Source organism: Rhinatrema bivittatum, chromosome 2 (genome assembly GCF_901001135.1).
Source record: "Rhinatrema bivittatum chromosome 2, aRhiBiv1.1, whole genome shotgun sequence".
Lineage (NCBI taxonomy): Eukaryota > Metazoa > Chordata > Amphibia > Gymnophiona > Rhinatrematidae > Rhinatrema > Rhinatrema bivittatum.
The window spans coordinates 319,250,572-319,394,750 of NC_042616.1; the positions used below are offsets into that span (position 1 = coordinate 319,250,572).

General features: G+C 44.1%; 1 long non-coding RNA gene across 3 annotated transcripts; it reads left to right on the top strand.

Annotated features, from left to right (window-relative positions):
• Nucleotides 1-31,787: 31,787 nt before the first annotated feature.
• On the top strand, nucleotides 31,788-100,318 carry LOC115086126. Of its 3 annotated transcripts, none has more exons than XR_003855092.1 (3): nucleotides 31,788-31,884; nucleotides 99,583-99,684; nucleotides 99,964-100,318. It is a non-coding gene; the product is annotated as an uncharacterized LOC115086126 (long non-coding RNA). The 3 variants fall into 3 exon arrangements; XR_003855090.1 differs by lacking the exon at nucleotides 31,788-31,884 and adding an exon at nucleotides 49,450-49,572; XR_003855091.1 differs by lacking the exon at nucleotides 31,788-31,884 and adding an exon at nucleotides 92,848-92,967.
• Nucleotides 100,319-144,179: the final 43,861 nt, after the last annotated feature.

Genomic DNA, 144,179 nt, shown 5'->3' on the forward strand with positions numbered 1-144,179 from the left:
TTTACTGTAATAATACTTGAAAGCAAAGTGTTCCTCCCATTTCAATACAGGCAGGGTCTTGAGAAAAACTTGCTATAGCAGCCCCTCCTTAGGGATCTGCAGTAACATTGCATTACAAGGCATGGGTACAAACAAATAAATTAAGGCAGTAGTGCCAGGCAGTGAACAAAGATCAAAATATGATAAGGTTAAAAACAAAAGTAAAAACATTTTAAATCCCCCCCCCCCCCCCCCGGCACCCTGGCATCATGGGCTTCAAGCAATAAACAAGTCTCTTATGTAGAACATCCAGGAAGCATGAAGCATAGCCGCACTAGTATACACGAAAAAGCACACAAAGGAGCATGCTCCTTAGACACACTCCTTCTTGAACACGACTGTGGCGCACAATGCCTCTGGCGGACATCGGCATTGGGTATTAGTAGGACTCCTTCATGAAGTCATCAAGGGGGTGGAGCAACCTGACATCATGGGGCAATAAACAACATGCAAGATGCAAGTCCAGGTAACATACCCGGGGAGAGAGAAGACAAAGCAGTTCATCCAGGAGCTTGTCAGAGTGGCTGAAGCATCAGCAAAAAATACAAGCTGGCAAGAAAGCAGCACTGGTCAGTAGAACAGCATCAGCAAGACAGCAGTAAAGTCTCTGGAGTCACCGCGGGTTATTAGTAGGACCCCTTCAAGATGTCATCAAGGGGGCGGGACAACCCAACATCATGGGGGTTTCAAACAATTAGGCTCTTGCAATATTGACTCGCGTAGAACAGATGCTCATGATTGAGCACCCACTCTCCTAACACACGCCCAGCCACCTCTCCTGGGTGCACGATGCAGTATTTAAATGAGGGGGTCATGCTAAAAAGGAGGCGCTAGGGAAAACTGTGTATCCCTAGTGCCTCCTTGGCATCAGATGCACATGAGAGATGATTGCCAGTGTGGGATGTGAAAACGTACGCTCAATACAAGTGTCCATTTTTCCCCGCCACCGGCACAAGATACACAGCCTGGACCATGTGTGTCTATATTGGGTACGTCTATATTGGGTGCCCAGAATTTATTTTTCAGACTTTTTTTTGTACTTCAATCTGCTTTTTGTGGTTCCTCCTACTTAGCATCACAATGATACTAAGTGGAGGAATCCAAAAAGCAAGAATGTTTTTCTTTTTCTAGTGAGCCCTTGAGCATGGCATACCCTTTATGCAAGCCCTGGGCTAGCGTAAAATTTGCCGCATTGCAATGGACTCATTGGACATGCGGGAAATTTTCTGAATCACAGGGATTAGCTAATAGCCTCATCTACATGGAATTTACATGTGATAAGCGCTATTAGCTACATGCTTGATTGGAGACGTGTTTTGGACATGCTAATCCCCGTATTGCATTAGGAATTATGGACGCACGTGCAAAACACGTGACAAATTACGCGTTAAGCCATTTGCTGACCACAGCACATGGTATTGCGTCAGCCTGAATATGCAAGATGCAAGTCCAAGCAGAAGAGAAGACAAAGCAGTTTGATCTGAGCTGAAAAAAATAGGAAACAAAACTGGAAAATAAACCAAATGTTTTTTCATGTGCACATTCCTTCAGGCTGACACTTCTGACACAAAATGTGTTCAACTAGAAGAATGGCTGCATCAGGGAAGAACATCAGCTCGATTATTATAGAAAAAATACTTCCAACAAGAATTTGTGACCAATTCGTGAAGCAAAACAAAGCTAACAAAATGTCTATACAATAGGGTACAGGCAGCTGCTTCAATACCACATGGTGAAAAGGGAGAACATCATCAGAGTATTCAAATCCATGCTCCAAAAGCCAGTGATATTAAAGACCAACGACATCTGAACATATTCTGACAGGCATAACTAAGAAAACCAATAAACAGGTGATTTCATTATCCAAAACAATTTAAATCATGCAGAGAGCAGTCCAAAATGACAATATTACAGAAAAACTCCAACACCATAGCTTAAGCCTTGTGGGTGCAGAATTTATAATGTAAAAAACCATTGTGGGTCTGCCTTTGCTACATCAAACTCTGCATCACCTCTTCTCAATGATAAAAAATTAAAAAAAAAAATGTTACCCATTGTCTGTCCCACCTCCTTCCAATCTAGCATTAATGGAATCTCAGTTCCATGATGTTTTAATGCAGTTCTGATTTAGTTTTTCTGACATAATAATGGATACTTAATAATATATATGACCATGAATGAAAGTTTAGTTCTTCCCATGTTCTTTCTTAGTTGGCCAAGCCAGGTTACACAACAAACATGTAATACATATGTTGAATAGGGATCTTTAAATTGTTTCTATGTACTTAACAGTGATGTCTATTGACAAATAATGCCCCTTTAAAGACTTTTTTCACATTTGAGTATGACTGCTGATCAGTTCCTCAGATGTTTCTTTGACATGAGCATTAGAAGTACATAATTTGTGAAATGGTGGGATCATGTGCAAAACCTATGACCGGAACCTCACAGCATTGGCTCTATTAGCTTGTGAGGATGCTGAGCTTCCCTACTAGAATTATTATTCTGGCACAATATACTCAACAGATAACACAACCAACACCGTGAGGTTCCTTTTGGGTATTTTGCACACAATCCAGACAGTGGGCTGAAAAAGCAATGATCTGCTAATTGTGTAAATACCTTATAATTGTCAGTAACACAGAGCCCTATGACAATTTAATGCACCAACCATACATTGTGCTTCTGTCCTTTATATTAGATATTGATTTTTTTTTTACAGTGAAACCTGTTTTCATTTAGGTTTGTGGAACTTTCAATTGTGGGAATTCCTATTCCTCAGTGGAAATATCTCCTGGGGCCTTTCAAATTATACATATTTCATCGTTAACACCTATTCTTGACTGTACACTTCAGTCTGGGATCAATGAAACTCTGGTTCTCTGAAGCTGATGTGAATATTGAAGTATTATTGTATATGCCAAAAGAGACACATAACAAATAATTTCCTGGGAATTCTCCTGTGTTTTTTTATTTTAAAACTCCCCTAAAGCAAGCATCCATAGCAAAATCTGTCCATGTCAGGACTTCAGTTTTAATTTAGTTTTGGAACTGACTCTTTATGTATTTTCTGTTAATAGTATCATATTTATTGTACTAAAGCCTGATTATATTGTTACGTTTCATTTGAATATCTTTGCATTGTTTTGAGCCATGAGAGTTCTTAACATCAAAAAGCAGAATCGCACAAATGCATTTGAGTAAAAATGAGCAGGCTTTATTGTAATATAGGATCTAGATCATCACAACAAGGAACACACCAGTACCCTACCCCCATACCTGACACTTTAGACATCTGCTATACCTCATCTGAATGGTAGTACACCTTCAACCCACCTGGGTTTCAGGCACCTTTTGGCAGATGACTGTCATGATTAGGGACCTTTTCTTGCCATGTCCCATTTAAAAAGACCCCCTTGGGAATGACCGTCAATTTCCACCCAGCTGTACAAACTCAGCATGCCAGTAGCATCCCTCAAACTCAGGAGCTACAAATGTGACCGTTAAAGTATGCAAACCCCTTCCCCACAAATCAACAAATTGGCCCCACCCTGCACGCCAACAAAACTGGGAAGAATAAATATTAGGTATATGCATTCGTCATGGTTCGGGAATTAATGCGCATTAACATGTAGTTACTGCATACTGAGTCCAGTTAGTGTACTCTAACAAAGTTGCATGCTTAGTGCGACCTAACGGGGCTTAGAGCAGCATTGTCCCGTTAGCGCACGCTACCTAGTTTTCTAATTTCGGAGTTAGTGCGCGCTAATAGGACTTAGGGTGCGCTAATTGGTTGTTAGCGTGCACTAACAAAAAATGTTATCAATAAGTTACAAAATGTGTCAATTGGGGAGTAGTTCGTTAGCTAGAGGTAAGGTTCTGCATTCCCATTGGCTGTCTCTTTAGAAGGAATCAGCCAATGGGTATGCAGAATCATACCTCAAGCTAATGAACTGCCTCCCAATTGACACTTTTAAACTTATTGGTAACATTTTTTGTTAGCGCACACTAACTTTAGCTAACAACCAGTCAGTGCGACCTAAGTCATGGAGTTTCTTGCCAATTAATAATTAATACCTATCCTCTATTGTATTCAAACCTCCTGAAAGTCAGGAGCCAGGTTTCCCTCTCTTCAATAAATCCCTTTCCCCTTTGACCAGGGCACAATGGGTGGAAGACAGAACTAGCTCTGTACCATGTTATCTACAGTAATCAAAAGTGGGCCCTCCTGTCTGCCTCCACACATATCTGAATTGCTACTCTGTATATATATATATATATATTTTACATATTGTGCTTGTTCTACCTGAGCTTTTCTTTATATAGTATATAAGGGCCTAATTACAATGTGTGCTGCAATTCTTTGATACTCAGGGGGTCCTATTTTATTGCAATATGACTGATCATGCAGTCATAAATACGATTCTAAAAGCAAATTTTATGAGAACTTTTACAACAGGCAGCCAGTTATTCTTTTGTCTATAAAGTGCCAAGGCAAGTATTAAACCAAATTGTGAGATAGAAGTATGGCTATAAACTGAAGAAATACAGGCTTTGAGGTAGTCTTTTATCCGCACTGCTATGAATAAAATAATATATCACCTAGTCCAAAGTGTAATTCCACCAAAATGAAGAAATGTAATGTTCTTAAGTTAGTTTGCAATGTCTCTTGGAGCTGAAATGCTAAATAGTACCAAGGTTAATAGTAGTGAGAAATTAGCTACAAGATTAGTTAACTAAAATGATCTGTTGTATCCAATTATCTGAAGTTAATTAATGTAATCAAACATGGAAATCATTTAATGCTTATCAGACATGATGGATGAGGGGCCATAAAATATCTCCTTTACCATTTATGACAAAAGCTGCTGTCCTGCACAGTTTCCGTGCACATTGACTGATGGAATGTAAAATCCCTCTGAACGCAGGCATCAACCTGTCACAAGCAGCTTTCATGGAATTATAACCATGAAATCTCTGAAGCTGGTTGTAAGAAGTTTGGAATTTATGTCTGTGACCAGTTAATCCTAACTTATGTCTTAAATGGGGATAGCAGTGATACTGAGTAAAGTGTAATGTACCTCTAATTAAATTGTTTTGAGGATATGGACCCTTAGGCTGAGGGTGAGTTGGTATTATCTGCAGGGAGAAGCCCCGCAGGTCACCATTGTCGGCAGGTGGAGTTGGCAGAAGCAGAGGCCCAAATGGAGCTTCACCAATACCAGCCCATGTTCCCCTTAGGTTGAGCCCATGGGTGCTGGGGCCGGCTGGTCTTAGGTGCAGGCCTCTGTGGAGGTAAAGATCTGTCCAGATGAAATCATTGCAGGCCAGCACAGAGAAGGAAGTGGTGGTCAGGGCAAGAAATGGTCAGGACAGGCAGGAGTCAAAAGAGTAAGGTTCAGGCTGGGATCAGAGGCAGGCAGTGTTCTTGTAGAGTCGTGGTTCAGGCAGTATCTGGGCAGGCAGTGTTCAGTCAGAAGCGGAAGCAGGCAGTAGTCAGGGGAATGTGGAGGTCAAGCAGGGTCTAGGTCCAATCTGAATTCAAGCCATAAATCAAATCCAAATGAATGCCAGAAGTCCGATTCAAGGTCAAGCCAGAAGTCCAACTCGAAGAGACAAGGAACGAGGAGGAAGAAGGAGAACAAAAGACCTCCAGGCAAAATGAGACGCTGAAGACAGATGAAGGAAAGGCAGACCATAAGGACACAAACTCAGGAGATGACCAGACTGCCAAGGAACCAAGAAGAGGCACAGAAACACAAGAACAACACACAGTGGAAACCAGGAAGCAGGAACACAGGCAAAGCATTTCTCCAGGAGGAGTCAATATGTTGCCAAGGTAAGGAAAGGCTGCCAAGGTGGCCTCTAATAGGTCTCTTCTTAGTGCGCCTTCGGTGTTTTCCTGACATTGTATCTTTAACAGGAATGGTGAGAGATACGCGTGTTTTTTAATTTATTTAAAAAAAATAAAAAAATACATCATAAAACCCATCAAACACCATATATATTAAAAAAAAAAACCTGCAAGAGAGGAGGGGCCTGAGGCAGAAACAGCATCGGCTGTAAGGCCAATGAGGGCCTACTGTGTGATCAGAGGAACTTGACCCAGCAGTGGAGAGAGTAGCAGGGAAGGCAGGATGAGAGTAGCAATGAGTTGTGCACCCATGGGGAGTCTTTCCCTGGTGGCAAAGGTGGGTCTTCAGGTCCAGGGCTGGAGGTAAGAGTGGCGGTACCCGGGATGGGCCTGCGGACCGCCAATCGAAACAAATTGAGATGATGCAGAGGTAATGAATTTGCACGGAGTCAGGTGAGTCAGATGCAGAATTTCAGCTTTTTGTGATTAATGAGCAACCCCACTGTATCTGTTCATATAATGGATGAAGATACAGTACTTGAAAGATTAGAAAGGAAGATAACCCATTAAAGATTGTAGCAAATAATATAATTCAGATCTGACATTGAGGCTATGATTTAAGATTCAGACAAATGTTCCACACTGCTATTTCCCCATGGGTTAGTTCCATTCACCCTCTAGAAAGTGAATTTGTGGAAGAAAGGTTAGTAGCAGCAGCTAGTAGTAAAGCAGATATTTAGAAGGTATTAGGGGAATTCAAAGATATTTCAAGCAGCCTGTACGCAGGTTACATATGTGAATGAGTCATTATAGACACTCAGCTAAAGTTTTAATTTCTAGCCCATTGTACCTGAATTAGTCATAATGCTATGAGACACCTAGCACATTACTTGGAAAGGCAGGATAAAAACCCACATTATTATAATTATTATCACAGGCAGTGCTGGCAGCACTACCTATAATATATTTGAGGTAGGGATTTTTTGAAACCTGTCAACAAGGATTGCAGCATGAAGAATACACACACACACTGATAAAACTTTAGTGAATATTAGAGAAGGGGATTCTCTAGCAGAGTTTTTTTTTTTTTTTTTTTTATAGTGTTTGATGGGTTTTATGATGTATTTTTTTCATTTTGTTAAAAATAATAAATAAATAAAACACATGTATCTAAACCAGGGCCTCTCCTGGAACAGGAGGTCTTGAACTACTGGCTGTAGGAATAGTAGCCTGAAACCTTCCAGGAAAAGCACACATTGGCTGTAGACACTGAGGGGCAGATTTTCAAAGGAGTACACGTGGAAGATAAGTGTGTACCCCCCGAAAACCTGCCCCAAGTTCACCCTGCACATGCCGAGCCTATGCTGAATAGGCTCGGTGGCACGTGCAAGCCCCGGGATGCGCGTAAGTTCCGGGTCTTTCCTGGGGGGGGGGCGTGTCGGGGGCGTGTCGTGGTGACGCATCATTCGGGGGTGAGACCGCGGGCATGGTTCCAGCCCAGGGGCATTTCGGGGGTGTGACCGAGGCCTCTGAAACAGCTCCCGGGCCGGGGAATCGCATGCCGGCAGGCGTAACTTTTGAAACAAAGGTAGGGGGGGTTTAGATAGGGCTGGGGGGGGGGGTGGGTTAGGTAGGGGAAGGGAGGGGAAGGTGTGGGGGGGGGGGGTGGAAGGAAAGTTCCCTCCGAACCGGCCTTGGAGGGAACGGAGGGAGGCTGCGCAGCTCGGCATGCGCAGGCTGCTGATTTTGGGCAGCCTTGCGCACACCGATCCCGGATTTTAAAGGATACGCGCGTATCTATTAAATTCCGGCATACTTTTGTTTGTGCCTGGTGCGCGAACAAAAGTACATGCGAGCATACTTTTATAAAATCTTCCCCTTACTGCCTATGATATGGTTGGGGTTGAGTTTTTTTTTTTGCCCCTCCCTCCATCTCTCACAATGCAATAACCAGGCAACACAGAAAGATGGGTTTTCTGTAAACTGTGGTACTAAGACTTACAATTTGAGGCACTTTTGTTTCTGCTTCTATGACTCATATTTCTCTTTCCAGATTTCATAATTTCATAATTATTCAATGAGATATTTGTCCTGCAACCTGTCAACAAGGATTGCAACATGAAGAATACACACACAATGATTATAATTTTGCAAATATTAGATGGGGCAAATCTCTAGAGGGATTTTATTTCCATTTTTGAAATGTTTTGCATTTGATGGGTTTTATTAGGTATTTGCCATTTTGTGTCATGATGTGTTTAAAATATAGATAGATAAATAGATAGCTAGATAGATATTTGAGATAAGGTTTTTCCTACAATCTCCCAACAACACTTGGTGGATAAATAGCCTAGTGATTATAGCAGTGGGCTAGAAATCAGAGTTCAAATTCCACTATTGATTTACCTGACCTTAAGCAACTCACTTCACCCGTGAGGTATGTTATTTTTCTGAAACTTGTCAACAAGGATTGGTCCATAAAGAATGTGATAATATTTTAGCAAATTTCAGATGCAATGATTCTTTACAGCAGTCTTTTTCCATTTTGGGATATTTTGCATTTGACGGGTTTTATAAAGTATTTGCAATGTTTTGTCACACATGTTACAAATAAAAATAATGTATTTGAGATATATATATATTTTTTTTCTAAAACCTGTCAATAAGACTTGGCATGGAGGAGTAGCCTAGTGATTAGAGCAGTAGGCTGAAAAACAGGGAAGCCAAGTTTCAACTCCTACTATTGCTCTTTGTGAACTTGGGCAAATTACTTTACTGTCTATTGCCTTGGATTGAAATTTAAATTATATGCTCTCTAGGAACAAAGAAATAGCTATAATCCCTGAATAAAATTCAGTTTAAAGTAACAGAAAGGGAGAATATGAATTAAATGAAAAATAACAATTGTTCAATGAAGAATACATGCACAGTGATAACATTTTAGCAAATATTACATGATTTTATTATGTATTTGCCATTTTGTTTTATGCATGTATTAAAAAAAATAGTGAGGGCTCCCGGCTGCCCACCCAGAAGACTACCAATGGTGGCATTGGATGGCACAAGTTACCCTCTTTCCAATCCTCAGTTCACTCCTTCCCTGACCCATTCTCATCCCTTTGCTCACCGACTCCTGTAACAATGGCACCTCTGGCACATCCTCCACCTTCCCCAGGCCAAAATGACATGTCTTCAAAGCCAGATACCGTAAGTCTAAAAAGAGCACTACTTATCCAGCTAATAGAAGGGTCATTCATCAAAATATGCTATAGCGTTAACACCTGTGAATGCCATAACGCATGCACTAACAGCATAGTGCATGCAATATTAATGGTATCACATTGCGTGAATGCACATTTTTCATAGGAGCAGGATTGGGGAGGGGTTTGGGTGGGATTAATGAAAATGAGGGGCAATATTGCATAATTTTAACGCCGTAAGTAACTGCACCTGTTTTTTCTGACGTTAGGCTGTGCGATATGCCTGAAACGGCCGAAACGCAATTTGCAATAAAGATTGCAAATTGCATTTTGGCTATTTCTGGGCTTGGGGAGGGGGAGGCTTTCACAGTATTCAACTATTAATATCATATAGGAGGGTCATCTAGTAACTGGAGGTGAGGTGTCAGTGGTGGTTTAGGGTTTTGGGGCCAGTTTGACATGCAGAGTGAGACGTATGAACAGCACAGTTCACCTCAGTGAAGATTTGATGACATTTGGAGTGAGGAAAGTCTCACAAAGATGCGATTTCTACAGTAGAAATCTCATCTTTGTGAGACTTTCCTCACTCCAATGATATCAAATCTTCACCGAGGTGTTCTGTGCTGTTCGTACGTCTCACTCTGCAAGTAAAACTGGCCCCAAAACCCTAAACCACCACCAAAACCTCACATCCAGTTACTACTAGATGACCCTCCTGTAGTGATATAAATAAAGGCTTTATAGTCTCTCGCTCTCTCAGATAATGCACTTTGCAAGCCATGAAATGAAAATCTTGCAGGTGTAATAAAAAATACCTAAATGAAGCACTTTTTTAGCACACGTGCGATAGCTCTAAAATTATCAAAGCCATGCCCCTTTTCCTTATCGTGGGTTTTATTCATGCAACATTTATAGACCTAAGATTGCCAGATAAGTCTCAAAAATGGCAACTTATCTGGCTAAGTAAGAGAGCTGGATAAGTCTAAAAAAACTGCTATTTGTCTGGAAAAGTTACACTTTTTGAGACTTATCCAGCTCTCTTACTTAGTCAGATAAGTAGCACTTTATTTTGGAAGTTATCTGGCTAAGTTAATTCTATCTATCTATAGATGTGTGTGAATGTTGCAGGGTAGATTGACACATAACGTTATAATCTGTGCTTTTTTGATATATGTGGGATAAAAATAATAGAGTGAACTAATGTGCAGCTATACATGTATGCACGTTCATGGGCTTGTACACAGTTCTTTAAAAGTTACCCTCCATGTTTTTAAGATTTTCAAAACATTCTCGCTTGCTTGCTTCGGTTCCTCTGCCACCTGTAACTCAGTCCAGGGTTGTACAACTTCTTCGTACATTGCTTTGGTATTAGCAACTATTTCTAGGAAGTTCTCCCAGCCTGGCTGCCAAGAAAACAATTTAAGGGGGCTTCTATTTTAATATTCTCCTCATTTATGCCTTTATACTTGGTGGGTTGCTCTACTTCTCCCTTGGGGTTTGCTAAAAGGAAAAAAAAAAACCCTCTCTGGGGACCTGTCCCACCAGAAAGGGGACAATAAGGGAGAACAATCTTTCTAACTACAGTACCCCTGTCATTAAGACACCCCCTGTTTCAATGACCCTTTTGTCATAACCAAACAGTAGGCAAGAACCCCTGGAACAACCTCTTGTTCCCCTCTGCCTTCATCCCTTTCTCCAAAGAATTCTTCATCCCCTTCTTTAACATAAGGGCAAAACTCCTCCTCATGTCCATTCTCTACACAAGGTGAGCAAAGGGAGAAGATATCTATACCCTTGCTATCTGCTTGCACAGGTACCTCAGGGGTCCCTGTCCCACCTTCTATGCAAAGCCTCTAATGGGTCCTTGGGACAACCCCCGCCCTCCCCCCACTTTTTTTTCTCTTCATTTTAATCCATTTTTTATTTCAACAGTAAGGAAAGCAAACAAAAATAATTCTACATCTCCAGGCTCTTGCATTGCTTAGGTACTGTAGGTATTTCCCTATCCGCAGAAGGCTTACAATCTAAGGCCTAGATTCACAAAACCTGCACATGGCTACATCGCGCGTTGTAACAGCGTTTAACATGTGATAAGCACTGTTTATCATGCATTACATCCATACTGCAACGATATCACATGATGTTTGGCCTGAAATCCATCCCTATTACAGTGAGCTGCTCGTGCATGGCATTTGCATGCAGGGATTTTGCAAATCTAGACAAAGTAGTTCATGCTTACCTAAGCCTATGCTAATAAAATAACACGGCTGATGTAGAAAAAATCAGTCCCATTATGTTATCTTATTTGAGGGAGCTGTAAGTAACTATTTGCCTGTGGCAACACCGGGATGCTAGTGGGGGTCCCCGATTCTCCCATGAGAGCATTTAAAATTCCAAGAGGCGTGAAACCCACATCCCCCAAACCTGAGAAAACTCCCCTGTGGTTCTTTTGAGATCCCTGCCCCTCTGCAGCCTTTTGAGTCAGCTCTGCCCCCCCTCAAAAACAAAAATATTGCCTTTGAAACCATATGACAATGGCCTGCCCCCTTCCCAAATCCCTCTCCTTTTTCTTGCAAAGTACCCCACCACTGTAAAAATGGTATGCTGTAGCTGTCAGAGACAGGCCTCATTGGTAATGGTTTGAACATGGCATGCCATCGCTGTAAGTGACAGGCCTCATTTGTAATCGCTGAAACATGGCAAGCTGTAGCTGTAAGTGACAGGCCTCAGTGGTTAGGGCTGAAGTAAGGCAAGCTGATAAAGGATACGTTATTCTTAAGTGGTGAATTTTATAGAAGAGGCAGAGTATCTCAGTGGAGTCATGCCTCACTGGTGTTTGGTAGGGGTGTGCATTCGGATTGACCGCATTAGTAAAACGCTACTCATATTTTTTTTTAACTTAAAAAATTGATTCGACATAAACGATCGGATTTCCCACATATCCAACATAGATATGTTGGATATGTGGGAAATCGCGATTGTTGAGCCAAAATAAAAATATAAACCCCCTCACCCTCCTTAATCCCCCCCCCCCCCCCGACTTACCACAACTCCCTGGTGATGGAGCGAGGAGTGAGGACGTCATTTCTGCAATCCTTGGCGAGAAGCATGTGACGTCGGCGGCACGTCGAGTGAAGCCGGCGTCACGTGATTCCCGGCGAGTTCGCGCCGGACGGCTCGTTCGGCCCAAAAAGAACTTTTGGCCAGCTTGGGGGAGTCAGGAGGAACTTTTGGCCAGCTTGGGGGAGTCAGGAGGCCCCCCCAAGCTGGCCAAAAGTTCTTTTTGGGCCGAACGAGCCGTCCGGCGCGAACTCGCCGGGAATCACGTGACGCCGGCGTCACTCGACGTGCCGCTGACGTCACATGCTTCTCGCCAAGGATTGCAGAAATGACGTCCTCACTCCTCGCTCCATCACCAGGGAGTTGTGGTAAGTCTGGGGGGGGGATTAAGGAGGGTGAGGGGGTTTAAATTTTTTTTTTGCACATATGTACATATACCCAACTCATTGGATTTTTTTTATGTCCATATTGGCCGCAAGTGGGACCCCCTTTCGGACATAAGAAATATGAACATAAAATTTTGCTCTGCACATCCCTGGTGTTTGGCAAACACTACCATTGAGGCTCTATGCCACTGAACTCCCCTGCCTGCTTCTCCACACAACACCACTAATGCATGACTCGCCTGTCTCCCCTTGCCTGCTTCTCCTCAACAACTCTTTGGAGTGAAGAAGGCAGGGGAAGTCAATGGACTTATGCCTCAGTTATGGTATTTGGCAAACACCACCACTGAGTCTTGATTCCATTGAATACCTCTGTCTGCTTCTCGTCAACAACTGCTTGGGATGAAGCAGGCAAGGGGAAACAGGGGGGGTCATGCCTCAATGGTGGTGTAAATATCATTACTAAGGCATGAATCTACTGACTTCCCCTGCCTGCTTCCCCTCAACAACTGTTTGGAGTGATGCAGGCAGGAGCAGTCAGTGAAGTTATGCCTCAGTGGTGGTATTTGTCAAACACCAACAGTGACGCCTGATTCCACTGACCTCCCCTTTCTGTTTCACTTCAACAACTGGAACAGAGCAGTGAGGGGAGCTCAGTAGAATCAGGCCTCGCTGGTGGCATTTGCAGCAAAGAAGGCAAAGGAACTTGATGGAGTCATGCCTCACAATTGGCTTTAGTGGAAAAGTAGCAGAGGATTGTTTTAAATAAGAAATGTGAAAATCAACAAAATGTCATCATAAATGAAATAAAATATTACATTTTATCTACTTTCCTATTTTGTTTCTCCAGAATTCCCATCCCTAATAATTCATGCCCTGGTATAGCACTGTCCCAATGGTTATCCTCTTTCCACCAGGTCTTTGAGATACCAATTATGTCCATCTCTTCATTCAGTGTTAGAAACTCTAACTCTCCCATCTTACTTCTTAGACTTCTGGCATTGGCATACAGACATTTCAAAGTGTGTTTTGTTGGTATTAAAAACCTGCTTATCAGTTGACAGGAATAACTGGAATCTTTTAACTCAAGTTGTTCTTTATAGGCACATGGGCTACTTTTACTTTTATTGGAACCTTTCTGTTGGGATGCCCTACCTCTCCTGCTTCATTAGTATTCTTAGAAGATACCTCCCTCCAAACCAAGCACTGCTGAGTGACTGTCTGCTTTCCTCATTGTTCTAATTAATAAAGCTGCTCTATCTCCTTTTTAAAGGTTAGCTTTCCTGTTGATCACTTCCATTATGTCCTTTCGTAAACAGTGAACACAGTATTTAAGGTGGGTTCTCATCCATTAACTATACAAATGAAGCATTAGCTTCTCTTTCCTACTAGTAATTTAATTTAATTTTTATGTTTATATTTCTTTCATCATTGGATAATGATTTCAAAGTGGATTTTAATAAGGTTAGAAAGTCAGTGGCAGTGGCTTATAATAAATATACTACTGAATAAAGTTGGGGAGGGGTTATATGCTTATAAATTAAAGACCAGAAATCTATGTATGTTGTTTCAGTGAGTAACAAGGGGAATCAATACATGTCCTTGGGTTATGTCACATGGGGACAATGGCCAAGGTTGTTTTTCTTCTTGGTTGGATTATAGGGCAGGACTGTAAAGTCTGTGGCCTTGATAAGTGAAAAGCCACATTTACAGTTGGTGAAAAATGTCATGTAGCCATTACTGACCTGCACAGTAGTGGGAGAAAGTTCCACGGGTCAGGTGCCACTCCACTGAAGATGCTGGATCTGTTTTCTTTTTCAGTCTGAGCAATATGAGAGAAGATTATAGTTGTTGCTTTTGACTTGATCAAAAGTTTCAGGTGGGATGATTATCACATACTTTGTCTACCAAGTAGGTGGAGTCAATGCAGTTTTCACTGCTTTGGATGGAAGGGACATGATTTTAAATTTGATAAGCAGAAATTGGGAGTCAGCATAGTGAGTTTAGGAGGAGGACGCCCATTCCCACTTTCTATGGTTAGTGATTGTTCTTGAAGCTACATTTTGGAATGTCTGTAGTTTGATGATTTTCTTTTGTGGTAGTCCTGCATACATATATGGCATTACAATAGTCCAGAAAAGTAAATACTTCTGATTTTGTTGGAGTTTGTTGATTGTAGAAAGGGGCATGATTGCTTCACCAAGTAGAGGCACCAGATTTTTTTTACTGCTATTTGGCTCTCCAGGTTAGGGTGAGTATAACTCCTAAGCTTTTCATCTCATATTGAGGTTACAGACTGATGTTCTTCAGAATAGGTGTGTGTGTGTGTGGAGGGGGAGTCAGGTGCAGAGGGAAATTGTCTGGTCTTGGTTTACAATTGAACCACAGGAACTCTGCTTTGTTTTTGTTTGACTGGTCAATTGTCAAACATTTAGTTTGTTATCATTTTGAAGTAAATTTATGCAGTGTTATCTTATTGACCCAGGTGCCTCATAGAGGGAGGAGGATCTGTTTATCATCAGTATAGATTTATACGTTGAAACCAAAATTTCTTATGATAGAGGTGAGGGGTTGAAGTTAGGCATTTAAGAGAATGGGGGAGCTTTTGGAAACAAGCCATTCAAAGGGAGAGGGAATGTAAATGGCTTTCTTCCCTGTTATTATCTGGGGTATGCCAAACAAGGGGGATTTAAACCAATTTTGTATGTTGCCTCAGACACCTAGATGGCCAATCTGGTAAGCAGAATGTTATGATTGATTGTATCAAAAGTGGCCAAGAAAGCAATATTCCTAAACCCCCTTGATCCATGAGTAGTGATATGTAATCAATGAGTGAGATGAGGACTATTTAGGTATTATGTTGTGGGCAGAATCGCCATGGATTTAGCTGCTTGATTGAATTACCCACTGTTGCGCTGGAGGTGAACACTTGGGCTGAGGTGGGATTGAGGTGGGCTGAGGTGGGATTGAGGTGGGCTGAGGTGGGATTGACCCATAGGTAAGGACCTATGGGTCCCTCTGTTCCAGCCCACTCCACCCCAGGTGGAGTGGGCTGGAACAGAGGCCGGCTGGAGCTTCACCAATACCAGCACTCATTCCCCTCGGGTTGAGCCTTTGGGTGCTGGGGCCAGCTGGACTTAAGTGGGCCTCTGTGTGTTGTTGATGAGTAGATGGAGGTCAGCCCAGAAACAGCAGGAGAGGGATGGTACAGTCTTGCACTGGACAAGGTAATGTCCTGGAGACTCAGGCACCAAAAGAATGAAGACAGACAGGGGTCTCCCATAGAACAAGCTTGAGTCAGGGCTGGCGGCAATCTGGAAGCAGTAGTAAACAAGGCTGAGGTCTGATCATGGAGATAGTCAAATGATGCAGAGGTCTGGGTCTGGAGAGAGGCAATGATGTAGTCAGGCAATGCAGAGGTCTGGGTATGGAGAGAGGCAATGACATAGTCAGGCAATGCAGAGGTCTGGGTCTGGAGAGAGGCAGTGCTGTAGTCAGGCAAAGCAGAGGTCCGGGCTCGGGGAGAGTCAATGGTGTGGTCAGGCAAAGCAGAGGTCTGGGGTTGGAGAGAGTCAACGGCGTGGTCAGGCAAAGCAGAGGTCCATGTTTGGAGAGAGTCAACGGCGTGATCAGGCAAAGCAGAGTCAAAGTCCATGTAGGCAAGCTGAGGAAAGGTGAGGAGCAGGAACATAGGAGTAAAGGAATCAGGAACCTGGATCAGCGAGGAGCAGGAACACGGGAGTGAGACAAATCTGTCAGGAGGCAACAAGTACTCGACCGGCGAAGGAACCTGTTGCAAAGGCAAAGCTAGAGAGCAGAGCCCGGGCTTAAGAACCGGTGCTCCGAGATGTCATCATCCGGGGCTACAGCTCGGTTCCCGCCGTATGCCCTACTTAAGCATTAGTGATGAGTGCATGCGCATAGGGAGGGGCGTGGTGCCGAGGAGCAGCGTCTCTCTGCTGGCCACACGGAGAGGCCTGACGTGGAGCAGAGGTAGCTGGACTGGGAACACCAGGGTCTGTAGCTGAGCCAGAGGCACCAGGGGAGGCCTGAGGACAGAGCTGGTGGCCCACTGCCGCCAGAGACTAGAAACCGGGTACTGGAGTTACTGTAGAGAGGTGAGGGGGCCGTGCCGCAGGTCTGCCATGGACACCACGTGTAACACCCTCTTGATATAATAGGTAAATCTGTTCCTAAATAATTTCTTGATGACCTTCTTAAAATCTGCATATAGAAATCAGGAAATATATAGACACTTTCTCTGATTACAGTTACTTCATAGTGTTTTATATATGTACATTTTTTCTAAACAAACATATAAATATTATTTGTTCTACTGCCTCCGTAACATCTAATGGTCTATGTTTCTGTGCAACTTCTTAATTCTTCTGTTGTACTATAGAAAAATGTAAGCTATCTAAAATTATAGTTTCCTATATTCCCTAAATAAAAGAAACCTAAATATGATTCTAAACTGTACTGCAGAGCATGACTAAATTAGCTAAATGCAGACTTTCATGCTTAATTACTTTAACATATTCACCTTGCAGAGCAACAGACTGCTTGCCTTTTTGTCCTTGTGAATTGAAAGAAGAAAATTATAGCTATGCCAGATTGCTTTTGTAATGCATTTGATTTGCATACATACCTTGCTACTAGACTTAAGTTTCACAAATCATTATTACTTGGAATTAGTGCTCTATCTGTAGAACTGAGAAAAATGTAAACTGTATAATGGATTCATGGGTTTCCTTCCACTAAAAGATAGTTGAATTAAATAAACACTAATATAACCTGTGGAAAAAAAATTGTTTTCTGTTGGATGTGGGACTCCTTTGATGCTCATGGAAACATTAGGGGTGCTGGAATGTCATAGCCTAAACCAGAGGAGAAGGTTATTGATTGGAATAGAGACTGCCTCAAACAATTTTAGTATTATTGTTATTTGTGTTTTTGCCTGTGTAAGGGGAGACCCATTGGATGTGCAGCACTGAACACTAGGGATGTGCAGAAGGAAAAAATTTGTGTCGTTTCATTTTTCATTTCACCGGGACCCAAATTTGTTTCATTAGTTTCATAGGGGGAAAAACCAATTTGTTTATTAGTTTCATTCATTTTTTGTTTTGCCATTAAAGTCAATGGGGGAAGTATTTGCAGCCTATTTTTGGCTGCAGAATTGGGGTTTTCTTATCAATTCTGATGAAACTTCTGGGAGAAAAGATCTCCAAGGTACTTAGACTGTGGCAAAGTGGCACCAAAGTGGCATGAATAGCCTAAGGCACTGTAAAAGGGCAAAGGAGTACCAGGAGTGGCAAGAGTGCTTTAACAGAGGTGCAAAGCAGCAGTGAGAGTGTCAAAAACACACCACAGCTTCAAAAGAGAGCACCAATAACAGTTGCATGAACCCTCGAAGGCAGCACTACAGGCAAAGTGGCAAGTAAGTGGCATCAACATCCTACAGCACAATAAAGGGGGAACACAGCAAGCAGAAAGGGTGTCAGAAAAAAACCACAAGGTGCTGATAAAGGGACAAAGCAGCAGAAAGACTAGCACCAACACACTGAGGAACCATGATAGTGGAAAGAACACCACAAGGAGTAGAATTGTCTAGAGTATGGCAGCAAGGCAGAGTGGCAGAAAGTTGATAGGTGCAAGACTGGATGGCAGAGTGGAGGTAGTCTGGTCCCTGTGGTTTTGATAGGGGCAAGACAGGCTGGCAGAACTGAGGTAGACTAGTAACTAACAACCTTCTCAGATGGAACCCAAGAAGAAAGTGCACTGTGTGCTATGCTTGCTTAAGGTAGAAATACAGTGGACCCTTGACTTACAAACTCAATTGGTTCCAGAGGGCTGGTTGTATCTCAAGTTGGTTGTAAGTCAAGACTATTTTTTCCATAAGAAATAATGGAAATACCCATAATGCATTCCAAACCTCCCAAAAGCACCCCTTACCTAACCATCAGATATATAATTGAGCGGTGACTGACGTGCTATGAGTGAGCAGTAGAGAGCAGCTCTCACTTGCGCGGATGAGACAGCTATCATAGACGTGCCGCGAATGCACAGAAGGGAGCATCTCTGACTGCGTAGAAGAGAGCTCTGACTGAAGTGTCGCGAACATCTCACCCGTTTTAATGGGCCCATGAGCAGCTGTGACTGCGTGGAATAGACAGCTCTGGCTGGCACACCATGCCCGTTTTAACGGGCTTAATGGCTTGTTTCTATAATAAAAAATGGTTGTATAATGTCTGCAATTACCAGAAACACCAATAATTTCCTAGTGTACTCACCAAAAAGTTAAAAATGTGCCCAGCCTACCAGAAAGAACAATTTCACCTCCTCCACCAGTTTCTTTATGATATCTGCATATGGACTCTCTACCTGGTTAACATCAAGCTAGGTTGAGAGAACATTGCACAAATCACATCTTTGTGTGAGTTTTCTCACGCGAAAGGTCATCAAACCTTTACAAGAGTGCACTGTTCTGTTCTTACGTCACACTATGCATGTCAAAGTGGCCTCTAACCCCTACACTAATACCTACACCTCACCTCAAGTAACTAGATGGGCTCATATATGGATATAAATTGCTATCTGATATGAGGGCATTATGGCTAGTCTCTCTCTCTCTCCCTCTCCCTCTCCCTCTCCCTCTCCCTCTCCCTCTCCCTCTCCCTCTCCCTCTCCCTCTCCCTCTCCCTCCCTCTCCCTCTCCCTCTCCCCTAAAATGATATATTTCATTTGTGGGGGATTGCCATTTGTTTTGCAGACCAACTAATAGGTCCCTATTTGTTGCGGATGACATATTCATTGAAAATGAATGCAGATCCCTTTTGAACACAGAAGAGAGGCAGTAGGTGTTCCATGAAGTTCCAACCCCTGGAGTAGATTTTCAAAGGGGTACGCGCGTACCCCCCGAAAGCCTACCCCAAACCCCCCCTGCGCACGCCAAGCCTATTTTGCATTGGCTCGGTGGTGCGCACAAGCCCCGGGACGTGCGTAAGTCCTGGGGCTTGCATGGAGAGGCGTGCCGGGGGGCATGGCGCAGGTGATGCGACATTTCAGGGGCGGCGCCGTGGGCATGGTTTCGGCCCGGGTGCATTCCGGGGGCATGGCGGCACCCTCTAGAACAGCCCCCGGGTTGGGTGATGGCGCGCCAGCAGCCCACTGGCACGCGCAGATTTACATCTGCCTCTGGCAGGCATAAATCCGGCGATAAAGGTAGGGGGGGGTTTAGATAGGGCCAGGGGGGTGGGTTAGGTAGGGGAAGGGAGGGTAAGGTGAGGGGAGGATGAAAGAAAGTTCCCTCCGAGGCCGCTCTGATTTCGGAGCGGACTCGGAGGGAATGGAGGCAGGCTGCGTGGCTCAGCGCGCGCAGGCTGCCCAAAATCGGCAGCCTTGCACGCGCCGATCCCGGATTTTAATGGATTGAAATCCCGCGTACTCTTGTTCGCGCTCGCACACAATTATAAAATCTACCCCCCTAGGTATAAGAGCAAGGATGTGAAGTGATGGCAGTGGAAACACTGATGGTCACAGTTTGAAATGAGATCCTGGGATTGTGGCTTGATTGTTTCAGTGTTCTGCTGTGAACCCATAAAACTGGATTGCAGAGCCACTAAAGAACACCACCATAAGAGCAACCAGTAGAGAGGAGGAGATGTAGAAGAGCCGTCAGGAGCCTTGGGTAGCTAGCAGCTTCTTCATCTGAGATCAGAACTCACATAGGAGGAAGCAATACTGAATCTAGTGCTTACCAATAGGGACACTATCTTTGATGTTGTAGTGGATGATAATCTGGGATCCAGTGATCACTGGATGGTATGGTTAAGTATTAAATTGCAGGAGATGAAGGTTAATTCAAAGGTGAGAGTGCTAAACGTCAGGGAAAAGTAACTTGCTAACATGAAGTCATTTGCTATATGAAAATCTGCGGAAAGTAGAAGAGCTATTGGCAATACTAAAATTAGATAGTATAATGGCAACTAACCTTTTTGTTAGGAACATATATAAAGGAAAGAGGAAAATTATACTGTTATGATTTTCTAAAGAAGTAGCTGAAAAGGTAAGGGAGAAAAGGTTAGTGTTCATAAACTACAAGAGATCACAAAAAGAGGAAGACAGGCAACAATATCTGGAAAAGTTAAGAGAAGCTGGGAAAGTAGTCAGGAATGCAAAAAATCAAATGGCAGAAAAATTAACAAATACAGCAAAATAAGAGGACACAAATTTTTAGGTATGATAGTGATATAAGGAAGTTTAAAAGTAGCACTGTGACATTCTGGGTTAAGTGAAGAAATATATAGAGGCAGTGAAGAAAAAATGAAATTGCTTAACAAATATTTCTGTTCAGTATTCACTGTGGAAGGGCCAGGAATAGGACCACATACAAACAACACAAATAAGATCGGAAGCTAGGTAAACCTCTATCAATTTTCAGAAAAGTTCATTGTAGAGAAGCTAATAAAACTTAAAGTAGGTAAGGCAATGGGGCCAGATGGACTACATCTGAGGGTACTGAGGGAACTTAGAGAAGTTCTGGCCACTCATCTGATTAACCTTTTCAATGCTTCTTTAGAGTTGGGAATGGTTTCAGAGGAATGGAGATAGATGGATGTGGTTTCTATTCATAAAAGTAAAAGCATGGTGGAAGCTGGGAATTACAGACTGGTTAATCTGACCTCTGTGGCGAACAAATTAATGGAATCACTGCTAAAGCAGAGGATAATGCAGTTTTTGAATTCCAATGGATTGCAAGATCTGAGGCATCATGGGTTTACCAAAGGTAGATCATATCAGACAAATCTGATCAATTTATTTAATTGGGTGACCAGAGAGTTGGAGCAAGGGGGAACACTAGTTATAATAAGACTATTGTAACTCCCTTCTCTTAGGCCTCCCAGCCTCCACCATTAAACCCCTTCAAATCCTTCAAAATTCCATGGCAAGAATCCTAACAAACACCAGAAAAACTGACCATATCACTCCTATTCTCCAAGACCTCCACTGGCTCCCCATCACCTTCCGTTCCCAATACAAAACACTTACCATCCTCCATAACACACTATACAATAACAACTCACCCTGGCTTGAAGATATGCCACAATTCCGCCAAGCTAATCGCCCCACTAGAAACTCCCTTGCTGGCACTCTCCAAACCCCTTCACTTAAAGTTGGACACCTCACCACCACCAGGGATAGAGCCTTCACCATTGTGGGCCCCACCCTCTGGAATTCCCTCCCCGCCAAACTCCGCCTAGAACCGTCCCTGAGCCATTTCAAAAAAGGAATCAAGACATGGCTCTTTCAACAGGCATACCCCAATTCCTCTCAAACCTAGTCCTTTCCCTCATTGAACCCCCTCAGCTCCCGTTCAACCTACCTACCTTCTCCCTGACCTCCCCTATACCTTCCCTGTACCCCTTCCTCCCTACCCCGCCCTCTTCACCCTTTAGCAAGCTCTCCCTAAAAATACCCTTGCTCAGTTGTACCCCTGTTTCCCTCCACACCCCCCTGATCCTTTTTCCCTCTCCCCTCTCCCTTCCCGCTCCCTCCTTCTTTTTCCTCCCCCCCGCACCAGCATTTATCTGTATATACGTGCACTTGCCTCCTTTCATACTGTAAATAAGTTCTATATGCTAAGTTCTTAAGTGCACATGCCTCCTTAGCATTGTTTATAGTTCACTTGCATATCTAACCCTAGCATGAATGCAAAAGTTGTAACTCTGCTCTTTGACTCTCTTCATCTGTACTTTTATATATTATCCAGTTAGCCCCCTTCCCTGTTTTTTGTAATTTCCTTTCTCAGTTACTTGTAAACCGACGTGATGTGTCCTACGAATGCCGGTATAGAAAAATGTTAAATAAATAAATAAATAATAATAATAAGATAATAATAATAATAATAATAATAAGATAATAGTTATAATAAGTTATAGTAAGAGATTTAGGAGCCATCCTGGACAATCGACTCAACCTCAAACCATTCATTAACCAAACCACCAAGGACTGCTTCTACAAATTACATATTCTGAAAAGAATCAAACCACATTTCCACGCCCAGGACTTTAGAACAATACTACAAGCAATAATCTTTTCCAAATTAGATTATTGCAACTCATTACTACTAGGCCTCCCAGCTTCCTATACCAAACCGCTACAAATGGTTCAGAACTCTGCAGCCAGAGTCCTTACAAACTCCAGGAAAATGGACCACATCTCACCTATCCTGAAAAACCTCCACTGGCTACCGATCCACTATAGAATCATGTACAAAACCATCAACATCATATACAAAACTATCAACCAAAACACGCACCTCGACCTACAAATACCTCTTAAAAAATACACTTCCGCCAGACCCATCAGGGAATACTACAAAGAGTCACTCCAAATTCCAAAGGCCAAAACCTACCAACATAAATCATTGAGTCTTAGAGCCTTCTCTTCAGCAGGTCCAACTCTCTGGAACTCTATCCCACCTGATTTGAGACAGGAGCCATGCTCTCTAACATTTAGGAAAAGACTAAAAACCTGGCTTTTCAAAAAAGCATTTCCAAGCATTGAATAAAACCTCCATTAAATAGCACAAACTCTTAGTCTATAACTGGACCTAATACAAATCAACCAACCTTAAATTGACACTCATCAATACCTTCTGAGCTTTTATCATACCATTATCGTATTTATGCATCTGGTTATTTATGTACCGTCTCATAGTGATGGTACATAAATCTTCTTATTTAATCACTTTGCTACTCTATTACATTAATAGGCCAAAATGTAAATATTGCTCTGTACAATCTCTCCCCTTTTCCAGTTCCAAGTTGATTTCCCTGATTTTTTGTAACTTTCTCACATCCTTTATTTGATTCACTGTATTTATTCACTGTATTTAAAGTTCAAGGTTCTTATTGAGAACATTGTTTTAAGTTATGTTATGCTTTACACACTCTGTTAATTGTAAACCGGGTTGATGTGATGCCTGTCATGAAACTCGGTATAACAAAAACAATAAATAAATAAATAAATAAATAAATAATGTACTTGGATTTCAATAAATCCTTTCATATGGTTCTGCATAGGCAACTTATAAGTAAATTGAGTGCCCTTGGTATGGGCTCTAAAGTGAGTGACTTGATTAGAAACTGGTTGAGTGGGAGGTGATGAGGTAGGGGTAAATGGAGTTTACATTGAGAAAGGGGCTTTACCTGTGGTATGCCTCAGGGATCGGTCCTTGAATTGGTTCCTTTTAACATTTTCATAAGCGACATTGTGGAAGGATTATCTGAAAAGTTTTGTATTTTTGCCAATGATACCAAATTCTGCAGCAGGGTAGGCAGCCAGGAAGGCATAGAAAATATGAGAAGGGATCTGGTGAAGCTCTATAAATGGTTTGGAGTCTGGCAGCTAACACTTGATGTTAAAAATCTGGGCTGCAAAAATCCAAGGGAGAAGTACAGTATTGGAAGTAGAATTCTTCTAAGTACATTAGAAGAGCAGAATCTGGGGGTGATTGTATCTGATGATTTTAAGGTAGACAAATATGTAGATAAAGCAATGGAAAAAGCCAAAAAGATACTTGGCTGCATAGGAAGAGGAATGCTCAGCAGAAAATGGGAAGTTAAATTGTCCCTGTTTAGGTCTCTGATGAGACCTCATTTGGAATAATGTGCACATTTCTGAAGACCACACCTTCCAAAGGATATAAACCGGTTGGAGTCAGTACAAAAGATGTCTACTAAAATGGTCAATGGTCTTCATTCTAAAGCTTATGGGGACAGATTTAAAAATCTAAACGTGGATATGCTAGAAGAAAGTCAAGATAGGGAGTATATGATAGAGACATTGAAATACCTCCAAGGTTTTCCATGCATAGGAGGCAAGCTTCTTTCACAGAAAAAGAAGCTCTAGAATGAGAATTAATTTTGAAACATAGGCCCATGTTTGTGGTGGAGTCAAAATACATAAAGATTGATGAAAGATAAGCAATATCATGCACTGGAGTGTGGACATGTTTTAATTGTCCTTGTTAAACCAATGATTATATTGTGGACTCAGTGAGTGGCAAGAGCTGTGTGCATGTCAAGTAAGGATTAGCTCATTGTATGATGGTGCTCATGTAAAGGATCTCTTACTGGAATATTTTTTTAAGAGATATATGGAAGGAACTTGTATTTGAACATTTTGTGACACTGTAAGGATGCCATACCATGCAAAATGTACACCATTAAGCTGCTAGTGACATACATCCACACATGCCTTCTTCATATCAACTCAAGTTAGCCATGCTAACTTGAGTTGATATGCCATACCATGCAAAATGTACACCATTAAGCTGCTAGTGACATACATCCACACATGCCTTCTTCATACCAACTCAAGTTAGCCATGCTCAAGCCGCTCCTCAAAAAACCTAACTTACCCACCTCAGACCCAGCAAACTTTAGACCCATAGCAAACCTCCCGTTGATTGCCAGAGTTATGGAGAAAGTTGTAAACAAACAACTTACAGAATATCTTGACGAAAACAACATCCTCACCTCAAACCAATTTGGCTTTCGCAAGTCTATGAATACCGAATCATTATTAACATCATTATCAGACACTATCATTTTCAACCTAGAAAAGGGCCAACCTTGCCTCCTCGCTCTCCTTGATCTTTCATCAGCGTTTGATACCGTTAACCACTCATGCCTCCTGCAACGCCTAATAGACATTGGCATTACAGGAGTAGTTTTTAACTGGTTCAAATCATTTTTGGAGAACAGAACATACAAGGTCAAGATAAATAACAAAGAGTCCCACACCATCGAATCCAAAAGGGGGGTACCACAAGGATCATCCCTCTCCCCGACTCTTTTCAATATTTATCTACTCCCACTTTGTCAACTTCTCACTAACCTTAAGCTAAGACATTACCTATACGCGGATGATATTCAAATCCTCATCCCTATAGAAGATTCCATATACAAAGCCATATCATTCTGGAATAAATGTCTGTCAGCTATCAACAATCTACTCACCAGCCTCAACTTGGTTCTAAATAAAAACAAAACTGAAATCCTCATTATAACTCCGGAAAACTATACCCCTTCCTCACATTCTAACACTAATCAACATCCGGTCACCACAGGGCTCTCCACCACACAACAAGTTAGAGATCTGGGAGTCATCATAGACAACACACTCAGTCTCAACAAATTCGTCAACAACACAACAAAAGAATGTTTCTTTAAACTTCAAACATTAAAGAAACTCAAACCTCTCCTCCTATACAGAGACTTCCGCATGGTTTTACAAGCCATCATACTCCCAAAGCTGGATTATTGTAACTCTCTCCTCCTAGGCCTTCCAGCATGTACCATCAAACCACTTCAGATGGTCCTGAACGCCTCTGCAAGAATTCTATCAAATGCCAAAAAGAGAGATCATATCACCCCAATTCTCCACCATCTCCACTGGCTTCCAATTAAATACAGGATCCAGTTCAAGTCTTTAATGATGATACATAAGGCCTTACACAACATCGCACCTCTCAACCTAACATTCCAAATTCAATTACACACATCTGTGAAACCAACCAGAAGCGCCTATCAGAACAGACTAATCACACAACCTATGAAATCCGTTCTGAGGAAACGTGCATTATCCACAGCAGGCCCTTCACTTTGGAACTCGCTCCCTCCAGACCTTCGTTTAGAACCATGCCACTCTACATTTAAAGGGAAACTTAAGACTTGGCTTTTCAAACAAGCTTTCCCCTAGAGCCAAGAACACGAAGAAAAGTCTTTTCAAGCCCTCAACGAGTTATTCAGATCTATTTTTTTCTTCCTTTGTTAATCAGAAATTTACACATGCTGACTTCAATGTAAAACTTATTACTTTGTTTTTGTTCAATGTAAAACTTCTTTTATTCTGTTCTATGTAAACCGCTATTTGTAGCGATAGTTACTGTTCTTTGTGAACCGGGGTGATATGTATATTATACAGGAACCTCCGGTATATAAATTAATTTAAATAAATAAATAAATATCCTCCTTACTAGGTTTTTCCCAGGGGTTACATGCATTGTATTGCTGTATCTACCACATTGCTAGCATTGACTTGAAACATGTCCTGCTGCGTATCAAACTTCTCTCTGATTTCTGTGTTTCTTTATTTTGTTTCAAATGTGAGACAGGATATGATTTTTAATTGTGGTTTTCAGTAGTGTAGCTAGCCCCAAAATGCCAGCAGAGAGACAATAAAATGGGGATACTCATATCTACTTGCTATGTCATTCAGTGCACATTTGAACAATTCAAATGACAGTTTAGATGGTACCTTACAGTATTCCCCTGAAAGATATCTGATATTTTGTGCTTGTGTGCTGTCTACTTCATAATACATACTAATAAAACACCACATTCCAATCAACACTAATTCAGATCAGGAGGAAGATGTCTCCTAATCCTCTTCTGGAGTCAGGGAACTACTGGAAGTAGAAATCTGGTCCAAACCAGGATGATCGTACATTAATTCTCCAGTAACTGTCTGAATATTCAAGATATCTATTTGAGACTAACAGGGAAAAGGAGAGAACAAAAGTCATATGTTTGATTTTTTTTCTCCACAGAACACCACTGCCTACTTCTTGAAAACTTCCAAGAAAAATAACTTCAGCTTATCAGGTAGCAAATGTATATGAGAGTTAGTGAAATCTCAAGTTTTCCCCATTGATTCTTATGAAGCTGGGGTAAATATGGGATTTAGAGTATATAGAAACAGGAGTTGTATGGACACTTCAGTATAGGCAGACATTTTTGGTAGCAATGTGCATTTGTTTAAAACCAATGCAAAAAATGCAATGAATGAGGACATTTTCAGTTTGTACAAATGGATTGAATTGAAAATAACTTCCTATAAAACTACCTGAAAATCTTGGCTAGTTTTGTATTTGTAAATCACTATTTACTTGGATAAATGGCAAACAGCACCATTTTTAAAGTTCTGGGACATGGTCCGGAGCGAATGGATATCACTCCTGCTCCTTAAAACTTTCCAGGACCCAGAAAGGGGGTAAGTGGGGGCTGGGGTGGGACCTCTCCAGCCCCAGTAGACTTAAATGGGGAGGTGGGAGAGATCCAGGGAGTATCTGACTGTACTCGATTAATTTTGTGGACCATGAGTGGCAGTCAGAGGGGTCCAGGGAGGCCCAGGGTGGCCCTGGGCCTGATGTTCATTTTTTTTACAGGGTAAGAGAAGATTTCCAGGGCCACAGAAGACCCATTTTTTCTTTTGTTCAGTAAACCACAGCACACAGGGATGCACAAAAGGAAGCTTTATTGGTGCAACTTTTTCAATTACAGAAGTCAATAAATCTGAAAAGAAATTGTCAAATCAGGTATAGATGTACATAAATGGTTATCCTGTTAGGGAATGTCAGTTTAGTGGGCCCTTGGGCCGACCTGCAGGAGACTGGGAAAGGTATTCAATGTCTCTAGTTTACCACAGGCCGGGAGGCAGGACGTAGATGCTCTTCACCCTGGAAGCTAGCACTCTCCCAGGAGGAGCCCATAGTAGGCCAACTGCTGGGACTTAGGTGGCTTCACCCTTGGAAGCCGAAGCCACCCCGGGAGGAGCCCGTAGGGGCCCGGCCGCTGGGACTTAGGCGGTAGTGGATCAGGACTGGGAACTGGAACCAGACTAGGACAGTAGGTCAGTACTGTAACAGGGCTCGGGTACTAGAACCAGGCAGGAACTGTAGCAGGCAAACAGGAACCAAGCAGGCACTGCAGCTAGCAAGCAGGAACCAAGCAAGTGCAGTAGCAGGCAAGCAGGAACCAGGCAGGTACTGTAACAGGCAGGCAGGAACGGAGCGATAGCAAAGCAGGACCCTCCGGGGCACAGCGCAACAGGGATCCGGTAGGTAAGCCCGTTGCAAGGCAAAGACTGAGTGTCCTCGGCCGGCTTATCAAGGCCGTGGCGTCTGACGTCAGGAACTGGGCAGAGTCATCACTGGCGGGAAACGGCCTAGAAAAGCGCCCAAGTGGCGCGTGTGCGCGCCTAGAGACAGGGCGTCCATGGAAGACTTCCCGGCGGCGCGGCCCTCGCCGGGCCGCTGCCAAACAGGACAGGAACTAGGCCAGTGAAAGTGGGAACAGGTCCAGAAACACGGAGGTAAGGGTCTGGTCGTGGCACTCATGGCCAGAACCGCAACATATCCTTTACCAAATTGCACTCCAAATCAAATGGATCAACTATCAAGCTCTCCATGAGACTGGCACAGAATGCCAAAGGACAACTGAGGCACCAAACCTGACACAAGATGAAATTTAAAGGATAATACAAAAAAATGATCATGCTACAATACCTTTTCTAAAACTGTCTCAGAAAAAACACTCCTTGATGAAAATTCAGCCAACAAAATATGCCCTGCTCTATGGCTTGAAGACCAAATTAAATGATACAATCCAAAAGAAGTAGTGGTAGATAAAAAAAAAAAAATCCCTCACTGTCCTTTCTGACACACAAACAACATGAACATAAAACTCACTAAGCAGCAGTAATAGCAATCTATACTAAGGTGCATGGAAAAGAAAAACAAATTCCAACTGTTATAAAATTGGCTATAAACGCGTACATATGCACATGACTTTATATTGATGCGTACATGTGCGCGCAAATACTGCCTTGATTGCATAAGTGGTGGATTTTAGTAGATGCATGCGCCGATTCAATTACCTGTTTTCCCCAGTTCCTTCCCAGTTTGCCCTAGTAAAAGAGAGGACTTCCTAAACCCCCTTAACTAACTTGCCCCCTTTTACTGTATTAGCCCCGACACTTAAAACCCGCTGACTAGCCTAGTTTGTATTTTATTGCTTACACGCCATCCATAGCAGAAGTCAAGTTACACAGTAGGGGAACCCGGCGCATACTTATGCACGTAAATACCTATGCAGAGGCTTCATGTTAAAGACTTGATCTGTCTATGCCCCGCTGCTTTATTGAACTTTTTGATTTGTGGAGATATATGCGTGCTCATGCAGTTTTTAAAATCCGAATGACGCACACCAGGCCAAGTCACGCACATATATCCTGGCTTTGGTGCACATAGCGCTTTTAAAATCCGCCAATAACTGTTTAATATTTGTTGGGTTTTTTTCAGGCCAGCAAACTGAACTAAAGAAAACCTCATTAAACAAACCAAAATATGAAAAAATGAATGTAAATAAAAATTTGGGGGCTACATATCTCTTTGGTATCTTGTCCTTAGACTGTATGGACTTCTTATCATGATCAAGTTCATTCAGGCCAATACAATACAGCGTACTCAGCTGAGTGCACTGTTTAACCCACAGTTTGATTGGGTTTTGGATGTGCATCCACAACCCTTTATACCATAAGGGCATTAGCACATCCAAAACATGCGTCCAAACCCCCACGAAACTAATAGCACTCATCACATGCAAATGCATGTTGATGAGGCTATTAGCTATTCTCCTCAGATAAAAAAAAAAAATGTGCGCCCGATCCGCACATTTTTACACTCAGAAATTAGCGCTTGCCCAGAGCAGGTACTAATTTCTGAGCAGCCCAAAAAGGTGTACAGAAAAGCAGATAATATTGCTTTTCTGTTCATCCTCTGATTTAATATCGTGGTGATATTAAGTTGGAGGAACAACAAAGTTTTTTAAAAAAAAAGAGTGCTGGCGGTCAGGTCAGGAAAAGGGACGCTCAATTAACGAGCATCAATTTTCCTAACCCGTGGCTGTGCACAGGTTAGGAAAATGAAAGCTTGTGAAATTGAGCATCCGTTTTCCTAATCTGCTGATGGCCACCTCTCCTGGGTGCCCGCTGCCAAGGAGGCGCACATTTGTCCCTAGTGCATCTATGGAAGTGCAACCCCTCATTTAAATATTCTATTGTGCACCCAGGAGAGGTGGCTGGGCGCAAGTTAAGAAAGTGTACGTTCAACACTGAGCGCCCGTTTTCAACGCGGCTTTATTGTAGCGGCCTGATTGTGATTTACCTGAGGGTTTGTTTTGGGGTTTTTTTGGTTAGGGAAGCTATATCAGTCAAGTTACTTTGTATTAGAAAAGAGATAACCAGCTTCATGAATTCCATGACTAAAAGCAGGAAGATCTGAAATGCCTCAGTATGAGTACAGTTTTCAAATCTTCCTGTATAATTTCATAGGCTGTGACTAATTTTGCCTGCAGACTTTATATCAGTTTTCACATAGAAAGTGTGTGCTACTTTCCCTTTGAAAAATTACCCAAAGAAAAAGTACCTGCAGAGATTTGCACCTGCATTTTCTGCAGGTGCTTCTTTTCTTGGAAAACAATGCATGAGCTGACGAATTGAAAATGTAATGTATGTGTTATTTCCCTCCCTTAGTCTAAACACGACCTGGGCACAACTACTTTTTTACTTGGTTAAAAGTACATATATTGTTGATCACACACATTGTTAATCCACAGATAAGGACTAGGCAATTTTCAAACAGTCAATTTACCAGGATAAATCAGCATTTACTCTTGCAAATAGCTTCTGAAAATTGCCTTCATTATGCCTATTCACTCCTCTTCAGCCCCTCCTGCAGCCTCTGATCCATCTGTGAATTGCAAATATTTTTGCCAGGTTTGTCAATTAAGTGCTTAGCCTCTTTTCTGTCTTCAAAAATACCCCATATTTTGCTGCAGATTTGAATGTTCTAATATATTCTGCTTAGAAATGCCGACTAATATTTAATAATGAACTTAGAGGAAAATAATAACATAGTTACAGTGGCTACAATTTTAATCACTTACAGTTATCAGAGCTGTAATCCTGCATGCTGTTTTTGAGAACTAAAGCTATTCAAGCTAATCCACAAGTAAAACCTAAATCTGAAAGTAAATGTAATTGTTAATACATTAGACCTGACAAAACACTACATGCACTGAGCAAGTTCTGTTTATGAATGCAAAATATCTACCATCATCTGAAATAATTAAAAATGAAAGTAGCATTACTTGTCTTTTCTAATTCCTCTTGACAGTCGTTTGAGCTTGATTGAAGAGTTTTTTCAAGTGCATATATCAGATTTTCTTTCAGATTTGAACAGAGTAGTTTTGCAATTCTTCTAAATTGAGATTTCATGTATTTAATCAAAAAGTTTAAAATATGATTGTTTTTAAAAGGCTAAAGATATTGTTTTGTTATGAAACATGCTAGTTTGACATTCTTGCCATTGTTTTATTATAATTTTGCATATGGCATAGAATACTTTGGTAACAGAATGCCAGGAATGCATAAATTAGACCAGCGATGCAAAAAAATGGAAAACATGAAGTTGAAGACAGACGAGGCCTAGTGAACAGAAGTAAGTGGTTATTAGATCTGCAGTACTGAAAAACTTACATTGAGAAAAATAATACAATGATTTGGGATGGGCTAACTTTTGATTCAAATTCAGAATTCTTGTTGTGGGAGTCTTCCAACAGTGATAAATGATGTTTCACTAACTTCCTTTAACAAGGTTTATTTGTGTGTCTTTTGATGTGATATGAGGCTAAACTTTGACAGGAAGATTACATAAGTGAAGCTTGCAATTGATGAAGTTGCAGAATTGTTCTTTTTTTTTTAATGTTTATTTCATTTTGATAAAGAAATAGAAACAAAATATACATTTAAAAAATGACACCAGGGAAAAACCAAAAATGAAAAACACTGAAATGGAGGTAGCACACCCCATTGTCAAGTGGATCTACTACCTTTAAACCTTGCACCATGTCCTACATTCCACTGAGAACTATGTGTAAATTAATTACTCTTTTTCTCAGTTCCATGACCAGCTGCTGCATAAAGCAATTATTTATAGCATCTAAGAAATTACCTCCATAGTATGTTATGAAGTGACACTTACCTAATCAGTATTTCGGTAATTGAAATCTCCCATTATTATTTTGTTGCCAATTTTATTAGCCTCTTTGCATTTTATATTATGCTTCTCATCCTGGCCAGTCAACAATAGTATACAACCACTACTATACTCTTCTCTTTCACACTTGGAATTTATTATCTATATAGATTCCAGGGCAGTTTATTTCCTGCAGATATTTTATCCTGCTTGACTCTGCGCTTAACATATAGTGGCACCCCTCCACCAATTTGATATGCCCTGACACGTCGATTTAATTTGCACCCCAGAATCACAGTGTCTCATTAGTTATCCTCCTTCAATCAGGTCTCTAAGATGCCTGCCTACAATGTTTATATCTTTAATACGTTCTATACATTGTAACTCTCCAGACTTTTTTCTCAGACTTTTGGGGCTCAGTATCCAAAACAGAACATCTATGTAAGTTAGCCAGATATCTTTGAAGAATACTAAGAAAAGGTTACATAGGGTAGAAAAGTAGCAATAAGTGCCAAAGGGGACCAGGTCCCTTTAAGTAAAGTGCAGAAAGTTTCCAAATTAACCCTGTCAACTATGAACAGGCTGTTAATACAAACAAAAACATACTTTGAAATGTCCATATACAAATGCTCGAAGTCTAAAAATTAACATGGAAAAGTTAGAGTGTATAGCATTGAATGGAAAGAAATGGTGGAAGAAAGATAACCAATGGGACACTGTGATACCAGGGTTCAAATTATATTGAAATGATAGAATGGATCAAATTGGTGGAGGGGTGGCACTATATGTTAACGAGAGCATTGAGTCAAATAGGATGAAAATTCTGTAGGAAACAAAATGCAATGTTGAATTTTTTATGGATGGAAATTCCAGGTGAAAAGAGAACAAAATAGTAATAGGGGTGTATTACCATCCACCTGGCCAGAATGAACTAATAGACAATGAAATGCTAAAATAAATTAGAGAAGCTAACAAAATCAGCAGCACGGTAATAATGGGTGATTTCAATTACCCCAGTATTGACTGGGTGAATGTTATATCAGGACATTATAGAGAAGTAAAGTTCCTAGATGAAATAAATGACTACTTCATGGAGCAGCTAGTATAAGAACCAACAAGAGGGGAAACTATTTTAGACCTACTCCTTAGTAGAACACAAGATTTAAGGTGAGAGGTAACAGTGTTGGAGCCACTTGGAAATAGTGATCACAACATTTTCAAAATTGACTTAATAACTAGAGAGAGTGAAAAACAGAAATCTCCTATGACAGCATTTAACTTTAAAAAAGGTGACTATGATAAAATGAGGAAAATGGTTAGGAAATAACTGAAAGGAGCAACTGCAAAGGTTAAGAGTTTAGCCCAGGCATGGATGTTGTTTGAAAATACCATATTGGAAGTCCAGAACAGATGTATTCCACAGAGTAAACAAGGTGAAAATAATGACTACTGGCACGGTTGAAAGGTGAGGTGAGAGAGGCTGTAATATCTAAAATAACATTTTTCAATAAATGGAAAAGGGATCCAAATAAAGAAAACAGGAACAGCATAAGATATAAGAAATATACCCATGTCAGAGGAACTGAAACAAATCTCAGTGAACCTGGATGATATACTAGGGCAAATTGATAAACTAAAGAGTAGCAAATCACTTGGATCAGATGGCATACATCCCAGAGTGCTGAAAGAACTGAGAAATGAAATTGTGGACCTACTATTGTAAAATTGTAATCTATTAATTATTGTGGATTGCTGCCAACTGGTTAAAAGATAGAAAACAGAAAGTAGGGCTAAATGGTAAATTTTTGCAATGGAAAAAGTTGAATAGTGAAGTGCCCCAAGGATCTGTTCTGGGACCAATGCTTTCTATATATTTATAAATGACCTGGAAATGGGAACAACAAGTGAGGTGATCAAATTTGCAGATGACACAAAATGATTCAAAGTTGTCAAATCACAAGAGGATTGTGAGAAATTGCAAGAGGACATTGCAAAATTGGGAGACTGGGCATGCAAATGGCAAATGAAATTTAAAATTGACAAGTGCAAAGTGATGCATTTAAGAAAGAGTAACCCAAATTATAGCTTCAAAATTCAAGATTCCACATTAGTAGTCAACACTCAGGAAAAGGATCTGGGTGTCATTGTTGAAAATAAGTTGAAATTTTCTGCTCAGTGTGTAGCAGGAGTCAAGAAAGCAAATAGAATGCTAGGGATTATTATGAAAGGAATGGAGAATAAAACAGAGAATATCATAATGCCTCTGTATTGCTCATGGTGCAACCTCATCTTGAATATTGTGTTCAGTTCTGGCCACCACATCTCAAGAAAGCTATAACAGAATTAGAAAAGATACAGAGAAGGGCGACCGAGATGATAAAGGGGATGGCACAATTCCCCTATGAAGAAAGCCTAAACAGGTTAGGACTCTTCAGTGTTGCGTGCCCCGTCCACGCTCAGCCCGCGCACGGGCCTGGTCACCTCTCCAACTCTCCTGCAGGTCCTGGGTCGGCCTCTCTAGCAGCAGCCGCAAGCTCCTCCTTCGGCGTCCCACGGCAGCAGTCGCTGGGCCTTCCTCAGTGCACCAGGCCTCACGGTGGGGCTCGGCATCCTACGTGGCGTCGGCCCCGCCCTTAGGCACATGTGCGCAGACTGCCTGGTCCCTTATAGGGCCAGGGGTGAGTCCTGGTTCTGCGGCGCGCCCTGATTGAATGCAGTACTAAAGGAAGTGCCTGCCTGCACTTCCTTGTCTTGGCAATCGGGTCGACACCGTGTGTGTAGTAGTTTGCCTCCATGTCTCATCGTTGTTCCAGCCTTGTTCCAGCCTTGTTCCAGCATTTTTCCAGTCCTGTTCCGGTGTCATTCTGTTCCAGCGTCCTTCTGTTCCAGCATCCCTCTGTTCTAGTATCCATCTGTTCTACGTTTCCCCAGGTAGTACCTCTTGGACTGACTCTCTGGTACTGACCTCTGCCTGTTTGACTACGTTTGATCACTGCCCAGATACTGACCTCTGCCTGCCTGTGACTATGCTGATCGCTGCCCAGATACTGACCCTGCCTGTCTATTCGACCACGTCTGACCACTGGAACCTGACCTCTGCTTTGGCTGACTACTCTCGGACTGACCTTTGGAACTTGACCTCTGCTACTACTGACCTTGCTTCCTCGATTCTGGCCTTGTTCCTAGCCTTGTCATCTCAGACTCTTTCTGGCCTTCTCTGATTCTGCACACCTCCACCTTTGACGTCGACCGCACACCCTTGATCCTGGTGTTAGGCTTGGCTCCTCAAGAAGGGAGGAGTTAGCAATCTGTTGTGGATTAGACTGCAGAGTTAGCAATCTGTTGTAGATCTGCTCCTCCAGAGAGGAGGAGTAGCAAACTAGTATAATTCTCCTGCTCGGAGTTAGCTATCTATTATCGAGCTCCTCCTGTAGGGGGAGTAGTTAGCAGTATGATATGGATCTCCTCCTGGAGAGAGAGGAGTTAACAATCTGTTATCAGTCCCTGCTGCTATGGATAGCAATCTGTTATGTCCGCCAGGGAGTTAGCAATCGATTATGGATCACTCTGCCAAGGGGAAGAGCTAACAATTGTAATACTCCATAGGCGGAGTTAATGATCTGTAGTGGGTTGGCTTCCCACAGAGTGGCAGTCGTATAATACCGCTCTAGTAGTGTAAGGAATGAACACTTGAGGTAAATTGGTGAATCCCTGGGCCGATGGCAGATGACAGCGCCCCCAGGAGGATATCCTGAGAGGGACCACCGGTTAGGCTGGAGTATGGAGACAAACACAGATAGTTCTTCATTTAGACAGGAAGTAGAACCACCAGAGGTGGAATTAGTGAGCTGAGATGCCCGGCAGGACTGAAGTCCTTCAGATACTGGAATTTTGGTCTCTGGGTTGCTGAGCTGTAGGGAGAGACTATAGGTAGTGAGTAGACAGGGTATACTGGATACATAGCTAGTAGTAGATGGTACACTCACAATTGTAGAGATCTGTAATGGCTTCTCTGCAACAGAGTCTTCAGTATATTCAGGAACAGGAGCCGTAGGTGAGTGCTGGTTCCTATAAGCAGTCTGAAATGAGAACTCACAATATCTGTGTATGAAATGGCTTATGGAAGAGAAGAGAATCTTTGGAGGATAGGCCCTCGTGGAGCGAGTACCGGTTCCTATCTGCAATCCACAATAATGACTCATGACCTGCGATAACATCTTAGACTGAAGAGAGTCTTGGAGATTAGGAACATAGGCCCTCGTGGAGCGAGTACCGGTTCCTATCTGAAATAGAACTCACTGTGTTCACGTCTGCGATTGCTTCCAGGTAGTCAGGAGTCTTCTGAGCATTCAGGGACGTAGGCCCTCGAGGAGCGAGTACCGGATCCCGTCTTAGCAATCTGAAATCAAGAAGAGAGAGAGCGGGGCCCCCGAGGAGTGGGTACCCCTGGTAAGGTGGTGGAGGCAGAGCAGCGGAGAATTCCCCTTGCTAACTTGATTTGTAGTTGCAAGCAAAGACCTTTTAAAGTGGAAGCAGATGACGTCGTGCCCTTGCTGGTACAAACTCTGGAGCGCGCGCACGCCTTTACGTCATCAGAAACATGGCGGATCCGCAGCGTCAGGCCAGCCCGGGGATTCCAGGAAGTACGGCGAGGAGAAGCCACGGCAGCATCTGTCTGTCAGACCCAAAGGGAGTCACCACTAAGGTAGAGAGGGTGGAGCGAGGGCGAGAACAGGCACGAACGCAACACCTGGTGGGCACACCATTGAACTTCCTTTCAGGGAGACCCTGCGAGGCTCACCTAAGTCCAAGCAGCCTGGGTCCCCAAGGGCACCACCTGGGGGGACCGCGGGCTTCCAGTGGTGAAGCTCCAGCTAGCCACTGTCTCCTCCTGTGCTCCACCTCCTGGTGGCAGGAGCTTCCTGGGTCTGACCAGGGAGCCTTCAGATACTGCTTCAGGACAAGGGTCCACCTCCTAGTATGACATTCAGCTTAGAGAAGAGATGGCTGAGGGGAGATATGATAGAGGTCTATAAAATAATGAGTGGAATGGAATGAGTAAATGTTAATCAGTTGTTTACTCATTCCAAAAGTACAAAGATCAGGGGACACATAATGAAGTTACTGGGTAATACATTTAAAATTAATAAGAGAAAATATTTTTTTACTTGGTGCATAATTAAGTTCTAGAATTCATTGTCAGAAGATATGGAGACAGCTATTGGTGTAGCTGTGTTTAAAAAAGATTTGGACAAGTTCCTTGAGGAAAAGTCCATTAACAATTATTAAGAGAGAGTTCCAGAAATCCACTGCTTATTCTTGGGATAAGCAACTTGGAATCTGTCTACCCCTTGGGACCCGTGTCAGGTACTTGTGACTTGACTTGGCCACTGTTGGAAACAGGATACTGGGCTTGATGGACCCTTGGTCTGATCCAGTATGGCAAGCCTTATGTTCTTATGTATGCAGTGAAGAAAGAGATCTATTTTTAATAGCAATATTAAACATATAACTGCATCTGACAAGATAAAACACCAGCCTTTATTTTCTCTGCTCTCACTGATTTTCTATGAGTAGAAAAAGGAGTTAATATACACTGCAGTGTGTATGTGTGTGTAACTCTTTTTCAACAACCTACATAAATCTACATAGTCATAGCATGCAGATAATGTATGGCATGCTTTATAAGAAAAGTGGCTGCTATCTGTTCTTATGTCTTGTGTCTTAACATTAGTAGAGGTATACACAGTGCTAGAGGACACTAGAATGTAATGCTAAAAATCCCTAGCTATTACAAGGCAGTGAGTATTTTATATTCCATCATGCCACATGAAGGAAAAGGTAGACATGGCATGGAAACAACAATGGCAGAGAAAGATTTCCATTCTCCTCCAGAGAGACCCAGGGCAAGCACATGCATCACAACTCATAATAACATTCAAAAAAAAGTGTGCATCTCAGATGCATATTTAGCTCTCAAAAGGTAATGCCTAACATCTACGATTGGGGTCTCCACATTTTTGGAGGAGTCAATCGATATAATACAAAAGAGGGCTACCCTATTTGTTTCTATGTTATTGGAATCGGATAAAGATAGAGTGTTTGGGGATTTCCTCAAACACAGGGATATGTCCTTTTGTGGACAAAATATTCTGATGTTCCCGGATGTCTCCAGGGCCACTCAGGCCAAAAGGAGACATTTTCTGTCTTTAAAGAGTAAAGTAGTAGCCCTAGGGGCAACTTTCTTTCTGAACTATCCAGCTATCTGTATTATTTCTTTTAGAGGAAAGAAATACAGTTTTATAGACCCATTACATTTGGAGACTTTTATTTCAGATAAAGATATAGATCGAGGAAATAGTTTAGAAGGTCAGAAATAGAATTTTCATGTCTCTCTCTCCTATTTTGTATTGAATATTGTATAATTTAATATATGGTTTAATCTCTCCCATTATATAGGTAATGTAAGAGAGATAAATGTTTTCTTATTGTTTAATAATGATATGGATAAGTTTTAATTATCTGTATTACTTATTTGAAATTTTGTTTAAAAGTTTTAAATGAAAATTCAATAAAGAAATAATTAAAAAAAAAAAAAGGTAATGCCTGCCTGGAGCAGGCGTTAATAGCTGAAGGCCGGATTTTAAAAGGGTTACGCGCATAAGGTACGCGCATAACCCTTTTAAAACACCTCTGCGCGCGCCAAGCCTATTTTGCATAGGCTTCCGGCGCACGCAAAGCCCCGGGACGCACATAAGTCCAGGGGGTTTCGGGGGGGGGGGGTGGGTGTCGGGGGCGTGTCACAATCTGCGTGTCATCGGGGGGCATGTCCGGGGGGCGTGACGTGGCCGGCACATCATCAAGGGGCAGTGCAGTGGGCGTGGTTTCGGCCTGAGGGCATTCCAGGGGCATGGCCATGGCCTCTGCACCAGCCCCCGGACCGGAAGATGGCGTGTGGCAGCTGGCCCGGCGCGCGCAAAGTTACGCCTGCTTCGAGCAGGCGTAACTCTCGTGACAGAGGTAGGGGGGAATTTAGATAGGGCCGGGGGGTGGGTTAGGAAGGGGAAGGGAGGGGAAGGTGGGGGGAGGCGGAAGAAAAGTTCCCTCCGAGGCCGCTCTGATTTCGGAGCAGCCTCGGAGGGAACGGGCAGCGCACGCAGGGCTCAGCACGAGCAAGTTGCACAAATGTGCATCCCCCTTGCTCGCGCTGACCCCGGATTTTATAAGATATGCGCGGCTACGCACGTATCTTATAAAATCCAGCGTACTTTTGTTTGCGCCTGGTGCGTGAACAAAAGTACACGTGTGCATAGATTTATAAAATCTACCCCTGCGCGCATGTAAAAGAAGTACAGAAAAGCAGAAAAAACTCAGCATCCGTTTTTCAATACTGGCAGATGGCCGGTTATGAAAACCGATGCCGAGTTTACCTGCGTCGGTTTTCGTAACCAGCAGCCGCGGTGAGGTCACGTTAGCAAGGAGGCTCTAAGGTCGCGCAAGTGACCTTAGCGCCTCCTTGCTAGCACGACCCCCCTAATTTGTATATAGCAAGGCGCCCCCCTTGCTGGCGCCATGCGCATGTTAAGAAAGCGAGCACTGAAAAGTCACCAACCACTTTCCACGTTTCATATAGCATCGGCCCCAAAGTTTGTCCCTGCAGTCTCCAGGCCACTTGTTAAGGATATATACATGGCTCTGACATATAGCAAATATGATATTAATGAAATCAGTTGGAAGCATAGAGGAGTGGCAGCTCCCAAGGGTTCCTGATTTATAGCACCCTTTCAGAAACATGCTGGCTTGTTTTTGCCTCTGACTCTACAATGTGGCAGTGCTTCAAATGTCACCTTTCTGTGGCATAGACGCCAAAGGAGGTACTAGCTAGAATGACAAGTTCCACATTTTACTGAGATGTGTCATATTCTTGGTCCTGTCAACTTATTTCAAGTTTAGTCCTGTTCTACATTTTACCTAGTTTAGTCCTGTCATTGATAGATACCAGGTTTAGTCTTTAGTGAAGCCTCCTTCGTACTTGAACTGTTAAGTTTCCATTAGACTGTATGTTACCATTTGAATATGTTGTACATTAGGGATGTGAATCGTTTTTTGATGATTTAAAATATCGTCCGATATATTTTAAATCGTCAAAAATCATTAGAGCCGCGATACAATAACAATTCCCCCGATTTATCGTTAAAAAATCGTAAGTCAGGGGAAGGGGGAGGGGAAGGGGAGGGCGGGAAAACCGGCACACTAAAAGAACCCTAAAACCCACCCCGACCCTTTAAAATAAATCCCCCACCCTCCCGAACCCCCCCCCCCCCAAAATGCCTTAAATTACCTGGGGTCCAGAGGAAGGGTCCCGGTGTGATCTCTTACTCTCGGACCTCCGTGCGTTGTAGAAATGGCGCTGGCGCTACCTTTGACCTGTCATATGACATATGGCGCCGGCCGTACGGCAACATGATTCGACTGCAGGAGGTCGTTCCGGACCCCCGCTGGACTTTTGGCAAGTCTTGTGGGGGTCAGGAGGCCCCCCCAAGCTGGCCAAAAGTCCCTGGGGGTCCAGCGGGGGTCCGGGAGCGATCTCCTACGCTCCTGACGTCGGGGGACGTCAGGAGATCCGAGAGTAAAAGATCACACCGGGACCCTTCCTCTGGACCCCAGGTAATTTAAGGCATTTTGGGGGGGTTCGGGAGGGTGGGGGATTTATTTTAAAGGGTCGGGGTGGGTTTTAGGGATGTTTTAGTGTGCCGGTTTTCGATTTACACGATTTACACGATATTTAAAAAACCCAAACTACGACGATCCGATTCCCTCCCCCTCACAGCCGAAATCGATCGTTAAGACGATCAATCACACGATTCACATCTCTATTGTACATCACCATGGTTGAATTTCTTATTTAAAGAGGAGGCTAATAAAAGAAAACTTGGGATGAGGCCATGGGGAGAGGACCAAGGAAGGAGTCTCAAGGGGAAGAGGACAAGAGCCAAGGCACTCAGGAAGGGGCTATGAAAGAGCGGAACCACTTGGGAAGAAGCCTTGAGGTTGGGGGCTTGCAGCATTCAGAAATGGGCCATGGAAGGTAGCAGGAGTACAGGAGAAGAAACACTCAGGAAAGCCCTGAGGGAGAGGACCAGGGAAGGGGGCACAGCAGGAAGAGGACAGAATGGAAGGGAAGGGGTGGGGGGCAAGCAAGTCTAAACCTACCCCTCATGTATAGTGGCTATATGTAATGGAGTTTCAGATGTTTTCAGTAGAATCACTTAATGTTGTTGACAAGAGTGGGAATTGGAAAACTGATTTTTCTTCCTGCCAGGTCTCCTAACAAGGAACAAGGGTCTGTAACCCACCAGTCTCCCGGAGGTAGAGAGGGAAGGCAGAATCCATAAATGGAAATCACTTGGAATCAAAAGCATTAAGCAAATGAATTCAAAATATCAAAGTTTATTTTTAGATGAAACAATTGTAAACTGGAGTAGACTTAGTTTTTGGGTACTTGCCAGGTTCTTATGGCCTGGATTGGCCACTGTTGGAAACAGGATGCTGGGCTTGATGGACCCTTGGTCTGACCCAGTATGGCAATTTCTTATGTTCTTATGTTCTTAGCAACAACTGAATATATGCAATAAGACAAATTGCATTTGCAATAAACAAGAGAAACAAATAAGAGATCTTTTCTTTCTGTTATAGATTATTGAAATGAAAAGTATATAAAAGTGTTTAAATAAATAAATAAATAAGAACAGGTTCTGATAATCTAAATATTCTGTAGCTTAGTCTTTACAAATGTTGTTATGGTATAGGTGTTAAATGTTGATATGAAACTTTTGTAAAGAACTTGAATTTTTAGATGTTCTATCTCTTTGAAGAAAAAGGAAAGGTACGTATGACTGATGGTACTTATTTTTGTCCTTTCTGTTACTTGTTCAGAATCATAGCTGGCATGGCTGAGGAGCTCTGTGAACCTCCTCTCTCTCTCTCTCCCCTGCCTCCTGAAGTCTCTGCTCCTAGAATGTGTTGTCTTCTATGGGTGGTAGAACTCTTTACCTGATGCTTTACCTAAAATAATAAGTATAGGCTATCTATGCTATTTCCTGTGTCTTTTCAATAGATATACTATTATGTAACTTTGTGTTATCTCAGTGGCTAGTTAAACTTATCTTATCATAGTAGAGAAATAAATAATCATAGTTTACCTAATCTAGAGTCTTCTGAGGGAATGTGTAAGATTGTGATGTTGTGTGAAATGTATTTCATTCATTCCTTTTGAGAATGGCACCCCAGTAAGGTATCGGGGTGCCCAGCATACTGTGGGTGCCAGGCACGATTCACGCTGGCTCCTGTGAGGAGGGGGAGGGCGGGCCGCCGAGCACAGAGGGGGTTTTTGCACCCAGCATGCAAGCCCATTGGCTGGCTTCAGGTGTGAGAGCTTTGAATTTCCTACCCAATTGGGTAGGAGCCTGGCTGGGGGGGTATCTCTGGAGCAATGGCAGCAATTGCTTGCCTGCCATTGCTCGTGGACGCTGCTTGTGCTGTCCCTTCCCTGGCACCGTTTTCTTTCTGACAGCAAGTGGAGTTGGAGGAGGCGGCTGTGGCACCCGGAGAGGCAGGCGAGGCGGTGTGATTTGTCCCCCAGGCACCCATGAGGAGCATGACACTCGGGAGCCGGAAGAGGGAGGGGTGTGTCTCAGTCAGGTGTTGCTGGGCCCGTATGCATCGAGGCCAGGAGGGGGACCGAGCCAGTCACCATGCCGAGCTGTGTAGGATCCTCCTGCACTAAGGACGGGCGTCTTCGCTTATTTGGGGCATTCCGGATTAGTCAGTTGGTGGCCAGAGCCACTAAGGGATGGGAGTCTTTTGGGTTGCTCACCTAGCATGTCACTTTGGCAGCGGATTCCATTATTTTATTTATACCACGATCTAAGACGGACCAGCTGGGGAAGGGTGCGTCCGTAGGCTTGCAAGCCATCGCAGGTTGCAGGACATGTCCTGTGGCGAATTGCATAGCCTTTGTGGCAGAGCACTCCTCGGGGGAGTCCAGATTTTTGATACACTCGGATTTTTGTCCGCTTACCAAATTTCAATTTGAATAAGTGTTACGGTTGGGTTTAAGCACCCTCGGGTTGGACGCGTCCCATTTCGGAATGCATTCTTTCCGAATGGGTACAGAGACTTCCGCCACTCGGGCGGGTTTGTCAGGTGAAGTGATTTATGACTCCTTGCTGGATGGGGGCAGTGGTTGTGGGTGTGAATATTTCAAATGTTAATGACACAAGGTTTGGATGGCCTGGATCTGTGCATCTTGCTGGCATGTGGTGGGTGCATAGTGTGGCCTATGTAACTTTCTTGAGCTAGGGTACCTGGATGTTGTGCAATAAAGCTGCGGCCTGTTTGATCCCCATTTCTTGTCTGAGTTTTCATTGCTATTGATTGTGAGAGGGTGGGTGCTGGGAGAGGAGTTGGTCCTGGCTACCCATATTACTATTTCTTCCACTTCTCTTTTATTGCTCTGATTCTGGAAGTATTCTACTGATGTTTCTACAGACAATTATTTGTGATAATACCTTCCTTGCCAGTATCATTTGCATTTGTTTCTTAGATATCAATGTCATTTATCTTTACCAGAAATGGTGCTATCTGGAATATCCCTTGCAAGTTGTGACCACTTACAGTAGAAATAATCTGGTTAGGCAATTACACCTAAAGAATCTAATGTCAAAATTTAACCTTTCCCAGGATTTAATTTATGCACTGAGTATGGTGTGTCAGAAAATTTCTCAGTACCCTGAGTTTATGTTTATCTGTCTATCTATTATGACACCCCCTCACAGCTTTGCCTCACCAGCCACTGATGAGTATCTATACAAGAGGACTTTGATAACTTACGCTTGTAGCACATCAGCTATGTGTAAAAATAATTTTCCCAGACTCTCCTCTCTTTCAGATTCAAATTCCTAATTAAGCTGAATAAATATCATGCACTTCATCTGTAATTAACAGGTATCTAGGGGCCTCATTTACTAAGGGATTTTTCTTTCTGTGTCTATAGGAAAAATGCCTAGTAAATCAGACCCTAGGCCTACACTCTCTCTCTTACCTTCAGCTTTTGTTTTAGCAACCTGTATGAGCTAAACATTTCACACACACACTCACAAGGGCTTCATTTTCAAAAGCTTTTACACACTTAAAACTAGAGATGTGCATCGTTTTTTGTGTTCATGTCGTTCTTCGTTTTTCGGCCACCATGGAAAATGTCGTTTTTTTTTCGGTTCGGGTCTTTTTTTCCGCGAAAAATCGATTTTTAGTTAGTGCACGCTAAATCCCCATTAGTGCGCGCTAACTCCCATTAGCGCGCACTAACAAAAACCGTTAGATTTTGTTAGTTTTTGTTAGTGCGCGCTAACGGGAGTTAGCGCGCACTAACAGGGAGTTAGCGCGCACTGACTCCCGTTAGTGCGCACTAATCGGAAAAACAAATTTTTGCGAAAAAATGGGAAAATCCTGATTTTTTTCGGGCTCCCTGAAACATGCCGAATTGGACAATTTCGTTGCAATTTTCCAATTCGGCAAAAACGAATGCACATCTCTACTTAAAACTGGGTTTTTCACACATAAATGCACTTCATCCATTAAAGTGGGCTTTTGAAAATTGCACTAAAACATGCCATTGAATTGTTTATAGGATTTACGCACGTAAATGCACTTTACGTGCGTAAATGCTTTTGAAAATTGTTACGATAGTTTGTTACATTTACACACGTAACTCCTTTGAAAATTCACCTGTGTGTTAACATTCCCTCTATGATTAAAATTGTTGCGTAGGCACTGGAGCAGTCAGTGTGAAAGAGATGTAAGTGAACCATCTGCACTGTTTAACACCAACTGGCCCTCTCCCAGCATTCTATAACTAGAGTGAGAAAATAGTTCTAAGGAGTGTTTTAAGAAGGCATTTAAAATGCATGAAACTCTTCGATACTGCCCTGCTTTAGTTAACCATAACAGATCAGAATTTTAAGTGTTATTCAAACTATTTGACCTCAAGTGGGATGAATTATTACACAGCGCCTCATGAGGTTGCTAGGTTATTATGGATATTGGTTTTAATTCAGCATTCCAAACAATTTGGGAATGTTGTCAAGTTCAGCTCAAGCTTGATTTGTCAAGGCAAAAATCCGGAGTGGATTGTAAAAATTGTCCAGAATGGAGTTAAATAAACTTACTTTTGTAAATTATTTTCTTTCAGAATATATTCTGTGGCCACTTTTAATATGTTAGATGAAGCTTTTGTACTTTTTGAACCTTATTTTACCCAAATTTGTCCCAAAAATGAAGAGAAATTGCAGTAGTGTCAAAACCGTTTATTTTAAAGTAAAACAAACAAACAAATAATTAAGGCTCATTTGGAACTGCATTAATGTTCTCAGGGATTTGTTAATTTATTCAACTAATTTTAGACATTTTTAAACCCTTTTGTATCGCCATAAAAAAATCATCAATTTTTAGTCCTTTTTTTAATCGTTATAAACTGCTTCTAAGATCCATTTGAGGCTTCGGGGCAACCCTTCAGATTTCCCTTATGTTTATTTTAATTTAAATATTTTAAATGTTTTTGCATTTAATGACACTAGGATTACCGGGGTCCTTTCTGGCACTTTAAACTTCCTTAGGAGCCTCCCTGTTTTCCCCCACTTGGGACAGGGCCCTATTAAATTTGTAATGTATTTACTCACATTTAATACTTTCATTTAATTATGGCAAAGCAGTGAGATAGGAAGTGATATCAATCACCAGTCTACTTTCTAGTATTGTGGCCTACTTCCTTTTAGAGCTGGGGGCTTCTGCAGTGCCCCAAGATACTGAAACTAGGCTTCTTATGACAGCGGCAGCTCTTCAATGCTGCCACTGCAAAATGAAAGTAAACCGCCACAGCCAGGTTGTCACCACCATGACCTGGAGGAAAATTGCTGCAGGCTCCACCCCCTTTCACAGTTGTGGGAGGAAGCAAATTGCTCTCATGGATGCCTGGAATCTGGCTCCCTGCCCTACTTTCATCTCAGCATCACAACACTACCTCTCTAAAAGCTGCCTCTCTTCTCCTGGAGCAAATTGACACTGCTTTTTTTTTTCTCTTGCATCTTAATGCTGCCTCCAAATCAAAATCTTCTTTATGGGCCACAGCAATCCTGTGCATAGCCCCCAACATCTTTATCACAGCTAACCCCAACCAACAAAAAACTAAAGAAAAGTGATCAGCACCACTGAAACCTTGGAAGCCAAGTCAGTGTGTTATGACTATCGGTCACAGATGGCTGCGACCACTATTACTCACTTAGTGCCTCGCTGCCCTCTCTCCTCTGGGAAGACTCGCAGCTGTGGCTAGCTGCCTCCGACCCTCATGGCTCCATTCCAGGACGCCCCAGGGTGGCGAGGACGTCGCTGACTGCCATGTCTCTCCCAGGCCTTCCTAGGCGCATGCGAGCGCTCCATGGCCTTTCTTTAAGGACGCCAGGGCGAGAACCTCAGGGGCATCTCCCCTTGATGACATCACTAGCCCTGGACTCTTAAGCACCACTGGGGCCTGGCTCTAATCGACTTGGCAATGAGTTCCTTCCTTGCTGAATCTTGTTTTCTCGCTATGGACACTGGTTCCTGGTTCCTGCTTCTCCTGGCGTGAGACACTCTCGGGTACCCGCTCCTCGGAGCCCCTGCTCCTGTCTCTGGCTATCTGCCCTTGGACACTGTCTGCCATCTCCCCTACTCTTCGGGGCTACTCCAGGAACTACTCTACCCGTGAGATGCTACTTCAGTGTACCCCGCTCTGTGGACCATTGCCGTTCTACTCTACCCATGAGACCATTGCCGTTCTACTCTACCCATGAGACTCTACTTCGGTGTACCCCGCTCTGCGGACCATTGCCGTTCTACTCTACCCGTGAGACTCTACTTCGGTGTACCCCGCTCTGCGGACCATTGCCGTTCTACTCTACCCGTGAGACTCTACTTTGGTGTACCCAGCTCTGCGGACCATTGCCGTTCTACTCTACCCGTGAGACTCTACTTCGATGTACCCTGCTCTGCGGACCATTGCCGTTTTACTCTACCCATGAGACTCTACTTCGATGTATCCTGCTCTGTGGACCATTGCCATTCTACTCTACCCATGAGACTCTACTTCGATGTACCTCGCTCTGCAGACCATTGCCGTTCCACTCTGCCTTGTGGAGAACAATGTAGGTGTACCCCACCCTGCAGGCCACTGCCTCACTGCTCTGCTTCATGGAGACCTAGCACCTGGTGTACTCCACTCTGTGGGCCATTGCCAGTGCTTTGTGGACTTTGGAGTGCACCGCGCTTCCCCGCTCCTCGGGGCAGTGCCTTGTGTTACTTCTGTTCTTTCATTCTGTTCCCTGCTCCTCGGGGTAGAGTCCTGCCTATCTCAGACTGTATCGCACTCCCCTGCTCCTCGGGGTAGTGTCCTCTTGCACTGCCAGAAACCCCTAGTCTTCCCTGTGTCCCGGGTAAGCCTACATCATACATTCCTGTGCTGACTTTCTCTGTGGCTTCACCCCCTGGGGTCGCCCTCACAAGCACTCCTCCATACCCTACCTGCATTCCCTGCTCCTCGGGGCCTGTTCAACCTTCCACCACTAGGGGGATCTATTCTGGCAAACCACATCCACACCCTGCTCTTCCTGTACTCGCTGGTGTCACCTGTAGCTCAGACCTCACCTCATGACGGTGAGGATCAGTGGGGCTCCTCCCTGTGGGCAGTATCATCTCTCACCTCAGGCCAAGGGCCCACTAACCTATGAATCCTAAAACAGTGTTTATTTTTAAAATGTTATTTTATGTTCATTCTTACCCTTGGGTTACACAGATGGAAGGCAAAGGAAGGGGAAAAGACAGGAGAGTATATGCTTAGGGAGGGGATCACATGAGGAAGCCAGGAATGGCAGAACCAGAGAAGGGGCTGCAGGGAGAAGAGAGCAGGAGGGAGAATACTCATAAGGGTGTCTGTAAGGGCAGGAGGGAAAGCATTTGGGAAAGTGCTGTGGTGGAGGCTCAGAATAGCACTTCTAAAGGAGCCACAAATGGAGGGCAAGAGGGAGAGCACCGTTTTTATCAGAAACTATTCCTTATTTAATATTAAGTTTTATAATTAAATAATAATATGCACACTAGAATTATTTGTAATTATAGTAATCAGTTTTCCGTATGGCATTTAACCACCTGTTAAAATTAAGGAGATGCATGTGGGAGTCCATGAAATATTTGGACTTTGGAAAAGGTTCCACACATCCCTAAAGGTTGGGAATCCCTGCAGTACTGCAAGTTATGGATGCTATAAATATGTGCTATATAACAATTTTCAATGCTATTTTCACAAACAATTAAAATACAGTTAGTCGAGTGCCCTAAAACATAATGCACCTCTTTATTGGCATGCAAACACATTTTAATAAAGTTATTATAATTTTATTTCCCAAACTGCATTGAAATATGTATTATTTAAGTGCTGTCTTATACAATAAAATTTTAACTTCACTTTAGGAGTGAAGTTTAAGGCACAAAATTGACAAAAGGTTACCTTGATGTGCCAGGTGAGGTTGACAGATTGGGATCTACAAAGAGGAATTTTCCAAGAAAAGTTTAAAATTTGAAAATTTAATTGTCTGTAGTCAGACAGGAAATAACTATTGTGAGTTTGTCTTTGTCACTTTATATTCATATCATTCTAAAATAATAGTATATCCCTAACAAACTTTGAGTAGACATCAACGACAGAATAGAATTCTCAAATTAATTCAATAAAATGAAAGGCTGTGTTTTGATAGTAGGTGAAAATGGATGGGCCCCCATTTTTGTGATCGTCAACTTTTGTTCTATACCCAAAGAATTCATGAGAGGAATGTTATAATGTAGCTCCAGTGAGGCAGTTAGTGAGCACAATTAGAAACTGTAAAATCTGATATTTTGATTTCTGAACCACATTGGAAATTTCTCTTCATTTTGTTTATTGAGACCTGCATCATCTCACCGTCCAACTTCCTCTGCCTTTGTCAGAAGACGCAGGACTAGAAGCAGAGGCATTTAACCCTGAAGAGTTGAGTGAAAAAGGAGAGAAATCAAATAGCACGGTTGTAGGTAAGAGCGAAGATTCCTGTTGTTTCCTTGCCAGATGACAACATCTTCCTTAACCCTCTGTGGTACTATTTGTTACCAGTTTGTGAGAGAAATTAACAATATCAGTATTAACAGTGACATAAATAAAGCCAGATAATTCTTGAAGACTAGAAAGTCACCCAAATAAACTAATATTTTATTATAATTACTACAAGATTCATATTCAAATAGTTTGTACTGCTAAGTTCAGGAGACAGCCAGACAAACTGGGGGGGGGGGGGTTAAAATTTCCCGCTGTGCAGACCTCTGCTGATTTATCCAAGTAAAATTTTAACCAGATAAAACATACCCAGGTAAATTAGAGCTATTCTGGGGTGGGCCTAACTTATCCTCTTAACACCAATATTCAGTGATATCTAGATACGTTATCTCGAGAAATCTGGTTGTAACAGAGAGCAGTCCTAAACTTATCAGGGTAACTTTATACAGAATACTTCAACTTTATCTGCCTATATTCAGCAGAATGCATAGCCAACTCTGTTCTGCTGAATATGTGAGCAAAGTTATCCAAGTAACTTTAGCCAGAAAATTTACTCACTCACTGACTTTTGAAATATTGGTCTCTGTAGTTATAAAAACAAGCAGATTATAATGTGTATGTATTCAGAAGTTTAAATATTTGCATGTACTCGGGATCTCAGAGAATTTGTAAACAGAAAGTATGATTCTTCTAATTATCATTGCAAATAATGCAATAAAACTTACTCTGGCAGTTGACCATCTGTTTCCTGTAGAACAGATAGACAAGGAGTAGCTCAGATGATACGTCTGCACCCATACTTGCTTTTTGAAGGATGGAGATTATCACTCCAAAGTTATCTTTGGCTTCTTTCATTTCTTACACCCTTTTCAGCAGTATGTCTCTGACAGTCACAGGTGGTGCTATCCCTGTCAATCCAAGGTCACATTGCATGCACTCTGGACAAATTAATTGTCACTTTTCACTTAGGAGTTGTTGAGCTTCCAGTGGTTTGGGAGACCAGAAGAAAAACAGGAGAGTGACCTTATGAGCCTGCACACACTTGCAGCAGTTTTACACAGATATTGCTGATAATTGCTCTTCCTCTGGTGTTGGCATTTTTCTGCAACAATGAGTCACTTCAGCTTCAATCTTTGTTCATTTCAGCAGTTACCAAGACTGTCTTCTTGGCCTGTATGTACCTGGGACTTAGCTCATGAATTGAATACAATATATAAGTCACTAGAGCCAAAACTGATTGACACACTGTTCTGAATCAAGATGGCTAAAGATGTCAATGCATCTCATGATAGGAGAAGAGATGTGAAAAATGTAGTTTCTGACTTGTGCAGAATGGATATGTGGTATGTGTAACGATCAAGTGATATGTGATTTTGTTTAAAAAAAAAAAAGTCCAGATAATGCAAAGCATCAGAAGGAAGTATACAAGTAAATATATTTATTTTATTTCTAAATGGTGTTAAATAGCACTATGAACCTAGTACTATTTTAATTTTAAATTTATGATTTGTATTTCATGGAATAAAAATTACTGTTTAAATTTCTCTGTTTTCTATTGATTTATTTGCAGCCACACATACATGCATACACACACAAATGCATTTAACAAGATAAAATAAGGCTCTATTTAGGGCTGGTTTGCGGGAATCTAGTCATAGTTTCATGAACACTTCTGACGTACATTATATCATGTGTGATTGTATGTGTGAATGGGGGGAGGTATGATGCTTATTAAAATGGGGTTAATAAGTTTCATGCATATTACAATGCGGCTGATTATATTATTGTATTGGTCAATTCTGAGATGGTATCATACTTGAGCTAGGATTGATGTTCAGTAGCATTTTGAAGAAAATATTGCTATATAAAAGGACTTTTTTTTTTTTTTTAGTTTCTCCCTTAAGAAAGACAATATATAAGTCAAAACTTGTTCGGGATGTGCTGTCATTTTAAAACATCATATAAAACATCAATGATTAACTAATGGGTGAATTTTAAAAAGCTTTCTTGCACAAAAAAGACCATTTGTGCACGTATCCCAGTAGAAAACGAGTAATGGGTATTTTATAATGGCGGCATATGCGTGTGTACATAGCTGAACACACATATTATTAAGTGCGTAAAAAATGGGTATGTCAGGGATGTGTCAAACATTACGTGCATAGTGACATATTTTACAAGCACCAAACGTGCGTCCAGGTACACACATACGCACGTTGATTTACTTCAGCTCATCTACGCTTTTACTTAAATACTTGTCCTTTCCATTCGCTTTTGGCAATCAGTGGCTTAGCTTCCCTGGGTGAGTGGATGCTGTTGCAGGCTTTTGAGTGTGAGGGAGGGTCTCAGAGCTAGACAGGGAGCATTGGTAAAGTGTGGATCATATGGGGGGAGGGGGGCATGAAGGATATATTGTGTGTGTGTAGTGGGATTTCATACAGTGTTCCTTGGATAGATACAGCCATGCTGGTTGCTACCAGGCACATACAGGTATATACTGGGGGTTTAAGCTAAAGATAAGGGGGATACAGGGACATAAAGGCTTATAAAGGGGGAGAGCCAGTGTTTGCTCCAGCAACATACAGAGAATAGCTAGTCTGTATTGGAGACTCCCTTTTCAAGATGACTCTACTGACCCTATGGGTATGGAAGTCTACGAGGCTGAGGATGGAGAGAGAATGGAGGAGAAGGAAGTACCCTTTACACAGGGTATATAGGATTTGGCTAAATTATTTGATGTCTCAGAGCATCAAATAATGTGCAGGTTTATATTCAACAATGAAACCATACACTACCTATTCCAGCAGTTAGAGAGGGATTTGGAACCAAGAACCCAAAGGGGCCAGGTTTTACCAGTACATGTCAAAGTAAAAACCGCCCTTGCATTTTCTTTCCACCGACACCTTTCAAACACCTCTAGGCGACACAGCTGGTATCAGCCAGTCTGCCACTTCTATGTGTACAGAGCAGGTCCTGGATGCCTAGTTCAGGAGAAAACACCAATATATATCTTTCCCTAGGAAAATACTTCAGCAACAAGATAAGAACATAAGAAATTGCCATACTGGGTCAGACCAGGGGTCCATAAAGCCCAGCATCCTGTTTCCAATAGTGGCCAATCCAGCCTACAAGTTCCTGGCAATTACTCAAACACCAAGAAGATCCCATGCTACTGTTGCTAGTAATAGCAGTGGCTATTTTCTTAGTCAACTTGATTAATAGCAGGTAATGGACTTCTTAAAAAATGTATCCAAACCTTTTTTAAACCCAGCTACGCCAAGTGCACTAATCACATCCTCTGGCAACAAATTGTGTGGTGAGTGAAAAATAATTTTCTCCAATTAGTTGTAAATGTGCCACATGCTAACTTCGTGGAGTGTCCCTAGTCCTTCTATTATCCAAAAGAGTAAATAACCAATTCACATTTACCCATTCTAGACCTCTCATGATTTTAATCACCTCTATCATATCCCCCCTCAGCCAACACTTCTCCAAGCTAAACAGCCCTAAACTTTAGTCTTTCCTAGGGATGTGAATCGTTTTCCATATCGTCTTAACGATAGAAATCGTGTGGCAGGGCAAGAAAATCGTCTTAGGCACGATTTTTTAGTTAAAAAATCGTTAAAAATCGTTTTTTCCGATTAGTGCGCACTAACTGGAAGTTAGTGCGCACTAACTGAAAATGATACAATTTGACACTTTTCAGGTCAGTTAAGGTCAGTTTAGGAATGAATATGTATTCCTATTGGCTGCCCTCTTATTTATTCATGTTACCAAGTTTCCTACTGACAGTATATGGGGGATGGGAAATGGAAACAGTTGGTAGCTTGACAAAACAAGTAATGTGATCAGTCAATGTGACTAGAACTTGTGCCCTAACCCTGATACCAGGGGTATTGTGATCTTCCTGCACACAGTGCCCGATCCCTATTAATACCAGGAGTGTTGTGATCTTCCTGCACACAGTGCCCTATCCCTAATACCAGGGGTGTTGTGATCTTCCTGCACACAGTGCCCTATTCCTGATACTGGGGGTGTTGTGATCTTCCTGCACACAGTGCCCTATTCCTGATACCGGGGGTGTTGTGATCTTCTTGCACACATCCCGATATCAGGGATAGGGCACTGCATGCAGGAAGATCACAACACTCCTGGTATTAATAGGGATAGGGCACTGCATGCAGGAAGATCACAACACTCCTGGTATTAATAGGGATAGGGCACTGCATGCAGGAAGATCACAACACCCCTGGTATCAGGGATAGGGCACTGTGTGCAGGAAGATCACAATACCCCGGAGGAGTGAGGGTCAGGCAGCTCCCCCCTGTCTGTGAAGCCAGCCTCTCACTAGTAATGCAGGGAGGGAGCTGTCTCAGACTTCACCATCCTCCCCCCCCCCCCCTTACCCACACACCATTCACTAGCTGGGACATGGGGGAAGTCAGGAGTGAGGGTCAGGCAGCTCCCCCCTGTCTGTGAAGCCAGCCTCTCACTAGTAATGCAGGGAGGGAGCTGTCTCAGACTTCACCATCCACCCCCCCCCCCCCTCACCCACACACCATTCACTAGCTGGGACATGGGGGAAGTCAGGAGTGAGGGACAGGCAGCTCCCCCCTGTCTGTGAAGCCAGCCTCTCACTAGTAATGCAGGGAGGGAGCTGTCTCAGACTTCACCATCCTCCCCCCCCCCCTCACCCACACACCATTCACTAACTGGGACATGGGGGAAGTCAGGAGTGAGGGTCAGGCAGCTCTCCCCTGTCTGTGAAGCCAGCCTCTCACTAGTAATGCAGGGAGGGAGCTGTCTCAGACTTCACCATCCTCCCCCCCCCCCTCACCCACACACCATTCACTAGCTGGGACATGGGGGAAGTCAGGAGTGAGGGTCAGGCAGCTCCCCCCTGTCTGCGAAGCCAGCCTCTCACTAGTAATGCAGGGAGGGAGCTGTCTCAGACTTCACCATCCTCCCCCCCCCTCACCCACACACCATTCACTAGCTGGGACATGGGGGAAGTCAGGAGTGAGGGTCAGGCAGCTCCCCCCTGTCTGTGAAGCCAGCCTCTCACTAGTAATGCAGGGAGGGAGCTGTCTCAGACTTCACCATCCTCCCCCCCCCCCTCACCCACACACCATTCACTAGCTGGGACATGGGGGAAGTCAGGAGTGAGGGTCAGGAAGCTCCCCCCTGTCTGTGAAGCCAGCCTCTCACTAGTAATGCAGGGAGGGAGCTGTCTCAGACTTCACCATCCTCCCCCCCCCCCCCCTCACCCACACACCATTCACTAACTGGGACATGGGGAAGTCAGGAGTGAGGGTCAGGCAGCTCCCCCCTGTCTGTGAAGCCAGCCTCTCACTAGTAATGCAGGGAGGGAGCTGTCTCAGACTTCACCATCCTCCCCCCCCTCACCCACACACCATTCACTAGCTGGGACATGGGGGAAGTCAGGAGTGAGGGTCAGGCAGCTCCCCCCTGTCTGTGAAGCCAGCCTCTCACTAGTAATGCAGGGAGGGAGTTGTCTCAGACTGGTATCAGGGTTAGGGCACTGTGTGCAGGAAGATCACAACACTCCTGGTATTAATAGGGATAGGGCACTGTAAGAGATGACTGTAGTAGATTGAATAAAGATCTGATGTTTCTGCTCTCCTCACACCAAACAAAAACAACACACAAGCAGAGAAGCCCTTCTTACAAAGCTGAGCTAGTGAGTTAAGTAGGAGGAAAAGTAAACATACTGGTGCCAGTGTGGCTACTTAAAAAATACACTTACCAACAATCAATTACATATATTTGAACTGTGTACAGTTCCAGCCAGGACCACCTTTCTAAAATGCACAGTGATTGGCAAATTCAACATGCACTAGCATTTCAGGTGCCTGCTAACAAAAATAATAAACAAACAAGTTCTAGTCACGTGAGTGCTGATCATTACATTACTTTTTTTGTCAAGCTTCCAACTGTTTCCATTTCACATCCCCCCAACCATATTGGTAACATCAATAGATAAGAGCACAGCCAGCCAATAGGAATACATACATACATATTCATTCCTAAGTGACCTTTACTGACCTGGGAAGTGTGAACACTTTGTTTCATTTTCTGTTGGTGTTCGTTAGTTTCCAGTTCCATTTCCCATCCCCCCAACCATCACCTCAGTGGTAACCTTGGTAACATCAATAGATAAGAGGGCAGCCAGCCAATAGGAACACATATTCATTCCTAACTGACCTTCAGTGACCTGGAAAGTGTTTATTTGTATCATTTTCAGTTAGTGCGCACTAAATCGAGTTAGTGCGCACTAACGGGGAGTTAGTGCGCACTAACTCGAGTTAGTGCGCACTAACACGATTTAACGATTTTTAACGATAAATCGTTAGAATTTCTATTGTATCGTGTTCTATAACGATTTAAGACGATATAAACATTATCGGACGATAATTTTAATCGTTGAAAAACGATTCACATCCCTAGTCTTTCCTCATAAAGGAGCTGTTCCATCCCCTTTATCATTTTGGTTGCCCTTCTCTGTACCTTCTCCATTGCAACTATATCGTTGAGATGCAGGGATAAGAATTGCACATAGTATTCAAGGTGCAGTCTCACCTTGAAACAGTACAGAGGCATTATGACATTTTCCGTTTTATTCATCATTCCCTTTCTAATAATTCCTAACATTCTGTTTGCTTTTTTGACTGCCACAGCAAACTGAGCCGATGATTTCAATGTATTAGTCACTATGATGCCTAGATCTCTTTCCTCTTTCCTAGTATGGAACCTAACATCGTGTAACTACAGCATGGGTTATTTTTCCCTATATGCAACACCTTGCACTTGTCCACAATACATTTTATCTGCCATTTGGATGCCCAATTTTCCAGTCTCACAAGGTCCTCCTGCAGTTTATCACAATCTGCTTGTGATTTAACTACTCTGAATAATGTATCATCTGCAGATTTGATTACCTCACTCGTCGTATTTCTTTCCAGATCATTTATACATATATTGAAAACACGGTTCCTAGTACAGAATCTTGAGGCACTCCACTGTTTACCCTTTTCCTCTGAGAAAATTGCCCATTTAATCCTACTCTCTGTTTCCTGTCTTTTAACCAGTTTGTAATCCATGAAAGGACATCGCCACCTATCCCATGACATTTTACTTTTCTTAGAAGCTTCTCATGAGGAACTTTGTCAAATGCCTTTTGAAAATCCAAATACACTACATCTACCGGTTCACCTTTATCTGCATGTTTATTAACCCCTTCAAAAAAGTGAAGCAGATTTGTGAGGCAAGACTTGCCCTGGGTAAAGCCATGGGGGTGGATTTTAAGAGCCCTGCTCGCCTAAATCCGGGCGGATTTAGGCGAGCAGGGCCCTGCGCGCCGGTGTGCCTATTTTACATAGGCCTACTGGCGCGCGCAGAGCCCCGGGACTCGCGTAAGTCCCGGGGTTTTCAGAGGGGGGCGTGTCGGGGGCGGGCCCGATCCGCGTGGCGTTTTCGGGGCGTGTTGGGAGCGTTTCGGGGGCGGGCCCGGGGGCATGTTTACGGCCTGGGGCGGTCCGGGGGCATGGCCGCGCCCTTCGGACCCGCCCCAGGTCGCGTCCCGGCGCGCTAGCGGCCCGCTGGCGCGCGGGGATTTACATCTCCCTCCGGGAGGCGTAAATCCCCCGACAAAGGTAAGGGAGGGGTTTAGACAGGGCCGGGCGGGTGGGTTAGGTAGAGGAAGGGAGGGGAAGGTGAGTGGAGGGCGTTAGAGAATTCCCTCCGAGGCCGCTCCAATTTCGGAGCGGCCTCAGAGGGAACGGTGGTAGGCTGCGCGGCTCGGCGCGCGCCAGCTATACAGAATCGGTAGCCTTGCGCGCGCCGATCCAGGATTTTAGCGGATACGCACGGCTACGCGCGTATCTACTAAAATCCAGCGTACTTTTGTTGGCGCCTGATGCGCCAACAAAAGTACGCCAAATCGCGCTATCTGAAAATCTACCCCATGCTGTCTTTGTTCCATTAAACCATGTTTTTTTATATGTTCTGTGATTTTGATGTTTAGAACACTTTCCACTATTTTTCCTGGCACTGAAGTCAGGCTAATTGGTCTGTAGGTTCCCGGATCGCCACTGGAGCCCTTTTTAAATATTTGGGTTACATTAGCCACCTTCCAGTCTTCAGGTACAATGGATGATTTTAATGATAGTTTACAAATTTTAACTAATAGATCTTTGAAATTTCATTTTTTAGTTCCTTCAGAACCCTGGGGTGTATACCATCCAGTTTAGGTGATTTACTACTCCTCAGTTTGTCAATCAAGCCTACCGCATCTTCTAGGTTCACTGCAATTTGTTCAGTCCATCTGAATCATTACCCATGAAAATCTTCTTTGAAACGGGTATCTCCCCAACATATTTCCACTCTCTCTTGAGGGCTATTGATTGCACTCACATCCCTATAAGGGCACCAGGAGAAGATGAGGCCACGTATTGCAAGTGCAATGGCTTTCACACCCTCAATATGCAGGTGGTATGCAACACTAATAGTATGATCCTGGATGTAATCCCCCAGTTTCTAGGATCCATTCACAATGCCTATATTCTTTTACAGTCAAAAATACATGACTTCTTCCAGGAATAACACATCACCGGGGGATGGCTTCCAATGGTTTTTTTTTTTCCCTCCTGGTTCTGCATAAACCGGTACGATAAGACTTTGTCTTGAGCATTGGTATATTAAAAGAATATAAATAAATAAATAAATAAGTAAATAAATAAATAGGTTTATTCATGTCACTACAAGCATCCGGCTACTAAATTTCCATCTTTTCTACCTTGTCCAGTGAGTTGCCCATTGGGCAATTATAATGCATATATAACACTGGTCTGCTATGTTTTCTTCCCTAAAGGTAACAGAGGAAATCCACTTAAAACCTGGCTCATGATCCCTTTGGCAACTGATTGAGTGCTGCCAAAGTTTGATATAACAAAGCCCACAGGAAGACCAGAGCAGTCATAGAAAGAATCTTTGGCCTACTAAAAACATATTTTCACTGTCTAGACATATCATGAGTATGCCTTCTCTACAACCCACCTAAAGTCTGTGAAATAATTGCACCTGATGCATGCTACATAACCTGGCCAGAAGAAGACACTTACCTCCTCCAGATGGACTGGAGGAGAATACAGATGAAGAAGAGGAGGAGGAGGAGGAAGAGGAACTACCTCAGGAGCAATTGCAGCAGATATAGTGCATGAGTCAATGATAGGCTATACAGCAAAGGGACACTCTTATACTTAGAGATTTTAGATGCCGATTGCATATTTATTTACATGTGCAAAATGTGAAGAACATTAAACTCCAATTTAGTGCTTCCTTTTCTGATAGTGGGAAGTTGTGGAGCCTATTGCACACTGGGTTTTGAAATCCTATGCAGTGGTGTGCTGTCACTGGTAGTGCTACCTTTGAATAAGTGCAGAAAGGGCTGCAGCATGACCTGTGAGGCAGTAGAGGGCATGCATGGGCAGCAGTGGAGGGCAGAATCTCTTCTGCATCTAAAATCCTGGAAGAGGTGAATGCTTCTCCTTGAATTTGTGGCAGTGGTGGTGAGACCTCATGCTGCATGGCAGAAGGTAGTGATGATGGTGGTCTCATAAAAGGAGGTGATGGATGGATGGCTGGAAACTGAGGTGCAGGCACTGGTGCTGGTGGAGCTGTAGGCTTGGGAGGGCACATCCAGCCTGGTGATGTAGCAATACTGTTGGTGGATCTAATGGAAGGGTGTTGCTGGTGGTAGTGGTTGCCAGGGTAGCATTTTCTGAAGCATTTCCCTCCATACTTCAATCCGGGCATCTATGGAATCCTGAATCTCTCTCATCTCATCACACACCACTTCCTGGAGGCCCCAGAATTCCTCTCTAATTACCTGTTGTAGGCCCTGGATATCTGTCTATAGACCACATATCTCCTCTCCCAAGCATACATTGATGACCAACACAGTCCTTTCAGCTGGTGTTAGGTCCATATACTCTTGGGGCTGTGCCATTAGCTCCTCCTCCGAATCTCTGGCCTGCATCTCTCTGGTGGACATCTGGTGTTGCTGAGGTACTATCACCATCATGCTTGGTCTCCTTCTCCTCTTCCTCATATGGTTGCTGCTTGCTCTTCTCTTTCACTCTCCTCCTCGGAGGTGTCAGGCAGCACTTTGAGCACTTTCTTCTCTTTTCAAATAGACTTGGTCCAGCTGCTTTGCGCTCCTTCTCACTATGCTGCTCCCCTGCCAAAAAGAAAAGTTTGGTTCACTTGAGCATATATGCACTAGTGTTGTATCTATTCCCATTTAGGACTTCTATATTAGTGAGAAAACTGTTCCATGATCCCTAATATTCCACTGGCTGATACACCACTCACTGTGTAGCAAGCTCTTCTGTGTTACAGGTAGAAGTCCTGGAAACACCTGCAAGCTATGCCATAAAGAGGGCAGAGTTAATGGGGTGGCTCTGGAATCAAGCTTTTTAGTGCCTGTTTGTTTGCTGATTGTTGGTATTAAGGTTGCAGCATAGATTTATACTGGGGGTGGGATAATAGTAGGGATGGGCTCCCAGGGCAAAAGATTTGTCCAGTGTAGTGGGTCTGGAGGTACTGTGTGTAATACATGAACACAGAAAAGATGGCTGACTACATATGCAGTTCTAACACATCTATAATTCAAGATTCTTCCACAACATTGCTAGCCTTTGGGTTTAGATGAATATTATACCAAAGCAGCAGTAGAGATGTCATGGCCTACTAGGGCTTGATGGTTAGAATATCACACATGTGATAATGACCTCTTAATTTGAATCTACAATGGTCAAGTATAAACATATACACAAGGGTAAATTACAGGTATTATCCACATACAAGTAACCATATATCATATACCTGTGTTTGTTCTCAACAATATTTATTTATTAAAAGATTTTCCTTAAAACATTAACACATATTGCACATATATTATTTCACAATGTTTATCATGTTACATATACCAATCCCATTCATACCACACTTTCATACATAATAACATAAAAAATGGCACTGTCCATCCATAGCTCCTACCATGTGACAGGGGCCGACCAATGGTACCGATAGCCCCTTTCACACAGTAAGGGCAAAGGGCCATTGGCGCCATTTTGATTAGTGGCAGCCGACGGCTAGAGAGAGGGAGATCGCTCCCGGGACCCCACCGGACCACCAGGGAATTTCGGCAAGTTTTTGGGAGGTCGGGAGGGTGGAGGGGGGGGGGGTTGAAATAAATTAAATTTGAAGGGTTGGGGTGGATTTAGGTTTTTTTTGGGGTTTTTTAATGTGCCCTTTCTCCCTCCTCAAAAACAATAAGAAAACCATACGAAATGTTGTGGGTTTTCTTATTGTTTCGTCGCTCCCCTGAAATGCGACGGAATAGAAAATATTGTCTCTATTTTATATTTTATCACAAACAAATGCACATCCCTAGTCCTTAGCATTTACCATATATGGAAGTAGGTGATTGCCTTCATCTGGGAGCTTGGGTGTTTGAGTCAGACAAAAGCAATGAGCCTGCATGTCCTATTTTTCAAACATGCTGTGGGACAGACACAGGTAGGTGTTACAGAAGTTCTTGTTTTGGTGATCTTTAAAGAAATCCTTATGCCATCCTTAGCAGGGGATTTCCAGCTAACACTTGTGAGCATGGAGGGGACAAGGTAAGGTGCAGTTCATAACAAAGGCAGATTTTCTAGAACAAGTAGGCATGGAATAGCATGTGTTTAGGTACTGCTATATAGAACTTATTTTCTCTTACATTTTTGAGCCGTGAGACTAAGAGGGATCTTAATAGGACCTTTTAGAATACTATGGCACTATTGTTCACTCTCTTTACCTGTTTGCTGAGCACAGGTAGGAGAAAGGTGACAGGGGGATAGAAATGCTGGATCACAGGGCTGAGGAGGAGACCTGGTCTTCTCTCCACTGGTTATTCTGAGCCTCCATCATCCCCTGAAAATACTATTTTCCCCCTTTTACCCTCATTTGTGTGTTCATCAGTCGCAGAGGCAGCAAAGCCAGGGGTGAGAGCCTGAGAAGATGGAATGCAACACACCCAGGAGTGGGTAAAGCAGTGGCCCAGAGCACCATTCATGAGCAAAACAGTTTCTGATTATTGTTGAATCCCTCCTTTTGTATGTGTGTGTTCTGGGTTCTGCTGTGTAAACCACATTATGACCCCTTCCTGTTCTTCTCCCAGCAATACAGGGTGAGAGAAAAGGGGAAAGGGGGATGAAGATTGGAAAGCCTAGAGAGGAACAGCCCTGCAGGTTGGTTTCTTAAGCCTGCTAAGGGGTTATAGAACAGCAGTACTGGCCATTTGCCCACTAAATAGGCCCCTATTGCCACTATAGAAAGGATATATTATATTTCTCCACTCAAGGGGTTAACCTCAAGTATTAACAAATTAATTAATGTCAACCCCCTTATTTATCTTATGCATCCCGGGATATCAATCTTAGAGATGTTCTTCATGCGGAATGGATGAGTATTAAAAAGCTAAGTTAAGTGCAGGAAGATTTTAAACATTGTTTTAGAATCAACAGTCAATTTAAAACAAAAAATATAAATAACAAAAAAATGTTTTCTTGTGTAGAAGAATTGTGACACTTGATTGATATATAAAAATACAAAAATAAGTCAAAAAGCAAAGTTGACACGGGGGATTTTCTGGCTTTTTGACAAGGGTCAGGTGATATGTTAATTAGGGATGTGAATCGTTTTTCAACGATTAAAATTATCGTCCGATAATTTTAAAATCGTCTTAAATCGTTAAAGAACATGATACAATAGGAATTCTAACGATTTATCGTTAAAAAATCGTTAATCGGGTTAGTGCGCAGTAACAGGAGTTAGTGCGCACTAACCGGGAGTTAGTACGCAGGAAGATCACAACACTCCCGGTATCAGGGTTAGGGCACTGTGTGCAGGAAGATCACAACACTCCCGGTATCAGGGTTAGGGCACTGTGTGCAGGAAGATCACAACACCCCTGGTATCAGGGTTAGGGCACTGCGTGCAGGAAGATCACAACACTCCCAGTATCAGTGATATGGCACTGAGTGCAGGAAGATCACAACACCCCTGGTATCAGGGATAGGGCACTGTGTGCAGGAAGATCACAACACCCCTGGTATCAGAGTTGGGGCACTGTGTGCAGGAAGATCACAACACTCCCAGTATCAGGGTTAGGGCACTGTGTGCAGGAAGATCACAACACCCCTGGTATCAGGGTTAGGGCACTGAGAGCAGGAAGATCACAACACCCCTGGCATCAGGGATAGGGCACTGTGTGCAGGAAGATCACAACACTCCCGGTATCAGGGTTAGGGCACTGTGTGCAGGAAGATCACAACACTCCCGGTATCAGGGATAGGGCACTGTGTGCAGGAAGATTACAACACCCCTGGCATCAGGGATAGGGCACTATGTGCAGGAAGATCACAACACTCCTGGTATCAGGGTTAGGGCACTGTGTGCAGGAAGATCACAACACTCCCGGTATCAGGGATAGGGCACTGTGTGCAGGAAGATCACAACACTCCCAGTATCAGGAATAGGGCACAAGTTCTAGTCACATTGACTGATCACATTACTTTTTTTGTCAAGCTACCGACTGTTTCCATTTCCCATCCCCCATATATTCAGGTCGATACAGTAAAGTGTGCTCCGTCGGAGCGCACTGTCAGCCTGCTCTGGACGCGTGTTTTCCCTTACCCCTTATTCAGTAAGGGGAGGAAAACACGCGGCCCACCCGCGGCACCTAATAGCGCCCTCAACATGCAAATGCATGTTGATGGCCCTATTAGGTATGCGCGCGGGATCCAGTAAGTAAAATGTGCAGCCAAGCCGCACATTTTACTCTAAGAAATTAGCGCCGACCCAAAGGTCGGCGCTAATTTCTTCCGGCGCCAGGAAAGTGCACAGAAAAGCAGTAAAAACTGCTTTTCTGTGCACCCTCCGACTTAATATCGCTATGATATTAAGTCGGAGGGTGCACATAGGTCCCCAAAAGAAAAAAAAAGTAAAAAAAAAAAATAAAAAAAAAAATTGAATTCGGCCCGCGGCTGTCGGGCCGAAAACCGGACGCTCAATTTTGCCGGCGTCCGGTTTCCGAGCCCTTGGCTGTCAGCGGGCTCGAGAACCGACGCCGGCAAAATTGAGCGTCGGCTGTCATACCCGCTGACAGCCGCCGCTCCAGGCCAAAAGGAGGCGCTAGGGACGCGCTAGTGTCCCTAGCGCCTCCTTTCCCTCGTTTGCACCGCGTCGCCTCATTTAAATACTGTATCGCCCGAACCGGCGAAGGGCTGGTACCCAGCGGCAGGTCCAAAAGGGCTTGGAGTGGTCGGAGGACCACTCAGAGACCACCATTGTGTTGGTGGCCTCACGGAAGCATGCAGGTCCAGTGGAGGTCCTCAGTTCTCCAGTTCCTAGACAAGAACCATCTCTCCGCAAGGGCACACAACTCTTGTCCCACGCTGGGGAGCACCCCCTGGGGCTTTCTCCCATCACAGCACAACAATATCTTTGCAGATGTCTCTTCCTCCCTCCTGTCTCCACCATTGCCTGTCCCATCATTCAATTTCACTCATCCCTTCTCTATACATGAGTAGCTGCATTCCAAGTTTTAAGTGGTGGCATGCTTTCTGGGTCCCCAGGCTATGCAGGAATGTGTTAAGTTTGCAATGCAAATGTATTTAATGTTTTATTTTTTCAGGTGAATATCAATATTGTCACTCATCGCTGCTGTATGTAGAGATGGTGATTGTGCTCCATAACTTTCTTCAGTGCAGATGCATCTCACACCTGCATGCCTCTTCACTTTACAGATGGCTCTCCCTCCTTGACCACTGGCACATTTCTTTAAGGTGAAATAAACTGTTCCCAGGAGTTGTAAGACCCATAAGTGGGTATCCAGCATCCCGAGAAACCTCCTTTAGTAGGCATGCAAAGCTCTGCTCCGCCACCATCCCCATCAGAAAAGCATGGAAATCCCATCTTGTGAGAGGCTCATCAGCTGCATTTGCTCCCACCAATGATCCTCTTGACTGCTGAGCTAAAGGGGGGAGATAGCAGACGAAGCAGAGGGCCATGCATGCCTACCTCAGCCAGCAAAGGCTGGCCAGTCTGGGTCTCTATATCCCTAACTACCTGGAAAAAAAACAGGGGAAAAGGCCCTACCGGAATGGGAATGGGTCGGGACCAACTGTGGACCCGGGGTGTGCTTCTTCTGTGAGGGGTGGCTCCATTTCCATCGCCTCTTCCCTTGGTGGTGACTGGAGTGGGAGAGGAGCATCCTGCTCTCCCCCCCCCCCCCCCCCCCCCCCTCAGCAGTGGCTGCTGCTTGTGCAGGGGCTGGGGCTGGGGCTGGTGATTCCTCCTCCCCTGCATCTTTCATTTCACCCTCTTCATCAGCATGTGTGAGAATGATGTCCAGTCACAGGTACACAGATACATTTTCTTTTTATGGGACAGTTTCTAGTTGGCTCAAAGAATTATTTACCACCAGCCCCATCCTGCCGAGTACACATCTGATCTAGCCACCTCCTCTTCTGGAGGCGCAGCCACTGGACCTTCTTCTTCAGATCTTCAATCTATAGGAAAGCAATAGTAGGAGAGCATTGAGTGTGCTCTTTAGCTGGTAATGACCTCCATACTAGTGTGTTACAATGTATGCTACTACTATGTCATTTGAGTAGCAGCTCTTGGCAACCCATTAATGGCCATAGAAGTAGTGTGATGGCACTTGCATCTAAAGTATACCTCAGGCTATAGCCTTCATGAAGGGCCATGATATCCAAGGCCACTAATCTTCTTACTGTGAGTGCAACTAGTGGGAATATTCTTGTGGAGCACGAAGAACCCTGCAACTGGTCCTAATCCATGCCTTCTAAATGCCATGTAAATGACTTGCTATTCTATAAGTCAGTGCTTCTCAAGACAGTCATTGAGGCCCACCAAGGCAGGCAGGTTTTCATGCATGCTATAGATTTGAAGAAAATGGCAGCAGTGCATGTCAGAATGTCTCATGCATGTTCTTTTGGGGTATCCTGCAAATCTAACTGCCTAGGTGTCCCCTAAGGACTGGCTTGAGAGGTATTACTATAAATATCAGCATGAATATATTTTCTTATCCCTGAGAAAGTAAGTAGCATTTCTTCCTTTCAGCATTACAATACTTGTGTCTATAAGGTTTCATCATTCCATGTAAATCTGGCCTACTATATGTCTGTAACCTAGTATGCACACCACAGGAGGGAGGAGAGGTGCCGGTGGCCTTTAATTTCGCATTTTCGGGGGGGGGGGGGGGGAGGAGAGGTGCTGGCAGCCTTTAATTTTGCACCACAAGAGGGAGGGGAGGTGCCGGTGGCCTTTAATTTCGTTCCACAGGCAGAAGTCTGAAATCTGAATGGGTTCTTGCTGCAGGAGGGAAAGGGGAAGTGCTCATGCAATTTCTCATAGTGTAGCTCCACCATAGACTTTTTTTTTTTTTTTTTAAATCTAGATTTATATTCTGCTTTTCACACTTTTTTCAGCACTTCAAAGTGGATTACATTCAGGTACTCTAAACAGTTCCTTCAGTCTAGCTAGCAGATGTGCTGCCGAGTTGGATTGGAGGGATAATTTCCAGATATGCACAAGGTCTTCTTCTATTTCATTCACTGGCAGGGGGTTGGAACCCCACTGATGTTTAGCTAAATATGTATCAGGAGGCAGAGGGAGGTGGCCACTGAGCATTTTGGAGGGCACTTTTTGCCACTCCAAAATTTTGCCACCTGAAGTGGCCATTATGGCTGCATTATGGAAGTGGCCATTATGATGCATTATGGAACCACCCCTGCAAGATGGTGATGCAAATCTTAGGCAGCAAAGAGCACTGCTTTATAGAGATGTGAATCATTTTTTGTGATCGTGTGGTTCTTCGTTTTTTGGCCGCCGCAGGAAATGTCATTTTTTTGCGGTTCGGGGGTTTTTTTCGCGAAAAATCGTTTTTTGAGTTAGTGCACGCTAACTCCCCGTTAGCGCGCACTAACAAAACCGTTAGATTTTGTTATTTTTTGTTACTTTTTATTAGTTTTTGTTAGTGCGCGCTAACGGGAGTTAGTGCTCCCGTTAGCACGCACTAATCAAAAAAACAAATTTTCATGGAAAAATGGGAAAATCCCGATCGTTTTTCGGGCCCCCCCGAAACATGCCGAATTGGACAATTTTGTTGAAATTTTCCAATTCAGAAAAAACGAATGCACATCTCTACTGCTTTAGGAGAGCAGGTCAGCTATCATTCTTCATTGAATTAACATTGTTAAATCCAAAACTCCTTCAGAATGATTATTTTTAACCTTGAATCTCCCACTTTCCAAGCCTACTGCCACAATATTTTTCTTTAGGTAATAATTTGAAGAATCAATATTTTTCTTTACTTTAAGAAACCTGACAATTTTTCAGTGATTGTCATGCTTCTTGCAGTCCTGCACCTGCTGTCTTTGAAGCTCCTGATTAATTTTGTCGCATTTCAAGCTCATTCATATATTTCAGAGAAACACGATGACACAAGGCTTTTGAGAGTATGCCAGCTGTTCCTTTTTTACTTGGCTGCAGTAATCTAAAATGGAAATTTGTGTTGTATTTTACATTATATACCTATCTTTACACTTTTTAAAATCTAACTACTGGAAGAATAAGGTGAGATTTCTTTTCTTTTCTCCAGATGCAAGACAGCCAATCTGTGCTTGTGAAATGTAATTAGGGGAAAAATATACTTCAGTTTCAGCATCTTATGATTAAATTTACAGACAGTGGAGACAATTTTGAGATAAACCCATTTGTATATTTTTGGATTTAGGTGAAAACTATAAACATGTGCTCATTTCATTACCAATAGAGTTCTTCTAATTGTAAGAGGTATCATGTAACTTTGACCTTCATAAATCAAACATATACAGAGGATATAATCATAGGACTCTAGAATTTCTCACATTTATTTTGAACCCAATTTTTTTTTTTTTGCTCTTTATCTCAAACAGACTGTCTTTTTGCAAACAATACCAGACACCATGCCTTAGGGCACACTCTCAAATGCTAAAAACACACTGTGATGTAGCTCAAAAGACAATGATCAATGCCACAATCTGCATCGCACTTCGATGACCTGGCAACACTGGTGCTTCGTCAGTTATCCATGCCTGCTTTGGATAACTCTCTGATATTTCTTTCTCTTGTCAAGGACCATTAAACAGCAGAATGTGATGGCAATTTTGAGTTATCTTATTACATTCAATATGAACACTACTTGATCTCTACTCCTTTCACAGATCTGGTTGATATCACATTGTAAAAAGGGCCAGTACTTTACCCTTCACCATATTTCTTCCAATCATATTCATCCTATTCAGGAGTAGACTACTGGTTAGCTGTCAAAAATCTTTGTCCAATCAGGAGCTAATTATCTCATTAAAGCTATTAATTACTTCCACAATACTCCTCTCTTGTAATTTACTGAAACACAGAGCATACAGTTTCTTCGTTCAGGCCATGGGGCAGCACCATATCTAAACTGAAGCTCCATCACTGTACCTGCTGTAAGAGCAATAAATTATGATCACTTTTATGTACTCTAGTGAGCGATGTTTCCAAAACTGAAAACTGTAGCTCTTCAAAGGAATGCCCCTTCTCCATACAATGCTTTATTACAAGAGCCACCATCTTTTTGTGTTTGAAACAATTTTGATGTTAACTGATTTTAGTTTGTAATATCCTCTTTGACTTACCTATGTATATCAAAAGATATGGGCAGCAAAATGTATAGTACATGGCCTGTCATAACACAGGAGAGAAAACCTTTGAACCCAGTGTTGCAGAATGGAGGAAATGGTAGAATTCCTTCACTGTATGACTGTGAAAAAAAGTGTACAAACTTCACAGGCAAAATATCCTATTTGTGTTAATGTATTCACTTCAATATTAATGGAAAAAAAATGAATGGAGATTGAAGTCTTTAATATTTTGACCTATCTTGTAAGTAAACAACTGTTGCTGTAAGAAACCATTCTATAATTTCAACATTAATTTATTTTTATTTATTTATTTAGTGCTTTTTTATACCAACATTCATGATACAGATCATATCATATTGGTTTACAGTGAACAGGGGGGTTATAACAATAACATTAACATAGCAGAAAAGGCAAAAGTTACATTAAAACAAGGGTACTGAAACTGGGGAGAAGAGAAGCCAGTAGCAGAAGGTAATTTGGTAACTATAACAATAACAGATCTACATATACAGTGTCGGTAATGGAGTGCTTTGACTGGCAGGCATTGGTATAAGATTATAGCTGAGATGGGCCTGTGTTAAGGGAAGGCTTGTTGAAACAGCCAGGTCTTGATTTTTTTCCTGAATGTCAACAGGCAGGGTTCTTGTCTGAGATCAGGGGGAATAGCATTCCAGATGGCTGGCCCTGCCTTCGAGAAGGCCCGTTCTCTAGTGGCTGAATGAAGGGTGGATTTGGTTGGTGGGGCGTGCAGAGATCCTTTGTAAGCTTCTCTGATGGTTCTTGATGAGGTGTGGAGTCTGAGTGGGAATTGAAGGTCGATGGAGATCTGGTTGTGAATGGTTTTGTGAATGATGGTGAGGGACTTGTGTTGGATTCTAAAGCTTAGTGGTAGCCAGTGTAAATTTTTGAGGATGGGCGTGATGTGATCTCTTCTGTTGGTATTTGTTAGGATTCTAGCGGCTATGATGGCTTTCTTGACTAGATAAACCTGTGAGTGAGACTACACAGAAACCATTAGGGATGTGCTGTCATTTGAAAAACTAGGAAATGTCAGTGACAAATAACATATTGTTTTTATTTTCCATTTTGTTTCATTTGTTTTAACTTTATTTTTATTGAAGTTATCACCATATCAAATATATACATATTTGACAAAAAAAACTGAGAATACATTGCTAAAATAATTTAAAAAAAAAGAGAAATAATATTTATAAGAAAAATGAAATATAAATCATTCTCATGGTATACAAATATAAATGGGGGGGGGAGGGTAGGGGGGAAGGGTCATAGAAAAATTGACCCTATAATTCAAAGGAAAAAGTTAACAGAATACAGCATCCAATGGAATCGCTGCCCACTATAAGAACATTTTGAGCAGGTTAAGGAGATGCAGAGCATCAATGAGGTCCAGTAGTTCCCAGGGTAAAAAAACCCAACATACTTTACAGCATTTAGAACTACAACACATTTTCATGGAAATCTAATGGTACATGTAGCTCCTAATGCTAATACTTCAGGTCTCAGTAAAGGAACATTTTTCCTATGCTGTTGGGTTGCCCTAGCTAAATCCAGAAAAATCCAAATCTTCTCCCCCTGAAATAGGGTATCACAATGACAAAAAAAAGATGAAGAATATTATCACGATCTTGTAAAAACACAAAAGAAATTAACTGAGTAGTTCTATTATGAAATTTTGAAGTCAAATTATCCAAAAAGGCAATTAGGTTCAAAGAAGCATCTTGCTGAGTTCTATCCAGACTTTTCTTTTTTGATAGTAAGTAAAACATTTTTTAAACAGAAGGATAGGCAGTCTTCTAAATAAGCAAAACATCTTTCATATATAATTTGAACATCTCTAATGGAGAAATTAACAGAGTCTGGGGAAAGTTCAAGGTACTCAAATTCAAATTCTTTGAGACATTCTCCAAACCTTCAATTTTGCGAGAAACCAAAATAGGGTCTACTACTGGTTTTGCTTGAATACACTGGGGGACAATTTTTAACATAATTCCTGTTGAGTTTGATTTTTCAGCTGTTTTAGACTTTGTCATGCTGATTTCAAAACTGCAGTTAGTTTTCTTCTATCACATCAAGTTTTTTTCTCTTATCTTAGGCCTGGATTTATCAAAATGCACTAAATATTGCATGCGATATGAAAAGGGGCATGTTTTATGGTAATAGGCTGGTTATCGCAAAGTGCGTGTATGTTTGACAGTCCACAGATTCGGCAGCTCATTAAACATGAATATTTCATCAGGACAATGTCAGAACTCCAAAAGAATGCTTGGTTGTCATTCAAAAACCTTGTCAATGACTTTCTTGGAAATACATGAGCACAGAATTACACCAAAATTGTCCAGAAACTCTTGGAGAGCTTCAAAATGCTTTGTTGCAACATGAGCATCAAGGTGCATTTTCTACATTGCCATCTTGCTGACTTCCCGAAAAACCTTGGTGCAGTCAGTGATGAGCAAGGTGAACGATTCCACCAAGATTTGAAGGTCATGGAAGCACAGTATCAGGGTAGATGGGATGTACATATGATGGCTGACTATTGTTGGAGCATCAGGCGAGATTGTCCACAGACTGAACACTGCCGGAAAAGCTATGGGGTAGATTTTTAAAAAATGCGCGTTCGCGTACTTTTGTTGGCGCATCAGTCGCAAACAAAAGTACGCTGGATTTTAGTAGATACGCGCGGCTACGCGTATCTGCTAAAATCCAGGATCGGCGCGCGCAAGGCTGCCGATTTTGGGCAGCCGGCGCGCGCCAAGCCGCGCAGCCTGCCTCCGTTCCCTCCGAGGCCGCTCCGAAATCGGAGCGGCCTCGGAGGGAACTCTCTTTCACCTTCTCCTCACCTTCCCCTCCCTTCCTCTACCTAACCCACCCCCCCGGCCCTATCTCCCTTCCTCTACCTAACCCACCCCCCTGGCCCTATCTAAACCCCCCCTACCTTTGTCCAGGGATTTACGCCCCCGGACCGCCCCGGGCCAAAACCACGCCTCCGGTCCCACCCCTGAAACGCCACGCCCTGCCCCCAAAACGCTGCGTCGATCGGCCCCGCCCCGACACGCCCCGACACGCCCCGACAAAAAACCCCAGGACTTACGCGAGTCCTGGGGCTCTGTGCGCGCCGGCAGGCCTATGGAAAATAGGCGCGCTGGCGCGCAAGGCCCTGCTCGCGTAAATCCGGGCGGATTTACGCGAGCAGGGCTTTTAAAATCCGCCCCTATAAGCGTAAATTTTTACCTTAATATGTATGTTTGGTAGCAGAACTTTACTACTTGTACACAATTTGACTTACAGTAACAATATATAGCCTTTGTATGAATAAAATAACTCTAAATAAACAGTATATTCAGGTAATTTTTTCTTTTATTTCCTTTGTATGTACATTTTGTATGATTTTTGGGACAAAGGGAGGGTATCCTGTACCTTAAAAAGTTGATGTGATAGAGAAAAACTGGGGTTATTTTTGGATTCAGATGTCAAAAGTTAGTCAAAAACAAGTGTCACATCTAACTCAACGAAAATTTTGTTCCCCAGTGATATCTTTAACCAAAGAAATTCAGTCTCGAAACTAGAAACAGTTGTTTCACATGCAAACACCCACTGATCTTGTAAAAAGCATGTGGAATGCATATCCAATGTAAGCATAACCAAAGAGGAGACTGACTTTTCAAGACAGTGTCATGGCCATTTCCCCTTTTGGGCCCAGAAACCTGAGCCTTTCCTGCCCCTGCTTCACAAAGAAGTCTTGCAGATCACTGGATTCCCTCTTCCAGAAACTCTGCAGCTCTCCTTGGCAGCAGAAACTGCCCTTGGTGCTGGAGCACCCACACCAGTGCAAGAGTGGAATCTAAATGCCATAGGGGAGCTGTGGAGGGGATATAGGAGGAATACTGTGGCTTGTAAGATGATTTCAGGAGGGTGGTGAAAGTACTGGAGTGGCTTCTTGAGGCTCAAGAGTCCATCACAGGTGCTCTTCTCATCTGTATGTGGTGACCACAGCTGTCACTAGACCCCTAGGCCTCTCAAAACTGAGCCTCCTGGGGTCCCTGGCCCTTTTATTTATGTTAAGTAAAATACTTACTACCTTAGAGATCTCCTTTCCCCTCATATGTAAGTTACAATTATAAATAGTTTGAATATTGAACGTTATCTTTTTTGATAAATGTTTATATTCATTACTGTGTGTGTCTCTTTTTTGTTAGATGCATGTGTTGGTCCTTTTCCACTGCCAGTTATGGCCCATTTAGGACACCCTTTTTCAACCACTAAGTCACCCACAGGTCCATACAGATCCGTTCATTATTCTCATTCCTTCACTCAGGTAACCTTATAGCTGCCAGCATGTACCTTTTGTTTAACAGGGTGTACTGTATACATCTACTTCCCCTGAATGAATTTACTATATTGGAAACAATACTGCAGCAAGTTTTGTCAACATTGACTTCTTAGCTCTGGGCTTTCCAAACGATGGGTTACAACACCTACAGGAGTCACTGGGGTGTGGGTGTGTGTATGGGGAGGGGGGACCCTGATCCTCAGGTGTCAGAATACAATAGTAACATTACTATTCAAAATCAGCATGTGTTCTGTGAGTCAGTATATACTCACAGGCCCTTGCATGAGTTTCAGTGTTACTAGGAAGCCGTGGTCACTGCAGAGACTATGACCTTGCACCGGATCAATGGACTGATACTGATTTCAAGTACTAATGCTGCAGGCCCTTGCAGATTATTGCCAGACTTATGACCACCCATGAAGGGAGTGGGAGGTTCAGTGTGCTAGGACTGCTGGAGATTGCCATGGTTACTCTCTCTTCACCCACTACATAGCCGCCTGATATTATACAAATAAGTTGAAAATTTTGCCTGCCATCCCTTCTCAACAAGTGTTATGCATCTTTGGTCCTGGGCCTAAAGAGGAATCTTGCAGCTGCCCAGGGTGAGGAAGTTGTTTTTTGTTTTGTTTTTTTTTTATAGAAGAGGTTATTTGAAGAGATGGATCATAGGCTAAAATGGTTTGAGAGTTATATCAGCAGTGGATGATGCAGGAAGGGATATGAAAGAATAGCTGCATAGGTGAGAAGAACTGCATAAGTGAGAGGGTTCATTGGGAACCAAGTGGGGGGGGGGGGGTGTAAGAGAAGGGTTGGAGGGGAGGTAAAAGGTAACAGCTATAGGATGGGAGATGAGATTGAGGAGGGAATATTTGAGGGCTGAAATGAAAGAGATTACAGAGGCAAAAGTTGAGTTATGAGAGGTCTTGGGATAGAAAGGATGTGATGGACACAATGAAAAGGTCTAAAAGGGGGGAAGAAAGTGGAGAGCAGGAGAAGACAGAGGAACAGGCAGTAATTAGAGGGGAGACACTGAAGTAACAGAGGGTGAGAAAGTGGCTATTTGGGATTTGAGGAGGTGGTCCTACTATAGAGTGTGCATGATGAGAGAGGGGATCACCTGCATAGCAGTGAAGGCGAGGCTGGCGTGAATGAAGGTTTGGGATAGCTCCTCATCTGTTTCCTTAAGGTTTCCCTTAAGGTTTATGTGATGCAAATATAAGCAAAATTGGGTGATCTTGGCATCATAAAGGGCAAAACCATTTTTTCTATTCAAAGGGATGCGGCTCTGCCACTATCACAGGTATATTCAATGGATAGAAAAATCTGGTATGCTTCCCTAATAGCAATAGCAATGCACGGGGAGACCAGGGCACACATGGAGTTCCCCTTTCCAGTACTGTACATTTAACAATATTGAAGAAGTGTCAAATACAGGTAATGAGTAAGAGCTAAAGTAATCTGAAGCTGGCTGCTGCTACTTAAGCTCTTCAATGTACCATAATATTCAGATGAGAAAGAAAACAAGATACACATTTCTTTTTCTGCAGAGATGAAGTCCTGTGTGGATAACAACAGGTATCTGAACTATGAGTAGCAATACTACAAAGCTTTTCCCAGCTCACACAGTCTCTCTTCTCATGTAGTGCCCACTGCCCAGCTTTCCTTCGAATGGCTCCCTGGTTCCATCTGGTAATTCCTTCATTTATTTATTTACTTTACTTACTTCTTTTTACTATACCGATATTCAGGACAAAAGTCTTATCACACCAGTTTACATCAAACAAGGGAAAAACGTGCGAAACATGAGAAAGTTACATATAACAGGGAGATGAATTCAGGATAACTTAGAATGAAGATAACGTAGAGTTAACTCAGAACTTAACTCAAATTGTAAGGGAGGATAGTGCTTACAGGGTAGAGGGACATACAGTCTGCATTTAATTCAACATCCAGGCCCTCCTCCATTTTTTACCACCAAGTAAACTTGCCCACCTTTATACCCATGGAAGAAAACCCATCTTTCAATGTTGATCTGCCTACAGAAGTACAACTTTGCCCAGTGGTCTGCAATACATGAAGGATAATGTGCTATTTGAGGACTCTCTGAGCAATCATGGACTCCTTAATGTTAGAATTACCTTGCCCTTCACCCACCTCTACTCCCCCAGTAATCCCTTAGGAGCATTACACAAATCTTATTTCTGGCAGTCATCAGAGTTTGGATAGCACCTGAAGATGTATGGTCTAGTCTAGCTTTATGTTACAGTTTTGGCTGCAGTGCAACCGCCTCACCACCAGGGGTCCCTCTAGTGCTGGCTTTCCGGACAGGCCCAGTCCATCTTATCTGTCCACTCTGTGCTCTGGGTGTGTCCTTATAACCCTGCCTGACAGTTGCCTCGGTGCTTCGGCATCGAGCTCACCTGGGCTCCCTGCTCTAGCCTTGCGCGGCCTTCGGGCCTCCTTCATCGTTGTTCTCACCTGGCCTACGGGCCTTCTGACCTGCCCTGCTCTGCTTATGGTGTGTGGCCTACGGGCCTTCTGTCTGTGTGTGTGGAGCCTACGGGCCTTCTGACCTGCCTTGCCCCGCTTATGGTGTGTGGCCTACGGGCCTTCTGTGTGTGTGTGGCCTACGGGCCTTCTGACCTGCCTTGCCCCGCTTATGGTGTGTGGCCTACGGGCCTTCTGTGTGTGTGTGGCCTATGGGCCTTCTGACCTGCCTTGCCCTGCTTACTGTGCCCTGACCCAGCCTGAACTTAGACTCTGCTCATTGCCGCCTGCCCTGACCCAGCCTGAACTTAGACTCTGCTCATTGCCGCCTGTCCTGACCCAGCCTGAACTTAGACTCTGCTCATTGCCGCCTGTCCTGACCCAGCCTGAACTTAGACTCTGCTCATTGCCGCCTGCCCTGACCCAGCCTGAACTTAGACTCTGCTCATTGCCGCCTGCCCTGACCCAGCCTGAACTTAGACTCTGCTCCTTGCCGCCTGCTCTGACCCAGCCTGAACTAGACACTGCTTATTGCTGCCTGCCTTGACCCAGCCTGGAACCAGACACTGTTTTTAGCTACCTGTCTCTCTCCACCTGGAGCCACCCTGCTGGGTGGTGTTCACGCCTCCTGACCGGAGCCCAAGCGTAACAGTATGCCAAAGCCATCAAATTTCCAGGGGAAGAGATGGTCTGTGTCCTGCCGGTGAGTCAACTTTTTCACTAATTCAAGATGCCTCCTTCTTTAAAGTTTTATACCTGCAATTCCTGTCAGACTTTGAATTATCCAAGCTATCAGAACTGTCTAGCCTGTGAACTTGTTGGTCAGGAACACTGGTCATGCAATAATTACAACAAGAAAAATGTCTCTGTCTATCAGGAATGTTTGAACTGTCTGGCTCCTAAACCAGGGTGGTGGAAATGCTCCTGTCTTCCATGTTTGTTACCACCAGGCAAACCCTGCCCCCGGTGTTCGGCTCTAGGACCAGCTGTGCCATTAAAAAAAGCTATCAGCTCTCCTAACCAGTATTCTGTTTCTGGCTCAACTAAAACAGACATTTTTGCTGGCAGTTTGTGGATAGAAAAACCCAGGACTTACCTGGCCAAGAAGGCTTCTGTGACACCAGTGCTAGAGCCTCAGGAACAGGTTTCTCTCAAACGGAGAGAGTTGATTAACTCTAGCAGGGCTCTGCTGCCCACAGCTGCTGTTGAGACACTAACGAGCACATTCCCTAGACGTCCTAGAACTGCCTGTGCCTTCTCTAAACTGCTCCTCCAGAAACAAAATAAGGAGCCTCAGAGTGTGGCTCGAGGTATCAAGCCCACAGCAGTGCTACTTGAGTCTTCTATGTGCACTGCTTCAAACCTTGCTGCTCTGCCATCTGAGCCTGTTTCATCGCCCCAGGAGGGGGCCAAGACTGCTGCATCACCCCAAGAGGGGGCCAAGCCTGCTGCCTCGCCCCAAGAGGGGGCCAAGCCTGCTGCCTCGCCCCAAGAGGGGGCCAAGCCTGCTGCCTCGCCCCAGGAGGGGGCCAAGCCTGCTGCATCGCCCCAAGAGGGGGCCAAGCCTGCTACATCACCCCAAGAGGGGGCCAAGCCTGCTGCATCACTCCAAGAGGGGGCCAAGCCTGCTGCATCGCCCCAAGAGGGGGCCAAGCCTGCTGCATCGCCCCAAGAGGGGGCCAAGCCTGCTGCATCACCCCAGGAGGGGGCCAAGCCTGCTGCATCGCCCCAAGAGGGGGTCAAGCCTGCTGCATCGCCCCAAGAGGGGGTCAAGCCTGCTGCATCACCCCAGGAGGGGGTCAAGCCTGCTGCATCACCCCAGGAGGGGGCCAAGCCTGCTGCATCGCCCCAAGAGGGGGCCAAGCCTGCTGCCTCGCCCCAAGAGGGGGCCAAGCCTGCTGCCTCGCCCCAAGAGGGGACCAAGCCTGCTGCCTCGCCCCAAGAGGGGGCCAAGCCTGCTGCATCGCCCCAAGAGGGGGCCAAGCCTGCTGCATCGCCCCAAGAGGGGGCCAAGCCTGCTGCATCACCCCAGGAGGGGACCAAGCCTGCTGCCTCGCCCCAAGAGGGGGCCAAGCCTGCTGCCTCGCCCCAAGAGGGGACCAAGCCTGCTGCCTCGCCCCAAGAGGGGCCCAAGCCTGCTGCCTCGCCCCAAGAGGGGGCCAAGCCTGCTGCCTCGCCCCAAGAGGGGGCCAAGCCTGCTACAATGCCCGGAGAGGTGTTCCAGCCTGCTGTTTCACCCCGAGAGGGGCCCGAACCTGCTGCACTACCCCGAGAAGAGCCTGCTAAACCAGTCCTGCTGCCACCCCTGGAGGGGCTCAAACCGGTACCACTAACAGACTTTCTAACTCAGCCATCTGAGCCTGTTGAATGGCTCCAGCTGTTGTTGCCCTCGGATGGGCCAGATCTCATCTTTGAGTACCCCCTGCTAAGATGGGACCCAGGAGGAGGGGGAGGCCTTGAGGAGGGGGTACTGTTACAGTTTTGGCTGCAGTGCAACCGCCTTACCACCAGGGGTCCCTCTAGTGCTGGCTTTCCGGACAGGCCCAGTCCATCTTATCTGTCCACTCTGTGCTCTGGGTGTGTCCTTATAACCCTGCCTGACAGTTGCCTCGGTGCTTCGGCTTCGAGCTCACCTGGGCTCCCTGCTCTAGCCCTGCGCAGCCTTCGGGCCTTTCCTTGCCTTGCCCTGCGCGGCCTTCGGGCCTTTCCTTGCCTTGCCTTGCGCGGCCTTCGGGCCTCCTTCCTCGTTGTTCTCACCTGGCCTACGGGCCTTCTGACCTGCCCTGCTCTGCTTATGGTGTGTGGCCTACGGGCCTTCTGTCTGTGTGTGTGGAGCCTACGGGCCTTCTGACCTGCCTTGCCCCGCTTATGGTGTGTGGCCTACGGGCCTTCTGTGTGTGTGTGGCCTACGGGCCTTCTGACCTGCCTTGCCCTGCTTACTGTGCCCTGACCCAGCCTGAACTTAGACTCTGCTCATTGCCGCCTGCCCTGACCCAGCCTGAACTTAGACTCTGCTCATTGCCGCCTGCCCTGACCCAGCCTGAACTTAGACTCTGCTCCTTGCCGCCTGCTCTGACCCAGCCTGAACTAGACACTGCTTATTGCTGCCTGCCTTGACCCAGCCTGGAACCAGACACTGTTTTTAGCTTCCTGTCTCTCTCCACCTGGAGCCACCCTGCTGGGTGTTGTTCACGCCTCCTGACCGGAGCCCAAGCGTAACACTTTACACTCAATCCCACCCCACCAGTTGACCCTGTCTATCCCAGGTATCTCACTCTCCCCTCCTTCCCATATGACCCTGTGTGTGTCTCAGTGATCCCCCTGTATGACCCAGGTGTGTCCCAGTTTTTCCCCATAGGTCCCAATCTCTCCTTGATTTACTCTATCCCACCTCCTAGCCTGTTCCTGTGTCTGCTTACCCGGACAAGCCAACCTGTCAAATGCCAAGCCAAAAATCAAAATGAAAGTAAATTAGCAGTAGTAAATGCACATGCATAAGTTGGAAGATGTTCATGTGTATGTCGTTTTCAAAATATGTCATTATGCATGTACGTGCAAACCCACACCCCGACATGCCCCTAACATGCCCCTTTTTTGTGTGTGTACTTTTACTCATGCACACATACACATGTATGTGGCCCCTTTTTAAAATATTCATTACACACAATCAGGTCACAATCATACCGATATGGCCTTTTTCCCACATGTAAGCCTTTGAGAATACACTTTTATAATATAAAGAAATGGAAATATTATTCAAATATTGTTATTCAGCCATTAACACTTTAATCTGCTACTGAAGTAGAACTAGTAAGCTTTTTAGCTTCTAGGAAAAATATCAGCTGATCTGGGACAAAGAAAATATAATTTACACCCGAGTCTTTCACCTCACTTTTTCAATAGCAAAAGAAAAAGGATATTTCAAGAGCACAAGTCTCCAGATGAATTGCCAAAAAATATTTTCTTCTCTCCTGCATAATTTTTGCCAAATTTGGAGCGATTCAAATTCTTTCTCCAGAATTCAAACATTATGAAAGTAAAGGCACAGTGCCATAATTCATCTTACGTAGGTCTTGTTCAAACAGAAAGGAGACCTCGAAAGTGGCCCTAGCCTGTTCTTCCAAGATGCGTCAATAATAAACTGCCATGAGGTCCAGTCTATCCATGGTAAGTTGAGCCACCCCCTTTTCTTCACTCTGATTCCTACTTCCCTTCAAACGAAGAGAAAGAAACTCTTACTCACAGGAGGGATGGTCTCATAAAAAATATACAGGACCTCCACAGAATACTTTTTGAAAATGTTTTCCGGTATCATGCCCAGCAGTTTTAGAAAATGTAAAAGGTAAAGGTTTAGATGTCTAGCATACTTTTTCTTTTGCTCTGTTTTCCAATGTATAGTATATTGGTTTTATTTTGAAAAGGAGCAACATTTACAGATCTAATCTCCATGGAGTCTTTTTCTAAAGCCTCTATTCTTTGCACATGTTCCTTAACAGAATTCTCAGAGATATGGGCCAATAGTTTCATAATTTGTGACAAGGAAATTATATCAGAAGAACAGAGGGCTGCCATCTCCAAAAAAAAAAAAAACCAAAACAAACAAACAAACAAAGCAGGGGTGGGTAAGAGTATGGGGCAGTGGTGTGGCCTGCTTGTTGCGGTGGTTGCTACCCCTGATTGAGCTGGATGTTCACTTGGATGCGGATACAGCGCTGCTCTCTGCATTGGTGGAGGGGTGGAAGGGAGTTGGGGCCAGAGGGTGCTGGAAGCCAACAGTGACGGGTGGGAGGGAGAAAAAGGAGGGGGGGGGGGGAAATGGATAAACTGCGTGGCTTGCTGGGCAGACTGGATGGGCCGGTTGGTCTTCTTCTGCCGTCATTTCTATGTTTCTATGTTTCTATGAACGGTATATTAAGGAAGCATCTAGTCTTGCCAACACAAATAACAGAGTGTCCAACCATTGGGATCTTGACAAGCTGAAGACTGAGCCTGCTAACTGCTGGCACCAGTAGATCCTAAGAACATTATCATCCTCTCCTCTTCTCTACATTACCCACTTACTTTCGAGCATATGGCTAGCAAACTTTCTCCCTCAATATCTGCCAAAGCTGTTGCTTGAGGCAGATGCTGAACCTCAGCCACTTCCCCAGTGTCTGCAGTGCTGACATAATCTCCCATCTCCACCATCAGACTTTGGAAGCACCTCTCTGGCAGTGGAGGCAAACAATCAAAAGGGCTCAATTATGTCTCATTCTCCACTTGTTTGAGTGTTCCTTTTACAAAAAGAGCAGTAAGTTCCTGGATTCTAAAAATCCAGGAACTTAGATTGTTAAACCAGGAGATAAGTGGAGGACTTGGACAAATAGAGCCTCTCTGTTGTGCTTGCTGGCCATGGAGGCCCATGACTGGCTATCCTTACCCGACACTGCTTCATGGCGGGATCAGGCCCAGGTTCCATGGCAACAGCGGGAAGATGCTGCTGACACACAGCTCTGCCTTTGGCTGCGGCCCGCCAGCCCGATGCGAGCTCCACCAACGCTGCGGGCCCTCCTCTCTCTGTGGCTGGGACACTGCTGATCTCCTTCGGTGAGGGACCTCCCTCTAGGTGCATGCGCTCACCTTGGTCATTTAAAGGGCCCGTGGCAGGAAGTGCTGCTGGCCCTCTCAGATGACGTCATCCCTCGGCTGGAATTTGCTTGGCGACAGGTCTCCTAGCTTCTGTTGCTGCCTAAATTCCTGAGTTCCTTGTCTCCTCCCTCATTCTCTTAGATTACCTCAGCTTTGACCTCGTACCGGACACTGACCATGAGATACGCCACCTGCCTTGACCCTCACCTAGAGCCTGAGCATGAGATATGCCACTTGCCTTGACCCTTGCCTGAAACATGATCACGAGAGATGCTGCCTGCCTTGACCCTCACCTGGGACCTGCTTCCTCACTCCGCTGCCTGTTCTTAGACTTGGCTTACTCCCAGCATCTCTCCTTTTCCAGGACTTCCATCGCTTCAGAGATCCCACATATGTTCAGCCAGTCTCAACCTAAGGGGCATGTGAGCTGGTGGTGTTGAAGCTCCAGCGGGGTCTCTGCTCCTCTTCAGTCTCACCTACTGATGGCGAGGACAGTGTCAACTCCCTCTCGGCTCAAGGGTCCACTAACGTAACAGTTTGCCAAGGCCATGGACCCAGCGGAGGCGTCCGCCCTACATGCTATTCTGGGCTTGGCCCAGAAGATTCTGGAGCAACAGAAGGTCTTGGAAGCACTGGCAGCATCTATGGAACACCTTAGCACTTGTCTTGACTCTCGGCAGGATCACCAATTCCTCATGCTCCAGGTTATACAGTCCCTGTACCAACCACATGCCCCATCATACCGCTTACAGCTCCTCCCCACTACTCCTGGGATCCCTAACTCTGCTGGTGCTTCCTGAATCAATGCAACATGATTTCTGCCTTCAATCTGCACTGTTTCCAGATGATGCCACTAAGACCACATACATCCTCTGTCTCTCTTTGATCACAAAGCTTGAGCATGGGCCTCTCCTTTTTTGGAGCAGTCGGATCCCATCTTACTCCTTCCGGGTTTCTTGGACCTCTTCTGGACAGTCTTTGATGATTTAAGTTGACAGACAGCCTCTGGCTCGGATCTCCTTCATATCTGCCAGGGCGCTAGTTCCCTCACCATTTATGTCTTCAAATTCCAGGCCTTCAAATTCCAGGCCTTGGCCTCGGAACTCCACTGGGGTGAGGACTGTCTTTATTCTATCTTTTTGGATGGCTTTGTGGCCCGAATTAAGCTGGCAGCTCATGAGCTTCTCCCTCACTGGACACTCTAATAGGCCTTGCCGGCAGGATAGACTGTCGACTCTAAAAGTGAAACCAGGAATTGCAAGTTTCCAGGAGATACCCGGCTACTGTCCATCACTCCTGGCACCCCTCTTTGCTGACAGAAGTCCCCTCTTCCACTGGAACCACAGCGAAGGAACTGATGCAATTGGGCTGTGGTAGGCTGGCCCTGGAGAAGTGTCTCCGATGCCATCAGGCCAGACTCTGTCTCTACTGTGGCAAAGCAGGCCACTTAATAGCCCACTGTCCAGTAAGGCTGTTATACCCTTGGGCCTAGGTCTCAGTGGCGGATTGACCACAGCCGTTCCCCCACTAACTCTTCCCCTGATGCTCTCGGTGGACAATCAGGATTTCCCTACTCTTCTCCTAGTGGACTCCGGAGCAGGAGGCAACTTCATGATGAAGGCTCTTGTGGAACATCTCCAAATTCCTACTCTCCACTCTCCACTCACCAGTTCCGTTGGTCCTCTCCTCCTTCCACGGTGATCCTTTCCCCAAAAGAATTACTCATACCACAGTTCCCCTGAAGTTTCATACGGGTTCCCTCCATGTGGAATACCTGACATTCCATATCATCAGCAAAGCCATCCATCCCATGGTCCTTAGTTTGCCCTGGCTCCAGCAACACTCCCCTCAATTCAATTGGGTCTCTCTGCAGCTGTCCCGATAGGGTCCAGGCTGTCACACAACCTGTTTGGAGTAGGTTACTACTCAGCAATGTCTCTTGACTTTTCTTGTTCCTGCTGTCTTCCCGTCACAATATTCTCCCTTCACTGATGTCTTCTCCAAAAAGGGAGTGGACACTATGCCTCCCCACCACAAGTATGATTGTGCCATCAACCTCCTACCTGGTACCGAGCCTCTGCAGGGTAGAGTCTACCCTTTATCACTACCTGAGACCCGGGCATGTCCGAATACATACAGGAAAACCTGAGCAAGGGCTTTATTTGGTGCTCTACCTCCTTTGCAGGGGCAGGATTTTTTTCAGTGGCCAAGAAGGATGGGTCCCTCCAGCCATGTATAGATTATTGTGGTTTCAATGGCATTACCCGGAAAGACCGCTATTCCTTATCTCTCATTTCAGAGCTCTCTGACCAGTTACAAGGGCAAGAGTGTTCTCCAAGTTGGATCTCCGGGGCAATTATAATTTAATTCAGATACGACAAGTTGACAAATGGAAGATGGCCTTTAACATCATAGATGGCCATTACAAATAGATAGTCATGCATTTGGATTCTGCAATGCAGCAGCCGTCTTCCAAAATATGATGGATGGACTTTTCAGGGGCCTGCTCTATGATTGCATGGTCGTATACCTCGACAAAATCTTGGTATTCTCCAAACACCTACATACCCATTGCCGAGACATCTCTCGAGTTCTCCAACGTCTTTGGGATAATAGGTTGTTTGCCAAACTGGAGAAAGAAAGTCTGCCATTCTTAGGATACATTGTCTCCAAGCGAGGCTTCCAAGTGGACCCAGAGAAGCTCAAGTGTATTTGGGATTGGCCACAACCTACTGACCTACAGGCCCTGTAGAGGTTCCTTGTCTTCTCCATTTATTACTGTACTTTCATTAATAACTGTTTCAAGCTGGTGGCCATGCTGTTACAACTATCACTGCCCGATGTCTCCACTCCACCCACCTTTCCTTTTTTGCGACTCTTCCGTGGTTGATGGACGTCTGGCTGCCACGGCGTCTGCCTGCTGTCCTCTCCAGCATCCTCGGTCCGACTCAGGCGCTGCATCCCACCATGTTGTCCAGGTACCATAGGGTGCATGCGCCATGCAGCCCTGCTTCTTATTCTCTCTTTGGCGCGAACCTCAGGGGCGTCCCCCTGTGATGACGTCATGCATCCCGGATACAAAAGCCTACACTGTTTGCTAGCTAATCGAGTTAGCAAGGGATTCATTATGGATGGGATTCACTCTCCATACCTAGCTACTTTGCCTCTCCAACTTTTGGACTTTATCCTAATGGGGTACCCGCTCCTCAGGGGCCTCTCTTATTTCTTTCAGGTCGCTACCAGGAACCGGTACTCGCTCCTCGAGGGCCCATGTTCCCTGACTCGCTGCCTGAACTTATCGCTTCTGCTTGGAAGAAACTGCTGCCTACATTATTAGTGAGTTACCAACTTTATTTCCTCAGAGCTGTTTCCTGGAACCAGGTACTCGCTCCTCGAGGGCCTGTCTCTATTCCAGCTTCTGTGTTAACTTCCGGGAGAGACCACTGTGTGAGTAACTTTACCAACGAGGCTCTATACCAGAACTCTGTGTATGCCCCACTGTACTCACTATCTCAGTTTTCTCCACTACAGCACAGCCATAGAGAGAATCGCTGTTCCAGTATCCTGAAGAACCCTAAGCCCAGCCGGGCTTCATCTCTACTCACTACTTCCACCTCTGGTGGCTTCTCAACTCTGTTTAATAAAAGATATAACTCTGTGTTGTGTGTCCCAAAGCTGAGCCTGACCTGTGGCCCCTCACGGGACTTCCCCACCGTGGGCATGGTCAGCTGCCACAGTGTCCAAGGGTCCACCCAAAACCTTACAAACAATAACACCTGCTCACAGCTCTGACTTGAAAAGGGGCTAACTCTAAACTGTGGCTTCCCAAGGCAGAAATGGCCTTTCAAGACCAATCTCTCCAGGAACCTTGTCTCTGGCATCCTGATCCATAGCGCCCTTTCCCCTTAGGTTCTCCTCCGAGGGTATAGGGGCCATCTTGAGCCAATACTCGTCCTTGGGAACCATATATCCATGCTCCTTCTTTTCAAAGAAATTTTCCCCAGTGAGCAGAATTACGGAATTGGTGACAAGGAGTTGGCCATTAAACTCGCCTTGGAGGAGTGGCACCAGTAGTTAGAGGGAGCTCAGCACCATATTACAGATATTAAATTATTTAAAAAGGGCATTAAAACATGGCTATTCAAACAAGCCTTCCAGGATCTGCTAACTTAATGATTTCAGTCTATTGACTATAAATCAAGGTAATGTATATTTTTGAATTTATTATCTCTGCTCTCACTATACTGCCTCTCTAACAGTTTAAATATTATGATTATTTAGTTTACTATTTAGTTTAATATTTTATTTTATTTATATTATGAAACTATGTATTTACTTCCTTTTCTCTTTTTGGAAATGCAAATATTTTTAAATGAATATTTGTTAGCTACTGTAAACCGGTTTGATATGTTTGCATGAAAAATTCGGTAAAATTAAAAATTATTAAATAAATACATAAATAAATCTACACAGGCCATAAGAATCTTGAATATCTCCACCAAGCCCAGCATTTGAACCCGCAACAAGCCCATTGGGCTCTCTTTTTTACCTGCTTTGACTTCGAACTCAGGTATATACCTGCCGCAAAAAAAATTCGAGCAGAAGCCCTTTCCTGATACTTTGTCTCTAAGGATACCGTTGAACCTGCCTGGCATATTATAGAACTGGCACAGGTTCTTCTCACAACCACCATGACTGTCCCTCCAGGGAAGATGGTCATTCCATGTAAATCCCTTGGCAAAGTGTTAATCTGGTCTCACGATTCCAACATTGCAGGTCACCCTGGACTAACCTGGACCCTTGCATTTCTCCAGCAATTTTACTGGTAGCTCAATATGCAGAGGGATGTTCAGGCATATATGGACTAATGTCCTACCTGTGTGCAGCAGAAACCTCTGGTGAATTGACTTTGGGGGCTGTTACAGATGTTGCCAGCCCCCAAAAGGCAACATGGTCATCTGGGTTGTAGTTGACCGCTTCCCAAAGATGTTTCATTTCATAGCCTTGCTTGGTCTCCCTTCGGCTCCTCAGTTAGCCCAACTCTTTGTTCAGCAGGTGTTTCACCTCCATGGGCTACCCAAACATATTGTCTCAGACCATGGTCCTCAACTTATTGCAAGATATTGGAAGGCTCTCTGTGAGAAGTTCAATATTACTCTAGACTTATCTACAGTGTATCATCCTCAAGCAAACAGCCAGGCTGAAAGGACAAATTGAACATTGAAAAGTTTCTTGTGAACCTATGTCAACTCCCATCAAGATGACTAGGCGACACTGCTTCTCTGGGCAGAGTTTTCCTATAACTCATTTCCTTGTTCTGCTACTGGATCCTCACCCTTTCAGATCATCTATGGAAGGCAGCCACTTCCTCCTCTGCTGCTACCGCTGACCATTCCTTTGCCTGCGGCTCAGTTGATGATCCAAGAACTGCATCAACTCTGGAGTCATACTCAGCAAATGCATCAAGAATCAGGCCGTAAAGCCAAGAGATTCGCCGATGCTCACCGTAAACCAGCTCCGTAATTTAAGCCCAGGGAGAAGGTTTGGCTCAGTACACAATATATCAAGCTCAAACTTCCATCCATGCAGCTGATTCCACAATATATTGGTCCATTCCCAGTGCTCACCCAATTGGGTCCTGTGATCTACCAGCTCTGTCTACCAGCTCTGGTCCTTAAAGATTCATAACTCCTTCCATGTCTTTCTCCTAAAACCCCTGGTACTCTTCTGGCCCTCTTGGAAGATACCTTAACCTCATAAGATTGCCTCTGAGAGTGACACTACATACCAGGTGCATGGCATACTTGATATGAGAAGACATGGCTGAAGATAGGAGTACCTGCTCTTTTGGGAAGGATACAGCCTGGAGGAGAACACCTGGAAGCTGGCCTCCAACATATTGGACAAGTATCTGATCAAGCTGTTCCATGCCTCTCACCCCAGTAAGCCGAAACCCTCAAGAGGGAGGCTTAGAGGAGGGGATACCGTTGCACTTGCTGACCATGGAGTCCCACGACTAGCTTCCCTTACTCAACACTACTCCATGGTGGGATTGGGCCGAGGTTCCTTGGCAACAGCGGGAAGCCACTGCTGACACATGGCACTGCCTTCAGCCATGGCCTGCCAGCCCAGACACTGAACATGAGATATGTTGTGTGCCCTGATCCCCTGGAGCCCGACCATGAGAGATGCTGCCTGCCTCGCCTAGGACCGGCTCCCTCACTCTGCTGCATGTTCTCGGACTTGCCCTATTCTCCAGCACCTCTCCTTCTCCAGGACTTCCATCGCTTCAGAGATCCCACGTAAGTCCAGCCAGCACCGGCACCCAAGGGCTCAACCTAAGGGGAACATGGGCTGGTAGTGGTGAGGCTCCAGTGGAGTCTCTGATCCTCTTTAGCCTCGCCTACTGATAGTGGGGACCTGTGGGGCTCCTCCTCACAAGCAGTGTCAACTCCCCCTCGGCCCAAGAGCCCACTAGCATAGAACTTCCTATACTCTTCCTCTATCTCAGCATGATTAAGGAGGCAGCTAACAGGTAATTCCAAAGAAACAATTTCAGTTAAGCAGAGAACCATATTCTAAAATTGGTTACACCACCATCCTGGTTCTTTCTCCCTATTTTTTTTTTTTACTTGGAGAGGTTCATAGAGAGAGAATTAAAGGTCTGAAAATGTATTAAAACAATAAAGGAGTGTATTCAATTTCAGTGGATTTCCAGAAGACTGAGAATGATTAAGATATCATTCATTTAAGAGCATAAAATACTTATTAAAAAGAAAAAGAAAACAATGTTATGAGATACAAAATACAAACACATGAGGCAATGAAGAAGCAGATTGCAGAATATCATCACTTTTATGAACTTTTGACAGTTCCCCTACTTTTACAGTACCAGATGAGAAACTCAAAAATAGCATTGCTAAATTGCAATCAGATCTTGTCTAATAAAGAAAAATGTTTCATGGATAAAGAAGATTATGATTGTTAGAGGATTTATTGATTAGGACAGCACAGAAAGAGAAAGAAAATTTGCTGAACAATTGGAAATCCAAAAACCCTTCATTAAAAAGCCTCGCAGCACATCAGGTACATCTACAGAAGATAAAAGCAATCAAGTTACTTTTTAGATATGCAGAAGAGAAGAGGTTCAGTGATTGTACAATTTAATAGTGGAAAGCATGAAGGGGAAAGAGGAAAAAACACAAGAAGCATTGTAGAACAGTCTTTTGAAGGTCAAGCCACAAACTTCAAAAATCAGTTTGGAAATAGGAAATTTGACTGATCAGCCTATGACCCAAGAGTGGATTGCAGTACTTTAGAATGTGTATCTTTGATGTTTTTTATATTGATATTTGAATTAAAAAATACATTTTCATAATGGAGATCATGTTTAATTTGGACACTGAATCGATAATGGAAAATTCAGTCAGCAATACTGGTATGAATTTAGAAGTTGTAAATGTTGTAATATTTGTGGATAGATAATATATTTTATGAGTTACAATTTATAATTAGGGCTTTTGATTTTAGATGTTAAGTAATAAAGCCCAATATAAAACCCTGATGCAAAAATATAATAAAATAAAATAAAATAGCTGTTTATCAAACACTGGAAAAAAACACCACTTCCTCTGGTACTCTCTTAACCCCTTCTTTACTTATCCTGGATCCTCCGCTTTATTTTTCTGCCTTTTCCATGCTGTTCATATTTGATTCAACCAGAAAAGGTACCCAACAATAGGACCTGTGCCACAAAATCACTGATTAACTCTGATTTTTGGTACCCCAAGGAATTCCTAATTAGTTGGAAAAACAAAAACCTAAATTTACAATGTATAACCACTTTAAATCAGAAAGCCTGTTTATAAAAGTGTCTGTAGAGCTAAAGTCTTTGAATAGAAAGTATGCATAGGCAAGTCCACTTTGAAATTTAGGCTGGGCTCATAAACCTTGCAGACAGAGGGGCCGATGAAATAAATATGCACAGAAAGTGGGCGCTGAACAGTCAAAGCCCACTTTCTTAATGGAACCCTAGTGCCTCCTTGCTAACAAGAACCCGATCGGTGTCAGCCATCCGCCAGTTAGGAAACCGATGCCAAGTTTATCAGTGTCAGTTTCCCTAAATGCCGTACAGCCGGCCAGCCAGGGGGTTCAGGAAACGGACGCTTGTCAATTTGAGCGTCCGTTACCTGCACCCGACTGCTGGCGTTTTTTTTTTAACTTTATTTAGTTTTGTTTTTCCTCCTACTTAATATTGCAAAGATATTAAGTAGGAGGCAGTACAGAAAAGCAGTTTTTTCCGCTTTTCTGTACTAGTTTTAGGAGTGCTCAGCTATTAACGCCTGCTACAGGCAGGCATTCATTTCTGATCACTAAATATGTATCCTAGACTCACATTTTTTTTTTTTTGCATCGGGAGTGAATACCTAATAACCTCATTCCATGCATTTGCATGTGATGAGCGCTATTGGATTCAGTCTGCGTTGGATGGCACGTTGTAGAGGCGCTAATCCTTATTGCATAAGGGGATTAGTTAGCACCTATACAATCCACATCCAACTGCAGGTTATACAGTGAGCTCGGCTGAGCGCACTGAATTGCAACAGCCCCTTATTGTGTACATATATTTATATCTCCTCCAGAGCAGATGCAAAAATATGCACATATATTTTAGAGTTTTGCATGATTCTGGGAATTTTGTATTATTTTCACAAGAAGCCAACAATGGAATGTGAATGGAGGTCAATACTCATATATTTTTAGCAAAACCCACAGTGACTATCATGAATTTTCAAATATAATTTATTCAGGCAAAGATATTCATCCCCAAAATATGATCTCCTAATATTTCCCTTATAGGGATAATTTTCAAAAGTATTTATGTGCCTACATAGCTTTTTGAAAATACTCCAGGGGTTGTGCCTTAAAAGTCAGAATGTGCAGAAGCAAACTCTCACGTTTCTTTTTCTGCATACTGCAAAGAGTTGTTCCTGGAGGGTGGAGTTGAGCTAGGGAAATAATTTTCTTTCAATTTTCAAAAGTCTGCATGTAAATGTCCATGTGAACATTTATACCTGATCCCTAACTGATTTAAATGTGCACCCCTATGCCATGCAAAAGTACACACAGTCTTGCTAATTTTCAAAGCAGTTATATGTACAAAGTACTTACAGAGATTTGGACTTCACTTCTAAGTGTACTGTTATACAATTGGGCTCCTTAAAAGGTGAATTTTAAAAACCCACCACATGCATCAGTTAGAGGATGTATGCACGTCGGGCTGGCTCACACACACCAAGTGGATTAAAAAAGCCACCCAGAGACGCATGTATCTCCCACAGCGTGCATATCTCAAAGGTTTTCAAAAAAGGGGTGGAGCGTGGGCATGATCTGGGCAGAACGTGGACATTACGCAGTGTGAACCAGAGAAGTACATGTAAATACTGATGTGACCAGAGAAGCACCAAGGTCTCTGCCGAGAAACTTTAGTTCTCCAATAGATGCCATGTAAGTTAAATTAGGCAGATCTGTGGGGTTTAAAGGGTTGGGGATAACTGGGGAAGTGAAGGCTATCAAACCGGGGGGTGGGGGAGGACCTATCTCTTAACTGGGTGAACTGGGAATGAACTGTTAAAACTGGGACTAGTGTCAGCGCACGCCTCTTTTAAAATCCCCAGTATACATGGGATTTGTGCACAGATGTGCATGCCCACTTAAAATTCGGTGCATATGTGTGCACGGCCAGGCTATTTTATAACATGCACACATATATGCACGTATATTATAAAATGGCCGTGTCCCTGGGCAAAGGCCGATGTATGTGTGCAAGTGTTCACCCGTGAACTGGTTTGAAAGTTACCGCTCTTGTCAAATATATATTGGATAAATAAATTCCTAAGCTTTCAGGGCCCAGCACTTTATAACCATGTGAATTATCTTATATTATCCTGTAGCTATTGAGACACTACATAGAGATTTGTACTTGAGAAATGTGTTGAGAGAGCTTTTATTTAAAATAAATAAAAAGAAAAAATAGAATAAGTTTCAAGCAACTGTGCGTGGAGGCAAATATTCATGAATGTGGTCACGTGTAGTTTTACCATAGTATTTTATAAACTTACGCACATCACATAAGCCTGTATTATAAAATTAGTCTACCACTTCACCCAGTTCTTTTCCAGTTCATTGAGACCCTCTTGGTTCTTTAGCCTGCACTCCCCCTAGTTCACCCAGATCTCCCACCCAGTCAGTTCTACACAATAAACACGATTAACATCACTAACGCCAGATAATTAGCAGGTGTAAAAATACATGTTGGAAAATCACGCGTGTCTTTTAAAATAGCAACTTACTTGCGCTAGTGTTGGTCCCATCCCTAAACGCCCCTGGATCGCCCCCATTTTACACACATATATGTGCCCACAAACGTGTATATAAGCTCGTATTTTCTACTTTTAGAAAATATGGAATACATGAGTTGAGGCTACTTATGTGAATATATAATCATTTTTTACATACGTAATGTTTTGAAACATCACCTTAAAATCTGATGCTGTATAGCAGGGGTGGTTAACTCCAGTTCTTGAGAGCCACAGACAGGTCAGGTTTTCAGGATATCCACAATGAATATGCGTGCAATAGATTTGCATACATTTCAGGCAGAGCATGCAAATCTATCTGAAGCACATTCATTGTGGATATTCTAAAAATGTGACCTAGCCACTCCGCAGTATAGCATAACTGGTTTCTTTTTTTTATGATTGTATGAACAGGGATCAAAGTAAAAGTACAGAAAATAAACATAAAGACAAGTCTTGGTGCTCTAAATCTAAAATATTCCCTCTCAAAAATTAATATCTTACCCGTAGTCATTGTCAATGGCTTTTCACCATTGAATTGTTCATTTATCAGAAGCAGGTCATTTTTCAGTTAAAGTATGTACCTGATATCCAGTGTTTGCCTTGATATCATATTCAACAGACACAACTTCACAGCCTGAGTGAACTAAGTGTCCCTTATCTGCCAACACCTTATCTGTTTCTCTGTTACAGTTTCTGTAATACAGATGTGGCCATATCTGTAAAAGAATGATCAAACAGCAAAGACCTGAATTATGTTATTCACCGTCAAATGGTGTGCTGCCTCTGTATTGTAAAATAAATGTTCCATTGTTCAGGCATTGTCTTCATACTACTGCAGTACACTATAATAGTCCCAGCTGAAAGCATCTGTTCAGGAATGGAAATTTGTTATACTAAATAGGCCTTGACATGCATATGAAAGCAGTAGTTAAAGAATGCGGGTGATTGCATGGGAGTTAGATGGCAGTGTTAGCTTATATTATAGACATTTTAGACATTTTAATATTCTATCCTTTTGTTGATTTACAGAGTGCATGAAATTCTTTCATGGCTAAAGTACTTTGCAAATGTGGAGAACATTGTTAATATGCTAAGGAAAAGATTCCGTTTTTGGTCAAATGCAGGACACATATTTTGTTCAAGAATTTAATTTTCTGGAATGTTCAAAATTGAAATAATTTCACTGACAAAAAAACAACAACAACCTGTATTAAACACTTACATAAAGTATAAGAACATTTGCCTTTTTGTAAAATTTAGCATTATTGGCCAATGTTTGATAGCACTTATTACAAAACCTATTGCTTGCACAACTTTTATGTGACTATTTTTTCTACCCTAGTATTGAAGAAAATTAAGCTTTGGCATAAATGAGATGCTTTTTCAAAAGCAAAAAAAAAATCAAGATGGTAAAATTGAGCAGCCACCTTCAAGCAATTTTGAGTAGATGTGATTCAGGCCACCTTTGACTGTTCTTGTGGGGTTTTTTTTGCTTTTTATCCTTTTTTTTCTACTTGAATATGGGTATAATGAAGGGTAAAGTGAGAAATATTCCTCCTGTTCCTTATTTTCAGAGGTCAGGTGCCATTTCTGAGCTGGCTGCCAAGAAGTGCTTTTTACCCCGGTGTGTCCATTGGATGACATTATTAACTCTCCTCATTTAAACTCGTAAACTACCTGAAGTATGGATACTCTAATTATCCCCCACTACAATGGCTTGCAGAGAGTCTCAGTGTAAGTGCAAGACTGATGACATCCAAAGAGGTGACAGTGTGTCCCTGCAGTGGGATCAGAGATCTTGAGAGAAATGAGAATTAGGGATGTGAATCGTGTCCTCGATCGTCTTAACGATCGATTTCGGCTGGGAGGGGGAGGGAATCGTATTGTTGCCGTTTGGGGGGGTAAAATATCGTGAAAATCGTGAAAAATCGTTAAAAAATCGAAAAATCGAAAAATCGAAAAACCGGCACATTAAAACCCCCTAAAACCCACCCCGACCCTTTAAATTAAATCCCCCACCCTCCCGAACCCCCCCCCAAATAACTTAAATAACCTGCGGGTCCAGCGGCGGTCCGGAACGGCAGCGGTCCGGAACGGGCTCCTGCTCCTGCATCTTGTCGTCTTCAGCCGGCGCCATTTTCCAAAATGGCGCCGAAAAATGGCGGCGGCCATAGACGAAAAAGATTGGACGGCAGGAGGTCCTTCCGGACCCCCGCTGGACTTTTGGCAAGTCTCGTGGGGGTCAGGAGGCCCCCCACAAGCTGGCCAAAAGTTCCTGGAGGTCCAGCGGAGGTCAGGGAGCGATTTCCCGCCGCGAATCGTTTTCGTACGGAAAATGGCGCCGGCAGGAGATCGACTGCAGGAGGTCGTTCAGCGAGGGTTCCGGCGCCTCGCTGAACGACCTCCTGCAGTCGATCTCCTGCCGGCGCCATTTTCCGTACGAAAACGATTCGCGGCGGGAAATCGCTCCCTGACCCCGCTGGACCTCCAGGAACTTTTGGCCAGCTTGTGGGGGGCCTCCTGACCCCCACGAGACTTGCCAAAAGTCCAGCGGGGGTCCGGAAGGACCTCCTGCCGTCCAATCTTTTTCGTCTATGGCCGCCGCCATTTTTCGGCGCCATTTTGGAAAATGGCGCCGGCTGAAGACGACAAGATGCAGGAGCAGGAGCCCGTTCCGGACCGCTGCCGTTCCGGACCGCCGCTGGACCCGCAGTTTATTTAAGTTATTTGGGGGGGGTTCGGGAGGGTGGGGGATTTAATTTAAAGGGTCGGGGGTGGGTTTTAGGGGGTTTTAGTGTGCCGGCTCACGATTCTAACGATTTATAACGATAAATCGTTAGAATCTGTATTGTATTGTGTTCCATAACGGTTTAAGACGATATTAAAATTATCGGACGATAATTTTAATCGTCCTAAAACGATTCACATCCCTAATGAGAATGAACTACTTAGGTGACTTCAGTGGAACTATGGTTCTCTTGGTATGGCTAGACTTCTCTACAGGCTCTGACACATACGGGGTCATTTTCAAAGGAAACTGTAAAAAGTAATGTTCTATTATAATAATTTTCAAACAACCATTTACCCATGTTAAATGCATTTAATTCAGGTAAAACGTATTGACAAATAAATTCAATAGCATGAATTGTAACAGTTAACATTATATGCTATTCAATGGACAATAGGTTTTACCCACCTTAAGTGCACTTAACATGGGTATTTGGGCGTTTAAAAATTGTTAGCAGGGACAGTAACTTTTAAACAGGTGCACAAGTGCACATGAATGGACGTTTGTCAGCCTGCACCTAGGGACTGGCCATTTTATAACATGCGCGTATAGGCACGCATGTTATAAAATAGCCTGACTGCACGCACGTGTGCGCACAATTTTAAGTGGACGCATGCCTTTGCATGCAAATGCTGCTTCTACTGTGTAAGCCGGGGGATTTTAATAGACATGCATGCCGATGCCATTACCAGTTATCCCAATTTGTTCCCATATCCCCCAGGTAAGGGATAGGATTTCTCAACCCCGCTGGTTTACTAGCCTTCCTTCTCCCTTGTTAGCCCTGCCATTTAAAACCCCGCCGATCTTTTTATCCTCCATACTAGAAACATAGAAACATAGAAACATAGAAACATAGAAATGACGGCAGAAGAAGACCGAATGGCCCATCCAGTCTGCCCAGCAAGCCTCACACATTTTTTCTCTCATTCTTATCTGTTTCTCTTAGCTCTTGGTTCTATTCCCCTTCCACCCCCACCATTAATGTAGAGAGCAGTGATGGAGCTGCATCCAAGTGAAATAACTAGCTTGATTAGTTAGGGGTAGTAGGGGCAGTAACCGCCGCGATAAGCAAGCTACACCCATGCTTATTTGTTTTACCTAGACTATGTTGTACAGCCCTTGTTGGTTTTTTTTCTTCTCCCCTTCCGTTGAAGCAGAGAGCCATGCTGGATATGCATTGAAAGTGAAGTATCAGGCACATTTGGTTTGGGGTAGTAACCGCCGTAACAAGCCAGCTACTCCTCGCTTTGTGATTGCGAATCCTTTTTTTCTTCACCCCTGTCGTTGAAGCTATGCAGGATATGCGTGAAGCATCAGTTTTTTGTTTTTGGTTTTTTTTTTCCCCTGCTGTTGAAGCAGAGAGCTATGCTGGAAATGCGTGATGTATCAGTCTTTCTCCCATGCCGATGAAGCAGAGAACCATGCTGGATATGCATGGAAAGTGAAGTATCAGGCACATTTGGTTTGGGGTAGTAACCGCCGTAACAAGCCAGCTACTCCCCGCTTTTTGAGTGTGAACCCTTTTTCTTCTCCCTTGCCGTTGTAGCAGAGAGCTCTGCTGGAACTGTGAAGTATCAGTTATTCTTCTCCCCTGTCATTGAAGCAGAGAGCTATGCTGTATATGCATTGAAAGTGAAGTATCAGGCATATTTGGTTTGGGGTAGTAACAGCCATAACAAGCCAGCTACTCCCCGCTTTTTGAGTGTGAACCCTTTTTCTTCTCCCTTGCCGTTGTAGCAGAGAGCTCTGCTGGATGTGTGAAGTATCAGTTATTCTTCTCCCCTGTCATTGAAGCAGAGAGCTATGCTGTATATGCATTGAAAGTGAAGTATCAGGCATATTTGGTTTGGGGTAGTAACCGCCGTAACAAGCCAGCTACTCCCCTCTTTGTGAGTGCAAATCCTTTTTTCCATTACCTCTTGCTGTTGAAGCTTAGAGCGATGTAGGAGTCACAGTAACCATGTGTATGTTTATTGAATAAGGGTATTGTGTCAATAGCCATCATTCTGGTGAGTCACCCACTCTTCATTGGCGGCCTCTTGACTTTATGGATCCACAGTGTTTATCCCACGCCCCTTTGAAGTCTTTCACAGTTCTGGTCTTCACCACTTCCTCTGAAGTAAAGTTATGCAGTAGAGGACCCCGGTGAACGCGTGTGCACGTAATTATTTGCGAGCTAATTTGAAATTGAAATCCATGAACGCCCATGCCCCACCCAGACCATGCCCACGCCCTGCCTCTTTTTTGGAACTTTTCATTTGTGTGTGCAGCAGAAGCCACACACGTACTTGGGCAGCTTTTGAAATCCGCTCAGCATGCACTAACCTGGCATATTCACCTATCTTCCAGTTTTGGCATACATCGGGCTTTTAAAATTCACTTTATAGGGGGTTGCATTTGTATTTTCCTTTGAAAATGACCCTATCGGATCCAGTGTAATAAGACATGAATAGAATTGTGTGCTAAACGTCAGCATACATCTTCGTTGTTCATGCAGTAAGCTATAAATGCATCATGAATTTAAAAAAAAAAAAAGCATGCTAACCCAAAAATGTGTGCACAAAGACATACTTGGCATGCATAAAACATGAGTTATGAACAGAAAACATGTAGAGATCATATTCAAAAGCATTTTAAATAATGTTAGTTTGATGAATGTTACTGCCTGGCTGGCAATCTATGGTGCACAAGCACTTCGGGTCCTTGATCCCATTAAATGTATTGCCTCCTGAAGATGAAATAATGCTCCTTGGTACAATAGAGAGCTTAGGATGATTAAGCGCCAACTAAGAAAAGCTGAATGTGTCTGGTGAAAAATGAAATATCCCGGAAATTCAGAAACATGCTTACAAGTGTTAGCCTTATATAGGTCTGCTATTGAGAATGCACAGAGGAAATTATTTTTTCTCATATGAGTGCATCCGTAAGCCGACCCTGAGAATTATTTCACATGGTCAGGTTGACCAGAAGTCTATGAAAATTATTGAGGTTTCTGTTGATAACTGTGAAAAATCAGCACACCTTTTCCATCATTTTTTATTTTTTTATTTTTTTTTATTTTTATTTATTTTATTTTATATACCGGCAACCGTTTGCACATTGTGCCGGTTTACAAGTAACTTATAACAAGGAATATATAGGCGAGGCCTTTACAAAGAACAATATGTAACACAGTAACAAAGCAGATAACTAAATAACTTGGGGAAGGAGGGATAGATACAACAAGGGGGGGTGGGGGAGGGAGAGAACAGATACATAAGGATAAGATATATACATGGATTTGAGGAGCAGATGGTATGTACACTGGTTATATATGGAGTTATATAAGTGCAGATAAAACAGACACATTATTTTAAAGTAAGGGTTGAATGAAGTGTTTGAAGTTCTTAGAGGGAAAGGGGGTTAAGTGTAGGGTGTGGATCCTGGAGGGGATTAAAGGATTTTAGGGGGGTATTGGTGAGAGATGAGGGTTGGGTGAGAGTGTTAGTAGGTGGTGAAAAGGAATGGGGGTATGCTTGGAGGAAGAGCCAGGTTTTGAGATTCTTTTTGAAAGTGGGGGTGGAGGTTTCTGTGCGTAGGTGAAGAGGCATTGAATTCCAAAGGGAGGGGCCTGCAAGGGAAAGGGCTCTATTGGTGGTGGAAATAAGTCTTGTGGATTTTATGGGAGGAGGAATAAGGGTTGCTTGGAGTGATGAACGGGTAGGTCTAGTGGAGGTACGAGGAAGGAAAGGTGGGTTTAGCCAGTTGTAATGCTCGTTGGTGATGCTTTTGTGGATGAGGGTAAGCGTCTTGTAAATAATTCGTGAGTGAATGGGAAGCCAGTGGAGATCAATGAGGGTGGGGGTAATGTGGTCTTTTTTTTTTACATTAGTGAGGATACGAGCGGTAGCGTTTTGAAGGAGTTGGAGAGGTTTGATGTGGGTGGCAGGGAGTCCAAGAAGGAGAGAGTTACAGTAGTCAATTTTAGAGAAAATTAAGGATTGGAGTACAGTACGGAAGTCAGAGAAGTAGAGAAGGGGTTTGAGTTTTTTGAGGGTTTGAAGTTTGAAATAGCAACTGCTAAGGATGGATTTGATGTATGGTTTGAAGGTAAGTTGGTTATCAAGTATGATACCAAGGTTTCTTGTGTTAGAAAGCAAATTGGGGGAATGGAGAGTGGAGGGAATGGGTATGGATGCATGTTTAGAGGAGATGAGGAGGAGTTCGGTTTTTTGTGGGTTGAGGGCTAGGTGCATGTCAGTGAGGAGCTGGTTTATGGAGGTGAGAATAGTGTTCCATTTTTGGATTGCGATGAGTACAGAGTTTGTGAAGGGGATGAGGATTTGCACATCATCCGCGTAGATGAAGTGTGTAATACCAAGGTTGGAGAGGAGGTTTGTAAGGGGGAGCATGTAAATGTTAAATAAGGTGGAGGAAAGGGAGGAACCTTGAGGAACGCCACAGTCGAGATTGACAGGGGGGGATGTAAAGTTGTCAGTGAGGACTGTGTAGGTACGGTTTTGGAGGAAGGACTTAATCCAAGAAAGAGCAGTACCTGAGATTCCTATACTAATGAGGGTGTTGATGAGGATATTATGATTTACGGTGTCAATCATAAGATTGTAGCTTTGGTAGCAAATTTCTCTAATGTTCTTATTAATTATGATGACTTCTACCCTGAGGAATGGCTCTGAGAAGGTTTTGATTTGGTTTCTGACAATAAGATTTTTCAAATTATTATTAATTTGAATGATATTTATTCCTCTATGAGTGTGTACTCAAATGTATTGTTTAATAATGATCTTTGTTATTACATTTCTAAGTTATTGAATGCCTCTCTGAAGGGAAAGAGCCACCTTCCTTTAAAGTTGCAGCTGTACGACCCATGCTTAAGAAAAATAATTCTGGAGATCTTAGTAATTATGGACCAATTTCCACTTTGCCATTTGTAGCTAAAGTTATTGAAACATTTGTTTTAAAACAATTGCATAATTTTATTGATGAACAGAGTCTGCTTGATGATTTCTAATTTGGCTTTTCTAAAGCCCATAATATAGAGAATCTTCTTTTATCAAGTTTTAATGTGTTCTGCCACAGTTTTGACCATGATTACAGTTGTTTATTGATTTTATTTGATGTGTCTTCTAAATTGAATATGCTGAACCATGAATTGTTACTAGACCACTTGAAAAAAATTGGACATTACAGATGTTGGGCCTGGTTTTAAAAGTATTTACAACGTTTTAAACTGGGTTTTAAATGTGTCAATGCACTTTACTTGTGTAAGTGGGCTTTTGAAAAATGCTACAATATATGCTATTGAATTATTAATAGGTTTTACCTGGGTTAAATGTACTTAATTTGGGTAAATGGCTTTTGAAAATTGCAACAATACAGGTGAATTTTCAAAGGAGGATCTCACATAAAAATAACTACTATCAGAGCAATTTCCGAAAGCCATTTATGCACATAAAGTGCACGTATATGAGTAAATTCCATGGATTATACATATATACAGTCACATATGAGGATACATACAAATTATTTTTATTCTCTTTTTTATTTCTTCTTTACTTCACAAGCACATATTTAAAATCACCACCACAAATTGGCCGTTGACGTATTGAAGCAGCCTGAAATGGCGCCACAATTTTGTGAAGGCGTTTTTTGAGAAATAAGAATTGGTAAGCTCTGTGTGATGGGCTTTCTTTCTCTTTTAATGTTTTGAGGGGTTGATTTGATAAGTTTCTTAATTCTTTTGAGACAGTGAACTAGAATTTAGAATGTGAATATGAAAAGGAGAGAATTCAGAAACTTGAGATTGTGACAATGAGTAACACCTACCCGTAAGGAAGTGATATCTGATGTAAGTAGGCTGCACTGTCTTGACTAGAATAAGTGGGGATTATGAGGGTGTATGTACAAAATAACTTATGTTGTATAATTTGTTTATTTTTTCAAAGATGTCAAAAATGTTTAACTCCCCCTGATGAAGCCAGTAGGCTGGTGAAACATTGAGGCCTCCATTTGTCAGCCTGTGAAGATCTGCTAGACAGCTGCGTGAGGACAAACATTTATGAAAACGAGTGGGAGTGACTATTCTTTGAAGCTCTATTATACAGCTGAAAAAATATGGACATTTGGGAGATTTTTGGGGTGTGATGGGTACATTCTTACTATTGGAAAAACGTTTTGAGAAATAATATTTGAGGAAGTGGCGATTTTTTTCTAAACACGTGCGTGTGTTGAGTTTTAGAAAGTTCTTGCAGGGCCAATTTGTGGTGGCGATTTTAAATGTGTTTGTGAAGTATTATGAAGAAATAAAAAAAGAGAATAAAAATAATTTTTATGTATCTTCATATGTGATTGTATATTGAAATTTGGGGAGGATCTTGTGCAAGTAAGAAGTGATCTGTCTTGTGTTGATTAAACTATATATAGATATACACACACACACACACATATTTTCAATGTAGATAAATGGGCTCTGATCAATGTGCCGCAAATGTGCAGTAGAGAGTGGCTCTGACCGACGTGCCGCGCATGCGCAGCCGAGAGAGCTCACATATCTGTATTGATGAATTAATGTGTCGGGTATGCCGGACAGCTCGGCCAAATCAAACCAGTTACAACAGATTATGGCCTCCATGCTGGGGGGGGAGAAGGAGGACTCACCAAAGGAGCAACGATGCTGTGGCAGAGACAATGCAGGAAGCCGGTGCAACAGGGCTGGTTCTTCGCCAATCAAACATCTCGCCCGTTTTAACGGGCTCAACGGCTTGTGTGTGTATATGTATATATATATATATATATATATATATATATATATATATATGTATCCAGGGCTTAATTTGTGAGGGAACGGTCTAGAATACAGTTCCATCTATTCTTTTCAGACAAGAGGCAGAGCAGCAGGGGTGTTCTGTTCCAGCTCCTCCCCTTCAGGTAGCCTGTAGAGCAGAGGGTGAAAGGTGTTTAGCATGGAACAAAGCCGAGAAAAGCTATTCTGCTCCCTAAACTGGCCCCTTCCCTTCTTTTTTTATGGAGAACAAGCAGACTCTGTAGAGCAAAGAACAAATACAAAAGAGGTTGGATTGGCACAAGTTTGAAACTTATGAATAGCAGTGCCAGTCATAAAGTAACAAGTTTCAAACCAGTACTAGTTCAACTTCTTTTTGTGTCACCCAGGGCTTTATTTCTGGCAGAACAACCCAGAATGGCTTTCTGCCACCTTTCTTCCAGTCCTCTGGAAGGATTTGCAGAGCCAGCAGTGAAAATCAGTTCTGGCTTCCCTGCAGAAGAAGAGTAGAGCTGGTTGTGGCCTGAATCATTTCTGACCACCCAGAGCTCAAAGGAAGCAGGGCAGAGTGTGTTGGTGCTGCTTACCCTGACAGATATATATATATATATATATATATATATATATATGTTCCCACTATGTCAGCTGCTGGCTAAGCTAGGTATTCGGTACAAACTATATGCTGATGACAATTAGTTTTACCTGCCTTTTTCCATTACTGAGGCTGATGCATTATCAATTGATTCTCATTATTTAACTTCTACTAGTGGGTGGGTGGATGTCACAGAATAGATTATGCTGCTTTTATGGAATGATTTAACCAATTTGCCATTCCATTTGTCTTTTGATGTTTTTCAGATCCTAATTTCATATCAAGCCCTGAATTTAGGGATTCAGATAAATTCAGCAGTTTATTTACGGCTTCAAGTTAATATCTATAGCTAGCGATTTGAATGATGATTTGAACCCTGTATTGCATATACCCTAGTTATATCTTGTTTGGATTATTGTAATTCTTTTTACCCTAATCTACGTAAATCTAGGCTTAGAGCATTGTAACCGATGCAAAATGCAGCTGTTTGGTTGGTCTCAGGTGCACATGCTTATGACCATATCACCCTGATCCTCTATACTTCTGACTTCTGAAAGCCTGTAGGACAAAGTTTCAAGTAAGTACTAATGCTTGTATTTAAGGCTCTGAATGGTTTGGCATTAAGATGTTTTAATTTGGTGATAAAAATTTACCAACCTCTATGTGTATTGAGCTCATCTTCCCAAAGCTTATTATATTTTCCATCGATGAGACAGGTGAAATTAAGTGAATCAAGGGAGCGCTTATTTTGTGCGGCTGGTCACGTATTATGGAGCTCCTTACTGGACAACCTTAAAGCTGAAAATTCTCTAATGAAGTTCTGTAAGTGGTTAAAAACTTAATTCTATTCACAGACTTTTCATGAATTGTTATAAGCCTTTTATTATAGTTCTGGAAGGTGTGACAGCAGTTTCTAGTAGGTTTCACCAGAAAAAAGATTAAGTTTAGTTTGATTAAACAAAAAGGAGAAATTTGTGTCTATATGTGACATAGCCAAGAGCAAAGATAAAGTTTATCAGGAACGTGGTCCCAGATAACTTTAACCTGAGGAGAAAAAAGATACTTCTGGTGGCTAAAGAGGATTGGTAAGAATTGATTGCTAAGTTACATTGGAACTTAACATTTTGTGAAGAGGTGAAATTGGGGGTAAATTAATTTTTAGTATGTATTCCTTGATTAAATGCTAGGAAAGGTAGTAATTTCTTTTAGTTTATGTTTGTACCTTGATTTAAAAAAAAAAAAAAAAAAGATAAGTAATTTCTTTTAGTTTGTGTGTCTGTCTTCATTAAAAATATTAGAAAAGGTATGTAATTTCTTTTAGTGTCTTTCTTTCCCTCCCACCCACCCATAAGTTCATTTTATAATCAGTCTGGGATTTATCTAATGCAAGGATGTGACTTAGCCTTTATCAATTAGAATAATTGTCCCCTTGCAGGTAGTTACCAAATTAACATTAATTTCACCATATAAATTTAAAGGACTCTGACTTACACAGCCCTACTCTCTTAGCAACCAATATTAAGAAAGAACTCTCAATATTAAGATGTGCACAGCAGACTAGCAGTGAGATAGAGGCCTTCCAGTCTTTTGCACCAAGTACCATATGATTGACATCTTCCATTTGATAAGAAATTGTATGTGAGCGCCCACTGCGTAAAGCTCCTGGTTGTTAGAGAATGACTCCAATCTCTGGAGGCTAGAGTGGCAGACCTGGAAGAGCTGACACAGACAGAGAGGTATACAGAGGAAACCTTCAGGATATAGTCAAGTCCCAACTACTGTATTCATATGATCATTTTCTCCTGAGTATTATTTTTTTTAAATTACAAAAGAATAACAAGTAGAAAACATTTTACATACAGATTGGCCATATATATATATATATATATATATATATATATATATATATATATATATATATATATATATATATATATATATATATATAATTTTAAAGAACCCTGACACACAGTAACAGCATCTTCCAAATTTAATAAAGTGTCAGTTCCTCACTAGAGGATAGGACAGAATTGATTTTATTTGATGTTCAGAGGGGGTGTGTTGGGTATGGGATATTTAAATGTTTTTTATGTATTTTATGCTGTATTTGTTGTAAACCACCTTGATCTGCTCTGTAAGTTTGGTATTAAATGAAATGAAATGTTTCAGTACCAAAAGTAAAGTTCAGATTTATGCTCATCTGTCCTGCAATTTTCAACTGCTTGCAGTCTCCTGTTATGGGTTGTTGAAGTTGTTTCTAACGCACAATTGAATGTACTGGGCTGGCAGTTTAATTAAAACAAAGGCAGAAGAACAAAATAAATAAACCATCAGCAGTTTGTTGGATCAGTGGACAATAGATGCTGATGTTGGTTCACAACTGTGACTGATAAATTGCATTTCTGAACATTTCAGTGAGCAACAACATTGGCTGACAGCTCTGAGTTATACTGTACAAGCACAGCAATTCAACTACATAAATCCATCCAGAGGCAGTAAGGACAAAATGTCATCAAAGCATTACAAATAAGGATCTTCTGTTGTTCGAAGTAGCTTTGTTTGGTTGGGGAGGTTTAAGTGGGGGAGGATGAGGAAACTTACAATGATTAATTAGAATTCTCCATTCAGTAAGTGAATTTCTTTTTTTTTTTTTTTTGGTTTGTTTAATATTAATGAGAACAGTACCGGAAGATATAATTGCCTTATGTTTTTATGGATTACTTTAAATCAAAACTATCAATTACTAGTTGCCAAGACCTTTAGATTTTAAGAATGACACTATCAGTCAAGTCTGTCAAGGAAATCCTCTGCAGAGTCAAAGGCAGCTTTTTGGAGGGCTTCTGTATGGGGATTCTTGACAGCAAAACCTGAAGGAAATCAAAGAAAATATAACATTGCAATTAAGGATACCGTGGAAAATTGTGTAACGAAACTAACCCAGATTCAGACTGGCAATGGATTCGGCGACTCATAATATTGTTCTAAAATAAAAAAAGAGAGTATGATGGGAATAGATGGCAATTTTCAAAGTTCTTTACATTAATAAATAACGATTTACTCACGTAAATGGACTTAAAAGTTAAAAGCATGCAAAGGTGTGTAATTTTGTGTAAATGTGTGTAATTTTAGCCATCGGAAGAAGAGGCATTCCTGTGGGTTTGTTCCAATAAGGGGAGGAAAACATGAGCACATAAACATTTGATTTCCAAATGCATGTACATTATATAACCTTCCCCTCCACCACCCACACACATTGCAGGGGCAAAGTACTTGAATGCTAATTTTCAAAAAGAAAAAAAAAACCAAAACACAAGTAGTCTGGTGCCGTTTGTAAAAAAAATTGAAGTGGGCAGGAGCTACTGGGGGCCCATTTCTTGAGCCTGAAACACTCACAGAAGGGGTAAGTGGGAGCCAGGGTGACCCCTGGCCCTGGCACATTTCTCGGGAAGTTGGGAAGGATCAGACACCAGTGATGCCCCAGCTGGGCTTGGCTCAGCCCAGCCAGGTAGGAAGGGGGGCAGGGAGGGGATTGTAGGGTCTTGAGGCTTCCCTGCCTGGTCTTCACTCAGATCAGTTGCTGGTTAGGCTTGACCTAGCAAGGTATTTCTTTTTTTTTGGGGGGGGAGGGAGGGGAAAGAGGCCTCATTCTATTTTTGGGGAAGCATCTTTACTTTGGTTTTGCAAACAAACTGACCCAAAATAAACGTTAAACAAAACAAAAAAAAACTCAAAATGAAAAAATGAACGAAAAGCAATGTTTTTGTCTTGCACATCCCTACAGAAAACCTTGTAGCTCAAAACAGTTCAGTACTAGTTAAATCAGTACATTTCCGCCCACAGATGTGAAGCACGTTTTCAACATACTCATTCAACGTTAAGGCATGTGAGTGCTATTGGGGCAGTCAGTGCTAGTTTGTACTACTGCACAACTGAGGATTGCTCTTACCCAGTGCTGTTTTCATTGATAGGGTAAGATACTAGGGCAGAGGTTCAGAAGAGTGGGAGAGATGGGGAGAGAGCCTGGGAGAATCTTTTAACATTTTTGGTGGCAGGGGAAGTGGATAGAGCCTGAGACTTTATACGATTTCATAATTTCATTTTGTGTTTTTGTCTGTTTTTTTATCTTGTTATTTCTTTCATTTTGAATAAACAAAATAACCTAAAATGAAAAAGAAAAAAATAAACGGAACAAAAAATTGTTAACGAACAGCCCTACAATATATTTCAGGCACAGTAGGGGAGGGGTGTTCCGAGGATAGAAGAAACATTGTTCTAGGTCATCCAATGAAAATTTTGACATACTGTGGGGCTATGCAAATACCCACAAGACCATTAACTTGCAGATATGGGTAGGCTGCCTAGCCAACTGAACTGAGGGATTCCCCATTCCAAAGAGATGAAAAGGAAAGAATATACAATATGGGCTGGATTTTAAAAGGGTTACGCGCATAAGGTACCCATATAACCCTTTTAAAACCCCGCTGCGCATGCCGAGCCTATTTTGCATAGGCTCGGCGGCGCGCACAAGCCCCAGGATGTGCGTAAGTCCCGGGGCTTGCAAAAAGGGGCGGTTGGGAGCGTGTTTGGGGGCATGTGGGTGGTCCGGGGGCATGGCCGAGTGCCCCGACACAGCGGCCTGTGTCGGGGCCTGCCACGCTGGTGCACGTAAGTTACTACTGCCCGGAGGCAGTAGTAACTTTTCAGATAAAGGTGTGTGTGGGGGGTCTAGATAGGGCCGGGAGGGTGGGTTAGGTAGGGGAAGGAAGGGGAAGGGAGGGGAAGGTGTGAGGGGGTGGAAGGAAAGTTCCCTCCGAGGCCACTCCGAAATTGGAGCGGCCTCGGAGGGAACGGGCAGCGCGTGCAGGGCTCGGCGTGCACAAGTTGCACAAATGTGCACCCCCTTGCGCGTGCCGACCCTGGATTTTATAAGATACGCGCGGCTACGCGCGTATCTTATAAAATCCAGCGTACTGTTCTTCGCGCCTGATGCACAAACAAAAGCAGGAGCACGCGCTGTCTTTTAAAATGTACCCTTATGTGATTAATCTTACTTGTTCTGTCCTTAACCATGTCCAGATTTGATATTACATCTTCCATTACTTCAGGTACAAGGACATTTGACATTCATTCCTTCCCCAGTAGCTGCTGGTGCCAGGCCTGAATTTGTCAATAGGCACACTGGTCTGAGCCCAGGGTGTGAAAAATCTGAGGGCAGCAGGCTAGCTAAAGATTTGTTGCCTTCCAGCAGTGCTGAATCTCCCTTAGCAAAGAACAATCCTCTGCTTCCTGACCCAGCCACTCCCCTCCCAAGCAACATGCAGAGAACAGGAGGGTAGGGAGAGATCCTGGAGCAGACATAGCATGTCCTCTGTTTCCTAACCTAGCCTATTCCCTCCTGTCATTCAGAAATAGGAGGGGAAGATGTGAATTGTAGGCAGATAGATCATAAAGGGATCATGTTGGTGAGTTTAGGTGGAGTGAAATGGGGAACCATTGGGTGGGTGAGGACAGAAACTGGGAAATGAGAGGGATCAGCTGAGGCAGGGTATATATCTGTGTGTGAGAGATATTGGAATGAGGGAGGGAGGCAATGTTTGTGTGTGTGAGAGAGAAGGACTTGGTGGGTGGGAGGTGAGAGAGGATATATAAGGAGGGAGCAGAACTAGAGCATGGTGCACCCAACTTCTTCTCTGTAATTCAATCCACTTCCTCTTGATCTCTGATTCTACTCCCTTGTTTCTTACCGCTACTCTTCTCCCCAGATCCTGGGACCCATACCCCTGTCCCTAACCTCTCTTATTCCTTCTTGCTCTTCCTCTATCCCTGAACCTTTCTTCTATTCTACCATCCCAGATTCCTGATTCCCCCTTCCTCACCTCCCATCCTCTTCATCTCTGGTCCTCTCTCTCTCTCTCCTCCCCTCATTCCCAGTCCTCTTCCCTTCTCACTCTTCTGCCATCATCTCCAATTCTCTAACCTTATCCTCACCCCTCTCCTGGTTTTCCTCCCTTCCTGTCACCAACCCTGGTCATCTTACCATCTCCTTCTCCTCTCACCACCTCCTAAATCTCTCCATTTGATACTTAAGAACCCTTTTCAGAACCCTTTTCTCACCCAATACAAATAAAATAAACTATATAAACAAAGTTTAAAAAATACTTTATTTTTATAATGCATAATAAAATATGGCAATATTCATCAAGGTGCTTCTGAATTTTCAATTTTTTGTCACAGAATCTACTATTAAGCTGCTGCAAGAAACTATCTGTTTCTGTGCCTTAGAATTTCTACTACCTGTTGTCTGACCCTATAGGATTGGCAGGGTGCAGGGAAGAGTAATAGCATCAACAAATAGGGGCAGGAAAATTCTAAAAACAACCTTCACTGGTATATGTGGAGCTGAATGATGCTGAGCTTCATCTGTTTTTTTTTTTTATTAGGGGAGAAGTCTCTCAAGATTAGTACTTTCCCCCATTTTTTTCAACTTGTATGCATTACCTTTTAGTTATATGCTTAGGAGTTTGAATGTTAGATATTTTATGCAGAGAACATACAGTAGGAATGGGCATTCAGGAGAAATGAAATAGGAAATGAGATGAAATTAGATACAATTTCCTATTTCATTCTGGATCATTTTCAAAATGAAACAATTTAAATGCCAACAAAATTTAGCCGTAATCTTGTTTCATTTTGAAATTTATAAAAAAATAAAATAAAATTATCCGGTGGGCCTAGACCTAGGCCCACGACCAGTGGCTTACCTAGGGAATAGGCCAAGACCCAAGGCAGGTGCTGCGGCCTACTCCCAAGCATGATGCCAGCACCTCAGCCTGAGACCAGGCCCATAGCTGGGGCATGCCTAGACATAGGCCACAGTCTGATGCAGGGACCATGGCCTACACTCAAGCATGGTGCCAGGATCTCAGCCTAAGCCCGGCCCTGATACCAGGGCCTCAGCTGAGACAAGAGCAAAGGCCCAGGCCTAAAAGATTTTGCCAAGGTAGGGAAATATCCCAATCCCCACGTACCTTCTCCTTCGAGGATTCAAAGGTCTCGAAAACCTCAAAGGTCTTCTTTTGACAACTTGCTTCTTCTTTCTTCTCTCTTCAAATGATGCCATCCACTCAGGATGTGTCAAAGCTATTAACTCTGGTGTATCCTCCAAAGTGGAAAGCACCATTTTAATGTATGACAGTTAATTGAACTGCCATCCAGCAAAATGGCACCCTCCACTGGGAAGGATGCGCCAAGGTCCAGGCATTGGTGCTGGGTCTCTGGCCAGGGTCCGGGCTCTGGCCTAGGCCAATGCTCAAGTATTGGGACCTGGCCCTAGCCGGGTTTCAGCATTGGGCCTGCGCTTGGGCCCTGGCCTAGTCCCATGACCAGGCAAGTTGGGTCTTGAGTAGGGCCTAGACCTAGGTCACAGTGTCCTACCATGGCCTAGGCCTATTCAAGACTGAGGCTTTGTTCTGAGCTATGGCCTCATCTTATGATCCCCCCCCCCCCCACACACACACACACACACACTGGGTAAGTTGAAGCTGTGAAGGATTCTGGCCCCAGCATTTTTCAAGGTGGGAGGAATGGGTGGTAGGCATGGGAGGCCTTGGGAGATCCTGTTTCTTTTTTTTTCCCCTGTTTTTTTTAATGTTTATTTCATTATTTTTTAATCAAAAAAACATGAAATTTGTGGGCACAAAAGAATCCAAAAACATAATGAAAAATGAAACTAAATGTTTACTTCTGCATACCCCTAACATATAGTTTTATGTTTTGAGTATTGATAATGAATTTCCAGCATTGTTATTTTTTCAGTGTATGAATGCTGTCAACAAATGTTTATGTCAATATCATCAGACTCTTAGAGGTAGATCTTATAAAATCCGGGGTTGGCGCGCGCAAGGCTGTGCAAAATCGGCAGCCTGCGTGCGCAGAGCCGCGCAGCCTGCCTCCGTTCCCTCCACATCCCCCCATCTTCCCCTCCCTTCCCCCTATCTACCCCACCCCTCAGCCCTACCTAAATCCCCCCCTACCTTTTGTTGTGCAAGTTCCACCTGCTTGAAGCAGGTGTAACTTGTGCGCGCCACCCTCGGCATCTCCCGGCACAGGCCGCAGTGCCAGGGGACTCGGGACCGCCCTCCCGGCCCACCCCCGAACCATTGCCACGCCCCCGGAACCGCCCCGGACCTTCCCTTGACCCCCAGAACACACCCCAGAACATGCCCCCCAGACTGCCGACACGCCCCCGGACATGCCCCTCCCACCCCTTTTGCGAAGCCCCGGGACTTACGCGCGTCCCGGGGCTTTGCGCATGCCAGCGGCCTATGCAAAATAGGCACGCCGGCGTGCAAGTGCCCTGCGCGCGTAAATCCGGCAGGATTTACGCGCGCAGGGCTTTTAAAATCTAGCCCTTATTATGTTTTGCATTAGGGATTTTCCTATACCAAATGTTGAAACTCTGTCTTTTGACTATATACCACTGTGCCTTGTTGCTGAGTGTAATTGATTCAAATTTATCTTTTGTTCCACAGATTTGGCATTTGTTAAAAAGAGGCATTTCATAGGTTAAAAATATTTAGACCATTAAAATTTATGCTAACACCCATTTTGTTTACATCAGTATTACATGCTTTATTATTTGGACAACTTGACTATTGCAATAGTCTTTATTATGGGCTAGCAAAGAAACATCTTAGAGCATTACAGCTAGTACAACATGCCACGGTGCATGTATTGTCTGGAGTTTCATTTAAAGATCACATCTCGGCAATCCTTTATGATTTCCATTGGCTACTTATTTTTTAAAGCTGAATTTAAGTAGTTGGTCATTTTTTTTTTTAATTATTAAAAATTGATAATCCATGCTTTCTTATCGATTCAGTACAGTGATATGTCCCAGTGAGGGTTCTTAGATCTCAGAAAGATAATTTGTTATGCATAACATCAGCACAGTCATGTGTATTGCAGTTGACATGATCAAGGACTTTTACTTAATAGTCAAACTGCCTGTGAAGGCATTGCTTTTTAACCGTGCCTTTAGTATGTGAGAGTGTTTTGCAGATGTTTTTATTGTGATTGTATACATTGATATTATTTAATATATGGATTATGAATGTTTGGATGTTATCCCCAATGAATGCTTTGGAGATTGCAGAATATAAATGAAGTTAAATAAATAAATACATAATATACATTTTCCAAAAGTAAAGAAAGTATCACATCACAAACAAGAAACATTTTCTGCACCACAGCTCTTCTTCCTCCACAGCATATGTATATGTTTACTAGTTAAACTGCCACTCTTTGTCATGTTATGATATTTCTTTGCTTAGAGTCTCTGCAGAGTGTACAGCTGATTTTTCTGTATGGTTATTGTTATTGCTTGTTACCTGGCTTGGCCACTGTTGGAAACAGGATACTGAGCTTGATGAACCTTTGGTCTGACCCACTATAGCAAGTCTGCTGTTCATATGAATGTTTCTGAATTCCCTAATGGATCTATTCCTGTTCTGCTCTTTTTCTCTCTCTCTGTCTGTGTTCTCTTGCCTCTGCCTACTGGTCTCTTAACCAGAAGCAACCTGGGACTAACTTATTTCCTATAGGGTTTTCATTTGGAAAAAGGCTCATTGCAAGCTTACAGCTTGTTTTCTTCCTCTGAGCTCTGAGAAGCATCATCTTTTCATCTCTCATTCATTACTAATCACAGCTACTGTCAGCTTTCAGAGAAAAATACTTATTAGATCTGCAGTTGTTTCACATATTTGTGCAACTACTCTTGAGAAATAGCTAAAAAATGAAATTGCAGATCTGCTTCTAGTAATTTGCATAAAGGGTAGTAGGTGTGAGAGCCCTTAATGCTGTGACACAGTTGACACAGCCTTGAAGGTAAACCTCTGAGGCCTACACCAGCAGCTGGTGAACGTTCTTTGTAGAGGGACAGTTTGGTTCTTCACCTTTACTAGTTGCCTCCTCCATAGGTTGAGCCCTTGGGTTCTGGCAGACAGCAGGATTTAAGGGGGACCCTAGGATGGTGGTGATAACTAGAGTCCAAAGACACATTAGCATCAGGACAGGCACCAGATTAACAGAGTCAGAGATGGGCCAAGGTCAAGACAGGCAGCTAGCATGAGTAGTCTGGTCCAGGCAAAGAGCCAGATCCAAGTGGAAGGTAATTATGGTCAGGTCCAAGCAAGGGGTCAGGTCCAGGTGGCAGGCAATTGTGATCAGGTCCAAGCAAGAGATCAAAATCCAAAGAGAAAGCCAAGGGTGAACAAAGACACATTTAAGACACTGGACAGGATGAGTAAGGAGGTTGAGGCAGGAAGATGTGAAGAGGAAGACAAGGCTTGATGATGCTGGACTGGAAGAAAAGGTTGGATGAGGCAGAGCTTGGCAAAGTTGGATGAGGCAAACGTGGAAGACAAGGAATCAGGAATGGTGGCAACATACACAGCTAGGCAGGAGATCCATGGCTGAGATGCCTATTGTTTCTCTGAGGGATTCTTATATTCTAGAGGACTTGTGACATAATCAAAAGGCACCAAAGCTGAGTTCCCTTCTCGTGCCCTTTAAATGTTTGAGTGTTGGGCTCACATGCAGCTAAGGAAGGCCGGAGGAGAGGCATTGCGGCGGCGGCGGCTCAAACCGCTCCCAGCGGGGCCTGGATACTATCATGCTGCAAAGAATCACTGGTGGTCCTATGGTGAGAGAGGAGGCTCGTAGGGCTGTCCCACGAGCCATCAAATGTAACAGTATGCCCCTCCAAATCCCCCTCTCCAAGCTTCTGGTTTTGGGCTTCCTAGGTAACATTCTGTGGAATTCTGAAACAAGTTAGGGGGCTTGTGGGTTGGAGACCGGCTCCCATGAGTTTTCCTCGGATCCATAACTTTTCCCAAGAAATTGTTATGGGCAAATTTGTCCCATGGAAGGAGAGAGGCTCAATTATCTTGTCGTTGGTTGATGTAGGCTCTCATAAAGGCCTTGAGGCTTTGATTGCTCTAAGGATAATAAGCAGAGGTGAAATCCAAAGTAATTCCAAACTTTCTGCATGGGCTTTTCCAATATCGGGCTATAAACTTAACCCCTCAGTTTGCATAGTTTATAGCCCATGCTAATGAAAGATGTGTTGCACGCTGAGGTAGATCTTAAAAAAGTACGCGCACGTTTACTTTTGTTCGTGCAACCGGCGCAAACAAAAGTACGCCGGATTTTATAAGATACGCGTGGCTATGCATGTATCTTCTAAAATCCAGGGTTGGCGCACGCAAGGCTGCGCAACATCGGCAGCCTGCTCACGCCGAGCCGCGCAGCCTGCCTCCGTTCCCTCCGCGTCCCCCCACCTTCCCCTCCCTTCCCCTATCTAACCCACCCCCAGCCCTACCTAAATCTCCCCCCTACCTTTGTTGTGCAAGTTACGCCTGCTTGAAGCAGGCGTAACTTGTGCGGGCCGCCTTGGCATCCCCCGGCACAGGCTGCAGTGCCGGGGGACTTGGGACTGCCCTCCCGGCCTGCCCCCAAACCGTTGCCATGCCCCCGGACCCGCCCCAAACCGCCCCTGACCCCAGACACACCCCCTCCTGCCAACATGCCCCCGGACATGCCCCCTCCCGCCCCTTTTATGAAGCCCCAGGACCTACGCACATCCCGGGGCTTTGCAAGCACCGACGGCCTATGCAAAATAGGTGCGCCGGCGCGCAGGGCTTTTAAAATCTACCCCAAAGAGTTTAGCCAATTCATGTTCAGATGGGAGGCCCGGAAGGGGTGATAAATGTTCCATAATTGAGAATCTATTCACTACCACCCAAATGATGGTGTTGCCACCAGAGGAAAATCAGTGATGAAGTCAGTGGCCACATGGGCCCAGGGTTACTTGGAGAACCCAGCGTGGCAGAGGCAGTAAGAACCCCAAAGTTTGTATATTCACACTTTTATTCTAGTAATGCTTATTGTCAGTCTTCATCTGAGGCTACCAATAGTGTCACATGAATAATTCCAATTTCTGAGTGATGCCAGGATAACCAGACAGGCAGGAGTTATGAGTCCATTAAAAACTTTCTGTCGTAGGTGCTGGGGTACTATAGTCTTCCTGGGCAGAAATGTGAATGTGACCGCAACCACAATTTTAACTGGATCAATGATATGCTGTGTGGTTCTCAGGGTTCCCTCAATATTAAAAAGAATGGGAAAAAGCATTAGCTAGGCAGTTCTTCTCAGCAGGGCAGTACCGCAATTTGAAGTCAAACTGATTGAAAAACATTAACCAATGGCTTGCCTGGGGTTTAACCTCTGAGCTTGTGCAAATGTTCAAGGTTTTTGTGATCCATAAAAATGGTTACTGGATGCTTAGCCCCTTCCAACAGATGTTGCCATTCTTCCAAGACTAGCTTGACCACAAGCAGTTCATAATCACTAATAGTATAATTCTTCTTTGAAAAATAGGAGCAAGTCATGGAATTACCATTATGGTTATGTTTTAGGAGGACAGCACCTACTCCAGAGAAGACACATCGACTTCCAGGATGAATGACTTAGATGGATCTTGGTGGTATAAGCACATATCAAGGGTGAACTTCTCTTTCAGCTGCTTTGAAGGTTTGAATAGTGTCCAAGGTACAATTCTTGGAGACAGTCTTTTTTTTAGTAAAGATGTGATGGGGCTGCCAAGGAGGAGTAAGGCAGCTAGCAAGACTAGACAAGAGGTCAAATCCAAGAGGCAGGTAATTATTGTCAGGTCCAAGCAAGGGGTCTGGTCCAGATGGCTCGCAATCATGGTGAGATCCAAGCAAGAGATCAAGATCAGAAGAGGCAAACCAAGAGTCAACGAAAACACACTGAAGAGACTGGACAGGACGAGATGAAGAGGAAGACATGGCCGGATGAGACTGGACTGGAAGACAAGGCTAGACGAGGCTGAACTGGAAGACAAGGCTGGATGAGGTAGGGCTGGGCAAGACTGGTCAAGGCAAGACTGGAAGATAAGGAATCAGTAATGCTGGCAACATGCAATGCTAGGCAGGAAACTCATTACTGAGGCACCTGTTGCTGCTCGAGGGATCCTTATATACTTGAGGACCCATGATATAATCAAAGAGCACCAAGGCTAGATTCCCACCTCAGGGCCTTTAAATATCAAAGCTTTGAACATGCACATACCTAGGCAGGAGTAGAGGAAAGACGATATGGCGGCGTCTCGAGTTGCGTCCAGCATGACCTAAATGCTGGTGGTGTTCCTGCCGTGAAGACTTGCCAGTGGTTCTAGGGTGAATGAGGTGGCTTGCAGGGCTGTCCTGCCGAATGTAACAATTTGTAACCTCTCATTAAATCATACATTGTACCTGAAGATTGGATGGTGACCAATGTAATCCCAATCTTTAAAAAGGTTCTAGGCATGATCCAGGAAACTAAAGACTAGTGAGTCTGACTTCAGTGATGAGAAAAATTATTTAAACTATTCTAAAGAACAAAATCACAGAACATATACAAAGACATGTTTTAATGGGACACAATCTTGCCTTATCAATCTGTTACAATTTTTGAAGGAGTTACTAAACATGTGGATAATGGTGAGCGGGTGGATGTAGTGTATTTGAATTTTCAGAAGGTGTTTGACAAAGTGCCTGTTAGGATTCTGAGGTATCAGATGGTGTGTGAACCCTGGGACGAAGTGAGAGGTGTTACCGCCCACGGGGAGGAGCCCCGTAAGCCTCACTGTCAGGAGGCTAGGTCTCAGCTAAGGAAGGCACAGAATGAATAGAGTCTTTATTAATAGAGATAGAAGCACTACCCATGGAGCGAGAGGTGCCAGAGAGAGATGGTCACACAGACCCTGAGACACAGGGTCAATGGGATAGGTAGTGCCCTGAGGGAATACCTCCATAGCACTGGTAGTAGTCCATGAAGCGGGTACACCGGAGAGGTCTCTTGTAGCGATGGTGGTGGCCCGTTAAGCAGGGTACACCGAAGAGGCCTTGATGGAGATGGTAGTGACCCGCTAAGTGGGATACACCAATGATGTCCTCAGTAGTGATGGTAAAAGCCTGCAGAGTAGGATATGCAGATGAAATCTTCAGAAGAGGTGACAGCGGTCTGCAAAAAGAGGAGCACAGTCGAGGCCAAAGGTGGAAGTGGTAATGGCCCGCAGTGTGGGGTACACCGGTGAAGGTCCTCGGTAGCGTAGTAGAGCAGGCACTTCTGATGGAACTCTCTGTAGCGATGGTAATGGCCCACGGCATAGGGTACACCCGACAGGCACTTGGTAGGTAGGAAGAGATCCGCAGAGCGGAGTACTCACAAGAGCAAGTTGGTTCCAGGAAACCATGGGGAATGGGGCAGACGGAGATCCAGGCATCAGGCCCTCCAAGGAGCAGATAGCCAGGATGAGAAAGAGGTCCCCGATGAGCGGGTACCTGAGACACCCATGTCAGAACTGGAATCTGGTATGCAGGTCCTCAGGAAGCGAGATGGAAATAGCAAGAATGAGACTCTTTGCCAAATCATCTTCGGAGAGGGCCAGCAAGTTTAAATATCCAGAGATCCTGACGTCATCTGGAGGGGATGCCCCCCGAGGTTCCCGCCATGACGTGGATAAGACCAGCCTGTGTGCGCACGCGAGTGCTTAGAGGGACCTGATGGCAAGATGGCAGTCGGCAGCGTCCATGCTGACCCGGGAGGCCTGGAAGCAGTAGGCAGGTCGTAGGTAGCTAGCGGAGGCTGGCAATCTATCCCATGGAGTTAAAGACGTGAAAAAAGAGGTGAGCAGAAGTGGTCGCAGCCGTCTGCCACTGACAGGCATAACAGTGCCCCATGAGAAATTCCTGAACAAATATAAAGTCACTGGATAAGAGACAATGTCCTATTGTGGACTGCAAAGTGGTTAAAGATAGGAAACAGAGAGTAGGACTAAATAGTCTGTTTCTCTTTGAGAAGGATAAGCAGTAGAGTGCCTCAGGGATCTGGTGCTTTTTAATATATTTACAAATGATCTGGAAAGGGGAACAATGAGTGAGTTGATCTAATTTGAAGATGATATAAAATTATTCTGTCCTGTTTAATCACAAGTGAATTGTAAAAAATTGCAGGAGGACCTTGAGACCCTGGAAAAGTGTGCATCCAAATTGCAGATGAAATTTTAATGTGGACAAGTACAAAGTAATGCACATGGGGAAAAGTAACCCACACTGTAGTTACAAGATGTTATGTTCCATATTAGGAGTTACTACCTAGGTAAAAGATCTGGGCATCATAGTGAAAATTACTTTGGAATCCTCAGTTCAGTGTATGGCAGCAGTCAAAAAAGTAAACAGAATGTTAGGAATTATTAGGAAAGGAATGGAGAGAATAAAACAAAGAATGTCATAATGCTCTGTATTGCTCCATAGTGAGGCCACACCTGGAGTACTGTGTCCAATTCTGGTCGCCACATCTCAAAAAAGATATAGTTGCTATAGGGATGGGCATTCAGCAGAAACAAAATAGGAAATGAGACGAAATTTCCTATTTTGATTCATTTCATTCTCAAAGTGAAACAATTGAAAATCTGAAAAAATGTTGATGTTTTTCACATTTCATTTTGAAAACAGAAAAATTAATCTGTTCAGCCTTGGCCCAATCCAGAAGCGGGGCCTCACCCAGGGAATAGGCCGAGGTTTAAAGCAGAGATCACAGTCTATGCCCGAGCATGACGCCAGGGCTGGGGCCTGAGCCTAGGCCTGAGGACGGGGTCTCACCTAGGCATAGAATGAGTCCAGCTACAGAAACTGCAGTATAGGACCAAGCACAATGCTGGGGTCTTGGCCGAAGCCAGGACCAAATGCTGATGTCTCAGTTGAGCCCACAAAAATTGAACAAAATTGCCTGCTCCGTTAGGGATCCAGCATCAAAATCAAGGCCCAGGACTCATGCCTGGGCCTCGAAATAGGCCTGGGCCCACTCCAGAGACCAGGTAGCAAAGTCAGGGCTTCAGCCCATTCCCAGGCCTGATGCTGGGGCCCAACCCAGAGGCCAATTCCCAATGCCTGGGCCTCAGCCTAGAACAGGGCCCAAACCCAGCCCTAATGCTGTGGTCCAGTCCAGAGACCAGTCCCTACACTGGTTTCTCAGCCCAGACCTAGGCCCAATGAGTGCTGGCAGATAGTTCTGTTTTCATTTGGGAGGTTTACTATACTGTAATTGTAATTCAGTTTATTCATAACTTTCTGGTGGCCAAACCCACACCAAATACATGCTATAATAGGCCTAATACCATATGCATTCCAAATGTCTTTTTTTGCAGGATTTTCTGTTTGGCACCATAGCAGTAATAAGGTGTGCTGAAGCTGCCGTTGGTTTGTGCATGCCTGTGCGTGTATTTCCACAAACTTTTTTCCCATGCACAAAACCCTTATTACATCCCCGTACAAGGCTTTGTGTGTGGAAAAAAAGCACGTACGAATGTGCTTACAGACTCGTGGTTTTTCCTGCTTGAATGCATGCTAATGGCATGCAAAGAAGGCAATTAGGTAATCATAGGCAATGCAGGGAGCTGCGCTAATGCTAGTGTGGGTTTTTTAATGCGGGCTTTTTACCACCATGGTCAGGGCATGAGATAAGTGTCAGCACTGACTCAGGGGGCCTATGTCGGTATCTGAGCATCCAGAAAACCACCTTACTGAGTGCCTATCTAGGTGTCCAAGTGGCCAGCTTAGCTAGGTGCTTTCTGGACGTTGGAACGGCCATCTTAGGTAGGTGCTTCCCTAGGTGCTTTTCGCGACGTCTGTGCGGCCAGATTTGCAACCAGCTGAGTGCCTAGCTCAGTGCCTGAGTGACCAGATACATGGCCAGAAGAGCGCCTGAGCAGCAAGATTAGCTAGGCACCTTTCTGGATGCCTGATCGTGCAGATTTGTGAGCAACAAAGTGCCTAGCTCAGTGCCTGAGCAGCAACAATAGCTAGGCACTTTATTTGCTCACGAATATATGCCATCGGGTGCCCAGAAAGGTGCCTAGCTTCTGTAGACATTCGGGCACTGAGCTAGGTGCCTTACTTGGTTGTAAATGTATGCCATCGAGTGCCCAAAAAGGCACTTAGTTTGTGTTGCTGCTCAGGCACGACCAAGTAACACTCACTGTGGATAAGAAGGACCAAAATGTCAATACACAGATAGGAGAAATTGACACAGCTGTAATAAGTTTTCTCTGAAAGCTGACAGTAGCTGTGGGTTAATAATGAATGAGAGGTAAAAAGATGGATGATAGCAAGTTATCTTACCAAGAGCCTTCTTCCAACTGAAAAGTGGGCAGGAAATGTGTCATCAAAGGCTGCTTTTGGTCAAGGGACTGATAGGAAGAGGCAAGAGAACACAGACAGAGAGAGAAAGCAAAACAGGAATAGATTCAATAGGGAGCTCAGAAACATTCAAATGATAACCAGTCAGGAAAAGGAGCTCTATACTCTGCAAAAACTCTAAGCAAGGCATTATCATAAAATAACATAGAGGTAGATTTTAAAAACATACGCACGCACATACTTTTGTTCGCGCACCAGGCGCGAACAAAAGTAAGCTGGATTTTATAAGATACGCGCGTAGCCGCGCGTATCTTATAAAATCCAGGGTCGGCGCACGCATGGGGGTGCACATTTGTGCAACTTGCGCGCGCCGAGTCCTGCGCGCGCTGCCCGTTCCCTCCGAGGCCGCTCCGAAATCAGAGCAGCCTCGGAGGGAACTTTTTTTCTAGCCCCCGCACCTTCCCTTCCCTTCCCCTACCTAACCCACCCCCCCGGCCCTATCTAGACCCGCCCCCTACCTTTATCGGAGAAGTTACTACTGCCTCCGGGCAGTAGTAACTTACGCGTGCCGGTGCGGCAGTCCCCGACATAGGCCGCTGTGTCGGGGCACTCGGCCACGCCCCCGGACTGCCCACATGCCCCCGGACACACCCCCGATCCCTAACTGCGCCCCCCTGGCCACGCCCCCGACCACCCTTTTTGCAAGCCCCGGGACTTACGCGCGTAACGGGGCTTGTGCGCACCTCCGAGCCTATGCAAAATAGGCTCGGCGCGCACAGGGGGGGGGGTTTGGGGTAGGTTTTCGGGGGATACGCGCGTATCTTACGCACGTACCCCTTTGAAAATCTACCCCATAGCATGGCAATGTAATATAGAAACATATATATAATATCAGCAGAAAATCTTTAGTCCTCTACAAAGTTGGGGTAGAATATGCAACAGAATATTTTGAAGCAAATAACAGAAAAATAGAATCTAGGAAATGATCACAAGTCTGAAAATCTTAGACCCTAAATCTAATACATTAGCTGTTCTTGGATTTTGAGCTAGATACACTTTTAGCTTCTAAAAACTCTCATTCAGCTTCTGTTTTATGTCTCTGCTTCAGTTCCTGAATTGCTTGAAAGACTGTTACTCAAATCCCGGGCTGAGAACATCTGCTGTAATGTCCTTAAGAATAGATGTTGTCCTTGGTAGCCTTGGATTTCTTTGAGAATTCCCTTCAGTAAAGGGCACTAATGGGTCAATTTTAAAAGCATTGCGTGTGCAAAAATGGCCACATAGTCCGTATGCGGATCTTGCATGAGCAACGTGCATTTTAGGAAGTTGCAAAGTATGTGCATACATACCTGTGTGCGCATCAAGAAGAAGAGCAGAAAAGAGGTAGACCAAATGCAGGGCATGGATGTTCTTGGCGTGGCCAAGATTTATGTGCCTAAATCTGCATTTTAAAAAAGGTGGACATGGTGTACATCAGCTTGCTAGCCATGTAACTTTACTTCTGTCCTGATGAGGGGCAAGTCTGGAGATTTCAAGCTTTAGGGTGTTTACCACAGCGTGAGGGTTCGGGGTCAAGTGGGGGGCTTGCAGGATGAAGAAACAGAGGGGTCTTGAAGACCTCGATATGAACTGAAAAATTTGGTGGACTACCTGGAAAAACTGTTTTTTCCTTCATGCGAGCATGTTTTAAAATCCACCTGCAAGTGCTCAGAAAAGCCTATAAACCCTAGCTGAAATACGCGTGGTCTTGCGAGCACAATGTAAAATTGCAGCATCTCTCTGTTCACGCATCAATACGCGCATTCCTTTTAAAATTGACCTGTAAGATTTGTAGTCATCTGGTCAAAGATGAGTCTGCTCTTCTCCATGTTGATGCACATATCTTATATGTGCTGCCTTGCCTCCAAGTATGTTATGCTGAGTCCTGCCAATTCCATCTGGGTGAGCTTTTGAAGATCTATCCCTGCCTGGCTTTTCCTAACAGTCCCTGCTTCCTTTCCTTCCTCCTCCTCCTCCTTTCTCCTCTGATTTATCCACTTTCTCTTCCATCTAACTAATCACCACTCTTCTTCACCCACCTTCATCTCCTGTCTGCTATTCCCCACCTTCCCTCTCTCATTCTTACATATTTCCATCTGATCCTCCCAAATCCTCTCATTCTGCTCCTTCATCAATTTGTTTCTTCTACTTTCCTCTAGTTCCCTCCCCTACCTCTCGCCTCCTGTACAGGCATCATCCTCCTACCCTCTCCATCACTTGGTTCATTCCTTGCATATCTCTCATCCTGCACCTGGCAATCTCCATCTTCTCACCTGGCATGTGCATGTACTTCTCTTTTGCATAATCGAATACAATTAGCACAAACATGGACAGGGAGAGTCAAAATGACATATACTTGCACACAAGATTTTACTCCCAAAGATACAAACACAAGAAGCATGGATAGGGAAAACCAAAGAGCATTCCGAAATAACTTTTCATAACCTTTCCTCTCTAATCACAAACCAAGCACAATCACCAAGTCCAGCGCTCATCATCTACCTCACTTGGAGAGGAAGTGGACATTTGGCTTTTATAGCTTTCAGAAGGAGATGAGATGACTATAACCACATATGTGCTAAAGTTCACATATGCATTAATGTAAAACTATATTAATACCTAATACAAACTGACCAAAGACTCTGAATAATATTGCATCAAATCAACATAAAACATTTGAGGAATACCAACAAATTTTGGGAAATAGTATCAGATTAGAATGTGCTCACAATGGTGTAATCTACAGGCTCTCGTCTGCCGTGGGCTTCAACCAACATCATAAACCTGAGCACTCAAATTCATGTCATGTACAGTTTCCCAAAAATGAACACTACCCCATTTATTTTATTGTACTACTATTTTGTTCATCCTTTTTTTTTTTTTACTTAATAACATTTTTTTTAACGTTAATTTAATTTGCAGTTCTAAAATAAATTAATAAATAAGTTAATTTAATTGCAGTTCTAAAATACATTTTTAGAGAGTAAGGCTACTTATCTTTATTCTTATTGTTGTTAAACTGCTCTCTTCAAAAACAAATGCTCAGTATACATCCCATTCAGAACGCATCTTAAGTTGTCTTACTGTCACTCTGCCTTCCTGTTATACCTGGACTCTACACCCTGGAATGTTCTTGTCACTATGGGTTGGTACCTTGCACGTGTTGATGTCACTCTTTATGCTTGTTGTCCCTTTTTTTGGTGCCTTGGGATTTTTTATGTCATCTTTTATTTATTTATTAATGACGCTTATAATTCACTACAAACATATGATCAGTACAATCAGCATACACAATAGCATAAACCAAACAATCAGTAACAATAATAAAACATTAATGTTTATTTCATATAAACTTGCTTAAAATATCATCCTTCAACTTGTTTCTAAAGAAAAGCAACATTCTTCCTCTTTCCTTAATTGACTACTCAAAGAATTCCACATTGAAAGTCCCACAACCAAGAATGCCCTGTTGCATGTCTCCTGCATATGAAAATCTTTAAAGTTAGGCATGTTTAATAATTTCTTCCCAGCAGAATATACTGCTTGTCTGATCAAGTTAGCCAGCAGGCAGCCATCAACATATGAAATTATGAAGTAAAATCAAGATCGTAAAATAAATTCTATCAAAAACAGGTAGCCAGTGCAGCCATTCTAGTGCAGGTATAATGTGGTCATACTATCCCATCCTAGTCGCAGCATATGCTGATCCATTTTGCAGTAAGACTTAGAGCAATATTTTGTACAATCCCACATAGAGGGCATTACAGCAGGCAAGTTTGTTCAGTTCCAGAGCTTGGACTACAACGCGCAGATTTGATTGTGCTACCAAAGATTTCAGCTTTCTAAGCATTCTTATATTAAAGAAAGCAGACATTGCTGCTGAAGCTATCAGCAGCTTCAATGTTAATTTTGTGTCAAGAAGCGCACCTACATTTTGTGCCTCAGCTATAATTGGAAGCACATGATCCTTAAACTGAATCATACCTAAATTGGGGCCTAATCCTCATCTACTTAAAGCAGTACTGTTTTGTTTACATTCAGATTCAGTTTTGATTGACCTAACCAAGTCTGAACCGCCATCATGTACGCTTGAAAATACTCACTGTCAATGTACCATCCCCATTGAATCTAAAACAGAATTGCAGTTACAACAGACTACATTCAAAGATTGAAAAAGGAAGCCTGACAGATACAAATAAAAAGTGATGTTCCTGGCACCCTTGACATAAGAGGATGCCAGGAAGATCACTGCTCTCCAACACGACCTACTGCCTTCTCTCAAAGAAGCAAACATGTTAAGTCAGCTGCAAGTGATGGATAGAGAAAATGATTGTGTAGATGGGAAACAATATTTTGTTTATTTTTTAAACATTTAATCTCATGCCAGCATTATAAGTTAGCAGTTCCTTATGTATTGCATATCTCTACATTATTGATTTATTATCTGACTATAAAATGCATGTATGTGTGTAGTGTGTATTGTTAGGGTGTTCATCATCAAATACAATGGATCTGGGGCAAATAAGTATTTCAGAAAATATGCACATGACGTCGGGTGTAGACTAGATTGCTGGCAGGCCATTTTAGCTTCTTTCTCTCAGTTCACACTGTCACAGCCTGCACAATCTCAGTTCAGTTTTCCTACCTTTTTCAGGACCAGCGTCACCTGAGTGACTTTGCAGTTTGAAAAAGGGCGCTTGGACTCATGCAAAGTGTAATGAGGCAGTTCGACCATTCCACAGTATGGATCCAGATGGGCATGAAATACTTCATTATACACTCATTATTGCCTAATCCACAGCTATTCAGCCTCCCACATTGCTTCAGCTTTGAATAGAAATTTTATTTTGTATTTACAAGCCTTTCAAAATACAGTATGTATACCGACTAATGGCCACATTAGCTAAGTGTCAAGTGTCTCCCTTTGCATTTTATGTCCTTGAAAGAAATGTTCTGTACTTGCTGGCTTCAATATTTTCACATATTTGCAAATGTATAACATTGGATTTAAGATGAGCACTGTATGTGCTCTGCTGGTAATTTGGCATAATGTTGTATGTCTGTTTCCAAATTACTGCAGTGACTGCCATTCCCTTGCTTCTTTAATACCTGGTAAAATTATGTATTGTTTTCTAACAGGTGCAGGAATAAGCAAGTAAATGAGTTTCAGGTGAAACTAATTTTATTGAATTATGTCAAAATAGTTTTTAACTCGTTTTTGAGAGTTACAATCTTTATATCAAGTTCAAGGAAATTGTCCAGTCAGAAACATAGCTCCCCTGATCAAAATGGTATGCTACAGGACAAGAGAAACCATTGAGCGCCCTAGTGGTTGGGTCCCACAAAGACTTTTAGGAAAGATCCCTGGGAGGAGGGAGTTTCAGTTTAGTGAGGGAGTTCCGGAGGAAGTCCTAAGGGTGTGGTAATGCTGAGAAGCAGCAAGCTGCAGGAACTGAGAGACAGGGATTGCAGGAGGCCTGGCAAAGAGGAAAATGCCCAGCTCCCAAGGAAGGGATAGCTCAAAGGATTAAGAAGCACAAGAGAAGAATGCTTCTAACACCATGAAACAAGATCTGCTCTTTAAACTGTGAGCAAAAATGAGGACTCTTATCTCCTGGTGACTCTGGAACAGACACTATTCTCGGAGTTGTTCCCTCTGAGAGGGGGGCGCTCTTCATTTGTTATTGAGAAAGAAAATAAAACCAATTTTTTGGAAAAACTGGGGAGGCATTTTCTTTGAGCAGTTTATCACCACATAATGATCCCACAACTGTGAGAGGTGCAAATTTGCCTCCTCTCTTCAGCCTATATAATTGCCCACTCCACCCTCCCCTTTCCCAAGTTCCTTTAATTGGAGCTGTGAAAGAACTCTATATCACACCATTAATCAAAACAAATATTTTTATTGGATGGATATAGCCCCATCATAGGCCAATTACATACAACCATTCAATCACTAAATATATTCTCAAATCCCCATAGAGTGACCACGCCCTCGCCCACTGAGTTGAAATTTGTAATGGCTCAATAAGCATCATGTTACTGCCACATTCCACTGGAATCATCAAAGTCTCGCACAGGATCATCAAAGTCTCGCCTGCCTCTCTGATGAGCCTGCAGTTTGATCCTTGCTTAGCAAGTCAAAGATCTCAGAGGTGCAATGATGTCCTTATCCGTAAAAATGCAGGACTCACTTATTAACATGCAGCACAATTTGGGGTGCTAAGCAGGCCAGTCCTGGGCTTTAAAACTGAAAAACTGGCAAGCAACTCATCTCTGCTCACATCCCCCATGCAATGTAGGTGCAGGTATAGCAGCTTGGTATTCCCTGCTTAATTAGCTTTATCAACATGGCACTTGCTGTGTGCCCCTGGGACATGATCAACCCCCGCCACAACCCATGGTAGTGAAACCCAGCTACACCCATCTCTTAAAATCCTTAGAGCTGCCTATAGCTGTAAAGACATTTGAAGCCCCATATTAAAAATCTGTTAAGCAGAGCTATTATTGACAACATATTGCATCTTGCTGTGTAGATAGCCAAGCTCAACAGAGATGGATAATTACATCTGCCGACTGGCACCAACATACAATTTCCCCCATTTTGCAACAGTAATGCACACTGTATATTGCCTCAGTCCTCTTAAGGCCACACTCAGCATTCATCACTGCCACCTCTTCAGTGTATTTTATGCAAGTTATTCCCTGACACGGAGAGGGAGCCTCCTGCACAGAATATGTAGGGGTACCAACATATTACAAGTAATTTCTTGACCTGCAAGAAAAGGGGGAGAGCTCAATGTCACCTACCTTACAATTTGGTAAATGCTATATATTGCACCTAACCACTCACTTGATTATGAATACTGTATGTTACCTAAATAAAACATGGCATTATATCAAAGGCATTGCCACTCCACTCCCATAGGAAACTTTTTTTTTTATTCGAGGCCCTTTCTTTGAGAGATGGCTAAGCCATGTAACCAAATGACTGCATTCTATATGGGCTAGTATTGCACCCAATACTTAAATTCCTAGATGCCTTAAACAGCCAAAGCAGTGAAGACCAGCACTACAGAAAAGATCATGAGAGCATGTATCTAGCATTGTGGTAATCAAAACTGATAGTCTGACAGATAGAAGACAAGGATGCACATCACTTGAACTGCCTGGCCTATGTCCTCTATTGCACATCAGCCTGTCCCAAGTCAAGGCAAACCCTTATCAGATATGCTATGCTACTATAGGGATGATCCCGAATAAATTCCATGATGCGCAAGAATAGAACTACCAAAAGCAGAGTGATGGCTTCAGAGACTCAGTGGTAATTAAAATCACTTTAGTGCAAGGTTGCAAGAACTTCAGGAAAACTCATGGACAATATGAAGGGAGGCTGCATGGCCCATATAGAGAGATTTGGAATACATGGTAGAAGGCCTGAGGTATGGTGGTGCATCCGCAATAATATTATCCCCTAAGGCTTACCTATCTACAGTAGATACTAGAGCCGGAGTGCAAACTAACCACACCAGAATTCGCCCTCAGGAATGAATTATGTAAGAAAATGAGGAAAGAACCTCAAATGAGGTAATTAACCATAAAGGAGCATCGCTGCTACCTAAAACATGCCATCGATACGGCAAGTTGATAAACTTAGAAAGAAATGTCACTCCTGGTCATTATCCGAGGCAAGAGCGTGAGGAAGACAAAATGAACCTGGAAAGGAAAATGAATTCTATGATGTGGAAAGAAAGGCTTGTAAGAGCTATTATTGTTGGAGGCCATCACCAAATACTCAGTAAAGATATGCTCTATGCCACCAGTTCTGTACAAGTATCATGCTGTCAGTGACACATGAAGGCTAGAGCTTCACTGTCCCAATCTGCAAGAACACTGTCACAAATCAGAATGGAGCAAGCTCAGTGGCATGAAGATGCAGGAGTCTCTTTCAAAGAAGAGAATGCTACAGATAGCTAACCAATTCACTCCTGAAATGCAAATGATATAGGCACCTAAAGGTCCAATGCTGAAATACAATACATAATTTACAGATCACAGGATGACAGTGTATTTTATAACATCACCACACATGTGGATGCAGTCATGCGTGTTCTATTTGAAGTCCCAATGACAAACACCCAACTTCCATGGTATCCCTAGGTGTCTGCCCTACAAGATTTGAAAAGATGAGGAGCATATAATGGATACCAGGATGCCATAAACAACCTGCTGATGAAACAAAAGAAGACATGTAAGAAAAGGCTGAATATGAGTGCTGAGAGAGATACTCTTATTGCCTCCTGATGTAGAAATATGTTAGCAATCCATCATTAGCAGAGAGACAGAAAAAGATAAAGAGACCCTAGCACAGAGCTTTCCAAAGTGTGTGTCGCGACACTTTACTGTGTCGCCTGAGGTGTGCCGGTGTGTCGCGCAAGCCCGGTGCACGTGACACACCGGCAAGTGCAGGGACCGGGAACCCATGGCTCCGAGCCAGATATGCTGCATCTGGCTCGCAGACAAGTATCGCCACACTTTCCCGCTGACCCAGCTGCTCCCCGGTCCTCCTCCGCCCGGGCGGAACGCGGCAGGACAGCTGAAGTCAGCGGCACCGGCGTGCTCTCTTCTTCCCGCCCCCCTCCCCCGGAAGAGGAAGTGGAGAGTATCGGGTGAGTGCGCGGCAAGAAGAGGCCACGCTAGTGCGCTCGGCATCGGCCCGAAGAAAAGAAGACTGCAGCGCAGCTCGGAGGAAAATGTTCAACCGCGGCCGATGGGACTCCGCCTCCGCGAGGGCTGAAAATGAAGAGGTTAGCGTTGGGAGGAGGCTGCTGCTGCCGCGAGTTCCCAACTCGCGGCAGCAGCAGCCTCCTCCCAACGCTAACCTCTTCATTTTCAGCCCTCGCGGAGGCGGAGTCCCATCGGCCGCGGTTGAACATTTTCCTCCGAGCCGCGCTGCAGTCTTCTTTTCTTCGGGCCGATGCCGAGCGCACTAGCGTGGCCTCTTCTTGCCGTGCACTCACCCGATACTCTCCACTTCCTCTTCCGGGCTGCGGGGCCCTGTGTGTGTGTATGAGAGAGTGAGAGATTGCATGTATGTGAATGATTGAGAGCCTGTACATGTGAAAGAGAGTATGTCTGTGATTGAGAGCCTGCCTGTGAGAGAGAGAGCATGAATGTAAGTTTACCATTGGGAACCTGTATGTGTAAGTTTGTGATTGAAAACCTGTTTGTGTGAAAGAGTATGTGTGTATGATTGAGATCCTTTGTGTGTGAGAGAAATCATGTGTATGTATGATTAAGAGCCTGTGTGTATAAGAGAGAGATCATGTGTGTCTGTGTGTGATTGAGAGCTGGTTTAGGTGATGGAGCATGTGAGTATGTGATTGAGAGCCTGTGTTTAAATGAGAGAGAGAGAGACCATGTGTGTCTGTGTGTGATTGAGAGCTGATTTAGGTGAGGGAGCATGTGAGTATGTGATTGAGAGCCTGTGTGTAAATGAGAGAAAGAGAGGACATGTTTGTAAGCATGTGAATGAGAGTCTGTGTGTGAGAGAAAAAGACAGCATGTATGTGTGTGATTGAAAGCCTGTGTGTCTGTAAGCGTGAAAAGATAGACAGCATGTGTGTAAATGTGTAATTAAGAGCCTATATAAGTGAGAGAGAAAAAACATGTGTATATGTGAGTACTGAGAGCATGTGTGTATAGGTGTGTCATTGAGAGCCAGTGTGAGAGAGAGCGCTGGTATGTGACTGAGAGAGGAGAAAGTTCCAAGCAAACCACCCCTCCTCCTGCTAATTCAGAACAATCTTAGGACACCTGGATATCAAACGTTCCCAGGTATGCAGAGCAAAAAAATGTTTGTATCCTTATTATTTTTCATTACTGGGTCTTTGTGTCTGCTATTTTGAAATATTTTGTTGGTATCTGGAAATGTTTTATATGAATTTTTAATTATTGGATATTCCACTCATCAGCTGTTTCGAAATATGTTCTTTTTGTTAGTACAGTTTTACTGCTGATGATTTTATATTTCTTGATTTGTTTTATAAGGATGGGTGATGTTTCTTTTTTCCTTTGTTACACTGCATACAACCTCTGGTTTGCTAGTAGACTGAATTACTGTGTCCCGAAATTATGTTTGTCTAAAAAGTGTGTCACCAACATGAAAAGTTTGGAAAGCTCTGCCCTAGCAAATAGAAATGCAATCTGTAATGTGAAAAGGATGGTTTGTAATAACTACTGCTGAATACCCTCAAAGAAAACCCCAATGATATTGTGCCCTGAACAGTTCTGAACAGGTAGAATGCTGACTGTGAGCCACCAGACAAGCCAGATCTTCACTGACCTCATCTACAATAGTTCTTGTACAACTCAGAATGGGGCAAGCACAGAAGGATAAAAGGGAATGCAGCAATCTCTACCAAGAAAATAAATTTAAAGTAGCTGACCAAATTCACTCCCAAACTGCAGGTAGCAGGTTCTTGAAGATAACATACCCAAGTGCAATACACAACTTAATGTCCAGAGGAAAATAATATATTTCATAATGTCACCTAGTATAAGAAAATCACTACAGACCTGACCAAGGGGACCTTCTTGCAGTCTCTCCTGGCGGGTTCTGCTCTAGACTGGACATCACCCTTATGAGAGTAGAATAACCCACTGAGGGGAAACCGAGAGAATTTCCTGAGACAGGTTTTCAATGAGCTTAGATAGGCCTCTTCTGCGGCAACTGAGCTGCTTCATATCAGACAAGCTGCCTACACGTCAGGGGATTATGCTATCCAATTTAAGATACTGCCTCAGAAATCCACTGGGACAATGACAGTCTTGTCACCATCTTTTGGCAGAGCCTGGAATAGTACATCAAAGATAAGCTAGTAGCTTATGACCTAAAGTATTTCATCGTGATGGCTATTCAAGTGGACATACGCTTTTAAGAGCAGGTCCATGAGAGGGAGACCTCTCATTGGCACTATAACTGGCTCCAACATTCTCCGTTCCCTACCTCGGACATTGCACCTACTCCTCCTTCAGAAGAACCCATGCAGCTTAGGAGGGCCCAACCCACCGTGGATGAAAGGCAGAGGCATCAGTGGCTCAACCTCTGCTTCTACATAGAAAAAAAAACATAGAAATGACAGCAGAAAAAGACCAAACGGCCCATCCAGTCTGCCCAGCAAGCTCCCACACTTATTTTCCCATACTTATCTGTTTCACCAACCACCAAGTTCAGGACCCTTGTTGGTAACTATTTGATTCAAATTTCCTGCCACCCCCTGCCATTGATGCACAGAGTTATGTTGGAGTTGCATCAAAGGTGAATTATAAGGTTTAATGGTTAAGGGTAGTAACCGCCGCATCAAGCAAGTGACCCCGATGCTTGTTTACCCAGACTGCACAGATCAATGCCTTATTGGATTTTGTCTGAAAGTAAATCCTCTTTTCCACTTTTCCCCCTGCTGTTGAAGCAGAGAGCAATGCTGTATTTGCATTCAAAGTGAAGTATCAGTCTTAATTGGTTTAGGGTAGTAACCGCTGCAATAAGCAAGCTACCCACATGCTTATTTGTTTACCCAGACTGTGTAATTCAGTCCTTGTTGATTGTTGTCTGAATGCAAATCCTCTTTTCCACATTTCCCCTTGCCGTTGAAGCAGAGAGCAATGTTGGAGTTGCATTAACCATGTGAAGACTTATTGAGTAAGGGTAGTAATCACCAGGTAGTAGCCGCCATTCCAGCAAGCCATCCCCATGGTTCTTCTCTTCATTCCCATCCTCTAGCCTTTATGGATCCACAGTGTTTATTCCATGCCCCTTTGAAATCCTTCACAGTTTTAGTCTTCACCACTTCCTCCAGAAAGGCATTCCAGGCATCCACCACCCTCTCCGTGAATAAATACTTCCTGACATTGGTTCTGAATCTTCCTCCCTGGAGTTTCAAATCATGAACCCTAGTTCTAATGTTTTTTTTCCAACGGAAAATTATTTTATTCCAACAGAAAAAAATCTACTGTACCGCCCACAGACACCTTGTTGACCATTGTCCCGAGAAAGTGGGAAATCTCAGAGCCTAGGATTGACTGGAGGAGGAACCGTAGGCCAGTCCTCATCCTCTCCTCAGTGGCTCATGCCAGTCTGCCTCAGCCTTCACAGTACCAAGGTACATACTGAGGCATTTTTGGACTCGGGTGCCAGGGGAAATTTTGCCAGAAGAACTGGTTTACCAGTACAACTTTCCCACAGTGACCCTGGACAAGCTGGTAACCATATCCTCTGTGTATGGAAAACTCTTCCCTGGACATCTACACTTGATCTCCTTATCCCTGATGCTTCAAACAGGGGCCATATATCAGGAGAGCATTTTCCTCTACTCTTATCCAATTCAGTCAACACTTTCGGCCTACCCTGTCTGCGTTGCGTCGGAGGTGGACCCTTGGGCTGAGGTGGGGTTGATGCAACCCGTAGATAAAGACCTACGGGTCCCCACCATTGGCAGGTGGAGTGGGCTGATAGACAGAAGCCGCTGGAGCTTCACCTATACCAGCCTTCGTTCCCCGCAGGTTGAGTCTTTGGGTGCCAGGACCGGCAGGACTTAGGTTGGCCTCTGTATGTATTTGCAATAGGAGTTGGTTCAGCCCAGAGACAGCAGGTGAGAGATGGTACAGTCTTACTACGGACTGGGTAATGTCCTGGAAACTCAGGCGCAAATGGTACGAAGGCAGACAGGGGGCCCTCGAGCAAAAGCAGGCTGAAGCCTGAAGAAACCATGTCCAGGGTGTAAGTTGGAGATGCGTCCAAGGGCAGGCTTGAGTCAGGGCTGGCGGCAATCTGAATGCAGTGGCAAGCAAGGCTGAGGTCTGATTACGGAGATAGTCAAGAGTGTAGTCAAGCAAGGCAGAGGTCTGGGTCTGGAGATAGGCAGTAGCATAGTCAGGCGAAGCAGAGGTCTGGGTCTGGAGATAGGCAGTAGTGTAGTCGGACGAAGCAGAGGTCTGGGTCTGGAGATCAATGGCAAAGTCAGGCAAAGCAAAGAAAGTCCGTGTAGTCAATACAAAGCATGAAGCAGGGTAGGAACGAAGAGACAGGAACCAGGAGCAATGAGGAATAGGAACATAGGGATGAGACAAATCTCTAGGAGGCAACGAGTACTCGACCAGCAAGGAGACCTGTTGCAAAGGCAACACTAGGGAGCGGAGCCTGAGCTTAAATACTGTTGCGCCTAGGGAGTGGTGTGACGCGACTAGCAGAGTCTCTCCGCGGACCACATGGAGAAGCCCGACGAGAAGTGGAAGCAGGACTGGGAACGCCAGGGACTGTGGCAGAGCTGGAGGCACTGGGGGAGGCCTGAGGATGGAGCTGAGTGAGGATGGAGCCACTCAGTGAGGAGGAACCAGAGACTGGAGTTACTCTATAAAGGTGAGGTGGCCGTGCAGCGGATAGTTCTTTAGACAGTTTGAGAAGCTACCAGAGGTGGCAGTAGTGAGTAGATGATGTAGCCTGGCTGGGCTAGTATTCCCCAGGGCACTGGAACAGCAGTTCCTCCGGTAGCAGTGCTGTAGTGGAGAGAACTGAGAAAGTGAGTACAATAGAACATTCACAATCCCAAATATGGAGAAGCCCTGAGAGAGGGAGAGCTGGCCCTCGAGGAGCGAGTACCAGATCCCTGGAGGTAGAGAGACTCATTGGCAAAGTACTCATACAGCAGTTCCACGTAGGAGATGGCACTGGCTCTGGAACGGGGGCAGGCCCTCGAGGAGTGAGTACCTGGTTCCAGGGAGACAGATCTGAGGAGTGGATGATAGTAGTACTCACTGATGGTGTCTGTAGCAAATTCTTCCAAGTAGAAGAGGAGATAGATGCAGGCAGATGGTCAGGGAACATGGACCCTCGAGGAGCGAGTACTGGTTACCTGATAGCGACCTGAAAGAAGCAAAGAGGCCCCCAAGGAGCAAGTACCTCGTTAGCAGAAAGAGTCCAATGGAAGTTGGAAGGCAGAATAGCTGGGTATGGAGAGTGAATCCAATCCGTAAGAACACCCTTGTTAACTCAATGGCTAGCAATAAACTGTAGGCTTAAATATCTGGGCAGTGTGACATCATCACAGGGGGATGCCCCTGAGGAACACGCCAATGAGGAAATAAGAATGAGGGCCGTGCAGAGCGTGCACCCTAAGGTACCTGAAGAGCATGGTGGGAGCAGTGCCCAAGCCGGTCCGGGGACGCCGGAGAGGATGGCAGATGGATGCCACGGCAGCCAGATGTCCATGAAGAGCAGGAGGAGTCGCAAAAAAGAAAGGTAAGCGGAATGAAGCCATTGGGAAGCGATGGTTGCAACAGTACCCCTCTTCAAAGGCCAGTCTCCTCTGCAGGTACCAGGCCTTGGTTTCCAAGGATACGAGAGATGAAACTGATGGAGCATCCCTTTGTCAAGGATATTAGCCAGAGGCTCCCAAGAATTTTCTTCGGGGCTAAAACCTACCCATGAAAGAAGGTATTCCCAAGTCTTGCCTCGTCTTCAGACATGAAGGACGGCTTCGACCTTGTATTCTAGGTCATCTTCTGCATTGATGGAAGATGGTTTCTGAGACTTGGAAGAGAACTCATGGAGAATTGAGTGGTTTCAAAAGTGAAACATGGAAAGAGTTGTGGATGTTTAATCCAGGTGGTAGCGTCAGACTGTAAGTGATGTTGCCAAGACGGAGGATTGGAAATGGTCCAACGTAGCGAGGAGCAAATCGAGCAGAGGATAACTTCAGTCTAAGGTGCTTAGTGGATAGCCAGACTTTGTCACCAGGTTGAAAGACAGGTGCTTTGGAATGGTGAGCGTCATAAAACATTTTGGCTCGATCACTCGCTTTGAGTAGCATTTCTTTTGTCTGAGTCCATAATTGATGGATATCATCAGCAGTGGATTGAGCTGCTGGGGACGTCACTGAGAGATTCAGTGGAAATGGCAGTGATGGTGAACGTCCATATACCATTTCAAAAGGTGTTAATCCAGTGGATGATGCTGGATGAGAATTAATGGCAAATTCAGCCCATGGTAACAGTTTGGCATAGTTATTCTGACGGCAAATCACTTAGGTCCGAACGAACTGTTTCAGAGTCCTATTCATCCGTTCTGTTTGGCCATTTGATTGAGGATGATAGGCAGATGTATAATCTAGAGAGATGTCGAAAAGCTTGCACAAAGCCTTCCAAAATTTTGCCATGAACTGTGATCCTCGATCCGAGACTATGTTCTTTGGTAGGCCATGAAGGCGAAAGATGTGGGATATGAAGAGCTTCACAAGCTCCAAGGCTCAAGGTAAGCCAGGCAGTGCCACAAAATGGGCCATCTTGCTGAAGCAGTCGACTGTGACCTAAATGGTATTCATACCTCCAGAAACGGGTAGATCAACTACAAAGTAAGTAGCGATATGCATCCATGGCAGTTCCAGAGCTGGAAGTGGTTGTAGCAATCCCCATGGTTGGCCAGAAGTAGGTTTGTGCTTGGCATTGTTGGCACAAGATGCAACGTAGGAGAGTGTATCTTCCTTAATAGTTGGCTACCAATAATACTTCTAGAGATTCAGCAGGGTATGGCGTTGACCAGGATGGCCAGCCAGCTTGGAATCGTGTGCCAAATAGAGCACTTTCTTCCTGAGGTATTTAGGCACAATGGTTTTTACAGCGGGCACAGTATGAGTAGCCACCAAGATGACTTTCTTCAGGTCGATAATATGCTGAGGTTCTTCTGGAACATTTCCGAGAGAAAGGAGTGTGACAAGGTATCAGCTCTGGTATTCTTGTCTCCGGGGTGATATTTGAGCACAAAGTCAAAATGTTTAAAAAATAAGGACCACCTGGCTTGTCTATAGATAAGATGTTGCCCATGGCGGAGATACTCTAGATTTTTATGGTCTGTCAATACGTAATTTGATGTTGAGCGCCTTCAAGCCAAGGCCACCATTCCTTGAATGCCAACTTAATAGCCAGGAGCTCTTTATCTCCGACCCCATAGTTCTTCTCTGCCGGAGAGAAACGTTGTGAGAAGAAGGAGCAGGGATGTAAGGATTTAGAGTCTCTGGTTTGGCTCAATACAGCCCCCACACCGACATCAGGAACATCGACCTCCACGATGAATGGCTTGTCAAGGTCTGGATGACACAGGCATGGTTCAGTGGAAAAGGCAGTCTCTAAATCCTTGAACGTGGATATGACCTCCACAGACCATTTAGAAGCATTGGCCCCTTTCCGGGTCATTGCAGTTAAGGGCACAGTTAAAGAAAAATAGTTCTTTATAAAGCTTCTATAGTAATTAGTGAACCCCAAAAATCATCTCAGAGCCTTCAGGCTGGTAGGTTGGGACCAATTTTTAATACTCTCTAATTTTTGGGGATCCATCTGGAAGCCATCTTTAAACACAATGTAGCCAAGAAAAGGCACAGAGTCCTTATGGAATTCACACTTGAATAGCTTGGCGTAGAGCCGATGTTCTCAAAGTCTTCGAAGTATTTGTTTGAAGTCCTCTAGATGAGTAGACAAGTCCTGAGAAAATCAGGATATCATCTAGGTACACTACGACACTCTTGTACAACAGGTCCCGCAAAATGTCATTCATCATGTTCTGGAACACAGCGGGTGCATTGCACAGGCCAAAGGGCATTACTAAGTACTCGAAATGACCATCTCGAGTGTTGAAGGCTGTTTTCCATTTGCCGCCACTGCGAATGCGAACTAAGTTATAGGCTCCCTTCAGGTCAAGTTTCGAGAATATCTTGGCACCTTGAAGCCGGTTGAACAGCTCTGAGATTAAAGGCAGGGGATATCGATCTTTGATCTTGATCGTGATCTCGTTCAGACCTCGATAATTGATACAAGGACGTAAGGTACCGTCCTTCTTCCCCACAAAGAAGAAGAAGCCTGCGCCGACTGGAGACTTTGATGGTCTAATGAATCCTTTCTGTAAATTCTCCTCGATGTACTTGGATACAGCCTTATTCTCTATGATAGAGAGTGGATAGACACATCTTTTAGGAGGTTCAGGGTTCAGTTTCAGCCGTATGGCACAGTCATAAGATCTGTGTGGAGGGAGGATGTCAGCAGCTTCTTTGGAGAACACATCACCGAATGGTGCGTATTGAGGCGGCAGTCCTGGCATCACTGGAGTTGTAGGCATGCAGAGGACAGGAGAAACCTCCTTAAGGCATTTGCCATGACAACCTGGGCCCCAGCGGTAGAGTTCCAAGGTGGCCAGTCGAATTGAGGCTGATGCGATTGCAACCATGGTAACCCCAGAACGATAGGGTGCATGGCCTTCTCTAACACAAAGAAGGAAATCGACTCAGTATGGAGAGCTCCGGTACGGAGGGTTACCGGTTCAGTGTGACGGGTCACTTCACCTGGCAAAGGCTCTCCATGGATAGATGATAAGAGCAGTGGAATCTTCAAAGTGACTAGGGGAATCCTCAAATGTTCCACTAGACGTCGAAGAATAATGTTGCCTCCTGCACCTGAATCCACTAGGGCAAGAGTTTGAATTTCGGACTGTCCGCAGATCAGGGAGACCTGGAGATAGAGCGGAGGAGAGGCCGTAGTAAGGCCTAAGAACAGTCCTCCCGCAGGACTTAGGTCCGTCCGTTTCCCGGATGAATCGGACATGTTGGGACATCGTGAACAGCTTATCCACCGCACATACCTAGGTCATGCTTCTTCCGAAGTCTTCTCTCTTTTGAAGTCAGGTGATTGCGACCAAGTTGCATCGGCTCCTTTCCACTGGCGACAGGTATTGCTGGAACCATCTGAAGTGCAGGTTTATATGAACCTCCTTCTGAACCGGTCCTTTACTAGGCTTGAGTTCTTTCAACTTATCACGAAGCCGGTGGTAAATTCTGGTAGCCAAATCCACTAGTTCATACAGTGAGTCAGGTGTCTCACGAGCGGCCAGCTCATCTTTCAAGCGAGTACCCAGACCTCTGAAGAAGAGGGTTTTCAGACATTTGGAATCCCAGCATAATTCTGTAGCAAGAGTCCTGAACTCTATTGCAACATCGGCCAGTGGTCGGTTGCCTTGCTTCAGGTCCACCATAGCGGAAGCAGCAACAGTCACTTGAGCAGGATCATCAAACATGGATTTAAACAAAGCCAAAAATCCATCAATATCCTGCAGAATTGGATCCTTATGATCCCACAGCATTGATGCCCAAGACAAGGCCCTTCCATCAAGGTAAGATAGAATATAAGTAATCTTGGCATAGACTGTGGTGAAGTGAGAAAGTTGTAATGCAAAATGCATGCAGCTCTGATTTAGGAAAACTGTAGTTCTTTGTAGAGATGTTAATCGTGTCCTCGATCGTCTTAATGATCGATTTCGGCTGGGAGGGGGAGGGAATCGTATCGTCGCCGTTTGGGTGTTTAGAGTATCGTGAAAATCATTAAAATCGTGAACCGGCACACTAAAACCCCCTAAAACCCACCCCCGACCCTTTAAATTAAATCCCCCACCCTCCCAACCCCCCCTCCCCAAATGCCTTAAATTACCTGGGGGTCCAGCGGCGGTCCGTAGCTAAATCGGGGGAAGGGGGAGGGCAGGAAAACCGGCACACTAAAATACCCTAAAACCTACCCCCGACCCTTTAAATTAAATCCCCCACCCTCCCGAACCCCCCCCCCAAATGCCTTAAATTACCTGGGGGTCCAGCGGCGGTCCGGAATGGCCTCCTGCAATTGAATCGTGTTGTCTTCAGCCGGCGCCATTCTGCGCCGCCATTTTGCAAAATGGCGGCGCAAAATGGCGGCGGCCATCGACCAACACGATTCGACTGCAGGAGGTCGTTCCGGACCCCCGCTGGACTTTTGGCAAGTCTTGTGGGGGTCAGGAGGCCCCCCCAAGCTGGCCAAAAGTCCCTGGGGGTCCAGCGGGGGTCCGGGAGCGATTTCAGCCGGGGTCCGGAACCCCCGCTGAATGACCTCCTGCAGTCGATCTCCTGCCGGCGCCATTTTCCGTACGGAAAATGATTCGCGGCAGGAAATTGCTCCCGGACCCCCGCTGGACCCCCAGGGACTTTTGGCCAGCTTGGGGGGGCCTCCTGACCCCCACAAGACTTGCCAAAAGTCCAGCGGGGGTCTGGAACGACCTCCTGCAGTCGAATCGTGTTGGTCTATGGCCGCCGCCATTTTGCAAAATGGCGGCACAGAATGGCGCGGGCTAAAGACAACACGATTCAATTGCAGGAGGCCGTTCCGGACCGCCGCTGGACCCCCAGGTAATTTAAGGCATTTGGGGGGGGGGGTTCGGGAGGGTGGGGGATTTAATTTAAAGGGTCGGGGTGGGTTTTAGGTTGTTTTAGTGTGCCAGTTTTCCTGCCCTCCCCCTTCCCCCGATTTACGATTTTTTGACGATAAATCGGGGGAATTGGTATTGTATCGTGGCCCTAATGATTTTTGACGATTTAAAATATATCGTACGATATTTTAAATCATCAAAAAACGATTCACATCCCTAGTTCTTTGAATCTCTCCAGAGAAACGAACTGGAGCAGCCAGAGGTACCATTGTCTTTATAGTTATTTCAGGTAACTGACCTTCATTACTGGAAGCAGCGCTTTAATTCTTCTGTGCATGCAGCTGATGGAACGCAGAAGTGAGTTTCTCCAATGCGTCTTGTTCAGCAATGCGCAGAGCCAGGCCGGGAATGGCCTACAAGGCATTGAGCTGTGCCGGATCCATGGGGTTAGCAATCTGTTATAGTTAGTGAGGTTTGGGTGGACCCTTGAATACTGTGGAAGCTGACCACACCCACGGGAGCACATCCCTTGAGGGGCCACAGGTCTGGCTCAATTCTGGACACACAAACACAGATAGTTCTTTATTTAGACACTTTGAGAAGCCACCAGAGGTGGCAGTAGTGAGTAGACGATGTAGCCCGGCTGGGCTAGTATTCCCCAGGGCGCTGGAACAGCGGTTCCTCCAGTAGCAGTGCTATAGTGGAGAGAACTGAGAAAGTGAGTACAATAGAACATTCACAGAGTCCCAAATAGGGAGAAGCCCCGAGATAGGGAGAGCTGGCCCTCGAGGAGCAAGTACCAGATTCCGGGAGGTAGAGAGACTCGTTGGCAAAGTACTCATACAGCGGTTCCATGTAGGAGATGGCACTGGCACTTGAACGGGGCAGGCCCTCGAGGAGCGAGTATCTGGTTCCAGGGAGACAGCTCTGAGGAGTGGATGATAGTAGTACTCACTGATGGTGTCTGTAGTGAATTCTTCCAAGTAGAAGAGGAGATAGATGCAGGCATCGGGTCAGGGAACATGGGCCCTCGAGGATCGAGTACCGGTTACCTGATAGCAACCTGGAAGAAGCAGAGGCCCCTGAGGAGCAGGTACTTCGTTAGCAAAAAGAGTACAATGGAAGTTGGAAGGCAGAGTAGCTGGGTATGGAGAGTGAATCCCATCCGTAAGAACACCCTTGCTAACTCAACGGCTAGCAATAAACCATAGGCTTAAATATCCGGGCAACGTGACATCATCACAGGGGGAAGCCCCTGAGGAATGCACCAATGAGGAAATAAGAATGAGGCCCACGCAGCGCGCGCGCCCTAAGGTACCTGAAGAGCATGGCGGGAAGCAGCGCCCAAGCCGGTCCGAGGACACCGGAGAGGATGGCAGACAGACACCACGGCAGCCAGTCATCCATGAAGAGCAGGAGGAGTCACAAAAAAGGAAAGGTTGGCGGAGTGAAGCCATCGGAAAGCGACGGTCGCAACACACATGTAACAGTACCCCCTTTTATGCACCCTTCTGAGAGGTCGGGGTTTGCCCAGATGAGCACAGTGAAAGTTCAGGAGGAGGGTTTTATCCAAGATGTTCTGCGCTGGTTCCCAAAAATTTTCTTCGGGTCCATAACCCTCCCAAGAAAGGAGGTATTCTCACCGGTGGCCCCTATGGCATATGTCGAGGACTTCATGTACCTTGTACGTCTTATCAGTTTCCGCCACTTTGGAGGTGGTTCGGGAGCTTTTCCGGTAGGCCAGGATAAGACCACAGGTTTTAAAAGAGATACGTGAAACGTATTATGTTTTTCCAGCATAGGAGGCAACAGAAGCTGGTCTGTAAATGGTGCAATGCATTAGGTGACAGTAAAAGGTCCAATGTACCTTGGAGCTAATCTTTGAGAAGGTATTCTGAGTTGGATATACTGAGAACTTAACTAGGCTTTCTGGCCAAGAAGGAATTCAGGAGCCGAGCATCGGTGACTGTCAGCAGTTCTCTTAGCCCAGGAATTAAGTGAAGATTCGTCTGTTCCCATAAAGTCTTAAGGGCATCCACAGTAGCCTGTTCCGCAGGGGACGGTACTGACAAAGGTATGGGCAGTGGTGGTCGTGGTTGCTTTCCATAGACGATGGAGAACTGTGACGTGCCTATATCAGTGGCAATGTGGGAGTTGTGATAAAACTCCGCCCAAGGGATAAGTTCAAATCTATTGCCTTGGTGGTGGTTGATGTAAGTGCGGAGGAAGGCTTTCAAAGAGTGATTCATTCGCTCGGCTTGTCCATTGGCTTGGGGGTGATAAGCAGTTGTTAAATTGATATTAATACCGAATTTCTGGCAAAGAGCGCGCCAATATCTAGCAACGAACTGTGGGCCTCTATCAGAAACAATGTCCTTTGGTAGGCCATGCAGTTTTAATATGTGGTGGAAAAATAGGAGTGCCAGTTCTGGAGCAGATGGTAGGCATGGTAGAGGGACGAAATGAGCCATTTTTTAAAATCAGACTATGGTTACCCATATCACGGTATGACCCTTAGATGGTGGCAAATCCACGATGAAATCCGTAGACAGATAGGTCCACAGTTCCTCAGGAGCTGGAAGTGGTTGCAGGAGATCATAAGGTCGACCGACCAGGGGCTTTTGCTGTGCACAAGTGTTACAGGATTCGACGTATGCTTTAGCATCAGAGACCATAGTAGGCCACCAGAAGAACCGCTGGAGCAGTGCCAAGTCTCTGTGCTCACTCTGGGTGACTAGCAAACTTAGAATCATGTGCCCAGGGGAGGACTCTTTCTCAGAGTCATCGGGGCACGGCAGTCTTCCCAGCAGGGACTGGGTGAATAGCAGACAGACAGATACAAGCTGGGTCTATTATATGACTGGGTTCTTCCGGAGTGTCTTCAGGCTCTGCCCGAAGGTTTTTATCAGCTGGACAGTAATGAAGATCAAAGTTTAACCTGGAAAAGAACAGGGCCCATCGGGCCTGACGGGCATTGTGATGCTGAGCATGGCTTAAATGTTCCAGGTTCTTATGGTCCGTGAACATGATGAACTTATGTTGTGCGCCCTCTAGCCATGGGCACCATTCTTCAAGGGCTAATTTTATGGCAAGTAACTTGCGATCTCCAATACTGTAGTTCTGTTCCACAGATGAGAACTTGCAGGAGTAGAATGAACATGGGACCTTAGCACTGGACGCAATGCATTGACTCAGGACAGCCCCAGCTCCAATAGCGGAGGCGTCCACTTCCACTTGAAAAGGATGGTTCAGCTCTGGGTGATGTAGACAAGAGCCCGCCTGGACGGCTTCTTTGAGGTGGTGGAAGGCTGTGACGGCTTCCAGAGTCCAATTTTGAGTATCTTGGCCCTTATGAGTTAATGCTGTCAGAGGAGCAGCCAAAGTGGAATAGAGTGGGATGAAATGGTGATAGCAATTTAGAAATCCCAGGAAGCGCTGGAGGGCTTTAACACCCATGGGTTGCAGCCAATCCTGGATTCCTTTCAGCTTGGCAGGGTCCATAGAATATCCTCATCGCGAGATAATGTATCCGAGGTAAGGCAGACTGGATTTCTCGAATAAGCATTTGTCCACTTTTGCAAATAAATGATTCTCGCGAAGGCGCTGGAGGATGGTATGGACATCAGTGTGGTGTGTTGCCAGATCCTTAGAAAAGACAAGGAAATCGTCCAGATATGCCACAACCTTGGTATACAGCAAATCTCTGAAAATTTCGTTCACCATTCGTTGGAAAACTGCGGGCATGTTACAGATGCCAAAAGGCATCACCAGGTATTCGTAATGCCCGTCCCGGGTGTTAAAGGCAGTCTTCCAAATGTCGTCGGGATGGATCCATACCAAATTATACACTCCGCGTAAATCCAATTTCGTGAATATAAATGCTCCTTGCAAGCGATCAAATAATTCTGAAATCAGTGGCAGAGGATACTTGTCTTTGCGGGTGATGGAGTTTAGGCTGCGGGAGTCAATACACGGCCTGAGCGACCCATATTTTTTGGTCACAAAAAAAATCCCGCTCCGGCAGGAGAAGTTGAGGGGCAGATGAATCCCTTCGCAAGATTTTCTTGGATGTACTCCGTCATAGCCTTTGTCTCTGGCAGAGATAGAGGGTAGGTGCATCCTTGGGGAGGTGTGGTCCCAGGAAGGAGGTCAATGGGACAATCGAACCTCCAAAGAGGTGGAAGAAGGTCTGCTTTTTGCTTGGAAAACACATCTTCAAAATCTGCGTAAGGAGCGAGTATACCTGAAGAGGTAGCAGCCAGAGGAACCACGGATGGTGGTACCACTTTCTGAAGACAGGTCTGGTCGCAGGTGGGACTCCACTCCACCAGTTGCAACAAACCCCAGTTAAATTGGGGAGAGTGCCTTTCTAGCCAGGGGAATCCAAAGACTACCGGATGGATGAATTTCTCCAATACTAACAGTTCAAGTTCTTCAGTATGCAGAGCGCCAGTGTGCAGCTGGACTGGTTCCATGGTAATGAAGGTTCGACCGGGTAATGGTTCTCTACAAATAGATGCTATACACAAGGAGGTCTCTAGCGGATGGGTCTTTATATCCAGGAGCTGGACTAGATCTTTGAGTATGAAATTTTCTCCTGCTCTGGAATTGACCAAAGCAAGGACTGGAAAGGACTGGGAGTTCCAGATCAAGGAGACTGGTACAGACAATTGAAGGGCCGGAGAAGTTGCTCCAAAGTTTAGGACCCCTACTTATCTTAAGCCGGGAAGTTTCCTGGATGGACAAGACAGATCTGTAGATGGTCGCCAGGAGCTCCACAATACAGACACAGACCGGTTTGTCTCCTCCGGAGGCACTCTTCCAGTGTCAGCCACCCAAGACCCAACTGCATGGGCTCTTCCATCTTAGCCGCAGCAGTGACCCTGCTCGGGGCAGGGCTGGTGGTCGGTGGCAAACGGGATCAAACCCGAGAGACCCTCTTGGGCATCTGACTCTCCTGGTGATGCTCTTGGAGACGGTGGTCAGCCGAGGTCAGTACAAGTAAGACAGTCCGAGGGCACTACCTGGGAATGCAGATAGACGAATACAGGAACAGGCAGGATTCAGGAACAAGTCAGGAACAGATCTGGAACAGAAGGATCCTGGAATGAGACTAGGAACAAACAGGAACAGACGTGGAGACAATCTAACATACAAGCTGACCTGATTTTCAAGGCAAGGAAGTGAACTCAGGAATTTCCTTATATTGTGGATCAATCAGGGCGCACTGCGGAACCCAGACCCACCCTCGGCCCTACAAGTGTTGGGTAGGCCGCACGTGCGTGCGTATGGGCGTGGCTAGCATGGAGAGAGACACCAAACCTCGGCGTGAGGCCTGGCATGCAGTGGAAGGCTCGGCGACCGCCGCCACAGGACAACGGGGCCTAGCAACTACCGCGAGGGAGGTTGTCCCGGGACACGCCGAGGAACTATGCAGGTGAGCGGTCTCATGCGTGGGACAGCTGCAGGCGGGGTGGGTAACAGTACCCCCCTTCTAGGCCTCCCCCTACGTGGCTGTGGTTTCTCAGGGTGCATTCTATGGAAGGTCTTCAGAAGGTTCTTATCGAGAATATTCTGAGATGGTTCCCACAAATTATCTTCGGCCCCATAGCCCTCCCAGGCTAAGAGATATTCCCACTTGTCTCTGCGTCGCCGGACATCGAGGACCTCTCTTACCTGGAAAAACATGTCTGGTTCTGCAGAGACACGCGGAGCAGGAGAGTCTTTACGAGAGAGCCAGAAGAGAACCAATGGCTTCAACAGGGACACATGGATCGTGTTGTGGATACCCAAGGAACAAGGTAGCTGGAGTTGATAGGAAACAGCTCCTACTCTTCGGATTATCGGAAATGGTCCGATGTATTTGGGAGCCAAACTATGAGAGGGTAGCCTGAGGTGGATGTGTCGAGCACTCAACCATACTTTCTGGCCTGGACAAAAGAGTGGAGTAGGTCATCTATGAAGATCAGAGGCGCATTTGGCACGTTCTGCAGCTTGCGCCAGTCGCTCCTTTACTCATATCCACACGTGGCGATTGGTTTGAGCCATGGATTAAGCCGCTGGAGATGGAACTGTCAAAGGTACAGGAAGAGGCAGATGGGGCTGCCGTCTGAAGACTACTGCAAATGGAGATGTGTCAGTGGCTGCTACGACATGAGTGTTGTGCGACAGCTTGGCCCAGGGGAGGAGCTCCGATCAATTGTCTTACAGATCATTAACAT